The sequence below is a fragment of the Arachis hypogaea genome, chromosome 1 (genome assembly GCF_003086295.3).
Source record: "Arachis hypogaea cultivar Tifrunner chromosome 1, arahy.Tifrunner.gnm2.J5K5, whole genome shotgun sequence".
Classification (NCBI taxonomy): Eukaryota; Viridiplantae; Streptophyta; class Magnoliopsida; order Fabales; family Fabaceae; genus Arachis; species Arachis hypogaea.
This window is the reverse complement of record NC_092036.1, coordinates 80,056,509-80,200,687: the sequence shown is the minus strand read 5'-3', so window position 1 is coordinate 80,200,687 and position 144,179 is coordinate 80,056,509. Positions and strand designations below refer to the sequence as shown.

At 39.3% G+C, this 144,179-nt stretch overlaps 1 non-coding gene across 1 annotated transcript; it reads left to right on the top strand.

Moving 5' to 3' along the window:
• The first annotated feature begins 84,157 nt into the window (after positions 1-84,157).
• LOC112713667 (small nucleolar RNA R71) lies at positions 84,158-84,265 on the top strand. Its single transcript, XR_003158642.1, has one exon. It is a non-coding gene; the product is annotated as a small nucleolar RNA R71 (small nucleolar RNA).
• The last annotated feature ends 59,914 nt before the right edge of the window (positions 84,266-144,179 follow it).

Sequence of the window (144,179 nt, the reverse complement as noted above, 5' to 3'; positions counted from 1 at the left end):
TGCTGGAAAGCTCTGGATGTCTACTTTCCAACGCCGTTGAGAGCGCGCCATGTGGAGTTCTGTAGCTCCAGAAAATCCATTTCGAGTGCAGGGAGGTCAGATTCCAACAGCATCAGCAGTCCTTTTGTCAGCCTTTTTCAGAGTTTTGCTCAAGTCCCTCAATTTCCGCCAGAAATTACCTGAAATCACAGAAAAACACACAAACTCATAGTAAAGTCCAGAAATGTGAATTTAACATAAAAACTAATGAAGACATCCCTAAACGTAGCTTGAACTTACTAAAAACTACCTAAAAACAATGCCAAAAAGCGTATAAATTATCCGCTCATCAATAAACATGTTACAAATTTTCATCTCTCAAATTCAATTTTCAAAAATTTAATAATCTTCTAGATTCTTTTTAATTTTCTTTCAAAATCTCTTTCAAATCTTTTTCAAAAGCTCAATTATCTTTTCAATTTCTTTCAAATCTTTTCCAACTCATCATATCATCTTTTAATTCTTAGATGCATCAACAAAAATTCAGCTTTAACTTCTTTATATCTTTTCCATATCTTTTGAATTTTAAAATCACATCTTTTTCATATCATAATTCATCTTTTCCAAATCATATCTTTCTATCTTATCTTTTTTTTTAAAAAAAATTTGAAACCCACCCCTCCCTTTTAAATACACATTCGGCCATCCCCATCAATCCACCATTCGAATCTGTCTCCCCCTCTATTCCTTTCATTTCCTTTCTTTTGCTTGAGGATAAGCAAACATCTAGGTTTGGTGTGTTTTGCCATGATCACTGAGCAAAAACTCACCAAGATCATCGCTCCTAAAGGAAAACAAACCACTCTAAGAGGCAAGAAAGAGAATAATCCATAACCACTGTGGAATCAAGAGAGGTTCTTAACCAAAGAACATGCAGACCATTACCACAAAATATTGGGTTTGAGGTCAGTTATCCCGGAAGTTATGTTCGATCTGAAAGAAGTCGAATATCCGGAGATCTAAGAACAGATTCGACACAAAGGATGGGAAATCCTAGCTAATCCTGAGACAAAGGTGGGAAGAAACATGGTCTAAGAATTCTACTCAAATCTGTGGTTAACAGATAAGCAGAGAATGACGGGAACTGCCTTCCATACCTTTTGAACTATGGTCAGAGGGAAGACTATTTACTTCCACCATGACAAAATAAGAGAGGTCTTCAAGCTGCCTTAACTACAAGATGATCCAAAATCCTTTAATAGGAGCATGGTGAGAGTAGATAAGCGTTTGGACCAAGTTCTAGAGGACATATGCCTTCCTAGAACTAAGTGGGTAACTGTTCTGAGGGTTACCTGAAACTGTAGGTCGATTTCGGACGAGATCTTCTGAGCTGGTCGGAGCTGTCATGTCCGAGTCGCTAGATTTGGTGATGGTGCTGATCCTTTGTCCCCGGAGGGTAGGGGGTACCTGCAAGGGACTCCGATGCTTAAGTTAGCAAGGGTATTAAGCAGATATTTAGTAGAATTAGAGTATGAGTTATACCTGGGTGCTCTAGTGTATTTATAATGGTGTGGAGTGACCTTTCCGGAGATAAGATAGTTATCTTATCTTATCTTATCTTATCTTTGAGTGAGATCATCTTATCTCCAAGGGAACCGCCTTTATCTCTATAGGCTTGAGCTGCCTTAGGATTTGGGTCGTGTTCCTCTGTTGGGGGCCCTTCTTTGGGCTTTCCCGGTGACTCGGTCGAACTCTTTGAGAAGAGGTCGGGTCGTCCTGACTTGAAGAAGTCAGTCGCTTTGTAGAACATCCCGGGTCGGATAACTCGACCCAGGGTATGAACAGTGCCCCTGCTCGAGCTCGGTCTTTATTTGGAAGTTGAGTCTTAGTTTTTAGGTCTTCGAACCTTCTCGGGTGAAGCCGAACTCGAGCATTTTGTCGATTTTATCCTTGTAGAGTTCCTTTTTGAATGCGGAATGTTTCATTTCCTCTGAGAGCACGTGCTTTTTAGCATCCTTGCCTCGGGAATGCACGAGGGTTTTAGTGCCCTCATTAATTGGTTTTCAATGCCCCATTTCCTTTCCTTTATTTTGAACTTACACACACAGAAACGGTTTTTCCTCTTCTTTGTAACTTCCCATTTTCTTTCTCACTTTTCTGTTTTCGCCTGTGTTCCGCTCTTTTGTGTATTCTCTTTGAAACGTTGCCTGGTGATCATAGGTGCCCTCTCTATTTTTGATGACCGCTTTGTCTTCAACCTTTCCTCTGTATGCTTCCCCTTTTCTTAGGTTGGTTCATCTTCTCTTTTGCTTGCATTGTTTTGTTTTCCTGATACCGTAGGGTTTTTACTTGAGTAATTTTTGGAAAGTTTGAACTTTTTTGCATTTTTATGCTTTTTGTCACTGTGATTTTTGGTTTCTTCTTTTCTGGCATTTCCTGAATGGTTGAAGTTTTCTAGGGTTTTACATGTTGTTACCTGTTTCTATATAAGTGGCTTGTTTGATTTTGAAGAAAGAGTGTGCCTTTGACAGTTTTTCTGCTTGGTATGTTCTTGCTGTGGGTAAACTGAAATCGTATTTTCGAGACGCGCCTGATTTTGATGACTTTATTTGGTTTGTGGCCTTTTCGAGTGTCATTCTTGTTGAAATAGAGACTTTATTTTCTTGTTGGGACGTGTAGATATGTATGCTTGTAGGCTTCCCTGAGTCCTTATTCTGCCTCCAAAGGATGCCCCTGGAACTTTTTTGGACTGGGTCCTGGGGTTTCCTTTTGTTGCTTTGCCTAGCTTCTTGATACCTATACACTTTAGTTTTCGAGTTGTCTCCATTTATGCCCGAGTTGTTTGATTAGTGTTTTGAGATGTTTTTGAGTAATCCAATCTTTTTTTCTTCTTGTAGGACTAGTTAACCATGTCTTCTCGCAAAAATATTGTCGAGGCGTCTTCTAAGGTTCCCGAGGGGATGTCCGACTGGTTGGACTCCCTTGTGTTGCTATGTGTGTCTCTAGCTAATTCGGAGTTTTGTGCAGAGCTTATAAAACACCATCGGATATGTAGTAGTGAGAATCAAGATCGCAACTACGAGTTGGTGGCACCCGATTCTGATGATAGGGTCTGCTTTCCTGTTCTGACCCAGGGGAGCGTCCTTTCTTTTATGCATATGATTACTTCTTTAGCCAGATGAATATTACCTTTCCTTTTACTTCCTTTGAGACCGACCTATTATGGTCTTGTAATGTAGTCCCATCTCAGCTTCATCTGAATTATTGGGGTTTTATTAAGATTTTTCAGCTGGTTTGTCATGAATTCGGTGTTATGCCCTCTTTAACTCTTTTTCTGTATTTATTTGTGTTGACCAAGCCTGGAACTACCAAGAAGAAAGATTCTTGGATTTCTTTTAGGTCGGCCCAGGGACATAAGGTTTTTTCCATGTATGATGAGTCTTTCTGAGATTTTAAGAATTACTTTTTCAAGATTCGCGCTGTTGAAGGAGCTCGTCCTTTCTTTCTGGATGAGAATGGCGAGCCTCGTTTTCCTTCAGAATGGCAGAGGAATGTAGTTGTATCTAGGTATACCTGGGAGATATTAGACGAGGTTGAGCAGGCTTTTGTTGCTGCTTTGGAGGATATTTGGGGGGAACCTCCCCATCTTGAGACCAAGAAATTTCTAGGGCATCCATCCTTGATCCATGCCGTGCTGGGTATTATAAACTGTGTCTCTATTTGTTTTGTTTTCTGCTTTCTTTTCTGGCTTATAAGTTGCTATATTATTTGTTTTTTAATTTTCAGAGATGTCAAAGAATAATGACTCGGTGAAGGCCTTTAAGAAGGCGAGGAAGGCTACCGCGGCTCAGAATGTCCTGGCCAAGGTGGTCGGGAAGGGTCCTCCCAGGTTTTGTCGAAGCCATCTGTCCCGAGCTCTCCTGGGCCGAGGAGGATGATCCCTACTCCCCGGGTTCGTTTGGTCGATCCGTCGCAAACTTCTGTTACTACCTCCTCTCCTTCTGCCGCTCCTCCTCCAAAAAGACCTCGGACTGTCGAGCCTTTTAATCTTGGTGCTCCCGACTTTGATGCTGTTGGGTTTGTAGATCAATAGATTGCTCCCTATGGTGTCATGCCTACTGACGATGTATCCATTATTCATCATTTAGACTTCATTACTCGGAGTGGTATTACACTGGCACACATGGGAGTGGCTTTATACCGGACTGCTCAAGATCTTCCTATCCATGCTACCAAGGCCTTTATGGAGGAGGCAAAATCGTAGTTTGACCAAATTAAGGGTTTGAAGGAGGAGCTCGAGGTGAAAGTGGCCGAGCTGGAAAAGGAGCTGAAGGGGGAAAAGGCTCGGGCTGTTGGTCTGGCGGCTGCTATGCAACTGGCCGAGGATACGGTGTTAAAACATAAGGATAGCTATGTTACTACTTATAGAGAGATGATGGAGCTCAGGGGTAGCTTGGAATCTGTCCGAGCCGATTATACCAAACTTCAAAGTCATCTTGTAGGCAGTGTTACTGCTGCTTATGAGAATCTGAAGGAGCAATTTCGAGTTCTTGTGCCAGATCTCGACCTTTCCCTTATTAGTCTTGACAACATTGTTAAGGATGGTAAGATTGTCCCTGATGATCCTGATGATGATGATGATGATCATCCTTCGCTGCCCGCTACCAAGACTTCTGTTGCGCCGACTTCTCCGACTTCCACTGCTGAGATCAATCACCCAGGGGGGAACCGGATTGCCAAATCTTGAGCCGGGATGATGGGACGGTGGATGCGGTGCCTCTTCTGACTCGTCCTCCTTCACCCCGAGTCGATGCTGCTGAGAAGCCTTTGGATGTTAACTGAATTTCCTTCTTGCTCATTGTATATTGCCTGGCTTGTGGGCTTTATTTTTAAAACTCTTTATTTTGTGAATGATGTTTTGACGTTTTTCTAGTTGCTTGTTTAGCAACTTTATTTTGATAAACAAAGTAGTTTCCCGGCTTTATGGGCTGAACCTGGTGGCCTCTGAAGCTGGCTATTATTATAACTTTTGTTTTCATATCATATTTGTCTGAGTTTGTCTTAATACCTTCGTAGTCTTTGAGAGTGTCGGGACTTTGTCTGACATGATCAGCTTGATTCCTTTGCCTGACGCTGCTTTTAACAATTTGAACTTTGTTCAGGTCTTCGTTAAGAATTATAATACTGAGATTGCCGATTTCTTCAACTCGAGTTGAGTTGTTTGTTAGTAACCCTTTTTTTTGGACTTTTTTTTTAGGTCTCTCTCGGGGGTAGCTTTATCATGTCAGATCCTGTCAAGTTACTTGGTACTCCTCTTTCTTAGACCTTATTCAAGTCTCTTTCAGGGATTACCTTTGTAACTTTATATTTTTGGGCCGACTTTGCCATGCTGGTCCTTGTCGAGTTACTTGGTAATCCTCTTTCTTGGACCTTGTTCAAGTCTCTTTCAGGGATTACCTTTGTAACTTTATATTTTTGGGCCGACTTTGCCATGTCGATCCTTGTCGAGTTACTTGGTAATCCTCTTTCTTGGACCTTGTTCAGGTCTCTTTCATGGATTACCTTTGTAACTTTATATTTTTGGACCGACTTCGTCATGTCGGGCCCTGTCGAGTTACTTGGTAATCCTCTTTCTTAGACCTTGTTCAGGTCTCTTTCAGAGATTACCTTTGTAACTTTATATTTTTGGGCCGACTTCACCATGTCGATCCCTGTCGAGTTACTTGGTAATCCTCTTTCTTGGACCTTGTTCAGGTCTCTTTCAGGGATTACCTTTGTACCTTTTTCGTAGGAGTCCAACTTCATCATGTCGGGCTCTTCTAAGTTATAGTAATCCTCTTTTATAGGGTTGGCCATACCTCTTTCCAAGGCTTTACTTATAACTTGGGTTGCTGTGGCTGGTCCAACTTCTTTGTGTCGGCCAGTCTTCAAGTTATTTTATAGCGATCCATTTGTTTAGGACCTCGTTAGGTCCTTTCTATGGATCACTTTCTATAACTTCTTGCATTATTCTGTTTTCATCTTTGCCGATTTTGTAGAGTTTGGATTTTAACCCTCGTTTGGCAGACCTTTTAATGAATTTGGTTTTCATCTTTGGTCTTTATCGCGATCGCACAGTGAATTTGATTTTCACTTTCTGCTGATCCGTAGCTTTATAATCGGGCGATGAATGTTTCAGAATAATGCGGCTTGAGCGTTTATAGAAAATCTGAACATATTTTATTAAAAGAAAATGCAAATATGCATGCAGGGGTTATTTTCCTAAGTCGGGTGATTTGTAGGTCTTGGCTTGGTGCCTCGTTAAAAAACCTTTTCAAGAAAAAGAGTGCGCCTTGTCCAAGGTCCTTTATCATCCCTAGCTATAGTACCTTCTTAGGTTGTAGGCATGCCATGACCTGGGAAGCTCTCACCCGTCAAGTTCGGAAAGCCTGTAATAGCCTTTTCCCAGCACTTCTATGACTCGATAAGGTCCTTTCCAATTTGCTGCCAGCTTTCCTTCTCCAGGTCGAGTTGTTCCGATGTCGTTTCGGATTAAGATGAGGTCATCCTCAGCAAAGGCTCGTTGTATTACCTTTTAGTTATATCTGGAGGCCATCCATCGTTTCAACGCCTCTTCCCTTATCCGAGCTCTTTCTCGGATTTCTGGAAGTAGGTCGAGCTCTTCCTTTTGGAGTTGGGAGTTGGCTTTTTCGCTATAGTGGATCACTCTGGGTCATCCTTCTTCGACCTCCACTGGGATCATTGCCTCCATTCCGTAAGCTAATCGGAAAGGTAACTCCTTTGTAGTGGAATGTGGAGTCGTTCGATATGCCTATAGGACTTGCGGGAGCTCTTCGGCCCAGGCTCCCTTTGCATCTTGTAATCTCCGTTTTAACCTGGCTAATATGACTTTGTTGGCAGCTTCGGCTTGCCCATCGGCTTGGGGGTGTTCGATAGAGGTGAATTGTTATTTTATATTCAAGTCGGCCGCTAGTTTTCTGAAGCCTGCATCTGTGAACTGGGTACCATTGTCTGTAGTGATGGAGTATGAAACTCCAAACCTTGTGACGATGTTTCTATATAGAAATTTTCGACTTCTTTGAGCAGTGGCGTTAGCTAGGGGTTCTGCCTCAATCCATTTTGTGAAGTAGTCTATTCCTACTATGAGGAATTTGACTTGTCCCGGTCCTTGAGGAAAGGGTCCGAGAAGATCGAGTCCCCATTTTGCGAATGGCCAAGGTAAGGTCACGCTGATGAGCTCCTCTGGCGGGGCAATGTGAAAGTTGGCATGTTTCTGACATGATGGACATTTCTTTACGAACTCTGTGACTTCCTTTTGTAGAGTTGGCAAATAAAATCCTGCCCGGAGTACTTTCTTGGTACGTGCTTGCGCTTCGAGATGATTGCCACAAATGCCACTGTGTACTTCTTCTAGAACTTCCTTCGTGTTGGAAGTCGGTACACATTTTAATAATGGTATCAAAATTCCTCTTTTGTATAGAGTGTTGTTTATGATAGTGTAGTATTATGCTTTCCGTTTTAATCTTTTTGCCTCTTTTTCCTCTGTGGGGAGTGCTTCTGTTTTGAGGTAGTTAATTATGGGAGTCATCCATCCCTGATCGCGACCTGTTATGGCTATGACCTTTTCTTCTTCTGAGATTGATGGATTCTGTAGAATTTCTTGAATGAGGCTTCTATTATTGCCCCCTGGTTTGGTGCTGGCTAGTTTTGAGAGTGCATCAGCTCGGGCATTCTATTTTCGGGGAATGTGACAAATCTCATATTCTCCGAGTTGTCCGAGTTGTTCTCTGGCTTTATCCAAGTACTTTTTCATGATGAGATCTTTGGCTTGGTAGCTTTCTCCTATTTGTGAAGTAACTACCTGCGAGTCGCTGAAGATGATAAGCTTTTGAGCTCCAATCTCCTTGGTTAGTTTCAAACCAGCTAGTAGTGCCTCATATTCCGCTTGATTGTTTGAGGCAGGGAACCCAAATTTGAGGGAGAGTTCGATTTGGGTTCCCTGGTTGCTTTCAATTATCACGCCTGCGCCACTTCCAGTTTTATTTGAGGAACCGTCCACATAGAGATTCCATTATGTGGAGATTTTCGGTGTGTCTGTAAATTCTGTAATGAAGTCAGCCAGGTGTTGTGATTTGATGGCTGTCCAAGCTTCGTATTGAAAATCAAATTCGGACAACTCAACTCCCCATTGCAAGACTTTGCCTGCCAGGTCTGTTTTTTGTAAGATCCCTTTTATAGGCTGATTGGTCCGAACTCTAATGGTGTGGGCCTAGAAATATGGGCGAAGTCGTCGTGATATTAGTATGAGAGCGTAAGCAAACTTTTCTATTTTCTGGTAGTTCAGCTCGGATCCTTGTAATGCTTTGCTGATAAAGTATATGGGCTATTGCCTGCTGTCGTCTTCTCGGACCAGTGCTGAGGCTACTGCCCGATTTCCTACCACGAGGTACAATATGAGTGGTTCTCCTTCCTATGGCCGAGTCAGTATAGGTGGCTATCCAATGAATCTTTTGATGTCTTGAAAGGCTTGCTCGCATTCCGCTGTCCATTCAAATTCCTTTCCCTTCCTTAGAGTGGCATAGAAGGGGAGAGATTTTATTGCTGATCCGGCCAGGAATCTGGATAAGGCTGCCAACCTTCCGTTGAGTTGTTTTACCTCTTTGACACAAGTCAGACTTTTCATGTTGAGTATGGCCCGACATTTATCCGGGTTTGCCTCGATTCCTCTCTGTGTGATCATAAAACCCAAGAATTTACCAGCTTCTACTACGAAGGTGCATTTTGCGGGATTGAGTCGTATGCCATGTCGTCTTATAGTGTCGAATACTTGGGTCAGGTCGGATAATAACGTCTATTCGTTTTGTGTCTTTACTAACATGTCATCCACGTAGGCTTCCAGGATTTTTCTGATGTGATCCAAAAAAACCTTGTTCATTAATCTTTGGTAAGTGGCTCCCGCGTTTTTAAGACCGAAGGTCATGACAATGTAGCAGTAATTTGCCTTTGGGGTTAAGAATGAGGTTTTTTCTTGGTCGGGTGGGTACATTGGGATTTGGTTATATCCTGAGTATGCATCCATAAAGGAGAGGTATTTATATCTGGAGGAGGCATCTACCAGTGCGTCGATGCTTGGAAGTGGATAAGGATCTTTTAGGCAGGCTTTGTTGAGGTCGGTATAGTCAGTGCACATTCGCCACTTCCCATTTGACTTTTTTACCAATACAATATTAGCAAGCCATAGTGGGTATTTGACTTCTCTAATGAAACCTGCCTCCAGTAGAGCTTGTACCTGTTCTTCCACAGCTTGAGAGCGTTCTGGTCCTAGCTTTCTACGTCTCTGTTGTACCGGCCGAGATCTTGGGTAGAATGCTAGCTTGTGGCATATTAGCTTGGGATCTATGCCTGGTATGTCTGTGTCCTTCCACGCAAAGAGATCGACGTTGTCTCGTAGAAACTGTATGGGTGATTCTTTTATGTCTCCTTTCAGGAGTGTGCCGATATTGGTCGTTTGGTCTGGGGTATCCCCGATCTGGATTTTCTCTATTTCACCTTCAGGTTGTGGGCGGAGTTCTTCCCGCCTCTGAACTCCACTGAGCTCGATTGTGTGGACTTCTTTTCCTCTGCTTCTAAGGTCTAGACTTTCATTGTAACAGCAGCGTGCCATCTTCTGATCTATTTTTATTGAAGCTATCCCTTCTGTGGTTGGGAATTTCATGCATAGATGTGGAGTTAAAACTATTGCACCGAGCTGATTTAATGTTGTTCGGCCTATTAAGGCGTTATAGGCTGAGCCTACGTCGAGCACGATGTAATCTATCTTGAGTGTTCTTGACTCGTTTCCCTTTCCAAAGGTTGTGTGCAATGAGATGTATCCCAACGGTTGAACCGGGTCGTCTCCTAGTCCGAACAGGCTGTTCAGATATGCTCTGAGTTCTTTTTCTTCTAAGCCGAGCTTGTCGAATGCAGTTTTGAACAAGATGTTAGCGGAACTCCCTTGGTCTATCAATGTGCGATGGAGGTTTGCATTCGCCAGTATAATAGTGATGACCATGGGATCGTCATGTCCTAAGATGATACCCGATGCATCTTCTTTGGTGAAGGTAATTAGGGGAATGTCGGGTGCTTCCTCCTTTCCTTCGACATGATATACCTCTTTAAGATATCTTTTGCGAGATGATTTGGAGACTCCTCCTCCCGCAAATCCTCTATGTATCATGTGGATGTGTCTTTCTGGTGTACGGGGTGAGTTCTCTGTTCGTCTGATATCTTCTTCCCTTCTTCTTTTTCTTTGTTCATCTTTGCGGGTGGCCAGAAACTGATCTAGCTTCCCCTCTCTTACTAGTTTTTCGATGACATTTTTTAAGTCAAAACATTCATTGGTGGAATGTCCGCGGATTCGATGGTATTCACAATATTCATCCCGATTTCCTCCTCTTTTTTTGCCTTTGAATGGTCGAGCTGGGGGTATTCTTTTAGTGTTGCATACTTCTCCGTAGACGTCCACGAGAGACACCCGAAGAGGGGGTGTAATTGTGATATTTCTTGATTTTTTCTCCATGTCGATCTTCCTTCTTTCTGGAATCTTTGTTTTTATCCCGGGAGGCGAATCCGGCTTTCGAGGTCTCTCCTAATTGAGAGTTTTCCTCCATGTTGATGTACTTTTTCGTTCGTTCCTGCACCTCGTTCAGAGATGTGGGGTATTTCTTTGATATGGATTAACTAAAGGGCCCTTCTCTCAAGCCATTAATGAGACCCATCATGGCGGCCTCCGTTGGTAGGTTTTGTATGTCCAGGCATGTCTTGTTGAATCTTTCCATGTAGTTGCGAAGGGTTTCCCATTCTCCTTGTCTGATTCCCAATAGGCTCGGAGCATGTTTAGCCTTGTCTTTTTGGATGGAGAATCTGGCCAGGAATTTCTTCGCCATGTCATTGAAACTTGAGATGGACCTAGGAGGGAGGTTATCGAACCATCTAATTGCCGTCTTTGTCAAAGTAGTCGGAAAGGCTTTGCAATGAACTGCATCTAAGGCGTCGGTGAGGTACATTCTGCTTCTAAAATTGTTGAGATGATGGTCAGGATCTGTAGTGCCGTCATATAAGGTCATATCTGGGAGTTTGAAGTCTTTTAGGATTTTAGTCTTCATGATTTCCTTGGTGAATGGGTCTTGCTCCTTGCGGGGGCTATCTTTGGGAGGGGATCGGCTGGCTTTGGTTTTGACATCGGCTTCAAATTTTAGGAGTTTGTTCTCCAATTCCCGGCATCACCTTATTTCCCTTTGTAGGTCTTTCTCGGCCTCTCGTTGACGTAGGGCTTCTTCTTCAAGTTGTTTTAACCGGTCCTGAAGTGCATCCATGTCTCCCTCATTTGAGGAGTCCTTCTTGTTGTTAAGTTGAGAAGTATCTTTTGGTGTGGTGTCCGCGTTTTTGTGCGGCGTTCTATCCTCTAAATCTGAAGTATGGTCATTGTCATGGTCGTCTGCCATAGTGACGGGATGACTTCCAGGTTCTCCAGCAACGTCACTAATAGTTACCTGAAACTGTAGGTCGATCTCGGACAAGATCTTCTGAGCTGGTCGGAGCTGTCGTGTCCGAGTTGCTAGATTTGGTGATGGTGCTGATCCTTTGTCCCCGAAGGGTGGGGGTACTTGCAAGGGACTCCGATGCTTAAGTTAGCAAGGGTATTAAGCAGATATTTAGTAGAATCAGAGTATGAGTTATACCTGGGTGCTCCAGTGTATTTATAATGGTGTGGAGTGACATTTCTGGAGATAAGATAGTTATCTTATCTTATCTTATCTTATCTTTGAGTGAGGTCATCTTATTTCCAAGGAAACCGCCTTTATCTCTATAGACTTAGGCTGCCTTAGGATTTAGGTCGTGTTCCTCTATTGGGGGCCCTTCTTTGGGCTTTCCTGGTGACTCGGCCGAACTCTCTGAGAAGAGGTCAGGTCGTCCTGACCTGAAGAAGTCGGTCGCTTTGTAGAACATCCCGGGTCGGATAACTCGACCCAAGGTATGAACAATAACCAACTCAAAAGGTGTCCCAAACCAACTCAAGAAAGGAGATCTCAAACCAGTCACTAGGGGTGGTTGGACTTCATTGGGCATTCTATACTACCTACTAGCAACCGCTCTGAAGTCACTGTCAAAAGAGCAGTGATGATTCATTGCATTATGCTGGGAAACAAAGTGGAGATTCATCATGTGATTGCTTGTAAGATTTACACAATTGCAAATAAGAACTCCACTGAAGCCAAATTGGCTTACCCAAGCTTAATCTCTCTGTTATGTAAAGAACCTGGGGTAAAGATGGGAGTGGATGAGTTTATCTCAGTCGAGCATCCAATCAGCAAAAAGTCAACGGAGGGACAACAAGTACACGACAACTCCACCAAAAGGAAGGCGCTAGGAGTTCCTCCCAGAAATCCCTCAAATTGACTACTGGGCCCGCCTAGAAGCATCTGTCACCAAGCTGTAGGAAGCAATGGATCAAGTTAAGGAAGAATAGCAAAATCAAAATAGCATGCTCTGCAAGCTGCTTAAGGAACAAGAAAAGCAAGGGCGTGAGCTATAGGAGTTGAAGTGCCAGAAGCTCTCCCTTAAGGGACCAAATACCCCACAGATTAAAGGAGCATCCATCTCCCAAAATAAAGGTTGTTGAGTCCTAATCTTAAATCTGTGATAACTTTTATTATTAGAAACCTATCTTAAGAATTACATGAGTATTAGTAATTAGGGTCTTTATTTTTATTTTTATTTTTATCTCCAAGTAAGCTATAATTTGTTCTTCTCATCATCACTAAACATGAATAAAATAGTAGATTATCTCTAGAGTAAGGAGGCAGTTATTTTGAGTTTACAATAAGAAAAATTCTAATTATTTTTATGTGGTGGCAACACTTTTTGTCCTCTGAATGAATGCTTGAATAGTGCATATTTTTTATAGTGAAGTTTATGAATTTTAAATTTGTTGGCTCTTGAAAGAATAATGAAAAGAAAGAGAAATATTATTGATAATCTGAAAAATCATGAAATTGATTCTTAAAGCAAGAAAAAGCGGTGAAAAATACAAAAAAAAAAATAAAAAAAATTGGCAAAAAAAGGAAGAAATAGAAAAAGCAAGCAGGAAAAGCCAATAGCCCTTAAAATCAAAAGGCAAGGGTAAAAAAGATCCAAGGATTTGAGCATTAATGGATAGGAGGGCCCAAAGGAATGAAATCCTGGCCTAAGTGGCTAAATCAAGCTGTCCCTAATCATGTGCTTGTGTCATGAAGGTCCAAGTGAAACACTTGAGACTGAGTGGTTAATGTCATGATCCAAAGCAAAAGAGTGTACCTAAGAACTCTGGACACCTCTAACTGGGGACTCTAGCGAAGCTGAGTCACAATCTGAAAGGTTCACCCAGTTTTGTGTCTGTGGCATTTATGTATCCTATAGTATTACTGGAAAACAAGATGCTTGAGGTCACAGCGAAGACTCATAAAGTAGTTGTGTTCAAAAATCAACATATTAAACTAGGAGAATCAATAACACTATCTAAATTCTGAGTTCCTATGGATGCCAGTCATTCTGAGCTTCAAAGGATAAATTGAGATGCCAAAACTGTTCAGGAGCAAAAAGCTACTATCCCCGCTCATCTAATTAGAATTTGAGCTTCACTTAAAACTCTGAGATGTATTACCTCTTGATCTTCTTTTCATCCTATTTTATTTATCCAGTTGCTTGAGGACAAGCAATAGTTTAAGTTTGGTGTTGTCATGAGCGGATATTTTATACGCTTTTTGGTGGTATTTTCTTGTAGTTTTTAGTATGCTTTAGTTACTTGTTAGTATATTTTTATTAGTTTTTATGCAAAAATCACATTTCTGGACTTTACTATGAGTTTGTGTTTTTTTCTGTGATTTCAGGTATTTTCTGGCTGAAATTGAGGGACCTGAGCAAAAATCTGATTCAGAGGATGAAAAAGGACTACAGATGCTGTTGAATTCTGACCCTCCTGCACGCGAAATGGATTTTCTGGAGCTACAAAAGCCCAATTGGCACGCTCTCAATTGCGTTGAAAAGTAGACATCTTGGGATTTCCAGCAATCCATAATAGTCCATACTTTGCCCGAGATTTGATAGCTCAAATTGGCGTTTTAACGCTAGGAATAGCCTCTACACGTGAAAGCTTCAATGCTCACCCCAAACACACACCAAGTGGGCCCCGGAAGTGGATTTCTGCATTATCTATCTTAGTTTACCCATTTTTTGTAAACCTAAGTTACTAGTTTAGTATAAAAACTACCTTTAGAGATTTTTTTGTACCTCATGACATTTTATATCTGAGTTTGTATCTTCTATGGCATGAGTCTCTAAACCCCATGGTTAGGGGTGAGGAGCTCTGCTGTGTCTTAATGGATTAATGCAATTATTTCTGTTTTCTATTCAATCACGCTTGTTTTTATTCTAAGATATTCATTCGCACTTCAACATGATGAATGTGATGATCCGTGACACGCATCACCATTTTCAACTTATGAACGCATGCTTGACAACCACTTCCGTTCTACCTTAGATTGAGTGTGTATCTCTTGGGTTCCTGGTTCACGAGTTTGATTGCCTCTCCTGACAACAGAGCGTTCAAATCCGTGGAACTAGAGTCTTCATGGTATAAGCTAGAATCAATTGGCAGCACTCTTGAGATCTGAAAAGTCTAAACCTTGTCTGTGGTATTCCGAGTAGGATCTGTGAAGGGGTGACTGTGACGAGCTTCAAACTCACAAATGCCGGGCGCAGTGACAGTGTGCAAAAGGATCAATGGATCCTATTCCAGCACGTGTGAGAACCGACAGATGATTAGCCCTATGTAACCCGTAGTTGGACTATTTTCACTGAGAGGACGGATGGTAGCCATTGACAACGGTGATCCACCAACATACAGCTTGCCATGGAAGGAGCCTTGCAGCGTGAAGAAGATAACAGTAGGAAAGTAGAGATTCAGAAGATAGAGCATCTCCAAAATCACAAGTACTTTTTATTTCATGTTATTTATTCTTCATAAACAAAAATCATTTTTATCATTAATCTCCCGACTAAGTGTTACAAGATAACCATAGCTTGCTTCAAGCCGGCAATTTCTGTGGGATCGACCCTTACTCACTTAAGGTATTGATGACTACGCATCATGTACCCTTTTTCCTATCTAAAAGGACCATAAAAAGAACACAATCCTATTAAATCAATGCATTTTCATGGAACAAATGATATATATTGTGATACATTGCTTTGAAATAGTTTGTGTTAAATTTCAGGTCGAAAAAGAAGCAAAAAGAGCACAAAACAAGCAAATAAAATTGGGCGTGCCACTTGGAGCTCTGAGCGTGGCACGCCAAGTTGTGAAGTCAAGATCTCAAAGAGGGCATGCCACGTGGTGTCTTGGGCATGGCATACCAGGCTTAAGTTCCAGAGGAGTAATTTTGAGCCCCACTATAGGCGTGGCACGCCAAGCATTGGGCGTGGCACGCCGGGGCATATGACAGCCTGACCTCCTCTCATTCAAATGAAGATATCTTGAGCTACACAACTCCAAATGAGATGATTTCAGTGCCATTCGAAAGTAGACATCTAGAGCTTTCCAACCGTTTATAAAACTTTATGATAGACACTAGAATTGATGAAGATATTGATCCTGAAAACACAGCGAGCAAAAGACGTCACTGCAGAGTTACCAGTCTGACCTCTTCTTTTACAAAGGGACATAATGTGAGTTGTAGAGGTCCTAATGATGTGATCTTGGTGGCGTTGGAAATCTAACATCAAGAGCTTCCTAACGATATATAACACTGTAGGGTGACGTTAAAACTGGAGGTGAAAAAGGCCATTAATTCATCGTTGCAAAACCTAGGCGTGCCACTTGATATCGAAGGCGTGGCACGCCAGCTGTATTTTCGTAATGGGCGTGCCACTTAGGGTTCTGGGTGTGGCATGCCAGTTCTAATGGCCAGAGAGCATCATTTAAGGTGTGGCATGCCAGTTTCATAATATATGGGCGTGGCACGCCAGAGAGTGGGCGTGGCACGCCGGGGTACCTGACAGATTGACCTATCCACCTTCAAATGGATATAACTTGAGCTACAGAGGTCCAAATGAGTTGATTCTAATAACGTTGGAAAGGTAACATCCAGGGCTTTCTAACAATATATAATACTTTATAGTGGACATTCATTATGAGGCCCAACAAACTCCATAATTTCAACATTGCAAAGTGGGTCATACTCCAAAGGGCAAAATCAAGTGGGAGTGGCACTTTGAACCACACGCCGACTTCTCCCTGCAGCCCTCAACCTTCAATCAAGCCCACTCCAACTCTCATTCAAGCCACAATTGTCAACCAATCAAGGCCACAAGAAGAATCTAGAATAGTTTATCTTCATTTCATTGTAATTTGCTTTTAATTTCATTTAAGTTTGTAATTTAGGAGAGCCTATTTAAAGGCCTTTGTTTCATAGAATTAAGTATGCTGGATTGGGGGGAAGTCTTTGGACCCTCTCTGTTCACCATCAATTTCTCCTTTTTTCTTTCTTACTTTGTAAATAATTTAGTTATGAATTACTAACTCTTTCCATTGGGAAAGAGAGCTCTATTATTTTTCAATGGATTGATTACTTTTATTCTTCTTCTTCTCTTCATCTCTCTTTGATTTACTAGAAAGAATTTTGTTCTTCATTCTAGCATTCAATTATCTTGGAAAAGAGATTGAATGTATTTGGGTTTTATGGGAACCTTGGAAGAGGAAACATAAAACCATGCTTGAAATTCTTTATCACACTTGAGTAGAATCTGGGTTTTGGTGATGGGATACGTGACATATAATCCCCCCTCTACTTGGATCTATGAGGGTGTGTGGTATAATCAGGGACCATTCTTCATCTCTTCTCATGAGCAATTAGACCAAGGAATTGGCTATTGATCAAGATCTGAGAGATTGAGTCACCAAGGAATTGGGGCTCAATCAATCATGATTGCCAAGAGGTCAATGAGTTGCATGATTGAAGATGAGATGAAATCAATTAATCCGAAGAATGCAATATCTCTTGATCCCAATGTTTATTTTATCTTTCTTTCTTTTATTTACTTTGTGGTTATTTACATTTTCTGCACTTTACATTTCCAGCACTTTACTTTCTTGTACTTTACTTTTCCTGTCATTTACTTTCTTGCACTTTATTGCTTTCCTTTAATTTCAAGTCATTTATATTTCCTTGATGATTATCTCTCCAATTGTGCTTGTCTAACTAGAATAATCAATCAACTATTGCTTGCTTAATCCAATTAATCTCTGTGGATACGATCCCACTCCATTGTGGGTTATTACTTGACGACAATTTTGGTGCGCTTGCCAAAAGAACGGATTCATTATATGTGGGTAGTAAATTCTGATCATCAGGTATTACTTGGATGACCCAATGAACTTGCTGGTCAGCTGCATGAAGTTGTGTACCACGATTTCATGTACCACTGATCCTATTGGATTTCTTTGATTCAAGGGTTATCTTTGAAGTTGTCAATTAAATTATGTCTAGCAAATTTCATTGCTTGAGTATCCTTATTTATCTGGAATTGGATACATTCTCTCAAATCGATGAGTATAATCTTTGACACTTGTCTCTCCTATCTAGAATCTTGTATCCTTCTGAGTAGACTCGAGAATTGCTTTGATATCACGTGTGACTTGTATACGTAGTAATGCGATGCGTTAGTTCTTTAAGATGTGATATGTGTATACGGAAGTTGAAGCGGTAGGTGTGCAACGTTATGAGTTGCGGGTGTTTTGTCCCTTGCTAATGAGTTGGCGGGTGTTAGGCTTATGACCGGACATGGGGTTTGTAAAGTGCTTGATGGAGTTGGAAAGTTGAAGCCTTGAGGTTGATATGAGATTAGTGTGTGGATGTTAAGCACGTCATTTTAGCCCTATCATGTTTTATGGCCTTCGATGCCTTACCTTACTATCACATGTTTGAACCATGTCATCTTTTGTATGGAGCCTATCCTATAAGGTTTGCTTTGTAATCACCATCCTATCTTTATTTCCTTATACATACGACAACCCAAGTATTTGAAAACCGTATATATGCTCATATGTTGAGATATTTTTGCTTCTTCCTTAAATGTGTTCAAGAGCGAACAATTATGAAAATTCTTTTGTTTTGTATCAATTTTCGAGGAAGAAAATTTTTGTAAGGTGGGTAGAATGTAAGACCCAGAACCTTTGCAAAGTCTTTTTATAATTGTTCCGAGGGTTACCTAAAACTGTAGATCGATCTCGGATGAGATCTTCTGTACTAGTCGGTGCTGTGTGTCCGACTTGATGATGGTGGTCGAAGCCGCCGTGTCTGACTTGTTTGACTGGAGGGTCGTGATGATCCTTCATCACCGGAGGGTGGTAGTACCTGCAAGGGACTCTAATGCTTAAGTTAGCAAGGGTATTAAGTAGGTTTTTAGTAGAATCAAAGTATGAGTTATACCTGGGTGCTCCAGTGTATTTATAATGTTGCAGAGTGACCTTTACTAGAGATACGAAAGTTATCTTATCTTATCTTTAAGTGGAGTTATCTTATCTTTAAGGGAACCGCCTTTATCTTTCTAGGCTTGGGCTGCCTTCAGATTTGGGTCGTTGTTCTTCTGTTTGGGCCTCCTTGGGCCTCTGTAGCATTTTGGCCGATCTCTTTGACAAGAGTTCAGATAGTCCTGACCTGAAGAGGTCGGTCAACTTGTCTTCATTCAACCCGGTTCGTACAGCTCGGCCCAGGGTATGAACAGTGCCCCTGCTCGAGTACGATCTTCTATTTTGAGGTTGAGTCCTTAGTTTTAGGACTTCGATCATTTCTCTGGTGAAGCCGAGCTCGAGCATTGTCGCTTTTTCTTCCTTGTAAAAGTTCCCTTTGTCTATACTTTTGTCAATGTGATTTCTGGTCCTCTTTTCTAATGTTTCCCTGATGGTTGAAGCTTTTAGGTCTTTGCATGTTGTTACCTGTTTCTATATTTTGCTGATAATAACTCTTTTTGATGATGGTTTGTTTGATTCTAAAGAAAGATTGTCTACTTGACAATTTTCTGCCTGGCATGCTCTTGTTGTTTGGTAGTTCCTTTTGTTGATAGACTGAAACTGTAGTTTGAGAGGTGGCTGTTTTGATGACTTTATCCGGTTTGTGGCTTTTCAGAGTGTTACCTTTGTTGGAATAGAGACATTATCTTCCTGATAGGAAATGTAGAGATGTAGGCTTGTAGATTTTTCTAAGTCCTTGTTCCATACTTGCCTCCAAAGGATCCCCTTAGATATTTAGTGTGGGTCCTGGGGAGGTCTCCTTTTGTTGCTTTGTTTGGCTTCTTAACACCTACATGCTTTATTTTGAGTTGTATCCATTTATGTCTGGGTTGTTTGATTAGTAACCCCTTTTTCGTTTTTCTTACTGTAGGATTTTAGTTGACCCATATCGTCTCACAAGAATATTGTCGAGACCTCTTCCAGAGTCCCTGAGGGCATGTCGGACTAGCTGGATTCCCTCGTGTTAGTGTGTGTTTCTGTGGTAAATTCTGAATATTGTGTGGAGCTGAGAAAGCATCATAGGATTTGTAGTAATCGGGAGCAGGAGAAGAATTATGAATTGGTAGCGCCTGATTCTGAGGAGAGGGTTTGCTTTCCTGCTCTGACTCGGGAGGAGCGCCCCTTCTTTTATGCTTATGAATTTTTTTTCAGCCAGTTGAATATTACTTTGCCTTTTACTTCCTTTGAGACCGACTTGTTGTGGTCGTGTAATGTAGCTCCATCCCAACTCCATCCGAACTCCTGGGATTTTATCAAGATTTTTCAGTTGCTTTGCCAAGAGCTGGGCGTCACCCCTTCTCAGACTCTTTTTCTGTATCTCTTTATTTTTACCAAGCCTGGGAAATACCAAAAGGAAAGCTTCTTGGGTTTCTTTTAGGTCTGCCCAGGGACATAAAGTTTTTGCTATGTATGATGAGTCAAGGTCCGCGCTGTTGAGGGAGCTCAGCTGTTTTTCTTAGAAGCAAATAATGAGCCTGCCTTCCCCTTGTGTTGGCAAAAGAATGTGGTAGTGTCTCGGTATACGTGGGAGATGCTTGACGAGGTTGAGCAGTCTTTTGTGAATGTCTTGGAAGATATTTGTAGGGAACCTCCCCATCTTGATACTAGGAAGTTTTTGGGGGATTCGTCCCTCGTCCGAACTGTGCTGGGTATATATATATATATTGCTCTGTTTTTATTTTGCTTTCTTCTTTTTCCAGTTTTGTGATCCGCTTCTATGGTTGATCTTGTTTTTCAGAGATGGCTAAGAATAATGACCCTATGAAGGCTTTTACAAAGGCAAGGAAGGCTACGGCGGCCCAAAACATCTCGACCAAGGTGGCTGGGGAAGGATTTTCTCATGCTTTGTCCAAGCCATAAGTACCGAGCTCTCCCGGACCGAGGAGGATGATTCCTACCCCTCGAGTTCATTTGGTCGATCCCCCACAGCTTTCTACAGCTACCTATTCTCTTAATGGCACCCCTCCTCCGGAAAAACAGAAAACAGCTGAGCCCTTTAACCTTGATGCCCCTTACTTTGATGCTGTCGAGTTTGTGGACCAGCAGATTGGTCCTTATGGTACCATCCCCACTGACGATGTTTCTATTCTTCGCCACCTGGATTTTATCACTCAGAGCAGCATCAAGACGGCACACATGGGGGCGGCTTTATATCGGACTGCCCAGAGTCTTCCCATTCATGCTACGAAGGCTTTCATGGAGGAGGTGATGAGCGGATATTTTATACGCTTTTTGGGGGTAATTTCATGTAGATTTTAGTATGTTTTAATTAGTTTTTAATAGAATTTTATTAGTTTTTAAGCAATAATCACATTTCTGGACTTTACTATGAGTTTGTGTATTTTTCTGTGATTTCAGGTATTTTCTGGCTGAATTGAGGGAGCTGAGCAAAAATCTGATTTAGGCTGAAAAAAGGACTGCTGATGTTGTTGGATTCTGACCTCCCTGCACTTGGAATGGATTTTTTGGAGCTACAGAAGTCCAATTGGCGCGCTCTCAACTGGGTTCAAAAGTAGACATCCAGGGCTTTCCAACAATATATAATAGTCCATACTTTGCGTGAAGATAGATGACATAAACTGGTGTTCAACTCTAGTTCCATGTTGCAGTCTGGCGTCCAGCGCCAGAAACAGGTTACAAGTTGGAGTTCAATGCCAAAAACACGTTACAACTTGGCGTTCAACTCCAGAAATAGCCCAGGCACGTGAGAAGCTTTAGTCTCAGCCCCAGCACACACCAAGTGGGCCCAAGAAGTGGATTTCTGCACCAATTATCTTAGTTTACCCATTCTCTGTAAACCTAGGTTACTAGTTTAGTATTTAAACAACTTTTAGAGATTTATTTTGTACCTCATGACATTTTTAGATCTGAATTATATACTCTTTGACGGCATGAGTCTCTAAACTCCATTGTTGGGGTGAGGAGCTCTGCAATGTCTCGATGAATTAATGCAATTACTTCTGTTTTCCATTCAAACACGCTTGTTCTTATCTAAGATGTTCATTCGCGCTTAACCATGAAGAAGGTGATGATCCGTGACACTCATCACCTTCCTCAACCCATGAACATGTGCCTGACAACCACCTCTGTTCTACATCAGATTGAATGAGTATCTCTTAGATTCCTTAATCAGAATCTTCGTGGTAAAAGCTGAAATTGATGGCGGCATTTGATGAGCGGATAATTTATACGCTTTTTGGCATTGTTTTTAGTATGTTTTTAGTATATTTTACTTAGTTTTTATTATATTTTTATTATTTTTTAGTTAAAATTTACTTTTCTGGGCTTTACTATGAGTTTGTGTGTTTTTCTATGATTTCAGGTATTTTTTGGCTGAAATTGAGGGACCTAAGCAAAAATCTGATTCAGAGGCTGAAAAGGACTGCAGATGCTGTTGGATTCTGACCTCCCTGCACTCGAAATGGATTTTCTGGAGCAAAAAAAGCGCAATTGGCGTGCTCTTAATTGCGTTAGAAAGTAGACATCCTGGGCTTTCCAGAAATATATAATAGTCCATACTTTGCCCGAGATTTGATGGCCCAAACCAGCGTTGCAAATCAGTTTCAGAATTCCCGGCGTTTAACGCCGGAACAGGCACAAAAATTGGATTAAACGCCCAAACTGGCATAAAAGCTGGTGTTTAACTCCAGAAAAAGTCTCTACACATAAAAGCTTCAATGCTCAGCCCAAGCACACACCAAGTGGACCCAGAACGTGGGTTTTTACGTCATTTACTCATTTCTGTATATCCTAGGTTACTAGTTCACTATTAATAGGACCTTTTGACATTGTATCTCTACCTCATGACACTTTACACGTTTCTTATTGTATCTTCTACGGCATGAGTCTCTAAATCCCATGGTTGGGGGTGAGGAGCTCTGCTGTGTCTTGATGGATTAATGCAATTACTACTATTTTTCATTCAATCATGCTTACTTCTATTCTAAGATGTCACTTGTTCCTAAACCTGATGAATGTGATGATCCGTGACACTCATCATCATTCTCACCTATGAACGTGTGCCTGACAACCACCTCCGTTCTACCTTAGATTGAGTAGATATCTCTTGGATTCCTTAATCAGAATCTTCGTGGTATAAGTTAGAATTGATGGCGGCATTCAAGAGAATTTGGAAGGTCTAAACCTTGTCTGTGGTATTCTGAGTAGGATTCAAGGATTGAATGACTGTGACGGGCTTCAAACTCCTGAAGGCTGGGCGTTAGTGACAGACGCAAAAGAATCACTGGATTCTATTCCGACCTGATTGAGAACTGACAGATGAATAGCCGTGTTGTGACAGAGCGCGTTGAACATTTTCACTGAGAGGATGGGAGGTAGCCATTGACAACGATGAAACCCTACATACAGCTTGCCATGGAAGGAGCCTTGCGTGCTTGAAGAAGAAGACAGTAGGAAAGTAGAGATTCAGAAGATAGAGCATCTCCAAAACCTCAACCTGTTCTCCATTACTGCAAAACAAGTATTTACTTCATATTCTTCTACTTTTCACAATTAAACCTGAGAATTATTGATATCCTGACTAAGAGTTAGAAGATAACCATAGCTTGCTTCAAGCCGACAATCTCCGTGGGATCGACCCTTACTCACGTAAGGTATTACTTGGATGACCCAGTGCACTTGCTGGTTAGTTGTGCGGAATTGCAAAAGTGTGATTGCAATTTTGTGCACCAAGTTTTTGGCACCGTTGCCGGGGATTGTTCGAGTTTGGACAATTGACGGTTTATCTTGTTTCTTAGATTAGGACTGTTTTATTTTTGTTGGTTTAGAGTCTTTTATTTGAGTTTAGTTTCATATTTTAAGTTTGGTGTCAGTTGCATGTTCTTAGCCCTTTCTTGATCTTTAAAAATTCTAAGTTTGGTGTCTTCTTTGTGTTTTCCTTTAAAATTTTTGAAAATTTGTGCTTGATTTTCTAAAAATTTTAAGTTTGGTGTCATTTTGTTGTTTTTCTCTTTTCTTTTTTCAAAAAAAAAAAATCAAATCTTTTTCAAAATAATTTTCAATCATATCTTTTTAATTGCTAATTCCAAAATCTTTTTGATTAATTAATTAATTTAGTCTTCAATTTGTTTTGATTTTATTCTCTTTTGGTTTTCGAACCTTTATTTTATTTTCCATTTAATTTATTTTACTATTTTCGGTTATTTTTTTAAAAAAAAATTTACTTTACTTGTGAATCCATATCATATTCCCTTTCTCCATCATGGACCTAAGTGGAATTGAGCAGTCCAGAAGGACTCTGGGGTCATATGCTAACCCCATTATAGCTGCATATGGGAGTAGCATCTGTATACCTCCCATTAAAGCAAGAAACTTTGAGCTAAATCCTCAACTCATTATCATGGTGCAGCAAAATTGCCAGTATTCCGGTCTTCCACAGGAAGAACCAACTGAGTTTTTGGCACAGCTCTTACAAATTGCTGACACAGTACATGATAAAGAGGTGGATCAGGATGTCTACAGATTATTACTGTTTCCATTTGCTGTAAAAGATCAAGCTAAGAGGTGGTTTCCAACCCACAACAAGTATAAAAACATGGAGACAGTTATTAGACAAATTCCTGAGTCAATTTTACCCTCCAAAAAGGATGACACAGCTAAGGCTGGACATCCAAGGCTTTAAACAAGAGGATAATGAATCCCTTTTTAATGCCTGGGAGAGGTACAGAGGTTTGCTAAGAAAATGCCCCTCTGAAATATTTTCAGAGTGGGTACAGCTAGACATCTTCTACTATGGGCTTACAGAAAAAGCTCAGATGTCTCTAGACCACTCAGCCGGTGGATCTATACATATGAGGAAGACAATTGAAGAGGCTCAAGAGCTTATAGATACTGTTGCTAGAAATCAACATCTATACTCTAGCAATGAGTCCTCTACAAAAGAAGAAGCTATGGCAGTAGCTACTGATCCTAATCCTCAAGAACAGATTGTTGAGCTTAATCAGCAATTACACCTGATGACAAAACAGTTAGCAGAATTTAAAGAGATGATCCAAGAAACCAAAATTGCTAACGAGAATATAGAATCACAGTTGAATCAGACAAAACAACAGCTATCTAAACAGATAACAGAAGAATGCCAAGCAGTTCAACTGAGGAGTGGGAAGACATTGAATAACACTGCTCAAAGTAGCAAAAAGCCAAGAAAGGAATAATTGACAGAGGATAACCAAACCACTGCCCAAAATCCCTCTAAGGACAGTAAGAGCCCAGAGAGGAATACTCCTAGCGTTCAAACGCCAGAAAAGGGGGAAAAGCTGGCGTTAAACGCCTATTCCTTGCCCAGTTCTAGCGTTTAAACGCTAGAAAAGGGGGAAAAGTTGGCGTTAAACGCCCATTTCTCACCCAATCCTGGCGCTCAAATGCCACTGAGGAATCAGACACCTGAGAGTGCTGATAGTAACCCCTCTAAAAAGGCTTCTCCAACCACCTCTGTAGGGAACAAACCTGCAGCAACTAAGGTTGAAGAATATAAAGCCAAGATGCCTTATCCTCAGAAACTCTGCCAAGCGAAACAGGATAAACAATTTGCCCGCTTTGTAGACTATCTAAGGAATCTTGAAATAAAGATTCCGTTTGCATAGGAACTTGAGCAAATACCTTCTTATGCTAAGTTCATGAAAGAGATCTTAAGTCATAAGAAGGATTGGAGAGAGACTGAAAAAGTGTTTCTCACTGAAGAATGCAGTGCAGTCATTCTGAAAAGCTTACCAGAAAAGCTTCAAGATCCAGGAAGCTTTATGATACCATGCACATTAGAAGGTGCTTGCACCAAGACAGCCCTATGTGACCTTGAAGCAAGTATCAATCTAATACCTGCATCCACTATAAGAAAGCTTGGGTTGACTGAAGAAGTCAAACCAACCCGGATATGTCTCCAACTTGCTGATGGCTCCATTAAATATCCATCAGGCATAATTGAGGACATGATTGTCAAGGTTGGGCCATTCGCCTTTCCAACTGACTTTGTAGTGCTAGAAATGGAGGAGCACAAGAGTGCAACTCTCATCCTATGAAGACCCTTTAAGGATGTTCAGCCTGATCAGGAGGAACCAGAGGAAATAAAAGAATTTTTGAAAATTCCTCAGGAAGAGGATAAGCTTCCCAAACCTGATCTCAAACCACTACCACCATCCCTGAAGTATGCATTTCTGGGAGAGGGTGACACTTTTCTAGTGATCATAAGCTCTACTTTAAATTCACAGGAAGAGGAAGCACAAATTCAAGTGCTAAGGACACACAAGACAGCTCTTGGATTGTCCATAAGTGATCTTAAGGGTATTAGCCCAGCAAGATGCATGCACAAGATCCTATTGGAGTATAATGCCAAACCAGTGGTTCAACCACAAAGGCGGCTAAATCTAGCCATGAAGGAGGTGGTGCAGAAAGAGGTCACTAAATTACTAGAGGCTGGGATTATTTATCCTATTTCTGATAGCCTCTGGGTGAGCCCTGTCCAAGTTGTCCCCAAGAAGGGAGGCATGACAGTTGTTCATAATGAAAAGAATGAACTGGTTCCTACAAGAACAGTTACAGGGTGGCGTATGTGTATTGACTACAGAAGGCTCAATACAGCCACCAGAAATGATCATTTTCCTTTACCATTCATAGACCAAATGCTAGAAAGACTAGCTAGTCATGATTATTACTGCTTTTGGGATGGCTATTCAGGTTACAACCAAATTGCAATAGATCCTCAGGACCAAGAGAAAACAGCATTCACTTGCCCTTCTGGCGTGTTTGCCTACAGAAAAATGCCTTTTGGTCTGTGTAATGCAACTGCAACTTTTCAAAGATGCATGCTATCCATCTTCTCTAGTATGGTGGAGAAGTTCTTGGAAGTCTTCATGGATGACTTCACAGTATATGGAGACTCATTCAGCTCCTGTCTTAACCATCTAGCACTTGTCTTGAAAAGGTGCCAAGAGACTAACCTGGTCTTAAACTGGGAGAACTGTCACTTTATGGTGACTGAAGGAATTGTCCTTGGGCATAAAATTTCAAGCAAGGGAATAGAGGTGGATAAAGCAAAGGTAGAGGTAATTGAAAAATTACCACCACCTGTCAATGTTAAGGAAATCAGAAGCTTTCTGGGGCATGCAGGATTTTACAGAAGGATTATAAAGGATTTTTCAAAAATTACAAAACCTCTAAGCAACCTGCTAGCTGCTGACACACCATTTGTGTTTGACACACAGTGTCTGCAGGTGTTTGAGACCCTGAAAGCCAAGCTGGTCACAGCACCAGTCATCTCTGCACCAGACTGGACATTGCCATTCGAACTAATGTGTGATGCCAGTGACCATGCCATTGGTGCAGTGTTGGGACAGAGGCATAACAAGCTTCTGCACATCATTTATTATGCCAGCCGTGTTCTAAATGACGCACAGAAGAATTACACAACCACAGAAAAAGAGTTACTTGCAGTGGTCTATGCCATTGACAAGTTTAGATCCTATTTAGTAGGATCAAAAGTGATTGTGTACACTGACCATGCTGCTCTTAAGTACTTACTCACAAAGCAAGATTCAAAACCCAGGCTCATAAGATGGGTGTTGCTTTTGCAAGAGTTTGATATAGAAATAAGAGACAGAAAAGGGATAGAGAACCAGGTAGCTGATCACTTGTCCCGGATAGAACCAGTAGCTGGGGCGTCCCTCCCCTCTACTGAAATCTTTGAGACCTTTTCAGATGAGCAACTCTTTGCCATTCAGGAAGAACCATGGTTTGCAGATATTACAAACTATAAAGTTGTGAGGTTCATACCCTAGGAGTACAGTAGGGTGCAAAGAAAAAAATTAATTTCAGATGCCAAGTACTACCTATGGGATGAGTCATATCTCTTTAAGAGATGTGTAGACGGAATGATCCGCAGATGTGTACCTAGAGAGGAAGCACAAAGGATCCTATGGCATTGCCATGGATCACAGTATGGGGGACATTTCAGAAGTGAGCGAACAGCCACTAAAGTCCTCCAATGCGGCTTCTACTAGCCTACTCTCTATATGGATGCCCGAGAGTTTGTGCGTAACTGTGACAGTTGCCAAAGAGCTGGTAACTTGCCTCATGGTTATGCCATGCCTCAACAAGGGATCTTAGAGATTGAATTGTTTGATGTATGGGGTATTGACTTCATGGGTCCGTTCCCACCATCATACTCAAACACTTATATTCTGGTGGCAGTAGACTATGTATCTAAATGGGTAGAAGCAATTGCCACACCCAATAATGATACTAAAACCGTGCTGAAATTCCTCCAGAAACACATATTTAGCAGATTTGGTGTTCACAGAGTACTAATCAGTGATGGAGGCACTCATTTCTGCAACAAACAGCTGTACTTTGCTATGGTCCGATATGGAATTAGCCACAAAATAGCAACTCCGTATCATCCACAGACAAATGGGCAAGCTGAAGTCCCTAACAGAGAGCTAAAAAGAATCCTGGAACGGACTATGATTGCCCGTAGAAAGGATTGGGCAAAGAGCTTGGATGATGCTCTGTGGGCATACAGAACAACATTCAAGACTCCTATAGGAACCTCTCCATACCAACTTGTGTATGGCAAGGCCTATCATCTGCCCGTGGAACTGGAACATAAAGCCTACTGGGCAACCAGATTCTTAAACCTGGATGCTAAGTTAGCTAGTGAAAAAAGATTACTCCAGCTAAATGAGCTAGATGAATTTAGACTCAGTGCCTTTGAAAATGCAAAAATTTATAAGGAAAAGGCAAAGAAGTGTCATGACAAGAAGTTGTCATCCAAAGTCTTTGAACCAGGACAAAAAGTTCTACTCTTCAACTCTAGGCTCAGACTATTCCCAGGAAAACTTAAGTCCCGGTGGAGGGGTCCGTATGTGATTACAGGAGTGTCACCATATGGATATGTGGAGCTTCAGGATATTGATTCTGATAAAAGGTTCATTGTTAATGGACAGAGGATCAAACATTATCTTGAAAGCAATTTTGAGCAAGAATGCTCAAAACTGAGGCTTGAATGAATCTCAGTAAAGGTCCAGCTAAAGACAATAAAGAAGCGCTTGCTGGGAGGCAACCCAGTCATTAGCAGGTTATCTGTTTTATTTAATAAAAGTTTGATACATATTCTCAAGGGGTGATCATCAAAATTGGAAGAATTCACATAGTTACAGAAGGATTCAGTGCAAAAAGCAGAGAAAAGGAGCTTGCTGGCAAAAAAATGCCAGTAAGGGGTACTCTGGGAGTTAAACGCCAGAATGGATACCATTCTGGGCGTTTAACGCTAGTAAAGGTACCATTTTGGGCGTTAAACGCCAGAATGGGCATCATTCTGGGCGTTTAACGCCAGGTGTGCAGCATCCTGGGTGTTTAGCAAAACGCCCAGTGATGAAGGGGTTTCTGGCGTTTAACGCTAGCCAGGGTACCTGGTTGGGCGTTTAACGCTAGATAGGTGGGGGACAAAGATTTTCCTTTCCACTTCAAATTTTTTCAAACTTTCTTGTTTTGATCCATAATTTTCTACATAAACACATAAACTTTCATCATTCACCTTCAATTTTCAAAAAAATTAAAATCATTCTTCAAATCTCTTTCAAATCCTTTCCAAATCTTCTTCAAAAATTCAAATATCTTCTCAAATTCTTTCCATATCTTCTCAAATCTCCCTCAAAATTTTCGAAATCTCTCCCCCTCCCTTATAAATATACGTTCAGCTATCCCCCTTTCCCTACCATTCAAATTTGCTCTCCTCCTCTCTCTCCTCTTTCCTTTCTTTTGCTTGAGGACAAGCAAACCTCTAAGTTTGGTGTGTTTTTCCGTGATCACTAAGCTAAGGCTCATCAAGATCATGGCTCCCAAAGGAAAACAAACCGCTCCAAAAGGAAAACAAACCAATTCAAGAGGCAAGAAAGAGAATGCTCCAAAGGATCTTTGGAGTCAAGAGAGGTTCTTAACCAAAGAACATGCAGACCATTACCACAAAATAATGGGTCTAAGGTCAGTGATCCCGGAAGTTAAATTTGATCTGAAAGAAGATGAATATCCGGAGATCCAAGAGCAAATTCGAAATAGAGGATGGGAAGTTGTAACCAACCCTGAGACAAAGGTTGGAAGAAACATGGTTCAGGAATTCTACTCAAATCTGTGGCTGACAGATAAGCAGAGAATGACTGAAACTGCTTTTCATACCTACAGAACCATGGTCAGGGGGAGAATTATTTACTTCCATCTGGACAAAATAAGAGAGGTCTTCAAATTGCCTCAACTACAAGATGATCCTGAATCCTTTAATAGGAGAATGGTGAGAGTAGATAAAGGGTTGGATCAAGTTCTAGAGGACATATGCCTCCCTGGAACCAAGTGGATGACCAATTCAAAAGGTGTCCCAAACCAACTCAAGAGGGGGGATCTCAAACCAATTGCAAGAGGTTGGTTAGACTTCATTGGGCGTTCTATTTTGCCCACTAGTAACCGTTCTGAGGTCACTATCAAGAGAGCAGTGATGATTCATTGCATTATGCTAGGAAAAGAAGTGGAGATTCATCATCTGATTGCTTGTGAGATTTACACAATTGCAAATAAGAACTCCACTAAAGCCAAACTAGCTTATCCAAGCTTGATCTCTTTGCTATGTAAAGATGCTGGGGTGAGGATGGGAGTAGATGAATTCATTCCAATTGAACACCCAATCACCAAGAAGTCAATGGAAGGACAAATGCAAGATAACTCTATCAAAAAGAGGGCGCAGGAGTTCCTCCCTGAACTTCCTGAAATTGACTACTGGACCCGCCTAGAAGCATCTGTTGCCAAGCTACAAGAAGCTATGGAACAAATTAAGGAAGAACAGCAGAATCAAAACTGCATGCTCTGCAAATTGCTGAAGGAACAAGAGAAGCAAGGGCGTGAGCTACAGGAGCTGAAGCGCCAGAAGCTCTCCCTTGAAGGATCAAACACCCCACAAGTTGAGGGAGCATCCACTTCTCAAAATCAAGGTTGTTGAGTCCTAACTCTGTGATAACCTCTATCATTAGGAATAAATTTTAGGGTCATTTAAATTTCCATTTTTAATTTTCTGTTTTCTATTATTATTAGTCTTCTTTTATAATTATCTTTGAGTCTTGTTCTTATTTCATGATTAATAAAATTTAAGGTTCATGTCTTAAAGCTATGAATGTCCTATGAATCCATCACCTCTCTTAAATGAGAAAATGCTTCAATCACAAAAGAACAAGAAGTACAGGATTTCGAATTCATCTCTGAAACTAGTTGAATTAGTTTGATGTGGTGACAATACTTTTTGTTTTTTGAATGAATGCTTCAACAGTGCATATGTCTTTTGAATTTGTTGAGTAAAGAATGTTAAACTTTTTGGCTCTTGAAAGAATAATGGAAAAGGAGAAATGTTATTGAGGATCTGAAAAATCATCAATTTTGATTCTTGAAGCAAGAAAAAGCAAAAAAAAATAAAATAAAATAAAAATATTTTTTAAAAGGGATCCAAGGCAAAGAGAGTGTGCTTAAGAACCCTGGACACCTCTAATTGGGGACTCTAGCAAAGCTAAGTCACAACCTGAAAAGGTTCACCCAGTTATGTGTCTGTGGCATATATGTATCCGGTGGTAATACTGGAAGACAGAGTACTTTGGGCCACAGCCAAGACTCATAAAGTAGCTATGTTCAAGAATCATCATACTTAACTAGGAGAATCAATAAACACTATCTGAATTCTGAGTTCCTATAGATGCCAATCATTCTAAACTTCAAAGGATAAAGTGAGATGCCAAAACTGTTCAGAAGCAAAAAGCTACTAGTTTCGCTCATCTAATTGGAGCTAAGTTTCTTGGATATTTTGGAGTCTATAGTATATTCTCTTCTTTCTATTCTATTTGATTTTCAGTTGCTTGGGGACAAGCAACAATTTATGTTGGTGTTGTGATGAGCGGATAATTTATACGCTTTTTGGCATTGTTTTTAGTATGTTTTTAGTATATTTTAGTTAGTTTTTATTATATTATTATTAGTTTTTAGTTAAAATTCACTTTTCTGGGCTTTACTATGAGTTTGTGTGTTTTTCTGTGATTTTAGGTATTTTCTGGCTGAAATTGAGGGACCTGAGCAAAAATCTGATTCAGAGGCTGAAAAGGACTGCAGATGCTGTTGGATTCTGACCTCCCTGCACTCGAAGTGGATTTTCTGGAGCTACAAAAGCCCAATTGGCGTGCTCTCAATTGCGTTGGAAAGTAGATATTCTGGGCTTTCCAGCAATGTATAATAATCCATACTTTGTCCGAGATTTGATGGTCCACACCGGCGTTGCAAATCAGCTTCAGAATTCCCGGCGTTTAACGCCGGAACTGGCACAAAAATTGGAGTTAAACGCCAAAACTGGCATAAAAGCTGGCGTTTAACTCCAGAAAAAGCCTCTACACATAAAAGCTTCAATGCTCAGCCCAAGAACACACCAAGTGGACCCCAGACGTGGATTTTTACGTCATTTACTCATTTCTGTATATCCTAGGTTACTAGTTTACTATTAATAGGACCTTTCGACATTGTATCTCTACCTCATGACACTTTACACATTTCTTATTGTATCTTCTGTGGTATTCTGAGTAGGATTCAAGGATTGAATGACTGTGACGAGCTTCAAACTCCTGAAGGCTGGGCGTTAGTGACAGACGCAAAAGAATCACTGGATTCTATTCAGACCTGATTGAGAACCGACAGATGAATAGCCGTGCTGTGACAGAGCGCGTTGAACATTTTCACTGAGAGGATGGGAGGTAGCCATTGACAACAGTGAAACCCTACATACAGCTTGCCATGGAAGGAGCCTTGCGTGCTTGAATAAAAAGACAGTAGGAAAGCAGAGATTCAGAAGATAGAGCATCTCCAAAACCTCAACCTGTTCTCCATTACTGCAAAACAAGTATTTATTTCATGTTCTTCTACTTTTCACAATTAAACCTGAGAATTATTGATATCTTGACTAAGAGTTACAAGATAACCATAGCTTTCTTCAAGCCGATAATCTCCGTGGGATCGACCCTTACTCACGTAAGGTATTACTTGGACGACCCAGTGCACTTGCTGGTTAGTTGTGCGGAATTGCAAAAGTGTGATTGCAATTTCGTGTACCAGCATTCATGAGAATCTGGAAAGTCTAAACCTTGTCTGTGGTATTCCGAGTAGGATTCTAGGATTGGATGACTATGACAAACTTCAAACTCGCGAGTGTTGGGCGTGATGACAAACGCAAAAGAATCAATGGATTCTATTCCGACATGATCGAGAACCAACAGCTGATTAGCTGTGCTGTGACAGAGCATTTGGACCATTTTGACTGAGAGGGTGGGAAGTAGCCATTGACAACGGTGACACCCTACATATAGCTTGCCATGGAAGGAGCCTTGCGTGTGGGAAGAGGAATACAAGAGGAAAGCTTAAATGAGAAGGACAAAGCATCTCCAAAACTCCAACATATTCTCCATTATTGCATAACAAGTAATTATTTCACGCTCTTTTATTTTTCTAATAATTCAAACTGATAATTATAATTGATATCCTGACTAAGAATAATAAAATAAACATAGCTTGCTTCAAACCAATAATCTCCGTGGGATCGACCCTTACTCACGTAAGGTATTACTTGGACGACTCAGTGCACTTGCTGGTTAGTGGTACGAAATCATAAGAAATCTTGATTTTGATATTTGGATTATAATTTCGTGCATCAAGTTTTTGGCACCGTTGCCGGGGATTGTTCGAGTTTGAACAACTAAAGGTTTATTTTGTTGCTTAGATTAGGAATAATTTATTTTTGTTGCTATAGAGTCATTAAATTCTAAGTCCTTTATTCCCTTTTCAAAAATTTTTCAAAAATATTATTTTTCTTTATCAAATTTTAATTTTTTTTCGTGAGTTTAGTGTTTTGTTCTAAGTTTGATGTCAATTACATATTTCATATTTTTCCTTTAAATTTTTGAATTTGTGCTCTTTGATCTTCAAGTTGTTCTTGTTGATTTTTCTTGTTGATCTTTAATTTTTCTTGTTCTGTGACTTTTCTTGTTTCGCTTGTGTTTTTCCAAAGCATTAGTCTTCCAAAAGGAATATACCTATTCAAAACAAGTGTTACATTTACTGCCCAATTGGCTAGAGCGTTGGTAATTGGGTATTTTTTTTAAAATATTTTTCAAAAATAATTTTTCTTGATTTAATCTTGTGCCAAACTTTAAGTTTGGTGTTTTCTTGTCAATCTTTTTTATAATTTTCGAAAATTTTATTTAAGTTTTCTAAAAATTTTAAGTTTGGTGTTCTTTCTTTTGTTCTTGTGTTCTTGTGAATCTTCAAGGTGTTCTTGAATCTTTCTTGTGTTTTGATCTTAAAATTTTTAAGTTTGGTGTTCCTTGGTGTTTTCCCTCCAAAATTTTTGAAAATAAGGAGCATTAGATCTAAAAATTTTAAGTCTTGTGTCTTTTGTGTGTTTTTCTCTTTCATCATAAAATTCAAAATTAAAAAAAATATATCTTTTCTAACTATTTTTAAGCTATTTTTTTCGAAATTTTTTTTATAAAAATTCAGATTTCAATTTCAAAATTTTTCAAATCTTATCCTTTTAAGATTTAAAAAAAAATTATCTTTTTCAAAACAAATCTATATCTTTTCCTTCTTAAAATATTTTCAACTCATAAATATCTTTTTCAAATCTTCACAATATCTTTTTCAAAACAAATTTATCTTTTTCAAATATCTTTTATATCTTTTCAATTTTCAATTACATCTTTTTCCTATCATATTTATCTTTTACAAATCATATCTTCTATCTTATCTTTTCTCAAAGATTTTGAAAATATCCTAACCAATTTCTCTCTCCTCATCTTTTTTGAAAATCTTCATAAAATATTTTCAAATTTTATTTTTATTTTTATTTTTATTTTTATTTCATTTTTTTATTTTATTTCATTTTATTTTATCTTATTTTATTTTATTATTCCGAAAATAAATTTTTATATTTAACAAAATAAATAATATCAACATCCATATCATCTCCCTTGCTCCATCATGGAACTAAGTGGAAATGAACAGTCTAGAAGGACTCTGGGGTCATATGCTAACCCCGCTACTGCTTCATATAGGAGTAGTATCTGTATACCCTCCATCAGAGTCAGTAGTTTTGAGTTGAATTCTCAGCTCATCATCATGGTGCAGCAAAGTTGCCAGTATTCCAGTCTTCCACAGGAAGAACCTACAGAGTTTCTGGCATAATTTTCACAAATTGCTGACACAGTACATGATAAGGAAGTAGATCAGGATGTCTACAGATTATTACTATTTCCATTTGCTGTAAAAGACCAAGCTAAGAGGTGGTTAAATAACCAACCTAAGGACAGCATAAAGACATGGAAATAGCTGTCAGAAAAATTCCTGAATCACTATTTTCCTCCAAAATGGATGACACAGCTAAGGCTAAGCATCCAAGGCTTCAAACAAGGAGATAATGAATCCCTTTATGATGCCTGGGAGAGATATAGAGAGATGCTAAGAAAATGCCCCTCTGAAATGTCTTCAGAGTGGGTGCAGCTAGACATCTTCTACTATGGGCTTACAGAAAGAGCTCAGATTTCTCTAGACGACTCAGTTGGTGGATCTATACACAAGAGAAAGACAATAGAAGAAGCTCAAGAGCTTATTGATACAGTTGCCAGAAATCAGCATCTGTACCTAAGCAGTGAATCTTCCATCAACGAAGAGGCTAAAACAGTAACTGCTGAACTCAGTCCTGCAGATCAAGCTACTGAATTCAATCAGCAATTAGATTTTCTAACAAATCAGTTAGCCGAATTCAAGGAGATACTACATGAAACAAGAATGGCTAATATGAATATGGAAGCACAGTTGAAGCAAACAGAACAGCAGTTATCAAAACAAATAACAGAAGAATGCCAAGCAGTTCAATTAAGAAGTGGGAAAATATTAAATACCTCACTTCAAGGTAGCACGAAGCCAAGAAATGAGCAAACCACCCAAAATCCATCTGAGGACAGTCAGAGCCCAGAGAGAAATAACTCTGGCGCTCAAACGCCAGAAAATGGGTGGAAAGCTAGCGCTGAACACCCAGACCATGCTCAGTCATGGCGTTCAATGTCAGAAACAAACAATGAATCGGCGTTGAACGCCCAAAGGAAGCACAGTTCTGGCATTTAGACACATACAAGTGGGAGATCAGACACATACAAGTGCTGATAGCAACCCCTTTAAAAAGGCTTCTCAACCCACATCTGTAGGAAATAAACCTACAGCAACTAAGGTTGAGGAATATAAAGCCAAAATGCCTTATCCTCAGAAACTCCGCCAAGCGGAATAGGATAAGTAATTTGCCCGCTTTGCAGACTATCTCAGGACTGTTGAAATAAAGATTCCGTTTGCAGAGGTACTTGAGCAAATACCCTCTTATGCTAAGTTCATGAAAGAGATCTTAAGTCATAAGAAGGATTGGAGGGAAACTGAGAAAGTTTGCCTCACTGAAGAATGCAGTGCAGTCATTCTAAAAAGCTCACGTGAGAAGCTTAAAGATCCGGGAAGCTTTATGATACCATGCACATTAGAAGGTACTTGTACCAAGCAAGCTCTATGTGATCTTGGGGCAAGTATTAATCTAATACCTGCAGCTACTATCAAAAAGCTTGGGTTGACTGATGAAGTTAAACCAACCCGGATATGTCTCCAACTTACTGATGGCTCCATTAAATACCCATCAGGCATGATTGAAGACATGATTGTCAAGGTTGGGCCATTTGCCTTTCCCACTGACTTTGTGGTGCTGGAAATGGAGGAGCACAAGAGTGCAACTCTCATTCTGGGAAGACCTTTCCTAGCAACTGGCCGAACCCTCATTGATGTTCAAAAAGGGGAAGTAACCCTGAAAGTCAATGAGGACGAGTTCAAGTTGAATGTTGTCAAAGCCATGCAGCATCCAGACACCCAAAATGACTGCATGAGCATTGATATTATTGACTCTCTCGAATCAGAGCTAGAGGATATCTTTAAATATGTTCAGCCTGATCTGGAAAAACCAGAGAGAATAATAGAACCTCTGAAAATCCCTCAGGAAGAGGAGAAACCTCCCAAACCCGAGCTCAAACCATTACCACCATCCCTAAAATATGCATTTCTAGGAGAAGGTGATACCTTTCGTGTAATCATAAGCTCTACCTTAGAGCCACAGGAAGAGGAAGCATTAATTCAGGTGCTAAGGACACACAAGACAGCTCTTGGGTGGTCCATCAGTGATCTTAAGGGCATTAGCCCAGCCAGATGCATGCACAAGATCCTATTGGAGGGTGACGCAAAGCCAGTGGTTCAACCACAAAGGCGACTGAATCCGGCCATGAAGGAGGTGGTGCAGAAAGAGGTCACTAAATTACTAGAGGCTGGGATTATTTATCCTATTTCTGATAGCCCCTGGGTAAGCCATGTCCAAGTCGTCCCTAAGAAAGGTGGCATGACAGTGGTCCATAATGAAAAAAATAAACTGGTTCCTACAAGAACAGTTAGAGGGTGGCGTATGTGTATTGATTACAGAAGGCTCAATACAGCCACCAGAAAGGATAATTTTCCTTTACCATTCATAGACCAGATGCTAGAAAGACTGGCAGGTCATGAATACTACTACTTCCTGGATGGATACTCAGGTTATAATCAAACTGTAGTAGATTCCCAGGATCAAGAGAAAACAGCATTCACATGTCCATCCGGAGTATTTGCATACAGAAGGATGCCATTTGGTCTATGCAATGCACCTGCAACCTTTCAAAGGTGCATGCTCTCAATTTTCTCTGATATGGTGGAAAAATTTCTGGAAGTCTTCATGGATGACTTTTCAGTATTTGGAGACTCATTCAGCTCTTGTCTTGACCATCTAGCACTTGGTCTAAAAAGGTGCCAAGAGACTAACCTGGTTTTAAACTGGGAAAAATGTCACTTTATGGTGACTGAAGGAATTGTCCTTGGGCACAAAATCTCGAACAGGGGAATAGAGGTGGATCAAGCTAAGGTAGAGGTAATTGAAAAATTACCACTACCAGCCAATGTTAAGGCAATCAGAAGCTTTTTGGGGCATGCAGGATTCTATAGGAGGTTTATAAAGGATTTTTCAAAAATTGCCAAACCTCTAAGTAATCTGCTAGCTGCTGACACGCCATTTATCTTTGATAAGGAGTGTTTGCAGGAGTTTGAGACTCTGAAAGCTAAGCTGGTCACAGCACCAATCATCTCTGCACCAGATTGGACATTACCATTTGAATTAATGTGTGATGCCAGTGACCATGCCATTGGTGCAGTGTTGGGACAAAGGCATGACAAGCTTCTGCATGTCATTTACTATGCCAGTCGTGTTTTAAATGACGTACAGAAGAATTACACAACCACGGAAAAAGAGTTGCTTGCAGTGGTTTACGCCATTGACAAGTTTAGATCCTATTTAGTAGGATCAAAAGTGATTGTGTACACTAATCATGCTGCTCTTAAATATCTACTCACAAAGCAGGATTCAAAACCCAGACTCTTCAGATGGGTGTTGCTTCTGCAAGAGTTTGATATAGAAATAAGAGACAGAAAAGGGACAGAGAACCAAGTAGCAAATCACCTATCCCGAATAGAACCAGTAGAAGGGGAATCCCTCCCTCTTACTGAGATCTCTGAAACCTTTCCGGATGAGCAACTCTTTGCCATCCAGGAAGTGCCATGGTTTGTAGACATTGCAAACTACAAGGCAGTGAGGTTCATACCCAAAGAGTACTGTAGGCAGCAATCAAAGAAATTGATCACAGATGCAAAGTACTATCTTTGGAATGAACCATATCTCTTCAAGAGATGTGCAGACGAAGTAATCCGTAGATGTGTGCCGAAAGAAGAAGCGCAGAAGATCCTATGGCATTGCCATGGATCACAATATGGAGGACATTTTGGAAGTGAGCGAACAGCCATAAGAGTCCTCCAATGTGGCTTCTACTGGCCTACTCTCTATAAAGATTCCCGAGTGTTTGTACTTAATTGTGACAGTTGCCAAAGATCTGGTAATCTGCCTTACAGTTATGCCATGCGTTAACAAGGGATCTTGGAGATTGAGTTGTTTGATGTATGGGGTATTAACTTCATGGGGCCTTTCCCACCATCATACTCAAACACTTATATTCTGGTGGCAGTAGATTATGTATCCAAATGGGTGGAAGCTATTGCTACACCCACTAATGACACTAAGACATTGTTAAAATTCCTCCAAAAACACATCTTCAGCAGATTTGGCACCCTTAGAGTACTAATCAGTTATGGGGGCACTCATTTTTGCAATAAACAGCTTTACTCTGCTTTAGTTCGTTATGGAGTTAGCCACAGGGTGGCCATTCCATATCACCTACAGACAAATGGGCAAGCTGAAGTCTCAAATAGAGAACTCAAAAGAATCCTGGAACGGACTGTAATTAACCGTAGAATGGATTGGGCAAGAAGCTTGGATGATGCTCTGTGGGCATACAGAACAGCATTCAAGACTCCTATAGGAACTTCTCCATACCAGCTTGTGTATGGAAAAGCCTGTCACTTGCCAGTGGAACTGGAACATAAGGCCTACTGGGCAACCAGATTCCTAAACCTTGATGCCAAGTTAGCTGGAGAAAAACGATTGCTCCAGTTAAATGAGCTAGAGGAATTTAGACTCAATGCTTTCGAAAATGCAAAAATATACAAAGAGAAAGCAAAAATATGGCATGATAAGAAGTTGTCATCCAGAGTCTTTGAGCCAGGGCAGAAAGTTTTGCTGTTTAATTCTAGGCTCAAATTATTCCCCGGGAAATTGAAATCCTGGTGGAGAGGTCCATATGTGATTACAAGTGTGTCACCATATGGAAATGTAGAGCTTCAGGATAATGATTCTAATAAAAAGTTCATTGTTAATGGACAGAGGGTCAAACATTATCTTGAAGGCAATTTTGAGCAAGAATGCTCAAAACTGAGGCTTGATTAAAGCTCAGTAATAGTCCAGCTAAAGACAATAAAGAAGCGCTTGCTGGGAGGCAACCCAGCCATTTACAAAGTTTAATTAATTGATTTTTACAGGTTTATGTCAATTTTCTTTAAGGTAAAATGGCAATTGCATGAGTTCACAGAGTTACAGAAGGATTCGGGGGATAAAACAGCAAAAAGAAGCTTACTGGTGCGAAAAACCTAGTAAGAGCTGTTTCGGGCGTTGAACGCCCAAAAGAAGCATCCACTGGGCGTTCAACGCCAGTAAGGATAGACATCTGGGCGTTAAACGCCAGAAAGGAGCATCTTTTGGGCGTTGAACGCCAGAAAAAAGCACCTTCTGGGCGTTTAACGCCAGATTTACAGCGTCCTGGGCGTTCAGAAAAATGCCCAGTGACAAAGGAGTTCCTGGCTTTCAACGCCAGAAAGAAGCAACAGCTGGGCGTTGAACGCCCAGGAGAAGCTACAGATGGGCGTTAAACGCCCAAAACATGCAGCGTTTGGGCGTTTAACGCCAGGATTGTGGGGAGGAGGTAATTTCGTTTTCAATTTAAATTTTTTCTAATTTTCACGTTTCAATTCATAATTTCTTGCATAAACATGTTACAAACTCTCATTTTTCAACTTCAATTTCAAAAATTTTTTTTAATCCTAAACATATTTCTTGATTTTTCTTTTCTTTTCAAATCTTTTTCAAAACTCATCTATCTTTTTGAATTCTTTTCAATTCTTTTTAATTTCTTCTCATATCTTTATCAACTCATCATATCTTTTGAATTTTGAATTTGCCTCTCCTACTATTCCTCTCCTTTCCTTTCTTTTGCTTGAGGACAAGCAAATCTCTAAGTTTGGTGTGATTCGCCAAGATCACTGAGCAAAAACTCATCAAGATCATGGAACCTAAGGGAACAGGAAGAGCAAGGATGTGACTTAAAGGAACTGAAGCATCAGAAATTATCTCTTGAAGGACCAAGCACCCCACAGACTAGAGGAACATCCACTTCCTAAAATAAAGGTCGTTGAGTTCTAATCTTTGGCTTAACTCTGTGATAACTGTTCTTATTAGGAATTTACCTTAGAAGTTATATATTAGTAGTAGTAATTAGTATCTCTACTTTGATTTTAATTCCAATTAAGTTATAATTTATTTTTCTCATCATCATCAAACATGAATAAAATAGTAGATTTTTAGAATAAAGAGGCAATATTTTTTTTTCGAGTTCTTAATAAGGAAAATTCTAATTATTTATATGTGGTGGCTATACTTTTTGTCTTCTAAATGAATGCTTGAACAGTGCATATTTTTTATATTGAATTTTGTGAATGTTAAAATAGTTGGCTCTTGAAAGAATGATGAACAAGAGAAATGTTATTGATGATCTGAAAAATTGTAAAATTGATTCTTGAAGCAAGAAAAACCAGTGAAGTAGAAGCAAAGCTTGCGAAAGAAAAAAAATTGCGAAAAGTAAAAGAAAGAAGAAAGAAAAAGCAAGCAGAAAAAGCCAATAGCCCTTAAAACCAAAAGGCAGGGGTAAAAAGGATCCAAGGCTTTGAGCATCAATGGATAGGAGGGCCCAAGGAAATAAATCCAGGCCTAAGCGGCTAAATCAAGCTATCCTTAACCATGTGCTTGTGGCATGCAGGTCCAAGCGAAAAGCTTGAGACTGAGTGGTTAAAGTCGTGATCCAAAGCAAAAGGAGTGTGCTTAAGAGCTCTGAAAACCTCTAACTGGGGACTTTAGCAATGCTGAGTCACAATCTGAAAAGGTTCACCCAGTTATGTGTCTGTGGCATTTATGTATCCGGTGGTAATACTGGAAAACAAAGTGCTTAGGGCCACGGCCAAGACTTATAAAGTAGCTATATTCAAGTATCACCATACTAAACTAAGAGAATCAACAATACTATCTGAATTCTGAGTTCCTATGGATGCCAATCATTTTGAATTTCAAAGGATAAAGTGAGATGCCAAAACTGTTTGGAAGCAAAAAGCTACTAGCCCCGCTCATCTAATTAGAATCTAAGCTTCACTTAAAACTCTGAGATATTATTGCTTCTTGATTTCTTTTTATCCTCTTTTATTTATCTAGTTTATTGGGGACAAGCAACAGTTTAAGTTTGGTGTTGTAATGAGCGAATATTTTATACGCTTTTTGGGGGTAATTTCATGTAGATTTTAGTATGTTTTAATTAGTTTTTAATAGAATTTTATTAGTTTTTAAGCAAAAATCACATTTATGGACTTTACTATGAGTTTGTGTATTTTTCTGTGATTTCAGGTATTTTCTGGCTGAAATTGAGGGAGCTGAGCAAAAATCTGATTTAGGCTGAAAAAATGACTGCTGATGTTGTTGGATTCTGACCTCCCTTCACTCGGAATAGATTTTTTGGAGCTACAGGAGTTCAATTCGCGCGATCTCAATTGGGTTGGAAATTAGACATCCAGGGCTTTCCAGCAATATATAATAGTCTATACTTTGTGAGAAGATAGATGACATAAACTGGCGTTAAACGCCAGTTCCATGTTGCAGTCTGGCGTCCAGCGCCAGAAACAGGTTACAAGTTGGAGTTCAATGCCAAAAACACGTTACAACCTGGCGTTCAACTCCAGAAATAGCCCAGGCACGTGAGAAGCTTTAGTCTCAGCCCCAGCACATACCAAGTGGGCCCAAGAAGTGGATTTCTGCACCAATTATCTTAGTTTACTCATTCTCTGTAAACCTAGGTTACTAGTTTAGTATTTAAACAACTTTTAGAGATTTATTTTGTACCTCATGACATTTTTAGATCTGAATTATATACTCTTTGACGGCATGAGTCTCTAAACTCCATTGTTGGGGGTGAGGAGCTCTGCAGCGTCTCGATGAATTAATGCAATTACTTCTGTTTTCCATTCAAACACGCTTGTTCTTATCTAAGATGTTCATTCGCGCTTAACCATGAAGAAGGTGATGATCCATGACACTCATCACCTTCCTCAACCCATGAACGTGTGCCTGACAACTACCTCCATTCTACATCAGATTGAATGAGTATCTCTTAGATTCCTTAATCAGAATCTTCGTGGTATAAGCTGGAATTGATGGCGGTAATCATGAGAATCCGGAAGTCTAAACCTTGTCTGTGGTATTCTGAGTAGGATTCTGGGATTGGATGACCGTGACGAGCTTCAAACTTGCGAGTGTTGGGCGTGATGACAAACGCAAAAGAATCAATGGATTCTATTCCGACATGATCGAGAACCAACAGCTGATTAGCCGTGCTGTGACAGAGCATTTGGACCATTTTCACTGAGAGGATAGGAAGTAGCCATTGACAACGGTGACACCCTACATATAGCTTGCCATGGAAGGAGCCTTGCGTGTGGGAAGAGGAATACAAGAGGAAAGCTTAAATGAGAAGGACAAAGCATCTCCAAAACTCCAACATATTCTCCATTATTGCATAACAAGTAATTATTTCACGCTCTTTTATTTTTCTAATAATTCAAACTGATAATTATAATTGATATCCTGACTAAGAATAATAAAATAAACATAGCTTGCTTCATACCAATAATCTCCGTGGGATCGACCCTTACTCACGTAAGGTATTACTTGGACGACCCAGTGCACTTGCTGGTTAGTGGTACGAAATCATAAGAAATCTTGATTTTGATATTGGGATTATAATTTCGTGCATCAAGAGGCTAAGTTGGAATTTGACCGGATGAAGGGTTTAAAGGAGGAGCTCGAGGCGAGGGTGACTAAGTTGGAGAAAGAGCTGGAGGGTGAGAAAACTACTGCCTTGGGGTTTGTGGTTGCTTCCAACGTTAGTGACAATGTTGGGTGTCACTAACGTTGTCGACCACCCTTGCCTCTTACGTTAGCTCCCACGTTAACCAAGTTAACATGGGAGTTAACGTGGTACATTGCACCTTAGGCCAACGTTAGTGACAATGTTGAGTGTCACTAACGTTGGCTTCCTCCCCCCTTTTAACGTTAGAGCCCACGTTAACTAAGTTAACGTGGACTCTAACATGGCCACTTATGATCATTGGCCAATGTTAGTGATAATGTTAAGTGTCACTAACGTTGGCTCAAAGTCCCTTCTTCACGTTAGAGTTCACATTAACTTAGTTACGTGACTCTTAACGTGGGCAATGATGGCTTCGAGAGCGTTATTAGCAATCACTTTTCTCATTAACTTTGCAAGTTACCTCCCATTCCACGTTAGTGGTAACGTTAATTAGATTAACGTGACTGCTAAGTGGTTCTTCCTTGCTTCCTTTGGTCCTGAAATCAAGCAATAGAGTGCATCAAAGTTCTAGTCCAAGTCATGGGTAATGCAACATACAATTTGTTATTAAACTCATGCAAAATCCTCATGAAATCATGTAAAATTCACAATGTATGCTTGAATCAAGGTGTAAGTGAATATCTACCCAAAACTAGCTTATTTCCTAAGGAAATGCATGAAACTACCTTAAAAACAGTAAAGAAAAGGTCAGTGAAACTGGCCAAGATGCCCTGGCATCACAACACCAAACTTAAAGCTTGCTTGTCCCTAAGCAAGTACTGGAACAGGATAATGATGAATGGAATGCCAAGAGAAATGATTCATTCTTGTGGAAGTCATGTCACTGATTTTATGGTGGTTTCATGCATAGCAACTTAGGTTCATTCCATTACTGGCTTTCAGACCTTTATCATGTCCTAAAACACTGACTCTGCTTACATCCCATGAGACTTTTATTGATCCTTTTATTGTCATTCCAAGGCTTATTTGTGCTCTTCAAGCTAAGTGCTATGTAAGGGGGCAACTCTTTAAGATAAGCTTTCAGCCAACACTCCCGAACCAGTTGGTTTAAGGTGCTAGGTGTTGAGACACCCCTAAGGCCTTACTCCCTCAAGTCTCTCCCCCATACATACACACCACAGGCATCTGGTTCATTTATTTTCCTTCTTGAGACCTTGGTGTCCAGCACCTCTTTGGGTTACTAAATGCTCTGTAGTGAGGGTTACTCTTGATAGTGGACTTTCAGCTGATAATCCCGAGTTAGTTAACCCAAGTTACCAAGTGATAAGGCACCCCTAAGAGCTTATTCATCCAAGTAAATCCCTCACACAGGAACACCACAGACACATGCCTCAAGATTAAAACCATTGGTGCCTAGCCTTATTGCTTACTCTTTTTCTTTTATTTTTCACTTTAAGTGTTCTTTCCCTTTCTCTTGTTAGGATCTTGTTATTTACTTAGTCTCATGGGTATATTCAAAGTATAGTATTCAGGCCAGATAGTTGTCATACCCACCTTATGGTTGAACCAACTTAGCTAACTTATGACTACACCACAAACTCAGAAACTTACTCCATATCATGAACTCCACTCTGGTCTTTTGAAGAAAAATCATTCTCTTTTTCATTTGATTTTAATAGACAAGCATACAATAAGTAAAGATATGATGCAGTAACATAAAGACTAGCAAGCATAGACTTTTTCAACAGAAAACTTAAATTGCATAATTGAAAGTTGTTCAAACTAGTATGGAAGCATGTTCTATTTCATACAAGATCTTCCTTATTTCAAAATGGAAAAAGAGAGACCAAAGAAGGAGCTCCACCACCTTTTACTCATGTGGTTGCCCATGCTCTCCTTCTTGCTTGTCCTCTTGGTGTTTTTCTTGAGTGCTTGTGCTCCCACTTTCTTTGCCTTTCCCAAGCAGTTTCTTCCAGAAGCCAGCATCTTCCATCTTCTTCTTTAGTGTGTCCTTCTGCTGTTTCACCTTCCTTTCTTCTTGTTCAACAAACTCTTTTTGGACCTCATCATATGTGGGAATGGCATAATGTAGATGATGCATATTGCTGGACATGTAGTTCAACCTGGCCTGAGTGTTTACGTTGAACTCCTCCCTATGTAACTGCCTTCCTTCATTCAGCACATTGAACTCATTGAATGATTTCATTTGAGCTAGTTGCCGCTGGTTGAGTTCTTGAAGGCGTTTATCTTGACGCTCTTGCCTCTCAGTAACTTGGTGGATGGCTTGAGTGAGTTGGGAGTATTGCTCCTGTTGTTGCTCCATGTGTTGTTTCTGCCACTCTTCTTGTTGTCTCATCCAGTTGGACTGAATGTGAAGTATTTGCTCTTATCCCTCCATTTGTCTCATTCCCAAATCCTCAATGGCTCTTAGAAGGTGAGTCATATTTAGGTTGGCTGGGTCATGATGCTCTTCTTGTTGATATTCTTCTTGATGATATTCCTATATGTGGCCTTCTTTGTTGCTGAGCAGGTGTGGTATAGACCAATCGCTCGAGTGTAACTGGCCTCCCTGGGTTAACCCAGTCTGGATTGCTGTCCTCAAATACCACTCTTGCCTTGTTTCACAGGCGGAGAATGGTGCTGGGGTACCAAAGCCTGGCACCTGAATCAACTTTCTCAGATGAATCTTGAATCCCCTCGGCGATGAGCTCATGCACATTGATTTCCCCACCCTGTACCAAGCAATGCACCATAGTAGCTCAATTGATGTTAACTTCTGAATTATTTGCAGCTGGTAGGATGGACCTCCTTACAAGTTCAAACCACCCCTTGGCTTCAGGGCTAAGGTCTCCCCTCTTGATGAACTTGGGCTTCCCATCTGCGTACCTCTCCCAATCAGCTTCTATAACACAGATGTCTAACACTATCTCTGAGAACTCATCCTTATCAGGGCTTCTACTTATCCTTGCCTGATAACTGGCCTCATCAAAATGAGGTGATTTCAGGTGAAGAGCTCTTGTTATGGCACTTGGGCTGAAGTCCACCTCCTTGCCTCTCACGTAGCTTTTGAAGGTTGGGGCCTTGGTCTTGTCTTCTCTACTACATTTGCATAGAATTCTTTGATGAGGTTTCCATTGATCTTTCCCTCTGGACTTGTGAGCAATTCCCACCCCCTCTGTTCGATTTTTGCCCGAATCTGTGGTGATTCATTTGCATTGATTTGGAATATTAACTCTGACAATATCTTTCTGGCCCTTATCCGCTCAAATTCACGCTCATGAAAGGCAGTTTTGAACCTCTTCTCATTGAAAGGAACACTCTCCATGGGTTCCTTCCTCTTTTGCCTCTTTGAGCTTGATGATGCCATGAACTTGGGTTGCTGTTTTTGAGGGAGTTGGAGGATACGGATAGATGAAGAGTGGGTTGGCTAGGACAAAGTATGATGAAGGGTTTTAGCAAGCCGAAAGTGTGAAGTGTGAGAGTGGGGGTTTGAATGTGAGGAGTGAGCATGCACTAAGGTTCCCTTATATAGGGAGATCATGAAAGAACGGAAGGTGTGGATTGCAAGAATGGTTGCTTGATGGATGGTTGGGGTTGTGCATGAAGGAAGGACAATGATCATCACTTAATGAGAGTGAATGGTTCGGTCTTCAAGGGTCTCCTTTCTTCAATGTTGCATGGCAACGTTTCCCCATGCATTCCTTCTTGAGACAAGTGTGTAGTTCTCTTCATGAAGTGGCCGAATCCCCCCATTTAATTGTCCAATCAATCCTCATCAATGTTCCTTTTCTTTTCCCTATAAAGATAAAATAAGAAAAGTAAGAAAAGATATCAAAATGACAATATGAACTTTACGGCTAGAATTAAAATAAGAAAAGATTAGATTGTTTATTTATGAATTCCAACTAACTAACTAACTGTGGGTCCTTATATGCATATTGGTGGCACCATGGGGTGACACCAAACTTAATGTGGAGCATTGTGGTGAAGAGTTCTGTTCAAAGCTCCAAGACTAGCATGCACCTTGGTTTGCTTTGAACACCAAACTTGTTCCTCACTATATACTGCACAATAAGGATTTCACTAAGTGTTTGTCAAGTTTGGGTTGGACTTCATTAACATTGACTTATTTACTTTTCTAAAAGCATATAAAACATGGGTTGCCTCCCATGAAGCGCTTCTTTAGCGTCACTAGCTTGACGTTTCTCCCTCATCAGGGTGGTTGGTAATGCTTGAAATCTTCCCCTCTTGCTGTGGACTTGTATCCATTGGTTGTTTCAATGATCTCGACATGTTCTAGGGAGAGAACTCTGTTGATAGTGAAGACTTTAGGTAACTGAGATGGTACAGTGGGGAGATTAGGGGGAATATCTGGGGAGTAAGTTGAGATCACTCTATCCCCTGGAGAGAAGTCTTCCGTAGGGATCTTTTTGTTCCTCCACTTCCTTGGTACCTTCTTCCTTGTGTCTTTTGACATTGCCTTGCTCTTGATGAATCCTTCCTCTAAGGTGGTTTTGTTGCTTCCTTCAAATATCTCTGGTGGTTTAGGTTCCTCCAGTTTTTCCTTGAGATGTGACAACTGCCTATTTCCTTGTTCCTCATGCATGGGTTTCCCTAGATGGGTTGGGTGTGCTTCAATGCTTGCTTCCTCCTTCAACATCTCATTGTGATCTTTGCTTGGTTCCTTGTGCTCTTGGTCTGCTTCTTGTGAGAGTTTGAAGACATTAAAGCTGAGTCGTTCATCATGGATACTCAATATTAGCTCCCCTTGCTCTACATCTATGAGTGCTCTAGCTGTAGCTAGGAATGGTCTTCCCAATATGATTGGGTGTGTGTGACTGTCTTCCATGTCCAGAATGACAAAGTCTGTTCGGAGAAAGTATTTCCCAACTTTTAGCAACACATTTTCCACCACTCCTATTGCTTGCTTTTGAGTCTTGTCAGCCAGTCTGATGACTACATCTGTGGGCATTATCTCATTGATCTGCAGCCTCTTTACCAAGGATAATGGCAGTAAGTTGATGCTTGCCCCCAAGTCACAGAGTGCTCTATCGAACATTGTTTCTCTTATGGCACAAGGGATGTGAAAACTCCCTGGGTCTTTTCTTTTTGTAGGAAACTCAGGTTGAATAAGGGCACTACATTCCTTGTTCAACACTATAGTCTGGCCTCCTTTGATTGAGCTTTTCCTGGGAAGAAGTTCCTTCATATACTTGATGAATGCAGGCATTTGTTGGATGGCCTTGATGAATGGTATGTTCACATGCAGAGATGCAAACAAATCTAGGAACCTTGAGTACATTCTCTTCCCCACAACACCATTGAGCAGTTGGGGAAATGGTGCATAGAGCTTAAGCAACTCTTGTTGTGAGATTTCTGGTTCTTGGTGATCTCTATCCTCCTCTTCTGTTGAGTTGTCTTCAGGCTGTTTGGAGAGTTTGCTTTGCTTGTCTTTAGCCTCTTGACCACTTGTAGTGACCATTTTGCAATCTTCCCATCTTACTTTCTTTGCTTCGCCTCTTGGGTTTTTCTCCGTGTCACTTGGGAAGCCATCAATAGGTTTGGGAATCTTCTCAGCTAAGCATCCCACTTGGAATTCCAGCTTCTTGATGGTCTCTCCCTGGTTCTTAATATTGGCTCGCACCTCCTCTTTGAACACCTTGTTTTCTTGAATCTCTTGGCATATTCCTTCAAGTAAGGTTTCAATCTTAGAGAGCTTGTCATCAAATGATGGTGGATTGGGAGTAGAGGTGTTGTTTTGGTTTTGATATGGGTGTGGAGAAGTGTTGTTGTGGGGGTGTTGATATGTCCTCTGTGTGAATTATTGATGAGCTGCATTGTTGTTGGAGTTGTAACGTCTCTGGTCTTGGCTTTGATCTTGCTGATTCCCCCACCCAAAGTTTGGGTGGTTCCTCCATCCAGGGTTGTATGTCTTGGAGTATGGATCATGGTTCTATCTAGGTGAATTCCCAATGTAGTTGGCTTGCTCAAGGTTACCCTCTGCTTCTTCTTCAACTCCTTCTTGGGTTGTTGAGGAGGTGCTGATAGCTGCCACTTGGTTCCTCTCCATCTTCTTGGTGAGGTCAGCTAGCTGCTTGGTAATGAGCCTGTTCTGAGCCAGCAGAGCATCTACATTGTTTAGCTTTATCACTCCTCTAGTGTTCCTTCTTTTGGAAGCATAGAAGTAGTCATTCTCAGCTACAGTCTCAATTACATCTATGGCTTCTTCAATGGTCTTCTTCTTGTTCAATGATCCTCCAGAGGAATGGTCTATTGCCTTCTTTGATTCATATGACAAGCCTTCATAGAAGATGTGCAACTGCACCCATTCATTGAACATATTTGGTGGACACCTCCTTGTTAGGTCTTTAAACCTTTCCCAAGCTTCATAAAGTGTCTCCCCATCTTGCTGTCTGAACGTCTGCACTTCAGTTCTCAGGCTATTGATCCTTTGAGGGGGGTAAAACCTTGCCAAAAACTTATTCACTACCTCCTCCCAATTTGTCAGGCTTTCTTTTGGGAAGGATTCAAGGCATTTGGATGCCTTGTCCCTGAGTGAAAAAGGGAACAAGAGCAGCCTATAGACATCCGGGTGGACTCCATTGGACTTCACTGTGTCACAAATCCTCAAGAAAGTGGTCAAGTGTTGATTCGGGTCTTCTTGAGCACCTCCTCCAAATGAGCAATTATTCTGCACAAGAGTGATGAGCTGAGGTTTTAGCTCGAAATTGTTGGCATGTATGGTGGGCATCTGAATGCTACTTCCACAGTTGCCTGGGTTTGGATTGATGTAAGAGCCTAACACTCTTCTATCCTCCCCAGCATGATTTGCTCTACCTCCTCCCCCATGGTTATTAGCCTCTTCTTCATGTTGGTTTTCCATGTTGCCTTCCCTGTTTAGTTCAAAGTGTTCCTCCTCCTATTCAGCACCGATTGCACGTTTTTCTCTTGCTTCCCTCCTTAATCTAAGGAGGGTCCTCTCAGGTTCAGAATCGAAGGAAGTTGAAGCCCCGCTTCTTCTCCCTGTCATACAACCAACAAGTACAAGCAAGTAACAATATGTGCAGATAGTATTGCTGTCAGAATTACTGTTAGTTGTGAGTGATGCAATATATCAAACAGTTAGTGGGTTAGCAAACTGAATGGTAAATAACAAAGAACACGAAAGAGTAGAGGGGGAATGGGAGAGGTTAACTAAGATAGAAAGTAAATTACTCAAACAGAAAATTAAATCAACAAAACAAAAATGCTCAATCTAGTGAACTCCTATTTTAATCATTGTTGATGCACAATCAGTCTCTGGCAACGGCGCTATAAATTTGATGCAGGTGGAAATTGTCTCTCAACAAATTTCCTTTGGCAAGTGTACCGAATTTGTTGTCAAGTAAAAACTCACAATAGAGTGAGGTCGAATCCCACAGGGATTGATTGATCAAGCAAATTTAATTAGAAGAATGTTCTAGTTGAGCGAATTCAGAATTTGGGTTGAGATTTACAGAAAATAAATTGGCGGGAATGTAAATAACAGAAAAAGTAAATGCTAGAATTAAAGGGCTGAAAGTAAATAACTGAAAGTAAATTGCAGAATTGTAAATGGGAATAGGGTGTTTGCTCATGAAAGTAAACGCAGAAATTAAAGAGAATGGGTGAGATCAGAATTGGGGAGTTCATTGGGCGCAGGAGATGTTGCAATTCTCCGGATCAAGTTCATTTTCATCTCTTCCTCAATCAATGCACTCATTGATCTCCTTGGCAATCTTAATTGATTGAATTACAATTTCTTGCAATTCAATCTCTCAAATCTTGATCAATAGCCAATTCCTTGGTCAATTGCTCATGAGAAGAGATGAAGTGTGGTCACTGATTATACCACATGCATTTCCCAAATCAAGTATTGAGAGGATTATAGTCACATATCCATCCAAACCCAATTTGGTCCAGCATGAGAAAGCATTTCTAGCTTGATCTCTTCATTCCTCTTTCAAGGCTCAGAAGAGATCCAGGTTTGAATAGCTTCTTTTCCAAGATAACTACCCAATGGGATGAAGATCGAAAGCTTTCAAGTAAAATCAAGAGAAACGATAGAAGAAGAATAATGAAAACTAGTATTGATCCATCAACTTACAACAGAGCTCCCTAACCCAATGAAAGGGGTTTAGTTGTTCATAGCTCTAGAAAATGAAAACAAAGATGGAGAATACATCATGGAACTAGAAGAGCAGAGTAAAATACAGAGAGTAGTGCTATTTTCCAACTTCCAGAACTCCCTAAATAATTCAAAGCTACTCCTATATATACTACTCTTCACAGCTTCTAGTTGGTTCTTCAAGTCTTGGGCCTTTGGATCTTGAGTTTGAAGCAGTTCTCTTCTTCATTTGGGCTTGGTTTTACTTGCAGAGAGAAAGTGTGAAGTGGGCAGATACTTTAGCTCAGGACGTTAGGGGTGTTAACGTTTTAGTGAAAGTATGAGTTCGAGAACGTTAGTGACACTCAACATTGTCACTAACGTTCCAATGTACCCCTTTGCCTCATGTTAGAGCCCACGTTAACTAGGTTAACATGGCTTCTAACGTGGCCTTGCCAACCTTCGAGAACGTTAGTAACACTTAACATTGTCACTAACGTTCCAATGTGCCCCTATGTCTCACGTTAGAGTCCACGTTAACTAGGTTAACGTGGCTTCTAATGTGGCCATTCTTAGCCATCCCCAACGTTAGTGACAATGTTGAGTGTCACTAACGTTGGCTCATCTTTCACTCATCAACGTTAGCTTTCCACGTTAACTAAGTTAACGTGGAAGTTAACGTGGCTCCTTGGGGTTTTGTGGTTGCTTCCAACGTTAGTGACAATGTTGGGTGTCACTAACGTTGTCGACCACCCTTGCCTCTTACGTTAGCTCCCACGTTAACCAAGTTAACGTGGGAGTTAACGTGGTACATTGCACCTTAGGCCAACGTTAGTGACAATATTGAGTGTCACTAACGTTGGCTTCCTTCCCCCTTTTAACGTTAAAGGCCACATTTACTAAGTTAACGTGGACTCTAACGTGGCCACTTATGATCATTGGCCAACGTTAGTGATAATGTTAAGTGTCACTAACGTTGGCTCAAAGTCCCTTCTTCATGATAGAGTTCACGTTAACTTAGTTACGTGACTCTTAACGTGGGCAATGATGGCTTCGAGAGCGTTATTGGCAATCACTTTTCTCATTAACTTTGCAAGTTACCTCCCATTCCCCGTTAGTGGTAACGTTAATTAGATTAACGTGACTACTAAGTGGTTCTTCCTTGCTTCCTTTGGTCCTGAAATCAAGCAATAGAGTGCATCAAAGTTCTAGTCCAAGTCATGGGTAATGCAATATACAATTTGTTATTAAACTGATGCAAAATCCTCATGAAATCATGTAAAATTCACAATGTATGCTTGAATCAAGGTGTAAGTGAATATCTACCCAAAACTAGCTTATTTCCTAAGGAAATGCATGAAACTACCTTAAAAACAGTAAAGAAAAGGTCAGTGAAACTGGCCAAGATGCCCTGGCATCAGAAAGTTATTAAGATGAAACTTATCTTTTAAAGCTATTTTAAATGTGACAAGGACAATGCCTTTGAATTTGACTTTGACTTTGAAAGAACCTGAATGTCTATTGACAAGTTTCATTTTGAAATATTTTGGGAAAGGTTTTAAGTACTCTTTGAATTCTGAATTCTTGCAAGACTAAAACAATTTTGAACAGTTGAAATGCTTTAGAATTTATCATGGGGGTTGAAGTTGGTTTTGCCTAAGTAAAGGAAACAACTTTGAAAGATGTAGATGATTACGTGACTTGGTTTGGCTTAAATCATATTTTATTACTCAAATCGGAAAGCCAAGGTTTTAATGATTTTAAATGAATTTGGCGAAACGAGTTATGTTATTCTCCCCTAAAGACTTGGAACTCTGCCGAGAAACTTTTGCTATAAAATTCCATTGTTGGATGGATGATTTTGAATATTTCAAAATAAATCTTTAACTTGCCATGGTTATGGAAGTTTTGGAAAGAGGATGCCGAGAGTGGCATGGTTTTCAAAGGGTAAACTTACCTTGTGTAAGAGTGGCTTATGAGCCTGAGATGATTTGAGAAATGAGATCTTTAAAGGCAAGGGTGAAAAAAGTTGAAACTTGATTTCAAAGTGAATGAATTGAGAAAAGTGATATATGGCTTAAATGCCAATTTATGAATTTAATGATGTTGAGATATGGAAGTGCTATTTAGTTATGAGCCGGAATGACTGTGTATGCTATTGAACTATGGCTAATTGCTGAATGAGTTGTGGGCCGTATGGCTGATTATGAATTATGAGTTTAAGCTGAAGGGTATTTATTGATAAATTGGCTGGTTCTGGATTGAACCGTGAGCCGGATGGCTGAGATGAATGTTGTATGTGAGTATGCTTGTGTTTTCTCTCCGGTTGTAAGGGTGACAAGGCACCGATACCCTCTAATGGCGACAGGGCGCAGATACCCTCTAATGGCGATAGGGCACAGATACCTTCTAATGGTGATAGGGCACATATTCCCTCTAATGATATTAATGCGCAACAGAGAGACTGTGTCCGGGTTAGCTACCGGACACGTCAGGTTGGCTTGATAAACGACAGATAATATCATCAGCCACTAGGATAGGCATGCATCATATGCATCTATGTGACATTATTGGGTGTGCATATTGTACTTGGTTTTCCTATGTGATTACTTGTGATTAACTGCTGATTGCCCTACTTGCTGTAACCGTTTTTTTGTGCTTGAACCTTCCTATTTGTGTTTGCAACTAAACCTCTGTTGGATTGTTGTGGATTGGTTGTGGTTGGATTGTTTGGGCCTAGGGCCATGGTTGAATGAGATGGACCGACGGTTGGTTTCAGTTTTATGTTTCTGGTATGGAAAAATATAAAAGGCTATTTTGGTTCAACATAGATAAACCTTTTTGAAAGGCTTTTGATGTTTTTGAGAATTGAACGGTTCCTCTTTTAGAAAAGATTTCCGACTTTACTTTATTGTAAACCATTATTTTTTTAAAAGAGCATGGGACGGTTATTAATAACTGGTACAGTTTATCTTCACGTATCCTATTACAGTAATTCCCAAAAACCCTCTACTGAGAACCCTTTCGAGGATGATGTTCTCATCCCCTACATTTTTCCCCTTTCAAGATATGGGTGCTGAGGTCTCTAAGAGTTTACTTAGTTGTTGTTGTAAGGCTCTGTATTGCTTTAGCTTATTTATTGTACCCTCGCCTTTATCTTGATGTTTCTGTAAGAGGGATAGGAATTGTATTGGCTAATGCTTGTAATATTATTTATGTATATATGTATGTATATATATGGATGTACTCTTTGTGAGTTTTTGTAAGTTGTATGGTATCTATGGATGTACATTATCGAATGAAGTATATTGGGATCGATATTGCAATTTAAAGTTTTAAACAGTCTCATATTTTAGTATTAAATAGTATAAGTGTTGTTGCAATGTCTGAGCTATCAGAGTCGCGCAGCCGGAAGCGTGAGCTTTGGTAGTTAGGTTGTTACAAATGTCACACTTCCGGCTGTGCCACTCTGATAGCAAGAAGTATTACGACTACTTTATATACTAAATATTAAAATAGGAGCCTGTGACTCGACATCGTATCGCTGATTTCTTTGAAAACTGGAAATAAATACTTTATCTTAAGAAAAATACAAGCAGACATAGATTCATATACAAGACTTCTTACATAATATCTTATAATATAATATACATATAAAACATACAACTCCTATCCCTCTTACAAACTTGTAATAACAAAGATGAGGGAAGAAAATAATCTAATTAATACAGAAACATATAAACCAAACGCAGTATAACTCTTCATAATGCTTCATCTGGTTCCTAAAAAGGTAAAGCTATAGGGAGTGAGAACCTAACCACACGATCTCACCACGGGGTTTCAAAGTTGTCATAAGAAGATATTTAATAAGAAAACTATTTTCAAGCTCAGTGATTATCATTGCCTTATGAATCTTTTAAAAACCAACAGGTAATCATTCAAAACCTTTTCAAAGAAATAATGTTTAATCTTTCAGAAATCAGAAACCTTTCCTTTCTTATAAGAAAATCTTAATCAGAAATCAACCACGTAACCAAACAACACAATCATTAATTCAGCACCAAAGTTCATTCTCAAATGTAGCACGCCAAGACAAACACAGGCAACACAGACAAGGAAAGTACAGGTTTAGGTAGCAGTTACAGCAAATAGTTCAAGTAGCAGTTAAAAACAGTTTAGCAATTAGGTAAACCAAAATAAGTTCAAACCCAAACAAAACATACAAATGCATATGATGCATGCCTATCCTATAGCTGATGAGGCTCATCTGTCGGTTATCCAGCCAACCCGACAAGTCTGAATTGAACTTAAATTGTCCCCCGGCGTGCATCCCCAAGAGTCTATGCATAGCTTTTTTTCTCAAATAATCAATATTGCTCAATGGGGGGTTACATTCCCAGGAATTTATATAGTGCCCGGTCACACTTAGGTCGTAGGGTCAACAAAGTATCGAGTTTTCAACCTGGTACACGTGGTGGCAAGCCATGGTACTTTATCTAGGGAACCTCATATCTAAGATAATTCAAATTCATAAGCCATATAAATAATTCAAAGATCATATCTCAACATTCTCAACATCATAATCATTCATCAATCCAAATCTCATTTCCAAATTCATTCAAAAACCATATTTCAAAGAAAATCATTATCATCCTTCTTTCTATTCCGTCCATTAACAATCCCAATTCAAAACATAATTCTTTCGTTGATAAATAAATCAATCTTAAAACATATAATGTTTAAAAACAAATCTTTTTAATTAATTACTTCAAATAAAACTTCCAATTTTATAAAATTTCAGCAGCTTCTCCTCTAAAACTCGGACACTGCCACCCTTTTCGGGTACCAACCAAACCAAACCAAATGTCTGTTAATCAGTCAAATCACTTCCAATAACCATTATCACAACAAAACTCAATCTAAGGAAATTGCAAAATCCAGAATTCAATCAACCAATCCTATAAATCGCAAATTAAACCAACTTCAACCAACAGCATCAATCAATAGTTAAGAATTCTCGGTCTTCTCAAACGGTTTCAAACCAAACCATTTCTCAAACACTTTTCGAATCATTTCCAAAATAGCAAATCATTCTAAATAAATAACCCGTTTCCAAATATCAAGTCCTTTCTAAATTTATTTTAAAATCAAATTCCGATATCAAATCGGGTATAATATCAAATCAAATTTCAATATTAAATCTTTTCTAAAATCAAACCATTTCCAAAATTAACCTAAAAGTCAATAATAAATATTCTCTGATAATTCAAGGAAAACCACTTTAACAACTTCAATCAAGTAATCCAAATATCCAACTTTCTCAATCGATCAGTTTATCAATCAAACTAATAATCTCATTCATCCAAAGCAACTCAATTCAATTTATAAGACTTACGAAATCACAAAAATATATCTTATGCATTAATATTGATTTATAACAACTCTGGAAGGTAAAACAAGTTTAACAAAAGTGCCTTTACCTCGTTCGTGACTTAATTACACAACAAAACCCTTAAAACTCTGATTTCAGAGTGGCGGCATCAAATCTGACCATCCTCCAGCAATCACAATCTCTAAACAAAGCACATAAGAGCATAGTTCAACCCTAAAACATTAACGTCGCGTAAAACTCAATAATCTATAACAGAACAGTAACAAAGGAGTTTTGGAGGCAAAAGCAACTTACAGCATAGCAAGGAACCAAGAGCAGCACAGTCGCAACTCTGGCAGTCCTCACCGGTAAGAACAGAATCGTCGTGAACCATTTAGGATAGATCTAGTGAAATGGATTTCCACCGAATCAGAACCAAAGGGCAAGAGAAACTCACAGTAGTGGCGCACATCTTGAGAAGGCAGAGGCTTCAGTTGCGGTGATGGACCTTCGGCGACAGTGGAGGAACGGCGGCGATGACGGCTGGGTACGGCGGCGACTCCACACGCAACGGTGACAGCGACGACTTCACCTCCTCTACATGCGCGCCCTCTTCTCCGTCTGTGGTTGTCGTTCGTGCTCCCTTCTCCCTTAATAGCAACACGACGGCGAGGCGCAGGGTCGGGCTCGGCGATGGCGGAGAAAATAGCGGCGGTGACAGACCCAGAGGCGGTGACTCTACTCAACGCTGATGGACCCAAATGCGGCAGCTTTGCACAGTGACGATAGAAGCTTCGAAGACAGTGACCCTCGGCCTCCTCGGTCGGTGGCACGATGGCGGCGGTCAGCGCAAGACGGCGGCACAAAGCAGCTCGGGAAAATGGCGGCGACGTGAGATGGACGCCGGTAGGCGCGACGGCTCGGTCTCCCTCTTCTCCCCTGTGACGCAACTCACTTCTCCCTTATGCCTCTCTTCCTCTCCTTTTCTTCCCCGATGCAACCCTCTCTTCCTCTCTACTTTCTCGGATCTCACTTTCCCTTCCCTGCTTCCTTGTTTCCATTTTCTTTCTTTTTTTCGTTCTTAGTTTATACTGAAGTTATGCTTCTTTTGGGAGAAAGAGGGGAAAGTGTGGTGGTGGTGGCTAGGGATTAGGGTAGGGTTCAATTTTGGACAAAAGTGAAATTAAGAATTTTGGTTAAATTTGAAATCTAATTTGATCTCTTAAAATTACTTAAAAATACTATTTAATTATCAATTTACTAATCAGCTTTTAATCAAGTATTCTAATTTAAAAATTAGAAATAATATAATTTATTTTCTGTTTATAAAAATTAAAATATTAAATTCTAGAATCTCTATTATTTAACTAAATTGTATAAAATTCTTATTCTTTTGCAACTGTTAAGCTGTATAATTTATATATAGAAAATTATTCAATAACTATAAAATTAAGTAGAATTTCTAATTTAATTTTCAAAACTTGATTTAATTACTTTTAATAAAATAATTTCTAAAAATAAGGTCTTTAATAAATAAATAAATTGAAATTAACTCATAATGATATTTTTTCGAAAATTATGGGTTTTACATCCTACCCACCTTATAAAAATTTTCATCCTCGAAAATTAAAGTAATATATAAGGTAACACGTAGTCTTTGCACTCTACTTTTTAAACACTTTATAGAAAAGTATGAAATCTTAGTATGCATATATAAATGTTCAAAACTTTACAAAAGCTTGGAGAGACAAAATAGGGTGCAAATTAAGATACACGTTCACAAAACAAAACGGTAGCATGTGCGGCAAAAAGGGCTATAAAACAGGTTGTTATAACACAACGGATATAACGCTCGCTCACAGATCTCTTACCCATTTCAGAACTTCAACTCTCTAACTCCATCAATCACTTTACAACTCTAAAACCCATCACAATTCTAACATCCGCAAACCTTTACGAGGAACAAACTGATATACTCCTCATAACGTTGCACACTCACCAATCCATCTTTCACGTTTACGAACAACATTTTTAAAGTTTCGTTTGCTATCCCTAAAAGTCATACGTCATTCTAAGGTAATCCTTGAGTTTATTCAAAAGAATATAAGATCTTAAAAAAAACAAGCGACAAAATCTGCCAGGGCTTGAAAGGATTGTTGAAATCACAAGTAATCAGGAATGCATAAGAAATGAAGAGTGTCAGACAGAAAATTAGTTTGGCAATCTCAAGAATGATTCCCAAATCAACAAAACCCGATAGGAATAACAAAAGGAAACGTAGTGCAGTAGTTTGAAGCAAAATTAAGTCAAGTCAAGGAATATGAGGTTTACAGAAAAGATTGTCTAAGACCAAAGACAAGTCTTATAAGTCTCGAGTAGAATTAAGAATACTTTCGAATGAATTGCTCATAGAGAATGAAAAATATTTCAAAAATTATTTCACATTTTCAAAGGAAAAGTGCGCATCAAACACTTTGTAAAAGAAATAACAAAAGTATATTTGTGGCATTATGTTAATACAATTCCATGTTAAAATAAATTATGTAGAGTTTTAAAAGAAAATGAATACCGATTTAGCTAAGAACAAAAATATTCCCTCAAATATTTGAGAAAAATAGTTAGGTACACCGCTTAACCAAAAGTAGGCATAAAACTCGGAAGGAAATCAAATTACCTCTTGTCAAAATAATTTACAAGTTAAAGACAAAATAGGTGAGGTTTGAAAAGGGAAAGTTAATTCGGTTAAGGCTAGAACAATTTTCCGAAAATCTTAAAAGACATTTAGGTATCCAATCAAATAAAGATATACAGTGACATCATGGCAAGGTTGTAAGAAAATCAAATGTTTGTTTAAAAATTCTCAATATTTATATTCAATCAAGCATGTATAAAAACTATAGCAAATATGGAAGAAGAAGTTAAACTTTATTTAGAAAAGAATTCTGAAGTAAAAATTTGCTTATAAGTCGGTTTCAAAACTTTATTTAAAATAGTGCGTGCCAACTTCAAAATAACTTTGTCTATTTAAAAAAATAGCTATGGATGCAATTCAAGTGAGAAAAATTGATTTAACCTTTTTAAGAAGAGAATCCAAAACTTGTTTTAAAAGTTCATATCAAAACAAAATTGCCATCACATAAGAACATTCAAGAATATTAAGATGTACTTAAAAAGAAATCAGGCCATATGAAAAAGGATATTAAATCAAGGGAGTTCAAACAAGATCAACTAGACATAAGGCATCGAACAAGCTTTCAATCGAGCTACTGAAAACTTAAACTTTCTCTTCTACCAGTCGTTCCCTAAAGAGCTAGCACATCCGTCTTTTTACCTCTAAGGAAAATGTGTACACTGAGATGAGTACAAGTACATTTAAAGAGATACAATTCACAGGAAGGGAAAAATTAGCGATAAAATTATGTTTCTCATGAATTTGGAAGGAGGTGTAAGATTGCAACTAAGCAACGATGTACAGGCACGAGAAAATTTTCGGAAAGAGTCATTTCGCATCATAATAAGAAATATTTAATTTAGGAACTCTAAGAGGTGCAAGAGAATGGTAGTAATAAATTAGATTAAAATAAACTAAAACCAAATTAGAGGAGTACAAGGTTCACAAAAATATGAAGGAATGGTTGAAATGACCAACAAATAAGAATGGTTAAAAGTCATAAAGTATGTCGGAAGGGAGAATCAAAATGCAAATAGAAAAGAATTTTTATTTCAAAGAACTCCAATAGAAACTATAGAGAAGAATGATGCCAGAATCCTATGGACAAGGTTTAGACTTTCCGGATTCTCATGAATGCCGCCATCAATCTAGCTTATACCACGAAGATTCTGATTAAAGAATCTAAGAGAAGCTCATTCAATCTGATGTAGAACGGAGGTGGTTGTTAGGCACACGTTCATGGATTGAGGAAGGTGATGAGTGTCACGGATCATCACCTTCTTCATAATTAAGCGCGAATGAACATCTTAGATAGGAACACACACGTTTGAATGGAGAAATAGAAACAATTACATTAATTCATCGAGACGCTGCAGCGCTCCTCACCCCCAACAATGGAGTTTAGAGACTCATGCCATCAAAGTGTATAAAATTCAGATCTGAAAATGTCATGAGGTCCAAGATAAGTCTCTAAAAGTTGTTTAAATAGTAAACTAGTAACCTAGGTTTGCAGAATATGAGTAAACTAAGATAATTGGTGCAGAAATCCACTTCTGGGACCCACTTGGTGTGTGCTGGGGCTGAGACTAAAGCTATCCACGTGCTGAGGCTTTTCTTGGAGTTGAACTCCAAGTTATAACGTGTTTTGGGCGTTCAACTCCGGATCATGACGTGTTTCTGGCGTTTAACTCCAGACAGCAGCATGAACTTGGCGTTCAACGCCAAGTTACGTCGTCTATCTTCGCGCAAAGTATATACTATTATATATTGCTGGAAAGCCCTGGATGTCTACTTTCCAACGCCGTTGAGATCGCGTCAATTGGACTCCTGTAGCTCCAAAAAATCCATTCTGAGTGCAGGGAGGTCAGGATCCAACAACATCAGCAGTCCTTTTTCAGCCTAACTCAGATTTTTGCTCAACTCCCTCAATTTCAGCCAGAAAATACCTGAAATCACAGGAAAACACACAAACTCATAGTAAAGTCCAGAAATATGATTTTTGCCTAAAAACTAATAATATTCTACTAAAAACGAACTAAAACATGCTAAAATCTACATGAAATTACCCCCCAAAAAGCGTATAAAATATCCGCTCATCACAACACCAAACTTAAACTGTTGCTTGTCCCCAAGCAACTAGATGAATAAAATAGGATAAAAAGAATTTAAGGAGTAATAAAATCTCCGAGTTTTAAGTGAAGCTCAGATTCTAATTTAGATGAGCAGGGCTAGTAGCTTTTTGTTTCTGAACAGTTTTGGCATCTCCCGTTATCCTTTGAAATTCAGAATGATTGGCATCCATAGGAACTCAGAATTTAAATAGTATTATTGATTCTTCTAGTGTAGTATGTTGATTCTTGAACACAGTTACTTTATGAGTCTTGGCCGTGGCCCTAAGCACTTTGTTTTCCAGTATTACCACCGGATACATAAATGCCACAGACACATGACTGGGTGAACCTTTTCAGATTGTGACTCAGCTTTGCTAGAGTCCCCAGTTAGAGGTGTCCAGAGCTCTTAAGCACACTCTTTTTGCTTTTGGATCACGACTTTAACCGCTCAGTCTCAAGCTTTTCGCTTGGACCTGCATGCCACAAGCACATGATTAGGGACAGCTTGATTTAGCCGCTTAGGCCTGGAATTACTTCCTTGGGCCCTCCTATCCACTGATGCTCAAAGCCTTGGATCCTTTTCACCCTTGCCTTTTGGTTTTAAGGGCTATTGGCTTTTTCTTTTCTTGATCCAATGATTTCTTGCAAAAGTTTTTTTTTCACTGCTTTTTCTTGCTTCAAGAATCAAATTCATGATTTTTCAGATCATCAATAACATTTCTCTTTTTCATCATTCTTCCAAGAGCCAACAGTTTTAACATTCATAAACAACAAGATCAAAAATATGCACTGTTCAAGCATTCATTCAGAAGACAAAAAGTATTGCCACCACATATAAATAATTAGAATTTTTCTTATTAAGAACTCGAAAAAATTATTGCCTCTTTATTCTAAAAATCTACTATTTTATTCATGTTTGATGATGATGAGAAAAATAAATTATAACTTAATTGAAAATAAAATCAAAATAGATATGCTAATTACTACCACTCCTATATAACTTCTAAGGTAAAATCTTATAATAATACTATCACAGAGTTAAAGCTTAAAATTAGAACTTAACAACCTGTATTTTGGGAAGTTGATGTTCCTCTAGTCTGTGGGGTGCTTGGTCCTTCAAGGAATAGCTTCTGACGCTTTAGTTCCTTCAATTCACATCCTTGCTCTTCCTGTTCCCTTAGGTGCCATGATCTTGATGAGTTTTAGCTCAGTGATCATGGCAAATCACACCAAACTTAGAGATTTGCTTGTCCTCAAGCAAAAGAAAGGAAAGGAGAGGAATAGAGGGAGAGGCAAATTCGAAATCCAAAAGATATGATAAGTTGAAAAAGATTTGAAAAAGATTTGGATGAGAAAAAGATTTGTGTTTATGAATTAAGATACATTTGATATTTTTGAAAAAGGGATTTTAGAAATTAGGATTAAAATTTTTGGAATTGAAGGATGATATTTTGAAACATGTTTATGCAAGAAATCATGAATTGAAACATAAAAATTAGAAAATTTGTGAAGAAAGACGAATTTTACCTCCTCCCCACCATCCTGGCGTTAAACCCCCAACTGCTGCATGTTTTGGGCGTTTAACGCCCAATTGTTGCTTCTCCTGGGCGTTCAACGCCCAGTTGTTGCTTCTTTCTGGCGTTGAACGCCAGGAAGTCCTTTGTCACTGGGCGTTTTTCTGAACGCCCAGGACGCTGTCAATCTGGCGTTAAACGCCCAGAAGGTGCTTCTTTCTGGCGTTCAACGCCCAGAAGATGCTCCTTTCTGGCGTTTAACGCCCAGATGGCTACCCTTACTGGCGTTGAACGCCCAGTGGGTGCTTCTTTTGGGCGTTCAACGCCCAAAATGTTTCTTACTGGCTTTTTCACGCCAGTGAGCTTCCAAATTTCCCTGTAACTCTGTGAATTCAATCAATTGCTATTTTACCTTTGAAGATACTTTAACATATACCTGTAAAAATCAATTAATTAGCAGAAACAAATAAAATTAAATTTTGTGAATGGCTGGGTTGCCTCCCAGCAAGCGCTTCTTTATTGTCTTTAGCTGGACCATTACTAAGCTCTAATCAAGTCTTAGTTTTGAGCATTCTTGCTCAAAATTACTTTCAAGATAATGTTTAATTCTCTGTCCATTAACAATGAACTTTTTGTTAGAGTCATTATCCTGAAGCTCTACGTATCCATATGGTGATACACCTGTAATCACATACGGACCTCTCCACCGGGATTTTAATTTCCCAGGGAATAATTTGAGCCTAGAATTAAATAGCAGAACTTTCTGCCCCGGCTCAAAGACTCTGGATGACAATTTCTTATCATGCCATCTTTTCGCTTTCTCTTTGTATATTTTTGCATTCTCGAAAGCATTGAGTCTAAATTCCTCTAGCTCATTTAACTAGAGCAATCGTTTTTCTCTAGCTAACTTGGCATCAAGGTTCAGGAATTTGGTTGCCCAGTAGGCCTTGTGTTCCAGTTCCACTGGCAAGTGACATGCCTTTCCATACACAAGCTGGTATGGAGAGGTCCCTATAGGGGTCTTGAATGCTGTTCTGTATGCCCACAGAGCATCATCCAAGCTTCTTGCCCAATCCCTTCTACGGTTAATTACAGTCCGTTCCAGGATTCTTTTGAGTTCTCTATTTGAGACTTCAGCTTGCCCATTAGTCTGTGGATGGTATGGAGTGGCTACCCTGTGGCTTACTCCATAACGAACCAAAGCAGAGTAAAGCTGTTTATTGCAGAAATGAGTGCCCCCATCACTGATTAATACTCTAGGGGTACCAAATCTGCTGAAGATGTGTTTCTGGAGGAATTTTAACACGGTTTTAGTGTCATTAGTAGGTGTTGCAATAGCCTCCACCCATTTGGATACATAATCCACTGCCACCAGAATATAAGTGTTTGAGTATGATGGTGGGAAAGGTCCCATAAAGTCAATACCCCATACATCAAACAACTCAATCTCCAAGATCCCTTGTTGAGGCATGGCATAACTGTGAGGCAGATTGCCAGATCTTTGGCAACTGTCACAATTAAGTACAAATGCTCGGGAATCTTTATAGAGAGTAGGCCAGTAGAAGCCACATTGGAGGACTCTTGTGGCTGTTCGCTCACTTCCAAAATGTCCTCCATACTGTAATCCATGGCAGTGCCATAGAATTTTCTGTGCTTCTTCCTTAGGCACACATATACGGATTACTCCATCTGCACATCTCTTGAAGAGATATGGTTCATCCCAGAGATAGTACTTTGCATCTGTGATCAATTTCTTTGATTGCAGCCTACTGTACTCTTTGGGTATGAATCTCACTGCCTTGTAGTTTGCAATATCTGCAAACCATGGCACTTCCTAGATGGCAAAGAGTTGCTCATCCGGAAAGGTTTCAGAGATCTCAGTGAGAGGGAGGGACGCCCCTTCTACTGGTTCTATTCGGGACAGGTGATTTGCTACTTGATTCTCTGTCCCTTTTCTGTCTCTTATTTCTATATCAAACTCTTGCAGAAGCAACACCCATCTGATGAGTCTGGGTTTTGAATCCTGCTTTGTGAGTAGATATTTAAGAGCAGCATGATCAGTGTACACAATCACTTTTGATCCTACCAAATAGGATCTGAACTTGTCAATGGTGTAAACCACTGCAAGCAGCTCTTTTTCTGTGGTTGTGTAATTCTTCTGTGTGTCATTTAAAACACGACTGGCATAGTAAATGACGTGCAGAAGCTTGTCATGCCTCTGTCCCAATACTGCACCAATGGCATGGTCACTGGCATCACACATCAATTCAAATGGTAATGTCCAGTCTGGTGCAGAGATGATTGGTGCTGTGACCAATTTAGCTTTCAGAGTCTCAAATTCCTGCAGACACTCTTTATCAAAGATAAATGGCGTGTCAGCAGCTAGCAGGTTGCTCAGAGGTTTGGCGATTTTTGAAAAATCCTTTATAAACCTCCTATAGAATCCTGCATGCCCCAGAAAGGTTCTGATTGCCTTAACATTGGCAGGTGGTGGTAATTTTTCAATTACCTCTACCTTAGTTTGATCCACCTCTATTCCCTTGTTCGAGATTTTGTGCCCAAGGACAATTCCTTCAGTCACCATAAAGTGACATTTTTCCCAGTTAAAAATCAGGTTAGTCTCTTGGCATCTCTTTAGAACAAGTGCTAGATGGACAAGACAGGAGTTGAATGAGTCTCCAAATACTAAAAAGTCATCCATGAAGACTTCCAGAAATTTTTCCACCATATCAGAGAAAATTGAGAGCATGCACCTCTGAAAGGTTGCAAGTGCATTGCACAGGCCAAATGGCATCCTTCTGTATGCAAATACTCCAGATGGACATGTGAATGCCGTTTTCTCTTGATCTTTTGGATCTACTGCAATTTGATTATAACCTGAATATCCATCCAGGAAGCAGTAGTATTCATGACCTGCCAGTCGTTCTAGCATCTGGTCTATGAATGGTAAAGGAAAATGATCCTTTCTGGTGGCTGTATTGAGCCTTCTATAATCAATACACATACGCCACCCAGTAACTGTTCTTGTAGGAACCAGTTCATTTTTTTCATTATGAACCACTGTCATGCCACCTTTCTTAGGGACAACTTGGACAGGGCTCACCCAGGGGCTGTCAGAAATAGGATAAATAATCTCAGCCTCTAGTAATTTAGTGACTTCCTTCTGCACCGCTTCCTTCATGGCTGGATTCAGCCGCCTTTGTGGTTGGACCACTGGTTTGGCGTCACCCTCCAATAGGATCTTGTGCATGCATCTGGCTGGGCTAATGCCCTTAAGATCACTGATGGACCACCCAAGAGCTGTCTTGTGTGTCCTTAGCACTTGAATTAGTGCTTCCTCTTCCTGTGACTCTAAGGTAGAGCTTATGATTACAGGGAAGGTATCACCTTCTCCCAGAAATGCATATTTCAGGGATGGTGGTAATGGTTTGAGCTCGGGTTTTGTAGGCTTCTCCTCTTCCTGAGGGATTTTCAGAGGTTCTATTATTTTCAATGATTCCTCCAGATCAGGCTTAACATCTTTAAAGATGTCTTCTAGCTCTGATTCAGGACTCTCAGCCATATTGACCTCTCTTACCAGAGAGTCAATAATATAACACTCATGCAGTCATTTGGGGTGTCTGGATGTTGCATGGCTTTGACAACATTCAACTTGAACTCCTCCTAATTGACTCTCAAGGTTACTTCCCCTTTTTGGACGTCAATGAGGGTTCGGCCAGTTGCTAGGAAAGGTCTTCCTAGAATAAGAGTTGCACTCTTGTGCTCCTCCATTTCCAGCACCACAAAGTCAGTAGGAAAGGCAAATGGCCCAACCTTGACAATCATGTCTTCAATCACGCCTGATGGGTATTTAATGGAGCCATCAGCAAGTTGAAGACATATCCTGGTTGGTTTGATTTCTTCAGTCAAACCAAGCTTTCTGATAGTAGATGCAGGTATTAGGTTGATACTTGCCCCAAGGTCACATAAAGCTTGCTTGGTGCAATTACCCTCTAATGTGCATGGTATCATAAAGCTCCCGGGATCCTTAAGCATCTCAGGTAAGCTTTTCAGAATGACTGCACTGCATTCTTCAGTGAGGTAGACTTTTTCAGTTTCCCTCCAATCCTTCTTATGACTTAAGATCTCTTTCATGAACTTAGCATAAGAGGGTATTTGCTCAAGTGCTTCTGCAAACAGAATCTTTATTTCAAGAGTCCTGAGATAGTCTGCAAAGCGAGCAAATTGCTTATCCTGTTTCGCTTGGCGGAGTTTCTGAGGATAAGGCATTTTGGCTTTATATTCCTCAACCTTTGTTGCTGCAGGTTTATTACCTGTAGAGGTGGGTTGTGAAGCCTTTTTAGAAGGGTTGTTATCAGCACTTGTATGTGACTGATCTCCCACTGGCGTTTGAATGCCAGGGGTGGAAGCTGGAGAGGCGTTAGACGCCATCTCCTTATCTGTCACTGGCGTCTGAACGCCAGAATTATGCTTCCCTTGGGCGTTCAACGCCGGATTCATGCTTATTTCTGGCGTTGAACGCCAGAAGTGAGCATGGTCTGGGCGTTCAGCGCCAGTCTTATTCCTCTCTAGGCTCTGATTGTCCTCAGAGGGATTTTGAGTAGCCATTTGTTCATTTCTTGGCTTCCTGCTGTTTTGAAGTGAGGTATTTAATGTTTTCCCACTTCTTAATTGAACTGCTTGGCATTCTTCTGCTATTTGTTTTGACAGCTGCCTTTCTGTTTGCTTTAATTATACTTCCATATTCCTGTTAGCCATTCTTGTTTCCTGTAGTATTTCCTTGAATTCGGCTAGCTGCTGAGTTAGAAAGTCTAATTGCTGATTGAATTCATTAGCCTGATCCACAGGACTGAGTTCAGCTGTTACTGTTTTAGCTTCTTCTTTCATGGAAGGTCCACTGCTTAGGTACATATGCTGATTTCTGGCAACTGTATCAATAAGCTCTTGAGCTTCTTCAATTGTTTTTCTCATGTGTATAGATCCACCAGCTGAGTGGTCTAGAGAAATCTGAGCCTTTTCTGTAAGCCCATAGTAGAAGATGTCTAATTGCATCCACTCTGAAAACATTTCAGAGGGGCATTTTCTTAGCATCTCTCTGTATCTCTCCCATGAATCATAAAGGAATTCATTATCTCCTTGTTTGAAGCCTTGGATGCTTAGCCTTAGCTGTGTCATCCATTTTGGAGGGAAATAGTGATTCAGGAATTTTTCTGACAGCTGTTTCCATGTTTTTATGCTGTTCTTAGGCTGGTTATTTAACCACCTCTTAGCTTGATCTTTTACAGCAAATGGAAACAGTAATAATCTGTAGACATCCTGATCTACTTCCTTATCATGTACTGTGTCAGCAATTTGCAAAAATTGTGCCAGAAACTCTGTAGGTTCTTCCTGTGGAAGACCGGAATACTGGCAGTTTTGCTGCACCATGATAATGAGCTGAGGATTCAACTCAAAGCTACTAACTCCAATGGAGGGTATACAGATACTACTCCCATATGAAGCAGTAGTGGGGTTAGCATATGACCCCAGAGTCCTCCTGGACTGTTCATTCCCACTTAATTCCATGATGGAATAAAGGAGATGATATGTATGTTGATATTATTTATTTTATAAAAATTAATTTTTATAAAATAAAATAAAAATGAAATAAATAAAAGAAATTAAAAATATTTTGAAATTGAAATCTGAATTTTTATATAAAATTTTCGAAAATGTAGTTCAAAATTAGTTAGAAAAGATATATTTTTTTTTGAATTTTGAATTTTATGATGAAAGAGAAAAACACACAAAAGACACAAGACTTAAAATTTTTAGATCCAATGCTCCTTATTTTCGAAAATTTTGGAGGGAAAACACCAAGGAACACCAAACTTAAAAATTTTAAGATTAAAACACAAGAAAGACTCAAGAACACCTTGAAGATTCACAAGAACACCAAGAACAAAAGAAAGAACACCAAACTTAAAATTTTTAGAAAACCAAGACAAATTTTCGAAAATTAAAGAAAAATTAACAAGGAAACACCAAACTTAAAGTTTGGCACAAGATTCAATCAAAGAAAAATTATTTTGAAAAAGATTCCAAAGAAGATACCCAATTATCAAGAACAACTCCTAATGCTCCAGCCAATTGGGCAGTAACTTCAGTGTTGATTTTAAAAATGTATTATATTTATGGATAAAAGTATAATTTTTGAAAGTTAATATTTTGGAAAAGCGTAAGAGAAACAAGAAAAGACACAAAACAAGAAAAACTCAAGATCAAACAAGCAAAATAAACAAGAACAACTTGAAGATCAATGAAGAACAAAGAACACAAGTTCGAAAATTTAAGGAAAATATAAAATATGCAATTAACACCAAACTTAGAACAAGACACTAAACTCACGAAAATTAACAATTAATTAAGAAAAAATAATATTTTTGAAAAGAAATTTTTGAAAAGAAACTATCCTATCAGAATTTAATGACTCTATAACAACAAAAATAAATTATTCCTAATCTAAGAAATAAAATAAACCTTTAGTTTGTTCAAACTCGAACAATCCCCGGCAACGGCGCCAAAAACTTGGTGCACAAATTTGTGTATGCCAATATTAATGGACTATTTAACACAGCTTCGTACCGCTAACCAGCAAGTGCACTGGGTCGTCCAAGTAATACCTTACGTGAGTAAGGGTCGATCCCACGGAGATTATTGGTTTGAAGCAAGCTATGTTTATTTTATTATCCTTAGTCAAGAAATTAATTAAAATTATCAGTTGGAATTATTAAAAAAATAAAAGAGTGTGAAATAGTTACTTGTTGTGCAGTAATGGAGAATATGTTGGAGTTTTGGAGATGCTCTGTCTTGATTTATTCCTGTAATGTAATATTCCATCCATGGAAAAGTGCAAGTTCCCTCCATGGCAAGCTGTATGTAGGGTGTCACCGTTGTCAATGGCTACTTCCCATCCTCTCAGTGAAAACGTTCCTATGCTCTGTCACAGCACGGCTAATCATCTGTCGGTTCTCAATCAGGTTGGAATAGAATCCAATGATTCTTTTGCGTCTGTCACTAACGCCCAGCCTTCAGGAGTTTGAAGCTTGTCACAGTCATTCAATCCCAGACTCCTACTCGGAATACCATGGACAAGGTTTAGACTTTTTGGATTCTCATGAATGCCGCCATCAATCTAGCTTATACCACGAAGATTCTGATTAAAGAATCTAAGAGAAGCTCATTCAATCTGATGTAGAACGGAGGTGGTTGTTAGGCACACGTTCATGGATTGAGGAAGGTGATGAGTGTCACGGATCATCACCTTCTTCATAATTAAGCGCGAATGAACATCTTAGATAGGAACACACACGTTTGAATGGAGAAATAGAAACAATTGCATTAATTCATCGAGACGCTGCAGAGCTCCTCACCCCCAATAATGGAGTTTAGAGACTCATGCCGTCAAAGTGTATAAAATTCAGATCTGAAAATGTCATGAGGTCCAAGATAAGTCTCTAAAAGTTGTTTAAATAGTAAACTAGTAACCTAGGTTTACAGAATATGAGTAAACTAAGATAATTGGTGCAGAAATCCACTTCTGGGGCCCACTTGGTGTGTGCTGGGGCTGAGACTAAAGCTATCCACGTGCTGAGGCTTTTCTTGGAGTTGAACTCCAAGTTATAACGTGTTTTGGGCGTTCAACTCCGGATCATGACGTGTTTCTGGCGTTTAACTCCAGACAGCAGCATGAACTTGGCGTTCAACGCCAAGTTACGTCATCTATCTTCGCGCAAAGTATGGACTATTATATATTGCTGGAAAGCCCTGGATGTCTACTTTCCAACGCCGTTGAGAGCGCGTCAATTGGACTCCTGTAGCTCCAAAAAATCCATTCTGAGTGCAGGGATGTCAGGATCCAACAGCATCAGCAGTCCTTTTTCAGCCTAACTCAGATTTTTGCTCAGCTCCCTCAATTTCAGCCAGAAAATACCTGAAATCACAGGAAAATACCCAAACTCATAGTAAAGTCCAGAAATATGATTTTTGCCTAAAAACTAATAATATTCTACTAAAAACTAACTAAAACATGCTAAAATCTACATGAAATTACCCCCAAAAAGCGTATAAAATATCCGCTCATCATGGATCAATTATAGTTTTCATTCTTCTTCTTCTTTCTTTTCTCTTGATCTTACTAGAAAGCTTTCAATCTTAATTCAATTGGTTAGTTGTCTTGGAAAAGAAACTCTCCATAATTGGATCTCCTTTGAACCTTACAAAAGGGATGAGGAAATCATGCTAGAAATGCTTTCTCATGTTGGACCAAATTGGGGTTTGGATGGATATTGTGACATTTAATCCTCCCAACACTTTGATTTAGAAATACATGTGGTATAATCAGTGACCACACTTTCATCTCTTCCCATGAGCAATTAAATCAAGGAATTGGGCAATTGTTCAAACTTAGAGAGATTGGATTGCCAAGGAATTGGGATCCAATCACTTAAGATTGCCAAGGAGATTAATGAACACATTAATTGAGGAAGAGATGAGAATGAACTTGATCCGAAGAATGCAACATCTCCTAAACCCAATGATCTCCCCATTTCTGATCTTACTCATTCTATTTACTTTCTGCCATTTAATTTCCTGCTCATTACCTCAACTCCCCGTTTAAGATTATGCACTTTAAATTCTGTTATTTACCTTCTAGTCATTTAAATTTTTGCATCTCAATCTCAATTCTATTTAGCTCAACTAGCATATTCTTCTAACTAAAGTTGCATGACCAATCAATCCTTGTGGGATTCGACCTCACTCTATTGTGAGTTTTACTTGACGACAATTCGGTATACTTGCCGAAGGGAAATTTGTTGAGAGACAAGTTTTCATGCATCAAAGAACAGGGTAATTGTTTTACAAAACTCAAGGGAATCATCAAAAACGTAAATATTATGTCATGTTAAAACAAATTCAAGTCGAACTAAATTATGCAAAATTTGTGAAAATGAAAATTAGCTAGATTAAGGATGAAATGTTTTCTCGACAACCTTAAAAGATACTTTACATAATCAATTAAGAATTTGCATAAAAACAAATCGAGGTTGTTAGGAAATCACATTTTTTTTGCCAAAACTATTTCTAACGTAAAGACAAAATATTTGAATTTTAAAAGATGGAATCTAATTAGACTAAGAACCACAAGTAATTCTTTAGAAATTTCAAAAGGTATTCAAGCATTTAGTCAATTGGGAATGTATAGAGAAATTACAGTAAAATTGAAAGGAATTTCAAATTCTGTTTGAAAAAGAAAATTTGAGGTATGGTTTTACAAATACATATGAATAAAGACATGCTAAATTCAAAATACCTTTATCAAAATTTAAAGAATGATTATAGGTACAATTAGGTAAGAAAGGATTGAGTTGAAATTTCTTCGAAGAAAATCGAAAATCTCTTTTAAAAAAAAGTTTAAAACTAAAATTCCAAGTGCTTTTTTTGCATTAAATAATTTCAGATTTTTATAAAAGACTACATGAATCAAAAAGAGTTTGAAAAGACAAACAAATCCTCCAAAGAATTTAAGTAAACATAAGCAGTTAGGATTAAACGAGAATGCATCTCAACAAGAGATAAAGTTGAGAAATAATCAAACTAATTTTCAAAAAGAAATCTCAAATAAGGATTTTCAAGGCACGCTATGAAAGAACAAGTTATAAGTCATCAGTAGAATTTCCAAGACACGTAAAAGTATATCCTCGAGAATTAACTCCTAACGTCCCCAAGCCGTGCGATAAGCGTTACCTATTACTTGATGACAAGTCATCATATACCCATTTTTCAAGCTAATTTCACTAGTTTTATTAGTCTTTATGCACTTTCTTGCATCCTAAGTAAGTGATTTGGAATGAAAATGCATAACTTCTTTAAATCAAGCAACTACCATTAAATTGATGCTAACTCATGAGGTTTGAGCTGAATTTAATTGATTTTTAATTGATTTATAAGCCTTGTGAATGTAGTGATACTTTGAGTGGTTGTTTTGATTATTTGAAGGTGAAGAAAAGAAGAAAAGAGGAAGCGTGGCTTAAGAAAGCATGGCCCAAGAGATAAGAAGTGTGGTGCATAGAAGGAGGAAGCAAACATTGCCCTCCACAAGGGCACACTGCCCTCCAGGAGGGCAACATAATGAAACAAGCTTTGAGAAGCAACACTGCCCTGCCCACAACAAGGGCGGAGCACAATTTGATGCCAAGGATCAAGGAGAGCAAAAACTCTGCCCTGCCCTCCTCAAGAGCAATATCGGGCTCATCAAAGAAGTGAATTCAAGGAAAAAGCTTACCAATGCTTGCCACAAGGATCGAACTCGGCACCATGAGGAAGCAAGGAACTAGGCCTTACTTTGGTGCCAAGAAAACCAAGGAAAAGAAGTAGCGTGTGCCTCCAACGAGCTTCGAACGCGGGGCTTCACTTTTGGAAACATTGCCCTGCCCTCCGCGAGGGCAGGGCAGCATTTGGTGATGCACGGCCAGCGCACAAGAGTTGGCACACCAAGGGAGTCTCGGCAGCAGCAGCACGCACGGGCATCCTGCAGCACCACACGCACCAACACGCGCGCACAAGGGCCGCACGCACAATTTCATGCCCTGCCCTCCACAAGGGCAGGGCAGCCTCCTGGAAGCCAATTTTCTCATGGGCTAAAAATTGAATTAAAAATCCAATTTAATTCATTTCTTCACTAAATCAAAAGCCCATCCAAATCCCAAGATCCAAGAGGAGAAAGTGTATAAATAGGAGATAGTTTGATGTAATTAGGACCGACCTTTCTTTTGAGCTTTGCACCTTTTCTTTTATTTTTGACTTTTGAACCTTCTCTTGGAGACTTCACTAAGAGCTAGGCACTGAGATTTCAGAGAATTGGGGAGGAGAATTGATCTCTCTTCTTCCTCGTTCTTGCTTGAGCATTTTTACTTTTCTTGTTTGAGTCTTGGGTGTGAAGAATTGAGGAATTTCTGTCTCAATCTCCATTCAAGATCTCTTTAATTTCTCTTATGCATAATTGAGTTCAATTACGTTTCCTTTACTGCTTCTTCTTTAATTTCTTGTTAATTGCTTTGTGAACTTGGATCTGGGAAGGCAATTGAGATCTAGACTTTGCTCTCTAGTCTCTGGAGTCCTGAGATCCCATTTTCCTTTTTGGTTCTTCTGTGAACCCCGGCTGCAATTTAATTTCATTTCCTGTTTGAATTCTAGTTACTTCCAATCCATCTTCTGCTTTATTAATTGTTGCAAGTTAATTTCCCTTGCTGAAATTCTGAATTCCCAAACCTCAACTCCCTATTTCCATTCAAGCAATTTATATTTCTTGCACTTTAAGTTACTGCAATTTACATTTCTTGCACTTTAAGTTTCAGTCATTTAATTTCTTGTTCTTTAAGATTCAGCACCTTTACTTTCAGTTCTCTTTAAATTCTGCAATTCATCCCTCTCCCTTTACATTTCCTACTATTTACTTACTGTTGGACACAAAATCACTCAACCAATACTTGATTCGCTTGACTAAATCAACCACTAAACTAAAATTGCTCAATCCTTCAATCCCTGTGGGATCGACCTCACTCCCGTGAGTTTTATTACTTGATGCGACCCGATACACTTGCCGGTGAGTTTTGTGTTGGATCGTTTTCCACAAATCAAGTTTTTGTCGCCGTTGCCGGGGATTGAAATAGATTGACAATGATTAAGTGAAGTGGAGGTCTAGATCAAACATTTTTTCTTTTTTGTTTCTTTAATTTTTAATTAACACACTAACTGTTTGAATTTTTGCTTAAACTAACTAAAACTTCATTCTAGCAATAGATTGAAGTTTCACTGGTTTTCTGGATCTGTGTGTTTATTGTTGTGTGTTTGTATGTCAGGTATAGGAAGATCTTCCCCTATCCTCTCTGAAATTGACCAAAGAAATCTTCGAAGAATAAGAAGAGCTGAAAAAGGGAAGAACATCATTGGAGAGGAAGAATCTGAGGAGGAATTTCAAGAGATGGAAGGAGATCCATCAAATCCCAATCAACCAGAAGGAGGAGCTAACAATAATCCACAACAAAGAAGAGTACTGGCTTCCTACACATTTGCAAATGCTAGACACTGTGGGAATAGCATTCTTACTCCTAATGTCAATGCAAACAACTTTGAACTAAAGCCACAACTCATCACTTTGGTCCAAAACAACTGCTCTTTTAGAGGAGGGCCATTGGAGGACCCAAATCAACACTTATCTACCTTCTTGAGGATTTGTGACACTGTCAACACCAATGGTGTGCCTCCTGACAGCTACAAGCTACTGCTCTTCCCATTCTCTCTCAGGGACAAAGCCACTCAATGGCTAGAAACATTTCCAAAGGAGAGCATCAACACTTGGGATGATTTGGTGAGCAAGTTTCTTGCCAAATTTTATCCCCCTCAAAGGATCATAAGATTGAAGACTAAGGTGCAGATATTCACTCAAATGGAGGCTGAAAATTTATATGAAGCATGGGAAAGATATAAGGCACTGCTGAGGAAATGTCCACCAGAGATGTTCACTGAGTGGGACAAGCTGCAGAACTTCTATGAGGGACTTACTCTGAAGGCTCAAGAAGCACTTGATCATTCAGCTGGAGGCTCATTACAACTCATGAAAACTACAGAGGAAGCTCAAAATCTCATTGATATGGTGGCTAACAACCAATATTTCTTTGCTCACCAAAGGCAACGCCAACCATCACAAAGGAGAGGAGTAATGGAGTTGGAAGGAGTGGATTCAATCCTAGCTCAGAACAAAATGATGCAGCAGCAAATTCAACAACAGTTTGAGCAGATGGCCAAGAGAATTGACAGCCTTCAAGTTGCATCAATGAGTGCCACAAGCCAACCATCAACCACTTGGGGGAAAAATGAAGAAATTCAAGAGGAGCAACAGCAAGAGCAAGTCCAATACATGCACAACCAAAATCCTGGAACAAATGAAGTCTATGGTGATACTTACAACCCCTCTTAGAAAAACCATCCCAACCTCAGATGGGGAGACAACCACAATCAAGCTCAGCAGCCATGGCAAAGGAACTCAACTCAAAACAATTGGAAAAACACAAACCACAACAACCAGCCAAACACTAACCAAAACACATACAGAAAACCACAAAACACTTATCCCAACTCTAACCATTATCCACCCAGTAACCACCCAACTAACCAAAACACCTATCATCATTCATCAACACCCCAAAACCAACCAATCTCATAAGACTCTCAGAGGATTACTAATCTAGAGATGCTCATGGAGAAGATGATGAAGAACCAATAATTGACAACAAAGAACCAAGAAGCTTCCATGAAGAGCTTAGAAAGGCAGATTGGACAAATATCCAAGCAGATTTCTGTTGAAAAACCATCAAACTCACTACCAAGTGACACCATTCCTAATCCAAAAGAGGAGTGCAAGGCAATACAGTTGAGGAGTGGAAAAATCCTGCTGAAAGATGAAGAAGCCACCAAGAAGCCCAAGGAAAGTGACAAGAAACAAGTCGAAAAAGAGGCAACCAATGATGAAGATGCAACAGCAAGCAATCACCCTCAGAATCAACCTCAAGAAAAAGAAGATAGACAACAAAATCTGAAGAAGGGAAAGCAGATCATGGAAGAACCAAATCCAAGACAACATCAAGTGGAGAAAAACTTGACACCTCCACTACCTTATCCCCAAACATTCCACAAAGAGGTTAAGGACCAACACTTTTCTAAATTCCTTGAGATTTTCAAGAAGCTAGAGATCAACATACCCTTGGCTGAGACATTGGAGCAAATGCCTCTATATGCCAAGTTCTTAAAAGAGCTTATCAAAAAGAAAAGGAGTTGGATTGAAAAAGAGACTGTGCTGTTCACTGAAGAATGCAGTGCATTAATCAGAAAAGGGCTCCCTCCCAAGCTTGATGATCCTGGAGGTTTCTTCCTGCCTTGCACTATTGGAAGCCTATGTATCAACAAGGGGATGTGTGATTTAGGAGCAAGTATAAATCTAATTCCATCTTCTTTAGTGAAAAAGCTTGGCATAGGAGAAGTGAAATCAATACAGATGTCCTTGGAATTGGTAGACCAATCAGTGGTATATCCTAAAGGGTTGATTGAAAACCTTTTAGTTAAGGTTGACAAGTTCATCTTTCCGGTAGACTTTGTGATCCTAGATTCAGCAGAGAATGAGAATGACTCCATAATACTTGGTCGACCATTTTTGGCTACTGCTAGAGCCATTGTAGATATAGAGCAGGGAGAGCTAACCCTCAGGATGCATGAAGAAAGTATCACCCTGAAAGTATTTCCAGAATCACAAAGTAAAGAAGAAACAAGCAAGACAAGAAGTAACTTTCTTCCAAGGCAAGCAACCAACAACACAGTAAAACAGAAAAATGAGCAGGTGCAAGAAGGAGAAGGAATTCAAAAAGAAGTCGAGGTGCAAGAAGGAGAAGGAATTCAAAAAGAAGTCGAGATAATAAACAAACAGGAAGGTATCACAACTCAAGTCACGGTCAAGGGAGAAAGATCAACAAGAAAGAAAAAGATGAAGAACAAGAAGAAGGCTTACAAAGGGTGGAAAAATAAGAAAATCCCAACTGAAGGATTTTCCAAAGGTGACAAGGTGCAACTAGTATATCAACAGCTGGGAACAGAAGATCATTACACTGTCAACCAAGTACTCTCTCTTGAGCACATTGAAATTGAGCATCAAGGCACACAGAGAAAGCTTACAGTGAGAGGGGACAAATTGAGACACCACCAGCATCACCCGCCCTAAAGGGAGTTCAATGTCAAGTGGTGGACGAAATTGTGATCACTACAACTTCGCACAACTAACCAGCAAGTGTACTGGGTCGTCCAAGTAATAAACCTTACGCGAGTAAGGGTCGATCCCACAGAGATTGTTGGTATGAAGCAAGCTATGGTCACCTTGTAAATCTCAGTCAGGCAAACTCAAATGGGTATGGTGATATACGAATAAAACATAAAGATAAAGATAGAGATACTTATGTAATTCATTGGTAGGAATTTCAGATAAGCGTATGAAGATGCTTGTCCCTTCCGTCTCTCTGCTTTCCTACTGTCTTCATCCAATCCTTCCTACTCCTTTCCATGGCAAGCTTAAGCAAGGGTTTCACCGTTGTCAGTGGCTAACTCCCATCCTCTCAGTGGAAATGTTCAACGCACCCTGTCACGGCACGGCTATCCATCTGTCGGTTCTCGATCAGGCCGGAATAGAATCCAGTGATTCTTTTGCGTATGTCACTAACACCCCGCCCTCAGGAGTTTGAAGCACGTCACAGTCATTCAGTCATTGAATCCTACTCAGAATACCACAGACAAGGTTAGACCTTCCGGATTCTCTTGAATGCCGCCATCAGTTCTAGCCTATACCACGAAGACTCTGATCTCACGGAATGGCTGGCTCGGTTGTCAGGCGAGCACTCGGTTGTCAGGCGATCAACCATGCATCGTGTATCAGGAATCCAAGAGATATTCACCCAATCGAAGGTAGAACGGAGGTGGTTGTCAGTCACATGTTCATAGGTGAGAATGATGATGAGTGTCACGGATCATCACATTCATCAAGTTGAAGAACACGTGATATCTTAGAACAAGAACAAGCGGAATTGAATAGAAGAACAATAGTAATTGCATTAATACTCGAGGTACAGCAGAGCTCCACACCTTAATCTATGGTATGTAGAAACTCCACCGTTGAAAATACATAAGAACAAGAGTGATCATTGGCTTCGGTCCCAAATAGGGAACCAGAAGAACCAAGATGAAAATACAATAGTATAATGTCCTACTTATAGAAAACTAGTAGCCTAGGGTGTACAGAGATGAGTAAATGACATAAAAATCCACTTCCGGGCCCACTTGGTGTGTGCTTGGGCTGAGCATTGAAGCATTTTCGTGTAGAGACTCTTCTTGGAGTTAAACGCCAGCTTTTATGCCAGTTTGGGCGTTTAACTCCCATTTTGGTGCCAGTTCCGGCGTTTAACGCTGGGATTTTTGAGGGTGACTTTGAACGCCGGTTTGGGCCATCAAATCTTGGGCAACGTATGGACTATCATATATTGCTGGAAAGCCCAGGATGTCTACTTTCCAACGCCGTTGAGAGCGCGCCAATGGGGCTTAGGTAGCTCCAGAAAATCCGCTTCGAGTGCAGGAAGGTCAGAATCCAACAGCATCTGCAGTCCTTTTCAGTCTCTAAATCAGATTTTTGCTCAGGTCCCTCAATTTCAGCCAGAAAATACCTGAAATCACAGAAAAACACACAAACTCATAGTAAAGTCCAAAAAAGTGAATTTTAACTAAAAACTAATAAAAATATACTAAAAACTAACTAGATCATACTAAAAACATACTAAAAACAATGCCAAAAAGCGTACAAATTATCCGCTCATCACAACACCAAACTTAAATTTTTGCTTGTCCTCAAGCAACTGAAAATCAAATAAGATAAAAAGAAGAGAATATGCAATGAATTCCAAAAATATCTATGAAGATCAGTATCAATTAGATGAGCGGGGCTTTTAGCTTTTTGCCTCTGAACAGTTTTGACATCTCACTCTATCCTTTGAAATTCAGAATGGTTGGCTTCTTTAGGAACTCAGAATCCAGATAGTGTTATTGATTCTCCTAGTTAAATATGATGATTCTTGAACATAGCTACTTATTGAGTCTTGGCCGTGGCCCAAAGCACTCTGTCTTCCAGTATTACCACCGGATACATACATGCCACAGACACATAATTGGGTGAACCTTTTCAGATTGTGACTCAGCTTTGCTAGAGTCCCCAATTAGAGGTGTCCAGGGTTCTTAAGCACACTCTTTTTGCCTTGGATCACGACTTTATTTCTTTCTTTCTCTCTTTCTTTTCTCTTTTTCTCTTTTTTTTCGAAATTTTTTTTTTGTATTCACTGCTTTTTTCTTGCTTCAAGAATCATTTTTATGATTTTTCAGATCCTCAGTAACATGTCTCCTTTTTCATCATTCTTTCAAGAGCCAACATTCATGAACCACAAATTCAAAATACATATGCACTGTTTAAGCATACATTCAGAAAACAAAAGTATTGCCACCACATCAAAATAATTAAACTGTTATAAAATTCAAAATTCATGCAATTCTTCTCTTTTTCAATTAAGAACATTTTTCATTCAAGAGAGGTGATGGATTCATAGGACATTCATAACTTTAAGGCATAGACACTAAGACACTAATGATCACAAGACACAAACATAGACAAACATAAGCACTAAAATTCGAAAAACAGGAAAATAAAGAACAAGGAAATTAAAGAACGGGTCCACCTTAGTGATGGCGGCTCTTTCTTCCTCTTGAAGATCCTATGGAGTGCTTGAGCTCCTCAATGTCTCTTCCTTGTCTTTGTTGCTCCTCTCTCATGATTCTTTGATCTTCTCTAATTTCATGGAGGATGATGGAGTGTTCTTGATGCTCCACCCTTAGTTGTCCCATGTTGGAACTCAATTCTCCTAGGGAGGTGTTTAGTTACTCCCAATAGTTTTGTGGAGGAAAGTGCATCCCTTGAGGTATCTCAGGGATCTCATGATGAGTGGGGTCTCTTGTGTGCTCCATCCTCTTCTTAGTGATGGGCTTGTCCTCATCAATAGGGATGTCTCCCTCTATGTCAACTCCAACCGAATAACAGAGGTGACAAATGAGATGAGGGAAGGCTAACCTTGCCAAGGTAGAAGACTTGTCCGCCACCTTATAAAGTTCTTGAGATATAACCTCATGAACTTCTATTTCTTCTCCAATCATGATGCTATGAATCATGATAGCCCGGTCTATAGTAACTTCGGACCGGTTGCTAGTGGGAATGATTGAGCGTTGAATAAACTCCAACCATCCCCTAGCCACGGGCTTGAGGTCATGCCTTCTCAGTTGAACCGGCTTCCCTCTTGAATCTCTCTTCCATTGGGCGCCCTCTTCACATATGACTGTGAGGACTTGGTCCAACCTTTGATCAAAGTTGACCCTTCTAGTGTAAGGGTGTTCATCTCCTTGCATCATGGGCAAGTTGAATGCCAACCTTACATTTTCCGGACTAAAATCCAAGTATTTCCCCCGAACCATAGTAAAATAATTCTTTGGATCCGGGTTCACACTTTGATCATGGTTCTTGGTGATCCATGCATTGGCATAGAACTCTTGAACCATTAAGATTCCGACTTGTTGAATGGGGTTGGTAAGAACTTCCCAACCTCTTCTTCGGATCTCATGTCGGATCTCCGGATATTCACTCTTTTTGAGTGAAAAAGGGACCTTGGGGATCACCTTCTTCAAGGCCACAACTTCATAGAAGTGGTCTTGATGCACCCTTGAGATGAATCTCTCCATCTCCCATGACTCGGAGGTAGAAGCTTTTGCCTTCCCTTTCCTCTTTCTAGAGGTTTCTCCAGCCTTGGATGCCATAAATGGTTATGGAAAAACAAAAAGTAATGCTTTTACCACACCAAACTTAAAAGGTTTGCTCGTCCTCGAGCAAAAAAAGAAAGAAGAGAGTAGAAGAAGAAGAAATGAGGAAGAAGGGAATGGCTTTGTGTTCGGCCAAAAAGGGGTAGAAGTGGGGTGTATGTTGTGTGAAAATGAAGGAGTGAAGGAGGGTTTATATAGGAGTGGGGGAAGGGTAGGGTTCGGTCATGTATGGGTGGGTTTGGGAGGGAAAGTGGTTTGAATTTGAATGGTGAGGTAGGTGGGGTTTTATGAAGGATGGATGTGAGTGGTGAAGAGAAAGATGGGATTTGATAGGTGAAGGGTTTTTGGGGAAGAGGTGTTGAGGTGATTGGTGAATGGGTGAAGAAGAGAGAGAGTGTGGTTGGATAGGTGGGGATCTTGTGGGGTCCACAGATCCTGAGGTGTCAAGGAAAAGTCATCCCTGCACCAAATGGCAAGCAAAATCGCGTTTTGTGCCAATTCTGGCGTTAAACGCCGGGCTGGTGCCCATTTCTGGCGTTTAACGCCAGCTTCTTGCCCTTTTCTGGCATTTAACGCCAGTCTGGTGCCCCTTTCTGGCGTTAAACGCCCAGAATGGTGCCAGACTGGGCGTTAAACGCCCAACAGCTAGCCTTACTGGCGTTTAAACGCCAGCACACTCTCCTCCAGGGTGTGCTGTTTTTCTTTCTGTTTTTCATTCTGTTTTTGCTTTTTTCATTGATTTTGTGACTTCTCATGATCATCAACCTACAAAAAAAATAAAATAACAAAAGAGAATAGATAAAATATAACATTGGGTTGGCTCCCAACAAGCGCTTCTTTAAAGTCAGTAGCTTGACAGAGGGCTCTCATGGAGCCTCAGAAATACTCAGAGCAATGTTGGAACCTCCCAACACCAAACTTAGAGTTTGAATGTGGGGGTTCAACACCAAACTTAGAATTTGGTTGTGGCCTCCCAACACCAAACTTAGAGTTTGACTGTGGGGGCTCTGTTTGGCTCTGTTTTGAGAGAAGCTCTTCATGCTTCCTCTCCATGGTGACAGAGGGATATCCTTGAGCCTTAAACACCAAGGATTCTTCATTCCCTTGAATGATCAATTCTCCTCTGTCCACATCAATCACAGCCCTTGCTGTGGCTAGGAAGGGTCTGCCAAGGATGATGGATTCATCCATGCACTTCCCAGTCTCTAGGACTATGAAATCAGCAGGGATGTAATGGTTTTCAACTTTCACCAGAACATCCTCTACAAGTCCATAGGCTTGTTTTCTTGAGTTGTCTGCCATCTCTAGTGAGATTTTTGCAGCTTGCACCTCAAAGATCCCTAGCTTCTCCATTACAGAGAGAGACATGAGGTTTACACTTGACCCTAAGTCACACAAGGCCTTCTTGAAGGTCATGGTGCCTATGGTACAAGGTATTGAAAACTTTCCAAGATCCTGTCTCTTTTGAGGCAGTTTCTGCCTAGACAAGTCATCCAGTTCTTTGGTGAGCAAAGGGGATTCATCCTCCCAAGTCTCATTTCCAAATAACTTGTCATTTAGCTTCATGATTGCTCCAAGGTATTTAGCAACTTGCTCTTCAGTGACATACTCATCCTCTTCAGAGGAAGAATACTCATCAGAGCTCATGAATGGCAGAAGTAAGTCCAATGGAATTTCTATGGTCTCTTTTTGAGCCTTAGATTCCCATGGTTCCTCATTGGGGAACTCATTGGAGGCCAGTGGACGTCCATTGAGGTCTTCCTCAGTGGCGTTCACTGCCTCTTCCTCCTCTCCAAATTCGGCCATGTTGATGGCTTTGCACTCTCCTTTTGGATTTTCTTCTGTATTGCTTGGAAGAGTACTAGGAGGGAGTTCAGTAATTTTCTTGCTCAGCTGACCCACTTGTCCCTCCAAATTTCTAATGGAGGACCTTGTTTCATTCATGAAACTTTGAGTGGTTTTGATTAGATCAGAGACCATGGTTGCTAAGTCAGAGGTATTCTGCTTAGAACTCTCTGTCTGTTGCTGAGAAGATGATGGGAAAGGCTTGCTATTGCTAAACCTGTTTCTTCCACCATTATTATTGTTGAAACCTTGTTGAGGTCTCTGTTGATCCTTCCATGAGAAATTTGGATGATTTCTCCATGAAGAATTATAGGTGTTCCCATAGGGTTCTCCCATGTAATTCACCTCTTCCATTGAAGGGTTCTCAGGATCATAAGCTTCTTCCTCAGATGAAGCTTCCTTAGTACTGCTTTGTGCATTTTGCATTCCAGACAGACTTTGAGAAATCATATTGACTTGTTGAGTCAATATTTTATTCTGAGCCAGTATGGCATTCAGAGTGTCAATCTCAAGAACTCCTTTCTTCTGATTGGTCCCATTGTTCACAGGATTCCTTTCAGAAGTGTACATGAATTGGTTATTTGCAACCATTTCAATCAGCTTTTGAGCTTCTGTAGGCGTCTTCTTCAGATGAAGAGATCCTCCAGCAGAGCTGTCCAAGGACATCTTGGACAGTTCAGAGAGACCATCATAGAAAATACCTATGATGCTCCATTCAGAAAGCATATCAGTGGGACACTTTCTGATTAATTGTTTGTATCTTTCCCAAGCTTCATAGAGGGATTCTCCTTCCTTCTGTCTGAAGGTTTGGACTTCCACTCTAAGCTTACTCAATTTTTGAGGTGGAAAGAACTTTGCCAAGAAGGCATTGACTAGCTTTTCCCAAGAGTTCAGGCTTTCTTTAGGTTGTGAGTCCAACCATATTCTAGCTCTGTCTCTTACAGCAAAAGGGAATAGCATAAGTCTGTAGACCTCAGGGTCAACCCCATTAGTCTTGACAGTGTCACATATTTGCAAGAACTCAGCTAAAAACTGATGAGGATCTTCCAATGGAAGTCCATGGAACTTGCAATTCTGTTGCATTAGAGAAACTAATTGAGGCTTAAGCTCAAAGTTGTTTGCTCCAATGGCAGGGATAGAGATGCTTCTCCCATAGAAGTCGGGAGTAGGTGCAGTAAAGTCACCCAGCACCTTCCTTGCATTGTTGGCATTGTTGTTGTTTTCGGCTGCCATGGGTTCTTCTTCTTTGAAGATTTCTGTTAGGTCCTCTACAGAGAGTTGTGCCTTGGCTTCTCTTAGCTTTCGCTTCAAGGTCCTTTCAGGTTCAGGATCAGCCTCAACAAGAATGCTTTTGTCCTTGCTCCTGCTCATAAGAAAGAGAAGAGAACAAGAAAATGTGGAATCCTCTATGTCACAGTATAGAGATTCCTTGAGGTGTCAGAGGAAAAGAAAAATAGAAGGCAGAAGTAGAAAATTCGAACTTATCAAAGAAGATGGAGTTCGAATTTTTCATTAAGGAATAGTATTAGTCCATAAATAGAAGGATGTGAGAAGAGGGGAAGTAATTTTCGAAAATCAAGTAAAAGATTTTGAAAACATTTTGTAAAACACTAATTGATTTTCGAAAATAAAAGTGGGAAAGAAATCAAGTGATTTTTGAAAAAGAATTTGAAATTAGAAATAAAAAAGATTTGATTGAAAGTCATTTTGAAAAAGATGTGGTTAAGAAGATATGATTGGTTTTAAAAAGATGTGATTGAGAAGATATGTTTTGAAAAACATTTTTAAAAGATTTGATTTTAAAAATTAAAAACTTGGCTAACAAGAAAAGATATGATTCAGACATTAAACCTTTCTCAACATAAAAGGTAACATACTTGAAATGTTGAATCAAATCATTAATTGATAGCAAGTATTTTTGAAAATGGAAAGAATTTGATTTTGAAAAAGATTTGATTGAAAAGATTGATTTGAAAAAGATTTGATTTTGAAAAGATTTTGAAAACTTGAAAAAAATTTGCATTGAAAACAGAATCTTCCCCCTTGTGCCATCCTGGCGTTAAACGCCCAGAATGGTGCACATTCTGGCGTTTAACGCCCAAAATGCTACCCTTTTGGGCGTTAAACGCCCAACCAGGTACCCTGGCTGGCATTTAAACGCCAGACTGTCCTTCTTCACTGGGCGTTTTGAACGCCCAGCTTTTTCTGTGCAATTCCTCTGCTGTATGTTCTGAATCTTCAATTCTCTGTATTATTGACTTGAAAAGACACAAATTAAAAATATTTTTGAATTTTTAATAATAAGGAATAATCAAAATGCAACTAAAATCAAATAACAATGCATGCAAGACACCAAACTTAGCAGTTTGTATACTACTGACACTATATGAGACACATAAACACTCAAGTCTATAGAATTCAAAGATCAGAGCAATGAAATCATCAAGAACAACTTGAAGATTACTAAGACACATGCATGAATGCAAGAAGAACAGAAACATGCAATTGACACCAAACTTAATATGAGACACTAGACTCAAACAAGAAATTTTTGGATTTTATGATTTTGTAATTTTTTTGTGCTTTTTTCGAAAATTAAGTGGAAAAAGAAAATAAAGATATCAAAATTCTTAATGAGAATTCAGGAATCATGCAATGTTTAGTCTAAAGAAATTAGACATGGCTGAACAAGCTTCAGCAGGACATTGCATTCAAGAGCTAAATTGATGAAAATCAATCAGCTTTGGTGATGATAAGAACATCACCTTGAAACACTAGAATTCATTCTTAAGAACTCTGAAGAAAAAAAATACCTAATCTAAGCAACAAGATGAACCGTCAGTTGTCCATACTCGAACAATCCCCGGCAACGGCGCCAAAAACTTGGTGGACGAAATTGTGATCACTACAACTTCGCACAACTAACCAGCAAGTGTACTGGGTCGTCCAAGTAATAAACCTTACGCGAGTAAGGGTCGATCCCACAGAGATTGTTGGTATGAAGCAAGCTATGGTCACCTTGTAAATCTCAGTCAGGCAAACTCAAATGGGTATGGTGATATACGAATAAAACATAAAGATAAAGATAGAGATACTTATGTAATTCATTGGTAGGAATTTCAGATAAGCGTATGAAGATGCTTGTCCCTTCCGTCTCTCTGCTTTCCTACTGTCTTCATCCAATCCTTCCTACTCCTTTCCATGGCAAGCTTAAGCAAGGGTTTCACCGTTGTCAGTGGCTACCTCCCATCCTCTCAGTAGAAATGTTCAACGCACCCTGTCACGGCACGGCTATCCATCTGTCGGTTCTCGATCAGGCCGGAATAGAATCCAGTGATTCTTTTGCGTCTGTCACTAACGCCCCGCCCTCAGGAGTTTGAAGCACGTCACAGTCATTCAGTCATTGAATCCTACTCAGAATACCACAGACAAGGTTAGACCTTCCGGATTCTCTTGAATGCCGCCATCAGTTCTAGCCTATACCACGAAGACTCTGATCTCACGGAATGGCTGGCTCGGTTGTCAGGCGAGCACTCGTTTGTCAGGCGATCAACCATGCATCGTGTATCAGGAATCCAAGAGATATTCACCCAATCGAAGGTAGAACAGAGGTGGTTGTCAGTCACACGTTCATAGGTGAGAATGATGATGAGTGTCACGGATCATCACATTCATCAAGTTGAAGAACAAGTGATATCTTAGAACAAGAACAAGCGGAATTGAATAGAAGAACAATAGTAATTGCATTAATACTCGAGGTACAGCAGAGCTCCACACCTTAATCTATGGTATGTAGAAACTCCACCGTTGAAAATACATAAGAACAAGAGTGATCATTGGCTTCGGTCCCAAATAGGGAACCAGAAGAACCAAGATGAAAATACAATAGTATAATGTCCTACTTATAGAAAACTAGTAGCCTAGGGTGTCAGAGATGAGTAAATGACATAAAAATCCACTTCCGGGCCCACTTGGTGTGTGCTTGGGCTGAGCATTGAAGCATTTTCGTGTAGAGACTCTTCTTGGAGTTAAATGCCAGCTTTTATGCCAGTTTGGGCGTTTAACTCCCATTTTGGTGCTAGTTCCGGCGTTTAACGCTGGGATTTCTGAGGGTGACTTTGAACACCGGTTTGGGCCATCAAATCTTGGGAAAAGTATGGACTATCATATATTGCTAGAAAGCCCAGGATGTCTACTTTCCAACACCGTTGAGAGCGCGTCAATTGGGCTTCTGTAGCTCCAGAAAATCCTCTTCGAGTGCAGGGAGGTCAGAATCCAACAGCATCTGCAGTCCTTTTCAGTCTCTGAATCAGATTTTTGCTCAAGTCCCTCAATTTCAGCCAGAAAATACCTGAAATCACAGAAAAACACACAAACTCATAGTAAAGTCCAGAAAAGTGAATTTTAACTAAAAACTAATAAAAATATTCTAAAAACTAACTAGATCATACTAAAAACATACTAAAAACAATGCCAAAAAGCGTACAAATTATCCGCTCATCATCAAGCTAGTGACAATAAAAGAGCGCTTCATGAGAGGCAACCCATGATTTAAGATTTCTGTCTTTTCTTTTATCCAATAAGCTATGATTACCTGCGCATGATTTTGAACTTTCATATTTGATAAATGCATACTTTGTTTTAGAGCATAAGTCAGACTTCTAAGTTTGGTGTACCTTAAGGCACACCCAATATTTGCTTTTCAAAAGAAAGGGGGCTATTCTTAGAACATATGTAAAATCATTTTGATGAAGCATATGACCAAACACTAAGTTTGGTGTCATGGAATCAAAACCATACAGAAAGGGATCATGCATCATTTTTTTGAAATATAAAATACATCAATTGTGAAGAATGGTTTGCATTGCTAAGCCATCCCCTCAATAAGAGATAAGTTTGGTGTTCACCAACTTTTAGCATCTCTAATTAAGGGACACAATTGATCACTAAAAAAAAGAAAAAAAAGAGAAAAAAATAATAATAAACAAAACAAAACAACTTTCTTCTTTATTGCAAATCACTTGCCAACGTCTATATTAATGTTCTAAGGATAGCTGTTTTGGTTTATTTAGGAGGAAGAGATTGCGACAAATGCAAGGAGGGGCCACGGCTAGGACAAACTAAGTGAGGAGTGGTCACATGTGCCTAGAGAAATGCGCTCCTTGGGAAGCAGAATTTGCATGCATGCATCATCGAATACCTAAATGCATGCAACCAATGAGAAGAGAATCCTCGTCAAAGCCTCAACAAGGCATGCAAACCGTTCAATCCATGAACCTTCTGTATGATCAACTCAATCTCAACCCTTCATGAGTACCAACGAACTCCTTCCTCATTTATTATGGTTTTATTGGAAAGTTTGAAGAATCGGCCTATAAATAGCCGTTAGCACTAAATGGCTTATGCATTCATTCAAACTACTTTCACTTGTAAACCATAATCTCCTCTACTCCCAATCTAAAGCCAACAATTCTTTTCTCTTGCACAACAAAACCGAGCATCATCCCAAACACAACACATTCTCCTTTTACTTCCATTTCTCCTTCCTTTTCACCTTAAAGCTAATGGCTTCCTCAAGTTCCAAAAGAAGACCGGGAAAGGAACCAATGGTGACCGAGCCTCCATCATATGATACAAAAAAATTTAGGTCCCAGTTCCATGAAGGAAGATATCATAGATTCATGAAGACAAAGAATGTTATCTATGAGAAGGGCCTTGAGTTGAGGACGGGGAATACCCCATCATGAGGCAAATCACTAGAGAAAGAAGGTGGGAACTTTTATGTGCTCCTCTCATTGACATCAGTGCAGTCATGATCAGGGAGTTCTATACAAATGCTGTAAAAGAGAACAAAGATAGTGCCCCTTACACAAGTTATGTCAGAGGAGTTGAAGTGGATTTCAGTCCAACAGCCATCACTAGGGCCCTAAAGTTGAGAACCATAACTTATGCAGAGCCTAGTTATGAGACCAGATTGCAGATGGAAAACAATCCTGATGAGATCTTGCAAGGGTTATGTGTGGAAAATACAGACTGGGAAAGAGATTCAAAAGGAATTCCAAGCCACTTGAGGAGAATAAATCTTACTCCTGTGGCCAATGGATGGTATGAGATAGTAAGGAGGTCTATCCTCCCTACTGGAAACGCTTCTTGGGTCACAATCAAACGAGCACTCTTGACATACTGCATCCTACATGGAGGAGAAGTCAACCTCGCACAACTCATAGCTGATAGTATTCAAGAGATGGCTAACAGCACAAGTAAATCAAGTGGTCTTGGACATCCAAGTACCATCCTCAGGCTATGCAACAAAGCTAGAGTGATCCTTGAAGATAAGGACACAGAAAAAGTGAAAAAGGGGAAAGGAATCACCAAGAAGAGTATAGAAGGAATGAATGAAGAAGATGATCAAGAGGGGGTGGTAGCTCCCAGACAAAGGAGATCACAAAGAGAGGAAGGACGAAATCAAGCTCATGGTGCCATAGACATGAGCCAGCTACAAAGAACAATTGAAGATCTATCTCAACAACTCATGCAAGCTCAACAAGAGCAAAATCAAGGGCGCCAAGAGCAATATCTAGAGCCCCATCCAGAGTTTAGGGAGCAATATTTGAGGGATAAAGAGGAACGAGAAGCTTGGCAGCATCAAATGGAGGAGAAGCAAGAGAGATGGCAACAACAAATGATGACTTAGCAGCAAGAATTTCAAGCACAGATTCTTGAAGGACAAAAAGAACAATACAAAGAATTCAAGGAATCATATGATAAGCTGTATTTTAGTCAAGCTAAAGCAGGGGAATATAGTCACAACCTGTATCAATGGAAGAATATTCATCACACTATGGAAGAAATTAGATATGTGCAAAGAATGGAGAGTGATGAAAACATACAAGCAAGGTTGGAGTACTTGACCCACAATTTGCTAACACTCAATCCACAGATCAAGCCATTTGAGCAATGCCCTGAATTTGAAGCCAAGCAAAAAGCAAGATCTCCTCATTACACGGAGTTAACACTTAACAGATTGGAAGAAGTTGGACTCTCAGGACTCTTAGATTCTGTCTGGGATAGAAGATGCCCTGGTGAAGAAGTCCGAGACTACTCCAAGCTAGGGAAGAGAAAGAAGAAAAAGGGAGAATCAAGCGACAGCCACAATCATTAGAAGGTGGCAAAGTTCTTTCATACTTCTTCCTTCATATCCCTAATAAGGAGATGCATGTCTGAAACATGATATGCCTCCATTGTTTATTTCTTTTACTTTGTGCATTTTTTTATTTTATTTTTCTTTGTCACTTAATAAATAGCTAGAGAAATGCTAAATCTGAATTTTGCTTGTCATCCATTACCGAGCTGAATTTTGTGTTGTTTCCCATATGCTTGAATAAAAGAGAATTGTTTGAATTGGAAAGTAAATATCCAATGTTGCATAAGTAGAATGGAAGTTAATGGTGGTATATGTGTCTGATTAAATGCATAACTCATGAAATAATTGCTGCATAGTATCATTTTCATTGAAGTGTGAGCTAGCTTGCTGTTATAAAGGTTCCTATCAATAAAGAGAAACCCTTGAGAACAAAAGAAAATAAAACAGAAAGAAAAGGAAGAAGAAAAAGCCAATGTGGCAAGAAAAACAAAGAATAAAGGCTGGACACCAATAGCTTGGACCCTAGGACACATGCCTGTGGTGTTCTTGTACTAGGATATGCTTGGACAAGTAAATTTTGAGGGGTATCTCAAAACCCGGTCACTTAGATCAACTGATTTGGGATGGCCAATTGAAAGTCCACAATAAAGAGCAACTTAGATACAGAACATTTAGGAGGAAATAGTGAGCCATATGTCTGTTGTGGAAAGATATTGAGTAAAAATAAAGCCAAAGGCTACTACTGCAACATTAGACACCAAGCCTTCAAAGAATAATAAGCTTGATAAGCAACATGAGAAAAGAAAAGTTAGCAAGGGAGTAATTAAAGAGTAAACCTTATAACAACAAGTTTAGTAAGCCTTTGAGGGCAGGTGTATATTATGTAACAGCAAACAATAACTTGGGTTGTCATTTGGTGTTGTGATGACAAGTCATCATATACCCATTTTTCAAGCTAATTTCACTAGTTTTATTAGCCTTTATGCACTTTCTTGCATCCTAAGTAAGTGATTTGGAATGAAAATGCATAACTTCTTTAAATCAAGCAACTACCATTAAATTGATGCTAACTCATGAGGTTTGAGCTGAATTTAATTGATTTTTAATTGATTTATAAGCCTTGTGAATGTAGTGATACTTTGAGTGGTTGTTTTGATTATTTGAAGGTGAAAAAAAGAAGAAAAGAGGAAGCGTGGCTTAAGAAAGCGTGGCCCAAGAGATAAGAAGTGTGGCGCATAGAAGGAGGAAGCAAATATTGCCCTCCACAAGGGCACACTGCCCTCCAGGAGGGCAACATAATGAAACAAGCTTTGAGAAGCAACACTGCCCTGCCCACAACAAGGGCGGAGCACAATTTGATGCCAAGGATCAAGGAGAGCAAAAACTCTGCCCTGCCCTCCTCAAGAGCAATATCGGGCTCATCAAAGAAGTGAATTCAAGGAAAAAGCTTACCAATGCTTGCCACAAGGATCGAACTCGGCACCATGAGGAAGCAAGGAACTAGGCCTTACTTTGGTGCCAAGAAAACCAAGGAAAAGAAGTAGCGTGTGCCTCCAACGAGCTTCGAACGCGGGGCTTCAATTTTGGAAACATTGCCCTGCCCTCTGCGAGGGCAGGGCAGCATTTGGTGATGCACGGCCAGCGCACAGGAGTTGGCGCACCAAGGGAGTCTCGGCAGCAGCAGCACGCACGGGCAGCAAAATCTGGCGCACCACAAAACTCTGCCCTGCCCTCCACAAGGGCAGGGCAGCATCCTGCAGCACCACACGCACCAACACGCACGCACAAGGGCCGCACGCACAATTTCATGCCCTGCCCTCCACAAGGGCAGGGCAGCCTCCTGGAAGCCAATTTTCTCATGGGCTAAAAATTGAATTAAGAATCCAATTTAATTCATTTCTTCACCAAATCAAAAGCCCATCCAAATCCCAAGATCCAAGAGGAGAAAGTGTATAAATAGGAGATAGTTTGATGTAATTAGGACCGACCTTTCTTTTGATCTTTGCACCTTTTCTTTTATTTTTGACTTTTGAACCTTCTCTTGGAGATTTCACTAAGAGCTAGGCACTGAGATTTCAGAGAATTGGGGAGGAGAATTGATCTCTCTTCTTCCTCGTTCTTGCTTGAGCATTTTTACTTTTCTTGTTTGAGTATTGGGTGTGAAGAATTGAGGAATTTCTGTCTCAATCTCCATTCAAGATCTTTTTAATTTCTCTTCTGCATAATTGAGTTCAATTACATTTCCTTTACTGCTTCTTCTTTAATTTCTTGTTAATTGCTTTGTGAACTTGGATCTGGGAAGGCAATTGAGATCTAGACTTTGCTCTCTAGTCTCTGGAGTCCTGAGATCCCATTTTTCTTTTTGGTTCTTCTGTGAACCCCTGCTGCAATTTAATTTCATTTCCTGTTTGAATTCTAGTTACTTCCAATCCATCTTCTGCTTTATTAATTCTTGCAAGTTAATTTCCCTTGCTGAAATTCTGAATTCCCAAACCTCAACTCCCTATTTCCATTCAAGCAATTTATATTTCTTGCACTTTAAGTTACTGCAATTTACATTTCTTGCACTTTAAGTTACTTCAATTTATATTTCTTCCACTTTAAGTTTCAGTCATTTAATTTCTTGTTCTTTAAGATTCAGCACCTTTACTTTCAGTTCTCTTTAAATTCTGCAATTCATCCCTCTCCCTTTACATTTCCTGCTATTTACTTACTGTTGGACACAAAATCACTCAACCAATACTTGATTTGCTTGACTAAATCAACCACTAAACTAAAATTGCTCAATCCTTCAATCCCTGTGGGATCGACCTCACTCCCGTGAGTTTTATTAGTTGATGCGACCCGGTACACTTGCTGGTGAGTTTTGTGTTGGATCATTTTCCACACATCATTACTTATCAATTCCAATTCACCTATAATAACCTATTAACTTCCCGTTCACATAAGCCATCAACATTAAGTTGGCCAGAGTTAACATCAACAGATATGCAACAGTAAGCTAACAGTATTAATTAACAGGCAGTCATGTGCATAAAATTCTAATTCTTGTTACTTGGACAAGACCTACAACATGACAGACACTCAGAGAATGCAATGAAGCATGGTCAGTCCATCCCCAAGGCTCTAATTAGGATGAACTGCTCTGATATCATAATGTAATACCCTCACAACCAGAATGTCACACTTCCGGCTGTGCTACTCTGATAGCAAGAAGTATTACGACTACTTTATATACTAAATATTAAAATAGGAGCCTGTGACTCGACATCGTATCGCTGATTTCTTTGAAAACCAGAAATAAAAACTTTATCTTAAGAAAAATACAAGCACGCATAGATTCATATACAAGACTTCTTACATAATATTTCATAATATAATATACATATAAAACATACAACTCCTATCCCTCTTACAAACTTGTAATAACAAAGACGAGGGAAGAAAATAATCTAATTAATACAGCAACATATAAACCAAACGTAGTATAACTCTTCATAATGCTTCATCCGGTTCCTGAAAAGGTAAAGTTGTAGGGGTGAGAACCTAACCACACAGTCTCACCACGGAGTTTCAAAGTTGTCACAAAAAGATATTTAATAAGAAAATTATTTTTAAGCTCAGTGATTATCATTGCCTTATGAATCTTTTAAAAACCAACAGGTAATCGTTCAAAACCTTTTTAAAGAAACAATGTTTAATCTTTCAGAAATCATAAACCTTTCCTTTCTTATAAGAAAATCTCAATCAGAAATCAACCACGGAACCAAACAACACAACCATTAATTCAGCACCAAAGTTCATTCTCAAATGTAGTATGCCAAGACAAACACAGGCAAGAGAGACAAGGAAAGCACATGTTTAGGTAGCAGTTACAGCAAATAGTTCAAGTAGCAGTTAAAGATAGTTTAGCAATTAGGCAAACCAAAACAAGTTCAAACCCAAACAAAACATACAAATGCATATGATGCATGCCTGTCCTATGGCTGATGAGGCTTATCTGTCGGTTATCCAGCCAACCCGACAAGTTTGAATTGAACTTAGACTGACCCCCGACGTGCATCCCCAAGAGTCTATGCATAGCTTTTTTCTCAAATAATCAATATTGGTCAATGGGGGGTTACATTCCGGGGCACTATAGTGCCCGGTCACACTTACGTCGTGGGGTCAAAAGAGTATCGAGTTTTCAACCCAGTACATGTGGTGGCAAGCCATGGTACTTTATCCAGGGAACCTCGTATCTCAGAAAATTCAAATTCATAAGCCATATAAATAATTCAATGATCATATCTCAACATTCTCAACATTCTCAATATCATAATCATTGATCAATCCAAATCACATTTTAAAATTCATTCAAAAACCAAATTTCAAAGAAAATCCTCATCATCCTTTTTTTCATTCCATCCATCAACAATCCCAATTCAAAACATAATTCTTTCTTTGATAAATAAATCAATCTTAAAGCATATAATGTTTAAAAACATATCTTTTTAATTAATTACTTCAAATAAAAACTTCCAATTTTATAAAATTTCGACAGCATCTCCTCTAAAACTTGGACACTGCCACCCTTTTCGGGTCCCATCCAAACTAAACCAAATGCCTGTTAATCAGTCAAATCACACCCAATAACCATTATCACAACAACACTCTATCCAACGAAATTGCAAAATCCAAAATTCAATCAGCCAATCCTATAAATCGCAACTTAAACCAATTTCAACCAACAGCATCATTCAATAGTTAAGAATTCTCGGTCTTCTCAAATAGTTTCAATCCAAACCATTCCTCAAACACTTTTCGAATCATTTCCAAAATAGCAAATCATTCTAAATAAATAACTCATTTCCAATTATCAAGTCCTTTCCAAATTTATTTTAAAATCAAATTCCGATATCAAATTAGGTTTAATATCCAATCAAATTTCAATATTAAATCTTTTCTAAAATCAAACCGTTTCCAAAATTAACCTAAAAGTCAATAATAAATCTTCTTTGATAATACAAGGAAAACCACTTTAACAACTTCACTAATCCAAATATCCAACTTTCTCAATCGACCAGTTTATCAATCAAACTAATAATCTCATTCATCCAAAGCAACTCAATTCAATTCATAAGACTTACGAAATCACAAAAATATATCTTATGCATTAATATCAATTTATAACAACTTTGGAAGGTAAAACAAGTTTAAGAAAAGTGCCCCTACCTTGATCGCGACTTAATTACGCGACAAAACCCTTAAAACTCTTATTTCACAGTGGCGGCATCAAATCCGACCATCCTCCAGCAATCACAGTCTCTAAACAAAGCACAGAAGAGCATAGTTCAACCTAAAACATTAACGTCGCGCAAAACTCAATAATCTATAACAGAATAGTAACAAAGATGTTTTGGAGGCAAAAGCAACTTACAGCATAGCAAGGAACCAGGAGCAGCAAAGTCGCAGCTCCGGCGGCCCTCACCGGTAAGAACAGAATCATCGTGAACCACTTAGGATAGATCTAGTGCAATGGATTTCCACTAAATCAGAATCAAACGGCAGGAGAAACTCACAGCAGCGGTGCGCGTCTTGAGAAGGCAGAGGCTTCAGTTGTGGTGATGGACCTTCGGCGATGGTGGAGGAATAGCGGCGACGGTGACAGCGACGACTTCACCTCCTCTGCATGCACGCTCTCTTCTCCATTCGTGGTTGTCATTTGCGCTCCTTTCTCCCTTAATAGCAACATGACAGCGAGGCGCAGGGCTGGGCTCGGTGATGGCGGAGAAAATAGCGGTGGTGATAGACCCAGAGGCAGTGACTCTACTCAAGGGTGACAGACCCAGAAGCGGTGGCTTTGCGTAGTGACGATGGAAGCTTCAAAGATAATGACCCTCAGCCTCTTCGGTCGGTGGCACGATGGCGGCGGTCGGGGCAAGATGGCACCACGAAGCAACTCGGCAAAACAGCGGCGACGCGCAATGGACAGCGGTAGGTGCGACGGCTCGGTCTCCCTCTTCTCTCCTACGGCGCAATTCACTTCTCCCTCAGACCTCTCTTCCTCTCCTTTTCTTCCCCGACGCAACCCTCTCTTCCTCTCTGCTTTCTCGGATCTCACTTTCCCTTCCCTGCTTCCCCTGTTTCCATTTCCCTTCTTTTTTTTTCGTTCTTAGTTTATTCTGAAGCTATGCTTCTTTTCGGAGAAAGGGGGGAAAGTGTGGCGGTGGTGGATAAGGATTAAGGTAGGGTTCAATTTGGGACAAAAGCGAAATTAAGAATTTTTGGTAAATTGGAATTTGGTCAATTTTAATAAAATTAAAGTATATTATATAAATTTGAAATCTAATTTGATCTCTTAAAATTACTTAAAAATACTACTTAATTATCAATTTACTAATCAGCTTTTGATCAAGTATTCTAATTTAAAAATTAGAAATAATATAATTTATTTTCTGTTTATAAAAATTAAAATATTAAATTCTAGAATCTCTATTATTTAACTAAATTGTATAAAATTCTTATTCTTTTGCAACTGTTAAGTTGTATAATTTATATATAGAAAATTATTCAATAACTATAAAATTAAGTAGAATTTCTAATTTAATTTTCAAAACTTGATTTAATTACTTTTAATAAAATAATTTCTAAAATAAAGTCTTTAATAAATAAATAAATTGAAATTAACTCATAATGATATTTTTTCAAAAATTATGGGTCTTACATGGTAGCTGTTATTGTACGAACATTCCACTAGCGGCATATACGGATCCTAACTCTCCGGTTGGTCCAATACACAAGCCCTCAAAATATCTTTCAAGGTTTGTATTGTCCTCCCAGATTGACTATCTGTTTGAGGATGGTACGCTATACTAAAGCTCATCTAAGTTCTAATGGTTCTCTGAAACACCCCCCAGAATCTTGAAGTAAAACAGGGATCTCAATCAGAAATTATGGTGGTAGGCACACCATGCAGTCTCACAATCTCCTTTATGTATAAACGTGCTAGCTCCTCTATGGTATAGTTCAGTCGAACAGGCAAGAAGTGAGCAGAGTTTGTCAGTCGATCCACAATTACCCATATTGTGTCAAATCTAATTCTTGTCCTCGGTAATCTAGTTACGAAATCCATTGCTATCCTTTTCCACTTCCATTGCGGAACTTCTAAAGGTTGAAAGGTTCCCGATTGTCTCTGGTATTCAATCTTTACTTTTTGACAAGTTAGACATTTTGAAACATGTGTCTGACGTGGCAGAAATTGGCCGATCAAGAATTTATAGAGAAAACAGCATTGCAAGTATAGTTCTTAACCGACTAAAATCCGCTTATCAATTTAAAAAGGGTTGTCACAATTTTAGAATTAAAATACTGGGAGTATGAGTCCCAGGTCATCTCCCAATGAGTTGACAAAAGAGTGCTATTTTATTAATCAGAAGTTTTCCAAGAAATTTTGAGTTTGAGAAATAGAAAAGTAAATAATAGTAAATTTAAGCAACGGGAATTAACGAGAGAATTTATATAATTCGAATAAAAGCCTTGATCGCGATGAGATTAATTGGAAGTTCTATCCTTGTTGAATTTTTCCAAGTGTAATAATAAAAGGCTGTTGTTCTACTTAGTCATCCCTTATATAATAAGCGAAAGTCAAGTAACTAACTAACTAACCCTATCGCTCGTGTCCTAATCCTTTAGAGTCAGAGACTAGAGAGTCGGCCAACAACTCCCAATTAAAATTAACACTTGAGTATTTCAACTCAAGGTTCTCCTTTTAATCAACTCCCAATCAAGTTAGGAAACTACTCCATTAACATGAATATAACTTCCACATAATTAAAAAGGAAATAAAAGGAAGACATGATAAACAATAATTGAAAATTAATTAAAAGTAAAAATGGTTCTTTGCATGAATAAATCCCACAATCATAAACATACTTATCCAAATAGGGTTAATGGGAAATAAAAGAGTAAAGAAATAGGAAAACAAACTAGAATACTGCAGCTTCAACGGAGGTAATGACTCTTCTCAATATCCAAAGCAAAAGCAATAAAACTCCAAAGACTATCAATGTGAAGAAAACCTAGAGGGAGTTGTAGAATTCTCTCTAAGATTCAAAACTAAACTAAAACTGTGCGTAATGAGAATGTGTGTTGAGTCTCTACTGGTCCCTGGCTCTAGTCTGTGTTTCTGGGCCAAAAACTAGGTCCAAACTTGGCCCGAAATTGCCCCAGCATTTTTCTGCAACTGTTGTACGTCGCACATGTCACGCGTGCGCGTTTGTCAATTGTCCTCTTTGCCTGTTGTGCGTACGCGCCAGGTGCACGTGCATGTCAATGTGTGAGTGCGCTAATGTGGGCGTGCACACTAAGTACGCATCCGCGTCACTCCTCGCTGGTCAGCTCCTTTGTTTCCTTGCATTCCTTCCATTTTTGCAAGCTTCCTCTCCACCCTCTGAGCCATTGCTGCCCTATAAAGCCTGAAAATACTTAACGCACAGATCACGACATTGAATGGTATAAGGGGAATTAAAAATATATAATTTAAAGGTCTGTGAAGCAAGTTTTCAACCATAGAATAAAATTGGGAAGGGATTGTAAAATCATGCAAATCATATGAATAAGTGAGTGAAGGATTGATAAAAACCACCCAAATTAGTACAAGATAAACTATAAAATAGTGGTATATTAGTGTCGCTGCATCATTTTTCATTCTAGGCCACCAAAACATCGACTTTAGATCATTGTACATCTTTATGCTTCCCGAATGAATCGAACCTACTCCGATGGGCTTCTTTCAGGATGTCTTGCCACAAATTCCCAACATTCAGTACACAAATTCTCTAGATTCCGATGGGCTTCCCTGTTTCAAATACCGGTAATATCTTTTGTAATTCTTGATCATTTTGTTGAGCTTTCTCAATTTCAGCCTTAAAGCTACTCGAGATTCGTAATTGATTCAAACATACACCCCAACTATTTCTTTAACTCCTAGGCTCAGAATTTCAAGTTCCTTCAACAGTTGCTCCTCTTTAAGCATCATCCAAGCAGCACATAGTAATTTTTGACTCAAGGCTTCTGCCACCATGTTCGCTTTTTCCGGATGGTAACTCAGCTCAAAGTCGTAGTCCTTCAGTAACTCCATACACCTCCTCTGCCACATATTAAGCTCTTTCTTATCAAAGAGATATTTCAAACTCTTATGATCAGAGAAAACTTGAAATTTAACCCCATAAAGGTAATGCCTCTACACTTTTAGTGCAAACACAACTGCAGTAAGTTCCAAGTCGTGCGTTGGATAATTAACTTCATGAGGTCTCAACTGTCGTGAAGCATACACCACAACATTCTGGTGTTGCATCAGTACACACCCCAGACCCTTCAATGAAGTGTCACAATACACCTCAAATAGTTCATTTGGTTCGGGTAACACGAACATAGGTGCTGTAGTCAACTTCTGCTTCAAAGCTTGAAAGCTTTCTTCGCACTTAGACGTCCAAACGAATTGCGCATCTTTATGGGTTAACTTCATCATCGGCAAAGCTATTTGTGAGAAACCTTTGATGAACCCCCGATAATAACCAGCTAAACCCAGAAAACTTCTTATCTCTGTTACTGATGTCGGTCGCTCCCATTCCATTATTGCTTCTACCTTAGAAGGATCTACAACTATCCCTTATTTGCTTACTACATGGCCCAAAAACTTTACTTCGTCTTTCCATAACTCACACTTGGACAGTTTTGCGTAGAGTTTCCTTTTCTTCAGTAACTGTAACACAGTTCTCAAGTGTTCATCATGCTCTTCATCAGTCTTAGAATAAATGAGTATGTCATCAATGAAGACGACAATGAACTTATCCAAAAATGGAAGGAAAAATCTATTCATGCAGTTCATAAACACTGCAGGAGTGTTTGTTAACCCAAAGAACATTACGGTATACTCATAGTGACCGTAATGGGTCTTGAAAGCAGTCTTAGGGATGTCCTCATCACTTTCCCTTATCTGGTGATACCTGGATTGCAAGTCAATCTTATAGAAAACTCCAACTCCCTATAACTTGACAGTGGATATTTGTTCTTTACTGTGAGCTTGTTTAGTTGCCCGTAGTCCATGCACAAACGCATACTTCCATTCTTCTTTTTCACCAGTAATACCAGTGCTCTCCATGGTAAAGTGCCTGGGCGAATAAAGTTCTTGCTCATTAATTCCTTATGCTAAGATTTAAGTTCAGTCAATTCCAAAGGAGACATTCTGTATGGCACATCGATATTGGTCCTGCTCCAGGCACCAATTCAATCGCAAACTCGATTTCTCGAGCAAAAGGAAATTCAAGAATGTCTTCTGGAAACACTTCTAGAAATTCATTCACGACCGGGATCTAATCTAAACTTTGTTCCTTGCCCGTCATATTTGCAGCCAACAACATAACACCTTGACATTCACATCCACTATAGTTTACTACTACATAGTTCAAATAGTACCCCGTCACCACAATTGGTCCTTCTGACCCTTCTGACATAAAATGTATCGGCCTTTCAGAATAGTCGAGCAGAACGCAGTTCTTAGATAACCAATCCAATCCCAAGATGAGATCAAGACCAGCCATCAGCAAACAAATTAAATCATGGACAAATTCTCGTTATTTGACCCAGAATGAAAGTTGTGGACAACCTAATCTAGTTACAACTGCTTCAAAGGTAGCATTATACACATTCAAATTATAACCCAACACAACTATTTTTAATTCTAATTCACTAGACTTCTTGAATGCTATAAATGAATGGGTTGCTACGAAGTCAAATAAGGCATTCAAAATTTTACCAATTATGTCACAGTTACCTCGAATCAGTGTATCGGATCCCTTGGCACTTGCAGTAGATATAGTGAACACTCGTCCTGGCTGTTGTGCTCTCTAGGCATCATGTCTCTTCTTGTCCAAATAGTTCTAAGACATATGCCCGGCTCCCCGACAGAAATAACATACTCCTAATCCCGCTCTGCATGGAGTCCTCAGATGGTAACTCCCGCATCTCATGCAAGTGATTTCATTCTGTGGCTGCTTTCCAAACCTTCTTCCCTGATGATTGTTGTTGTTATTGTTGCCTCTCTAGTGAGCATTCTGTCCCTGAGGTATTGGTGGAATATAGCCTCCTCGCTTAAAGTTCTGGCCCCTAGGTGTGAAGTTTTTGCTTTAATTTCTCTAGAAAGATCCCCTATGATCTCCTTTGTCCAACATAGCCTTCCTTGCACAATCTTCAGTGATGAGGGAAAAACGATTCCATACAAACTCATCGGCAAGTGTAACGGGTCGCATCAAGTAGTAATAACTCACAAGAATGAGGTCGATCCCACAAAGATTGATGGATTGAGAAATTTTAGTTAGGTGATGAATTTAGTTAAGCAAATAGTTGATGATTTGAGTGAATTTTGATCAACAGAAGCTAAATTGCATGAAAATGAAAGGGAGAACAAAAATTGACATAATAGTAAAGTGCAGAAGCAATAAAAAAGCTGAAACTTAAAGTGCAAGTAATATAAATTATTGAAACTTAGATTACAAGAAAGGTAAATAGCTGAAGCATAAAGTGCAAGAAATGTAAATGGCTGAAACTTAAAGTGCAAGAAATGTAAATTGCATGAAGAGTAAAAATGATTTTGGGTGCTGGGATTCAGAATTCAAGAAGGAAATGTAAATTGAAACAAATCAGAAAGCTATTAGATGAATGAACTCAATTCAGTAGCAAAACAGAAAGGAAAATTGCTTGAAGAAACAAACAACAAGAAGACTTGATTCAATTATGAAATTCTTAAAGATAAATTGAAGATCGAAGAAGAGAAATGAGATTAGAAAGAAGATCTAGATCTCAATTGCTCTCTTGATCAAGCAGAAAGTAATTGCAGAAGAAATAAAAAGGAAAACAACAATTGAAACTTTGATCCAATCCTTAGAACAATTGAGATGAGAGGTGAAAGATGATTCTCAGATTTAGAATCAATGAAGCTCTTCAATCTCAATTCAAATTCCAAGAACAGATAGCAGAAGTTGCAGAAGAAAAAAATAATGAAAACCAAAAACTAGATCCAATTCCCAAAATCCCAAATTCAAAGACAAATGAAAATTCCAAGTGAAAACTAGAAATGAGAAAAGTCAAAAGTGAAAAGTAAACGTCCTCTACAAATCGAATAAACTCCTATTTATACAATTTCTATTTTTGGTTTTCGAAATTTGGAGTGGGCTTTTTAAGTTGGTGAAGAAGTGGATCCAAGATGGCTTTTCCATTGAAATTAGAGCAAGGGCCACCTCCAGTGGAGCGCTCAGTTAAGAAAGAAAACGTAGCGCTCCCTTGCCTTGTGCCTCCCTTCGAACCAAGCCTTGCCCATAGTGTATACAAAGCGCTCAGTGAGAGAATTCCAACGTAGTGCTACACTTAGCTTCCCTTGGTTCCCTCTTCGAACCTTGCTGGCTTCACTTTAGCTAATTTCCTTGTACTAAGCATTGTTGTGTAGCGCTCAGTGAAGTGCTTGCAACGTAGCGCCCTTCTTTGCTTGCGCATGGTTCTAATTTCGAACCTTGGTGCTCCCCCTTGGTTTTAATGCGCCTTTCTTTTCTTTTTTTGCTATGCGCAAAAAAGTGAAAATGTTTTAACATAGCGCTCCATTCTTTGAGCGCTTTGCCTTGCTAATTGAGCGCTCCGTTTGGTGCATTGAGCGTTATGCTTGAGCGCTTTGCTCTTCAAACCCTTGTCACTAGCGTTCAATTTGTGAATGCTCCGCTCAATTAGTGAGCGCTTTGCTTGGTTCCTTGAGTGCTACGCTTTCATTGCTACAGCCACACTTTGGTTGAGCACGCTTTCCTGGTTCTTTCTTTTCTTCATCATTTCTACACCTACAAGTAATCAAACCAACCAAACAAAGCATCACCAAATTCATATGATCTCTGCATTAATCATAAAATCAACTAATTCCAGCATGAATCCTATGATTTTGTGTCAATTAAATGATGGTTGATTGATTTAACATAACCATGTAAATCTGCTCCAAATCACTTACTTATAGTGCAAGAAAGTGCATAAAATCTAATCAAACAAGTGAAAAATGCTTAAAAAGCTAGCATAACATGACTTGTCATCACAACACCAAACTTAAATCTTGCTTGTCCCCAACCAAGCACTAAACATAAGAAGAAATGAAATTAAATAGAGAAGCATACATGTCCTTATTTAGCAGATAATTGAATTTGGTTCATGGGGTTTTATGCAGACAAATGTAGCTCAATTATTCTTATCTAGCTGATATGGAATGTCTCTTTGATGGTTCACTAGAGTTGCTGCTATAATACCTTACTTTTAATTGATCCCTGTTAGCTTTTTCTTTCTTTCTTTTGCTTAGAAAGCTTATTTCTTAATGAAAGCTTGGTGTCAAGTGTTGTAGCAGCCCTTTTGGCTCAATTTTTGCTCAACACTTCTTCACCACAAACACTTGGCTCACAATTTCTTCCTAGGAACATTGATGCCCAGCATCTCTTTGGATTACTAAATGCTTTGTAACTAGGTTGCTCTTGATAATGGACTTTCGCTTGGCAATCCCAGATTAGTTAATCCAAGTGGCCAAGTTTTAAAATACTCCTCAGAACCTAATTGTCCAAGTATATCCTAGTACAAAAGCACCACAGGCATATGTCCTAAGGTCCAAGCTATTGGTGTCTAGCCTTATCGTTTTGTTTTTTTGCCACTTCTTGGCTTTTCTCTTCTCTTTTTTTTTTCTTTCTTATTTTGATCATTCTCAAGGGATATTCATTAATAGAAGACTTTATAGCAGCGACCTAATTCACACTTCAAAGGACATTTTATTATGCAGCTTTTGTTATTGAGCTAATCATTGAATCAAACGAGTACCACCACTGAATTTCATTCTAATTCCTACAACATTGGACAATCACTTTCTGTTTCAAACATTTTTCGTTTATTGATGGAAAGGGAAACAAATCATGAATCTAAGTAGGTGAATGACAACAAGCATTATGCAGATAGAATACTTAGCAGACATCTATATTTACACCTAATTGAACACTTCGGCAAGGCATATAGGAATTTCCAAGTTAAAATACTTCTCAGCAAAAGGATTAAGTGTCAATACAACCTGTTGGGAATGTCTCTCAGCTTTTCTTATGTCCTCATCATTTCTCTTTGTTGTATCTCCTTTGGATGATGATGCAGATCCCTTCCAAAGGTTGAATGTTTTCCTGCATAATCCTTAGAAGTTGCTTGCTTCCCAATCTCTTAGGTAATTGATTAGCATGCAGAGATTGTTTGTAGGCTTTTGAACTTAGTTTGGTGTGTGAACACCAAACTTAGTTTCTTGCCACTGCTCCTTATGCAACAAGTCAACCATATATGAAACCTTGTGCCTTTGCTAAAAAACTAAAAAAAAACTAGAAGACAGACGATGGCTAAGTAATTTCTCTAATTGCTTAGAGCTAGCAACTATTTATGCAGAAGGTGAAAATGTGTTTTCAAATGAGATTCTTGGTGGAACACCAAACTTAGTATCCTTCATTCTCCCTTAAATTGTTTTGGTGTGCAACACCAAACTTAGCTCCTTGCAATACAAATAAAGCTACTTAACCTTTTTATTGAAATAACTATGAAATGAAACTACCTCATGTTGGGTTGCCTCCCAATAAGCGCTTCTTTATTGTCACTAGCTTGACATCTCATCCTTTGATCATAGGGGCTATAAATCATAGTGCTTCAACTTTTCTCCTCTTACTGTGAACTTCATTCCGGTCTCCTCTTTGATGATCTCTAGGTGTTCAAGTGAAAGGACCCGGTTCACAGTGTAGTATTCAGATAATTGTAGAGACACCTTCATTAGTTGAGTGTTGACGAACGGATTCTTACGTGGTCTAGAATTTCACAATTAAGTTCTCGTTGAAAGTATAGCTTCTAAACCAACAAGAATCCTTTCGTACAAAAACTTGGTTGTCACAAGTAACAAACCCTTAATAAAATTGATAACAGAAGTATTTAAACCTCGGGTCGTCTCTCAAGGAATTGTAGGGAGGTGTACTTATAATTGGTTATGGAAAAGTCTGTTTTGGGGGTTTTGGATAAGAGAACAAGAAAAAGTAAATAGTAAGAATTAAACTAACAACTAGAAAAGCTCTTGGCAAGGTATGAGAACTTGATGTCCTATCCTAGTTATCCTTATCAATTGTGATCAGAATTGTTCGTTGCTCACACTTGGTCAACCTCTAACTATGAAGGTATGTGAAGTGAATAAATCAATTTGATTCCTCAAGACCTAGTCAATTCTCAAGGAAAGACTAGAGTTATTGGAATTCAAATCAACTATCAAACACAACAATTATCAATCAACAAAGGAGTTTGATAACTCAAGTGTCACCAATTGCTCAACCAAAGCCAAAAACATAAAATCCTACTTTAAAAACCTTCTAAGAATTTTGTCAAGTACTTGGAAGGCACAACACAAAAGTATAGAAAAGCAACAAGAGAGAATAAAATCCAAACAATCAATTGCATTAATAGGGAAATTGAATCTAACATCAAAAGTTCACAAACCAAAGTAATAACAATGAGTAATCAATAAGAGTAAAAGAGAAATCCTAAATTGAAAATAGCTAAACCTAAGAATCCTAAAACCTAGAGAGAGGAGAGAGCCTCTCTCTCTAGAAACTACATCTAAAACCGAAAATTATTTGAATGAAAAGTGTATGAATGAATGGATTGATTCCCCCACTCTGTAGCCTCTAATCTATGTTTTCTGGGCCGAAAACTGGGTCAAACACAACCCAAAAATCACCCCTAGTGATTTTTGTAATGACAGTACGTCGCGCATGTCGCGCGTACGAGCCAGGCGTGCGCGCCGATGGACTTTTGGCCAATGGGCGCGTGCGCGGGCTTTGCATGTGCGCATCCTTGAACGCCAAGTCAACTATAGCAAATTATATATCATTGTGAAGCCCCGGATGTTAGCTTTCCAACGCAACTAGAACCGCCTCATTTGGACCTCTGTAGCTCAAGTTATGATCGATTGAGTGCGAAGAGGTCAGGGTTGACAGCCTTGCAGTTCCTTTAATTTCTTGTATTCCTTCCACTTTTGCATGCTTCCTTTCCATCCTCTAAGCCATTCCTGCCCTGTAATCTCTGAAAACACTTAACACCCATATCAAGGCATCGAATGGTAATAAGAGAGGTTTAAACATAGCTAAATTAAGACCAAAGAAACATGTTCTCAATCATCGCACAAAATCAAGAAGGAAAATGTAAAACATGTGAATTCAATGAATAAGTGTGAGATTAGTGGATAAAATCCACTCAATTAAGCACAAGATGTACCACGAGATAGTGGTGCATCAGGTGTTTAACATCACTTAATCCCCTGGTGAGAAGCCTTCAGTTGGGATTTTCTTGTTTCTCCACCATTTTGGCCTTTTCTTCTTTTCTTTCTCAGAAGATAATTCATGCCTTGGTGGTTCTTTATCAGGGGTGTTAAGGTTCTCATCTGGGGGTTTTGGATCTAGTTCTTCCTTGATTTCTTTGGTCTGTTGCACCATCTCTACTTCTTTCAAGCATGGATTTAGAAGTCTTGGAGTTAACTCATTGACTGCCTCCTTCAAGCTTTGATCTTTAAACTTATCCTTCATACAATCTTCTTCTTGAGTGGGCTCATGCAGGGTCTTAAAAACATGAAATGCTAGGTGCTCATCATGCACTCTCAGCAACAATTCCCTTTTTTTTAACATCTATCAATGCTCTGCCCGTAGCCAGGAAAGGTCTCCCCAGGATGATGGGAGTGTCAGGGTCCTCCTTCATATCCAGGATGACAAAATCAACTGGGAGAAGGAATTTTTCCACTTTTACCAACACATTCTCTACAACTCCAAGTGCTTGCTGAATGGACCTGTCAGCCATTTGAAGAAGTATTCGTGTGGATTTCAGCTCAAAAATTTAGAGTTTCCTCATTAGAGACAAAGGCATCAAGTTTATGCTTGCACCAAGGTCACAGAATGACTTCACAATTATTATGTTTCCTATGGTGCAAGGTATATAAAAACTCACAGGATCATCTTTCTTTTCTGGCAATTCTCTTTGGATAATAGCACTACAGTCCATTGTCATCTCAATAATTTGTCCTTCTTTTAGAGACTTTTTCTTTGTCAGCACTTCCTTCATAAATTTGGCATACAATGGCATCTGTTCAAGTGCTTCAAAGAAAGGAATATTGATGCTGAGTGTCTTGAATATGTCCAGGAACTTTGAGTATTGCTTATCCTTGTTTTCTTTTGTGAACCTCTGAGGGTATGGAAGTTCGGGGACATATGGCTTCACCCCTTCCTTTTTCTCTTGTAGCTGTGGCTCAAGGAAGTTCTTGTCTCCCTTTGAGATTTGTGCCTTCTTGGTTTTCTGATCCTCTTCACTTCTCCCCTCTATCTCTTCTTGTGGAACTTCTCTGTTGTGTTTTTCCTAATTGATGGCTTCCTTCTTCATAGTCTTCTCACTTCCCACTGTGATTGCCTTGCACTCCTCCCACTTTGTAGCTTTTTCTTTGTCCCTTGGGTGTTCTTCAGTGGCATTGGGGTAGGTATTTGCTCTCTTCTCACCCATTTCTGAAATTTGCTTAGCCATTTGCTCCATATGCCTTTCAAGATTTCTGATTGAAGCTTCTTGGTTTTTGCTTGTTATGGCTTGATGATGACATGTCATCATGTCATGTTTTTCTAGGCTCTTTCATACACGAAATTGATGATTAGTGCTTAAAAATTCCATTCTTTTGTGCTTAAAGGGTATATTTCTTTGATCTTTTGATTTTATAAACTTTGTAGGAAATAAGAAGAAAAAGAAGCAAAAAAAAAAACACAAAATATGCCAAAAAGAAGAAAAAAGGAATTTTAGGCACGCTTTGAAGATTGAGCACGCTTTGAAACCTTAGGCCACGCTTTTAAAAGCATGGCCCATGACCATGAAGCCATGGCATGCATCAATGCCTTATGCATGCATCATGAAATTAATAAAGCATGCATGCATTTAAATTGAAAGAAAGCAACGTTAAAGCATTAGACTTATTAATTAAAGCCATGCATTTCTAATGCAATTGGCAAATCAAAGCTTTATGTTAATGCATTAACAAAGGCATGCATGAAACATTAAATCATTAATGCCAAGTGAATGAAGCATTAAATTGGCAGCGGCATTACTTAATGCATGCATTTCATTATTAAATTAAAGCCAATTGGCAAATGGCTTTAACGTTAATACATTGGCATTAATTAATAAAGATGAATGCATGCATGAATCATTTGATTATTAGAGTTTACATTAATGCATTATAAAGCTTGTATAGCATTCATTAAAGAGAACAAAATGAAAGCATGAGAACGTGAAGCCTAGCATTCAATTAAAGAGAGGCATTGCGCTATGAAAGGAAGCAAGCGCTCAAGCATAGCGCTTTCTAATTTAGCGCTGCGCTATCTAATTTAGCGCTAGCAACACCAAGACCCAGCACCAAGGCAACAAGGCAAGGGCGCTATGCTAAGATACACAACGGAGAGCCTCAAAGGAGCCAAGGAAAACAAGGGTAGCACTCAAATGGAGAGAGCGTTACGCTAAAAGTTTTCACTTTTTCGGGCATCTCAACAAAGAAAAGCAAGGAGCGCGACACTCAAAATGGGAGCAACAAGATTCGAACCAAGTACATGGAGGAATGAAGAAGCGCTACTTCACAAGGGAATTCGCACAAATGCATTCAACAAGGCTCGAAGAAGGAATCCCACTCAAGCATGAAAGCGCTGCGTGAAATTACTTCACCGAGCGCTACACAACAAGGCCTGGACGCAACAAAAATGGGAGGCACACAAAATTCAATATAAAAAATATGCACTGTTCAAGCATTCGTTTAGAAGATAAAAAGTATAGCCACCACATATAAATAATTAGAATTTTTCTTATTAAGAACTCGAAAAAAAAATATTGCCTCTTTATTCTAAAAATCTACTATTTTATTCATGTTTGATGATGATGAGAAAAATAAATTATAACTTAATTGGAATTAAAATCAAAGTAGAGATACTAATTACTACTACTAATATATAACTTCTAAGGTAAATTCCTAATAAGAACAGTTATCACAGAGTTAAGCCAAAGATTAGAACTCAACGACCTTTATTTTAGGAAGTGGATGTTCCTCTAGTCTGTGGGGTGCTTGGTCCTTCAAGAGATAATTTCTGATGCTTCAGTTCCTTTAAGTCACATCCTTGCTCTTCCTGTTCCCTTAGGTTCCATGATCTTGATGAGTTTTTGCTCAGTGATCTTGGCGAATCACACCAAACTTAGAGGTTTGCTTGTCCTCAAGCAAAAGAAAGGAAAGGAGAGGAATAGTAGGAGAGGCAAATTCAAAATTCAAAAGATATGATGAGTTGATAAAGATATGAGAAGAAATTAAAAAGAATTGAAAAGAATTCAAAAAGATAGATGAGTTTTGAAAAAGATTTGAAAAGAAAAGAAAAATCAAGAAATATGTTTAGGATTAAAAAAAATTTTGAAATTGAAGTTGAAAAATGAGAGTTTGTAACATGTTTATGCAAGAAAATATGAATTGAAACGTGAAAATTAGAAAAAATTTGAATTGAAAACGAAATTACCTCCTCCCCACAATCCTGGCGTTAAACGCCCAAACGCTGCATGTTTTGGGCGTTTAACGCCCATCTGTAGCTTCTCCTGGGCGTTCAACGCCCAGCTGTTGCTTCTTTCTGGCGTTGAATGCCATGAACTCCTTTGTCACTGGGCATTTTTCTAAACGCCCAGGACGCTGTAAATCTGGCGTTAAACGCCCAGAAGGTGCTTTTTTCTGGCGTTCAACGCCCAGAAGATGCTCCTTTCTGGCGTTTAACGCCCAGATGTCTATCCTTACTGGCGTTGAACGCCCAGTGGATGCTTCTTTTGGGCGTTCAACGCCCGAAACAGCTCTTACTAGGTTTTTCGCACCAGTGAGCTTCTTTTTGCTGTTTTATCCCCCGAATCCTTCTGTAACTCTGTGAACTCATGCAATTGCCATTTTACCTTGAAGAAAATTGACATAAACCTGTAAAAATCAATTAATTAAACTTTGTAAATGGCTGGGTTGCCTCCCAGCAAGCGCTTCTTTATTGTCTTTAGCTGGACTATTACTGAGCTTTAATCAAGCCTCAGTTTTGAGCATTCTTGCTCAAAATTGCCTTCAAGATAATGTTTGACCCTCTGTCCATTAACAATGAACTTTTTATTAGAATCATTATCCTGAAGCTCTACATTTCCATATGGTGACACACTTGTAATCACATATGGACCTCTCCACCAGGATTTCAATTTCCCGGGGAATAATCTGAGCCTAGAATTAAACAGCAAAACTTTCTGCCCTGGCTCAAAGACTCTGGATGACAACTTCTTATCATGCCATATTTTTGCTTTCTCTTTGTATATTTTTGCATTTTCGAAAGCATTGAGTCTAAATTCCTCTAGCTCATTTAACTGGAGCAATCGTTTTTCTCCAGCTAACTTGGCATCAAGGTTTAGGAATCTGGTTGCCCAGTAGGCCTTATGTTCCAGTTCCACTAGCAAGTGACAGGCTTTTCCATACACAAGCTGGTATGGAGAAGTTCCTATAGGAGTCTTGAATGCTGTTCTGTATGCCCACAGAGCATCATCCAAGCTTCTTGCCCAATCCATTCTACGGTTAATTACAGTCCGTTCTAGGATTCTTTTGAGTTCTCTATTTGAGACTTCAGCTTGCCCATTTGTCTGTAGGTGATATGGAATGGCCACCCTGTGGCTAACTCCATAACAAACTAAAGCAGAGTAAAGCTGTTTATTGCAAAAATGAGTGCCCCCATAACTGATTAGTACTCTAAGGGTGCCAAATCTGCTGAAGATGTGTTTCTGGAGGAATTTTAACACTGTCTTAGTGTCATTAGTGGGTGTAGCAATAGCTTCCACCCATTTGGATACATAATCTACTGCCACCAGAATATAAGTGTTTGAGTATGATGGTGGGAAAGGCCCCATGAAGTTAATACCCCATACATCAAACAACTCAATCTCCAAGATCCCTTGTTGAGGCATGGCATAACTATGAGGTAGATTGCCAGATCTTTGGCAACTGTCACAATTAAGTATAAACACTCGGGAGTATTTATAGAGAGTCGGCCTGTAGAAGCCAAATTGGAGGACTCTTGTGGCTGTTCGCTGACTTCCAAAATATCCTCCATACTGTGATCCATGGCAATGCCAGAGGATCTTCTGTGCTTCTTTTTTAGGCACACATCTACGGATTACTCCGTCTGCACATCTCTTGAAGAGATATGGTTCATCCCAAAGATAGTATTTTGCATCCGTGATCAACTTTTATGATTGCTGCCTACTGTACTCTTTGGGTATGAATCTCACTGCCTTGTAGTTTGCAATGTTTGCAAACCATGGCATTTCCTGGATGGCAAAGAGTTGCTCATCCAAAAAGTTTTCAGAGATCTCAATAAGAGGGAGGGATGCCCCTTCTACTGGTTCTATTCGGGATAGGTGATCTGCTACTTGATTCTCTGTCCCTTTTTTGTCTCATATTTCTATATCAAACTCTTGTAGAAGCAACACCCATCTTATGATATGGGTTTTGAATCCTGCTTTGTGAGTAGATATTTAAGAGCAGCATGGTCTGTGTACACAATCACTTTTGATCCCACTAAATAGGATCTGAACTTGTCAATGGCGTAAACCACTGCAAGTAGCTCTTTTACTGTGGTTGTGTAGTTCTTCTGTGTGTTATTTAAAACACGACTGACATAGTAAATGACGTGCAGAAGCTTGTCATGCCTCTGCCCCAACACTACACCAATGGCATGGTCACTGGCATCACACATCAATTCAAATGGTAATGTCCAATTTGGTGCAGAGATGATTGGTGATGTGGCCAATTTAGCTTTCAAAGTCTCAAATGCCTGCAGACACTCCTTATCAAAGATAAATGGCGTGTCAGCAGCTAACAAATTACTTAGAGGTTTGGCGATTTTTGAGAAATCCTTTATAAACCTCCTATAAAATCATGCATGCCCCAGAAAGCTTCTGATTGCCTTAACATTGGCAGGCGGTGGTAATTTTTCAATTACCTCTATCTTAGCTTGATCCACCTCTGTTCCCTTGTTCGAAATTTTGTGCCCAAGGACAATTCCTTCAGTCACCATAAAGTGACATTTTTCCCAGTTTAAAACCAGGTTAGTCTCTTGGCACCTCTTTAGAATAAGTGCTAGATGGTCAAGACAGGAGCTGAATGAGTCTCCAAATACTGAAAAGTCATCCATGAAGACTTCCAGAAATTTTTCCACCATATCAGAGAAAATAGAGAGCATGCACCTTTGAAAGGTTGCAGGTGCATTGCACAGACCAAATGGCATCCTTCTGTATGCAAATACTCCAGATGGACATGTGAATGCTAGTTTTTTCTTTATCCTGGGGATCTACTGCAATTTGATTATAACCTGAATATCCATCCAAGAAGCAATAGTATTCATGACCTGCTAGTCTTTCTAGCATTTGGTCTATGAATGGTAAAGGAAAATGATCCTTTCTGGTAGCTGTATTGAGCCTTCTATAATCAATACACATACGCCACCCTGTAACTGTCCTTGTGGGAACTAGTTCATTTTTTTCATTATGGACCACTTTCATGCCACCCTTCTTAGGGACGACTTGGATAGGGCTTACCCAGGGGTTATCAGAAATAGGATAAATAATCCCAGCCTTTAGTAATTTAGTGACCTTTTTCTGCACCACCTCCTTCATGGCTGGATTCAGTCGCCTTTGTGGTTGAACCACTGGCTTGGCGTCATCCTCCAATAGGATCTTATGCATGCATCTGGCTGGGCTAATGCCCTTAAGATCACTGATGGACCACCCAAGAGCTGTCTTGTGTGTCCTTAGCACTTGAATTAGTGCTTCCTCTTCCTGTGGCTCTAAGGTAGAGCTTATGATCACAGGGAAGGTATCACCTTCTCCTAGAAATGCATATTTCAGGGATGGTGGTAATGGTTTGAGCTCGGGTTTAGGAGGTTTCTTCTCTTCGTGAGGTATTTTCAAAGGTTCTATTATTCTTTCTGATTCCTCCTGATCAGGCTGAACATCTTTAAAAATGTCCTCTAGCTTTGATTCGAGACTCTCAGTCATATTGATCTCTTTTACCAGAGAGTCAATAATATCAATGCTCATGCAGTCATTTGGAGTGTCTGGATGCTGCATAGCTTTGACAACATTTAACTTGAACTCATCTTCATTGACTCTCAGGGTTACTTCCAATTTTTGGACGTCAATAAGGATTTGGCCAGTTGCTAGGAAAGGTCTTCCTAGAATGAGAGTTGCACTCTTGTGCTCCTCCATTTCCAGCACCACAAAGTCAGTAGGAAAGGCAAATGGCCTAACCTTGACAATCATGTCTTCAATTACGCCTGATGAGTATTTAATGGAGCAATCAGCAAGTTGGAGACATATCCGGGTTGGTTTGACTTCTTCAGTCAAACCAAGCTTTTTGATAGTAGATGCAGGTATTAGGTTGATACTTGCCCCAAGATCACATAGAGCTTGCTTGGTACAAGTACCCTCTAATGTGCATGGTATCATAAAGCTTTCGGGATCTTTGAGCTTCTCAAGTAAGGTTTTCAGAATGACTGCACTGCATTCTTCAGTGAGGTAAACTTTTTCAGTTTCACTCTAATCCTTCTTATGACTTAAGATCTCTTTCATGAACATAGCATAAGAGGGTATTTGCTCAAGTTCCTCTGCAAACGGAATCTTTATTTCAAGAGTCCTGATATAGTCTGTAAAGCAGGCAAATTGCTTATCCTGCTCTGCTTGGCGGAGTTTCTGAGGATAAGGCATTTTGGATTTGTATTCCTCAACCTTAGTTGCTGCAGGTTTATTGCCTACAGATGTGGGTTAAGAAGCCTTTTTAGATGGGTTATTATCAGTACTTGTATGTGTCTGATCCCCCACTAGCATTTGAATGCTAGGGGTGGAAGCTGGAGTGGCGTTAGACGCCAACTCCTTACTTATTTCTGGCGTCTGAACGCCAGAACTGTGCTCCCTTTGGGTGTTCAACGCCAAATCCTTGCTTGTTTCTGGCATTGAACGCAGGACTGAGCATGGTTTGGGCGTTCAACGCTAGCTTTCCACCCATTCTCTGGTGTTTGAGCGCCAGAATTATTCCTCTCTAGGCTCTTACTGTCCTCAGATAGATTTTGGTTAGTTTGCTCATTTCTTGGCTTCCTGCTATCTTGAAGTGAGGTATTTAATGTTTTTCCACTTTTTAATTGAACTGCTTGACACTCTTCTGTTATTTGTTTTGATAACCGCTGTTCTGTTTGCTTCAACTGTACTTCTATATTCATATTAGCCATTCTTGTTTCTTGTAGTATTTCCTTGAATTCGGCTAGGTGTTTTGTTAGAAAATCCAGTTGCTGATTGAATTCAGTAACGTGTTCTGTAGGACTCAGTTCAGCAGTTACTGTTTTAACCTCTTCTTTCATGGAAGGTTCACTGCTTAGGTACAGATGCTGATTTCTGGCAACCGTATCAATGAGCTCTTGAGCTTCTTCTATTGTCTTTCTCATGTGTATAGATCCACCAGCTGAGTAGTCCAGAGAAATCTGAGCTCTTTCTGTAAGCCCATAGTAGAAGATGTCTAACTGCACCCACTTTGAAAACATTTCAGAGGGGCATTTTCTTAGCATCTCTCTGTATCTCTCCCAAGCATCATAAAGAGATTCATTATCTCTTTGGTTGAAGCCTTGGATGCTCAGCCTTAGCTATGTCATCCGTTTTACAGGAAAATAGTGATTCAGGAATTTTTCTGACAGTTGTTTCTATGTCTTTATGCTGTCCTAAGGTTGGTTATTTAACCACCTCTTAGCTTGGTCTTTTACAGCAAATGGAAACAGTAACAATCTGTAGACATCCTGATCTACTTCCTTATCATGTACTGTGTCAGCGATTTGTAAAAACTGTGCCAGAAACTCTGTAGGTTCTTCCTGTGGAAGACCAGAATACTGACAACTTTGCTGCACCATGATAATGAGCTGAGGATTCAACTCAAAATTACTAACTCCAATGGAGGGTATACATATACTACTCCCATATGAAACAGTAGTGGGGTTAGCATATGACCCCAGAGTCCTTCTGGAGTGTTCATTTCCACTTAGGTCCATGATGGAGAAAGGGAGATGACTTGGATTTATTTTATTTAATTTATTATAAAAAAATTGATTTTCGAAAGAATAAAATAAAATAAAATAAAATAAAAACCGAAATAAAAATAAAATAAAATAAATAAAAAAAGAAAATTAAAAATTAAAAATAATAAAAATTAGAAAATATTTTATGAAGATTTTCGAAAAAGTGAGGAGAGAGAAAGTGGTTAGGATATTTTCGAAAAAGATAAAATATATATATATATATATATATATATATATATATATATATATATTTTAAATTCTTAAAAGGATAAGATTTGAAAAATTTTGAAATTGAAATCTGAATTTTTTTAAAAAAAATTTCGAAAAAGCAGCTTAGAAATAGTTAGAAAAGATAAATTTTTTGAATTTTGAATTTTATGATGAAAGAGAAAAACACACAAAAGACACAAGACTTAAAATTTTTAGATATAATCCTCCTTGTTTTCGAAAATTTTGGAGGGAAAACACCAAGGAACACCAAACTTAAAAATTTTAAGATCAAAACACAAAGAAGACTCAAGAACACTTTAAAGATTCACAAGAACAACAAGAACAAAAGAAAGAACACCAAACTTAAAATTTTTAGAAAACTTCAATAAAATTTTCGAAAATTATAAAAAGATTAACAATAAAACACCAAACTTAAAGTTTGGCAAAAGATTCAATCAAACAAAAATTATTTTTGAAAAAGATTTTAAAAAGAAGACACCCAATTACCAAGAACATAGACCAACGCTCTAGCCAATTGGGCAGTAAAGGTAACACTTGTTTTGAAGAGGTATATATATATATATATTTCTTTTTGGAAGACTAATGCTTTGGAAAAGAATAAGAAAAACAAGAAAAGACACAGAACAAGAAAAACTAAAAATCAAACAAGAAAAATAAACAAGAACAACTTAAAGATCAATGAACACAAATTCGAAAATTTAAAAGGAAAATATAAAATATGCAATTGACACCAAACTTAGAACAAGACACTAACTCACGAAAAATTAAAAATTAATAAGGAAAAGTAATATTTTTGAAAAATTTTTGAAGAGAAATTAAAGGACTCAAATTTAATGACTCTATAGCATCAATACTCTATTCCTAATCTAAGCAACAAAATAAACCTTTAGATGTTCAAACTCAAACAATCCCCGGCAACGGCGCCAAAAACTTGGTGCACGAAATTGAAAATCACAATTCTTCTCAACCTCGCACAACTAACCAGCAAGTGCACTGGATCCTCCAAGTAATACCTTACCTGCGTAAGGGTCGAATCCTACAGAGATTGTTGGTTTGAAGCAAGCTATGTTTATCTTATTATTCTTAGTCAGGATGCCAACAACAGTGTTTTTCAAGTTCAATGGAAAAAGGAAAAATGGCATAAAATAAATACTTATTGTGCAATAATGGAGAATATGTTGGAGTTTTGGAGATGCTTTGTCATCTGAATTTCATATTTTCTCTTGTACTCCTCTTTCCACACGCAAGGCTCCTTCCATGGCAAGCTGTATGTTGGGTGTCACCGTTGTCAATGGCTACTTCCCATCCTCTCAGTGAATATGGTCTAAATGCTCTGTCACAGCACGGCTAATCATCTGTTGGTTCTCGATCATGTCGGAATAGAATCCATTGATTCTTTTGCGTTTGTCATCACGCCCAACAATCGCGAGTTTGAAGCTCGTCACAATCATTCAATCCTTGAATTCTACTCGGAATACCACAGACAAAGTTTAGACTTTCTGGATTCTCATGAATGCCGCCATCAATTCTAGCTTATACCACGAAGATTCTGATTAAGAAATCTAAGAGATACTCATTCAATCTGATGTAGAATGGAGGTGGTTGTCAGGCACACGTTCATGGATTGAGGAAGGTGATAAGTGACATGGATCATCACCTTCTTCATAGTGAAGCGCGAATGAACATCTTAGATAGGAACAAGCGTGTTTGAATGGAAAACAGCTTTAATTGCATTAATTCATCGAGACGCTGCAGAGCTCCTCACCCCCAACAATGGAGTTTAGAGACTCATGCTGTCAAAAGGTACAAATTTCATATCTAAAAATGTCATGTGATACAAAATAAGTCTCTAAAAGTTGTTTAAATACTAAACTAGTAACCTAGGTTTACAGAAAATGAGTAAACTAAGATAATTGGTGCAGAAATCCACTTCTGGGGCCCACTTGGTATGTGCTGGGGCTGAGACTTAAGCTTCTCACGTGCCTGGGCTGTTTCTGGAGTTGAACGCCAGGGTGTAACCTATTTCTGGCGTTGAACCCTAACTTGTAACCTGTTTCTGGCGCTGAACGTCAAACTGCAACATGAAACTGGTGTTGAACGCCAGTTTACGTCATCTATATTTGCGCGAAGTTTGGACTATTATATATTGTTGGAAAGCCCTGGATGTCTACCTTCCAACCCAATTGAGAGTGCGCCAATTGGACTTCTGTAGCTCCAAAAAATCTATTCCGAGTACAGAGAGGTCAGAATCCAACAGCATCAGCAGTCTTTTTTCAGCCTAAATCAGATTTTTGCTCAGCTCCCTCAATTTCAGCCAGAAAATACCTGAAATCGCAGAAAAACACACAAACTCGTAGTAAAATCTAGAAATATGATTTTTTTCTTAAAAACTAATAAAATTCTATTAAAAACTAATTAAAACATGCTAAAATCTACATGAAATTACCCCCAAAAAGCGTATAAAATATCTGCTCATCAGCTAAAAAGAAGAAAAGAGGAATTTTGGGCACGCTTTGAAGACTGAGCACGCTTTGGAACTTTAGGCCACGCTTTTAAAAGCGTGGCCCATGACCATGAAGCCATGGCATGCATCAATGCCTTATGCATGCATCATGAAATTAATAAAGCATGCATGCATTTAAATTGAAAGAAAGCAACGTTAAAGCATTAGACTTATTAATTAAAGCCATGCATTTCTAATGCAATTGGCAAATCAAAGCTTTATGTTAATGCATTAACAAAGGCATGCATGAAACATTAAATCATTAATGCCAAGTGAATGAAGCATTAAAATTGGTAGCGGCATTACTTAAAGCATGCATTTCATTATTAAATTAAAGCCAATTGGCAAATGGCTTTAACGTTAATACATTCGCATTAATTAATAAAGATGAATGCATGCATGAATCATTTGATTATTAGAGTTTACATTAATGCATTATAAAGCATGTATAGCATTCATTAAAGAGAACAAAATGAAAGCATGAGAACGTGAAGCCTAGCGTTCAATTAAAGAGAGGCATAGCGCTATGAAAGGAAGCAAGCGCTCAAGCATAGCGCTTTTTAATTTAGCGCTGCGCTTTCTAATTTAGCACTGCGTTTTCTAATTTAGCGCTAGCAACACCAAGACCCAGCACCAAGGCAACAAGGCAAGGGCGCTACGCTAAGATACACAACGGAGCACCTCAAAAGAGCCAAGGAAAACAAGGGTAGCGCTCAAATGGAGAGAACGCCACGCTAAAAGTTTTCACTTTTTCGGGCATCCCAACAAAGAAAAGCAAGGAGCGCGACACTCAAAATGGGAGCAGCAAGATTCGAACCAAGTACATGAAGGAATGAAGAAGCACTACTTCACAAGGGAATTGGCACAAATGCATTCAACAAGGCTCGAAGAGGGAATCCCACTCAAGCATGAAAGCGCTGCGTGAAATTACTTCACCGAGTGCTACACAACAAGGCTTGGACGCAACAAAAATGGGAGGCACACAAAGCCAAGGATTGAGCGCTGCGCTTTCTTTCTTCATTGAGCGCTCCCCTGGAAGGTTCCCACACACCAAACCAACTTGAACCAAGCAACCTTGACCATGCTTCCAAACCAATTGAACCAAGGCCATCCGGATCCACTCTTCCTCAAATCCAAAGCAAGCAAAACCCATCAACATAACTCAAAGGCACAAGAGATAGTTAGAATAGGAATTTCATTTAATTGTAATTTGTTTTTAATTTCATTTTCATTTTTCATTTTTGTAAAAAACCTATATAAGGCATCATTTTCATTTTTGTAGGGAGGCTGACTCTAATAGGGAGCAAGTAGAATAGAGAGCTCTCTTTTAATTTTCCTTTTTGAATTCTAGAGAATTGAGATCGGATTGGAGATTGTTTCCTGTTTTCATTTTCTTTCTTCTGCCATTCTCAATTTCTCTTCTGAAATTTCATGAATGATCTAAGTTCTTGCTGTTTTGATTCTTCTGCACTTCTACATTTCTGTTTTGGTACTAAATCAATCTGTTTCTGAATTTCATAATCTGAGAGCTCTTTAGTTTACCGCACTTCTTCTCTTTCAGTCCTATTTTGATTCCCAGCACCCAACTTTCTTTATTCTTCCTGCAATTTAAATTTTCAGTTGCTTGTTCTTAAGTTCTTTTCAATTGCTTGATCTATTGCTTTCTTTAAATTTCCCTGCACCCAACTCCCTTTATATTTAATGCAATTTACATTTCTTGTCATTTAAGATTCTGTCAATTTACATTTCTTGCTCTTTAAGATTCTGCTCATTTACTTTCTGCAACTTTAAATTTCTTGTCATTTACATTCTGTTGGTCACTCTTCACCCAAATCACCAATGTTAGCTTGACTAGACTAATCACCCACTAAAGTTGCTTGATGCATCAATCCCTGTAGGATCGACCTCACTCTTGTGAGTTATTACTACTTGATGCGACTCGGTACACTTGCCAGTGAGTTTTGTATTGGAATTCATTTTCCACACCATCACTTGATCTTTTCTTGCTGCTTCTTGATCTTGTCTGGCCATCCCTTGAGTTTTGATGACTTTCTCCATTAATATTTCTAAGCTGGAGATCCTTTGAGAGTTTGGATTTGGTTGTGGTTGTGTGAGATGAGATGGTTGTTGCTGAAAGTTGTTTGAATTATCTACGGGGATATTTTGTGGGTAGAATGTGGATGTGAAAAAGTTATTCTGGTGGTTTTGTGAGTTGTTATGGGATTGGTGGGATGTGTCTCATGGGTTTTTGAATTGGTTAGTATTATTGGATGGATGATTTTGGTTGTTTCTGTTGCTAAGGCTGCTATAGTTGAAGTCCCTTTGTCCTTGATTCTGGTGCTCACCCCACCTCAAGTTAGAATGATTCCTCCAGGATGGATTGTGTGTATCAACATGGAAGTTGTGTTGGAACAAACTTGAGGTGTTATTCATATGTTGCACCTACTCAGGGCTTTGTTGCTCATAATTGAATATCCCAAAACCTTCTTCAGATTGCTTCTACCCATGTGAGGTTTGAGATTGGCTTTGTATATTTACTGCAGCAATTCGCAGTCCATCAAGTCTCCTGGTCATCATTTCCATTTGTTGCTGAAGTTATTGATGCATCTGTTTGTTTTGTGCCAAAAGAGTGTCAACACCTTCAAGCTCCAAGACACCTTTCTTGGGAGTTGGTTGGCGTTGCCTTTGGTGAGCATAAAAGTATTGATTATTTGCCATAGTGTCTATGAGGTTCTGAGCTTCTTCAACTGTTTTCATTAGTTGTAATGAACCTCCTGCCGAATAATCAAGGGCCTCTTGGGCTTTCAGAGTCAGGCCCTCATAGAAGTTTTGAAGCTTGTCCCATTCATTAAACATCTTAGGGGGACACTTCCTAATCAAGGTTTTATATCTCTCCCAAGCCTCATAGAGTGATTATGTATCCATTTGAATGAATGTTTGCACTTTTGTCTTCAATCTAATGATCTTCTGAGGTGGGTAGAATTTGGCTAGGAATTTACTCACTAAGTCTTCCCAATTATTGATGCTTTCTTTGGGAAATATCTCTAGCCATTGAGAGGCCTTATCCTTCAGAGAGAATGGAAACAGTAGTAGCTTGTAGATGTCTGGATGCACACCACCTGTTTTGACAGTTTCACAAATCCTGAGGAAGATGGATAAGTGTTGGTTTGGATCTTCAAGTGGACCTCCTCCATAGGAGCAATTGTTCTGCACCAGAGTAATAAGTTCAGGATTCAACTCAAAGTTATTTGCATGAACGTTGGGAGTGAGTATGCTACTCCCACAGTTTCTTACATTGGGGATAGTGTAAGAGGCCAACACCCTTCTTGCAGGTTGAGCATTGTTGCTCACTCCCTCTTCACGCACCTCAGCCTCCATGACTTGCAAAAATCACAAACAAACCAAATGAAACCTGGACATTCTGATGCTAGAATGTGGTTAGAGGGTTAGGTGACACAATGTGTCAAACAGTTAATGTGCTTAGTAAAAATAAAAAGAAAAAGTGCTTAATCTAGATTATCACCCTACTTAATCATTGTTAATCTAGGTCAATCCCCGGCAACGGCGCCAAAAACATGATGAGGGAAAACGATTCCACACAAACTCACCGGCAAGTGTACTGGGTCGCATCAAGTAGTAGTAACTCACAAGAGTGAGGTCGATTCCACAGAGATTAATGGATTGAGCAATTTTAGTTAGGTGATAAATTTAGTTAAGCAAATAGTTGATGATTTGAGTGAATGTTGATCAACAGAAGCTAAATTGCATGAAAATAAAAAGGAGAGGAGAAATTGACATAATAATAACGTGCAGAAGCAATAAAAAAGCTGAAACTTAAAGTGCAGGTAATATAAATGACTGAAACTTAGATTACAAGAAAGGTAAATAGCTGAAGCTTAAAGTGCAAAAAATGTAAATGGCTGAAGCTTAAAGTGCAAGAAATATAAATTACTTGAAGAGTAAAAGGGATTTTGGGTGCTAGGATTCAGAATTCAACAAGGAAATGTAAATTGAAACAAATCAGAAAGCTATTAGATGTATAGACTCAATTCAGTAGCAAAACAGAAAGGAAAATTGTTTGAAGAAACAAACAGCAAGAAGACTTGATTCAATTATGAAATTCTTAGAGATAAATTGAAGATCGAAGAAGAGAAATGAGATTAGAAAGAAGATCTAGATCTCAATTTCTCTCTTGATCAAGCAGAAAGTAATTGCAGAAGAAATAAAAAGGAAAACAGCAAATGAAACTCAGATCCAATCCTTAGAACAATTGAGATGAGAGGTGAAAGATGATTCTCAGATTTAGAATCAATGAAGCTCTTCAATCTCAATTCAAATTCCAAGAACAGATAGCAGAAGTTGCAGAAGAAAAAAAATTATGAAAACCAAAAACTAGATCCAATTCCCAAAATCCCAAATTCAAAGAGAAATGAAAATTCCAAGTGAGAACTAGAAATGAGAAATGCCAAAAGTGAAAAGTAAAAGTCCTCTACAAATCAAATAAACTCTTATTTATACACTTTCTATTTTTGGTTTTTAGAATTTGGAGTGGGCTTTTCAAGTTGGTGAAGAAGTGGATCCAAGATGGCTTTTCCATTGAAATTGGACCAAGGGCCACCTCCAGTGGAGCGCTCAGTTAAGAAAGAAAATGTAGCGCTCCCTTGCCTTGTGCCTCCCTTCGAACCAAGCCTTGCCCATAGTGTATACATAGCGCTCAGTGAGAGAATTCCAATGTAGCGCTACACTTAGCTTCCCTTGGTTCCCTCTTCAAACCTTGCCAGCTTCACTTTCGCTAATTTCCTTGTACTAAGCATTTTTGTGTAGGGCTCAGTGAAGTCCTTGCAACGTAGCGCTTCTTTGCTTGCACATGGTTCCCATTTCGAACCTTGGTGCTCCCTGTAACACCCCACCATACAGAGTCTTATGCTTAAGTCATAATTCAGAGATGGCAAGGTATTACGACCTCTAAAATAAAAATTTAGTACATATAGTAGTATGAATGATTGATTATAACTAGGAGCCTTTGTAGAAAGAGGGGTAAACAAAAACCGCAACTCAAAAGCGCAACACTCCTATCGATAACGTAACGAACAAGGATAACTAACGCGTGAATATATATATATAAAGGAGTGTCAAAAATAGGAATATCAAGACTCAAGATCCGGATGCGAAGATAACCGGTCCGAGCATAACAATATATACATATGATAAAAATAAGGAAAACCCCAAAGGAAACCCAAAGGGACACAAATACATAAAACCTATTCTCCAAAATTCTCCCATAAGAGGAGTCATCACAGTTTGTATTATTTAATGGAGATAAAAGTATCTAAGCAAAACATATAAACCAAAACATAGCCCCGAGAACAAAGGATCTTCGCAAATCTAGAAGTCTCCAGCGTGCCTCAGCGGGAAACCGTACGTCCTGCATCTGAAAACCACAAAATCCGCATGAGTGAGAACCAGAGGTCCCCAGCATGGTAACAGCTTCCACATATATAATACATAATAATAGAGAAAAGCCGAAGGCAATCCTAGAACTTCCTCCAGATAATTCAAAGCTTATAAACAAGCTAAACCATATAAGGGTATCTGACTAAAGATTCTTCAGTCTAACTAATACTTCCCTTTCCAATTCCTTCAGACCTCCCAACCACCAGCAGGAGTATAATGTAGCAAACACAGTTATATCAGACAAGAAATATTCAAATAGGAACAATTAAGGCAGTTAGACAATTAGCAAGTAATATGCAGTCAAATAGGCAATCCCAAACAATTCATATAGTATGCATATGATGAATGCCTGTCCCTAGTGGCTGATGATATCATCTGTCGGTTATAGAGCCAACCCGACAAGTCCTGGTAGCTAACGATTGGACTGTCCCTCTGTCACGCATCCCCAACTCGAGTTATACTCGTCATAAACTTGATCATAATCATGATCTATATCCATCACCTTCACTGGTGAATATTTACGGGGGCGAGCTCATCCGGGTCTTTCACAGTGCCCGGCCACACTTATGACATAGGGTCAAAAGAGCTTCGAGTCTCAACCTGGAGCACGTGGTGGCTAGCCACTGCTTCCCCCCAGGGAAACTCTCAACTCCAACAGTGGAAGTGCAACATTCACAATTCATTCAACAGCATATATGCATTTATACATAGCCATAATCATGGCTCCACCGTAACACGGCAATAATCTAGCCATCCGGCTCATGGTTAAATCCATAACCAGCCAATATTCATAGCATACCCAGCTATTCCGGCTCACGGTTCAATCCAGAACCAGCCAATTCATAAACAATTACGGCCCTTCGGCCATTGGCATAACAAGCACTTCCACCACCATCCTCCATATCTCACATAATCATCAATGATCCTCATTGATTATTCATTTTCCCTTGCTTTACTCGCAAGTTACCACATTCACTAGCCTTTCTTCTCATAGCTAGACATATCATAATAATTTAAGATATAAGTGGTGAGATCGGAGGCTTAGAAGTATGAAATTTGGCTTTTAAAACTCAAAAATCAACTTTGGGATGAAAACAGGGCCACGCGTACGCGCACTCCATGCGCACGCGTGGATGGCCTCAAAAACTCATCGATGCGCAAGCGTCATGCACGCTAACGCGTGGATTAAAAATTTGCCAATCGACGCGTACGCGTCAACCACGCGTACGCGTGGGTGTCCTCGTGCCCCAGGCACAACACTGGCACAGTTCTGGCATAACTCTCTGGAAAATGGCTGGGCATTGGGTGCAGCACAATCGGCGCGCCCGCTCACATCACGCGTACGCGTGTATGGAATTTTCGAGAAGAACGGCGCGCACGCGCCAAGTGCGCCCACGCGCAAGGGGTCATTCTGCTAAAAATTTTCTAAGTTAAAAGCTGCAGAATTTACCAATTTGAACCCCAATCTTCCAATGGACATAACTTTCTCATTTTAAATCGTTTTTCACCCGTTCTTCGAACGGCATGGACATCCCGGATCCAATTTCATTTCTAAATAGATTTGGCACAAAACAGAGATTCGTAGTCCAAGTTATGTCCCACCAAAGTATGCCCAAAAACCATGTTTTTCATAAAAACCACAAAGTGCCATTTGCAAACAAGCCATTTCTAACTCTTTTCAAAATCAATCAAAACATGCCATTTTTATCCCTTTTCTTTGAAATCAATCAAAATATATCAATTTCAACATCAAGCCTCCTCAACTCACACATTGACACTTTACCACAATTTACAAAATCACTATCTCATCATTCTAACCCACTTCACCCAAGTGGCTCAAACTCAAATATATTGACATATCATATACTCTTACTCATGCCAATTCTCAACAACACCAAATCCAATAAATCATCATTGTACACAATCAATCTCATACTCACCATCAACATAGTTCAACCCACAATTCAACCATAACCAATCATCAAGCATATATCACAACATGCATATTTCTCATACATCATACCATCAAGGCATCATTAATCATCATCACATATATGACCACATCATATATCTCAATCATTCAACAACATCAACCATTCAATGCCTATCTTAGGGCCTCTAGCCTAAGTATTTCCTACCACATTACATATTAGATACGGGAAACCGAAACCATACCTTAGCCGATTTTCCCAAGCTCCACCGGAGCACTTCCAAATCACTTATCCACAAGCTCTCAAGGCCTCAACACCTCCAAGAACAGATTTTTCACCACCAAACCCTTTCCAAGCTTTTCAAAATCACCAATCAAGCTCCAATATTCACATATACACAACCTAAGCCACAATCATCATACCCATACACAACATCTCAAAACCCAAACATCATATAACAACAAAATACACTAGGGTTGAGAATCTTACCACACCCAAGGTCCAAGGAGACAAGATTAACCTTCTCCTTCAAGAGAGTTGGGTCCTATAACATCAAAGAACCCAAAATCTCAACATTTCACCCATGAAACTCGAAAATAAGGGCTGGAATTTCGAACAGCAACACATGGCTTACCTCAAGATTGATTGTATGGGTTTTGTAGAGCTCTCCGCGGTGAACGCGTGGCCGTAAACGGAGCGGCAATCGGAGCTCTAGATCAAAAGTTATGGTGGTTTGAAGATCAACCAAGGGAGAGAACTTGAGAGAGTGTTCTTCCTCCCTTTCTCCCTAATTTCAGCTTGTGTGTGTGACAAATGAGGAGAGAGGGTGCTGAAAACTAGGGTTTTGGTCAAGTTATGTTGGGCCAAGGGCCCACTTTGGGTCCAATTGGCCCGGTTTGGCCCGTTCGGTTCAATCTTGGTCCGAATTCTATAAAATTGGTACCGAAATTCTCGTCTCAATCTCCTCTATCATATTTAGCCACAAAAATCACATTTTGGGCTTTCTAGAATAAATTCTCATTTATGGATTAATTAGCCGTTAATTAACCGGGTTTTACACTCCCCCTTGGCTTCAATGCACCTTTCTTTTCTTCTTTTGCCATGCCCAAAAAAGGGAAAATGTTTTAACGTAGCGCTCCATTCTTTGAGCACTTTGCCTTGCTAATTGAGCGCTCCTTTGGTGCATTGATTGCTATGCTTGAGCGCTTTGCTCTTCGAACCCTTGTCACTAGCGTTCAATTTGTGAACGCTCCGCTCAATTAGTGAGCACTATGCTTGTTTCCTTGAGTGCTACGCTTTCATGGCTACAGCCACACTTTGGTTGAGCACGCTTTCCTGGTTCTTTCTTTTCTTCATCATTTCTTCACCTACAAGTAATCAAACCAACCAAACAAAGCACCACCAAATTCACAAGATCTCTACATTAATCATAAAATTAACTAATTCCAGTATGAATCCTATGATTTTGTGTCAATTAAATGATGGTTGATTGATTTAACATAACCATGTAAATCTGCTCCAAATCACTTACTTATAGTGCAAGAAAGTGCATAAAACTTAATCAAACAAGTGAAAAATGCTTAAAAAGCTAGCATAAGATGACTTGTCATCACTCAACCACTCTGCTTTTGTTTACTAATTTAGAAAAAGTTATGATCTTCATAGGGCCCTGCAAGAAGGTTACCGTCGGTCTAGAACTTTCACACAAAAATTATCTCGTCAAAGTATAGATCCAAACCAACAAACAGCCCTCAATCAAAGTTTAATTTTGTTTGTCACAAGTGCAAACCAATAATAATAACCGAGAGTATTAGATGTCAGGTCGTTTCTCAAAGAAATTACAGTGAGGTATGGATGTTATCGGTTATGAGGTTCAAGGGGGATGGTTTGCAAATAAGAAGACAAGAATCAAAATGGCAAGAAAATAAAGCAAACATCTAAAGATAACAAATACTAAAGAGGCATTCATGGCAAGGATTGAGAATCAAAGTTTTCTATCCTAGTCATTAATCATAACACAATAATTAACAAGAGTTAAGGCTATTACGTTATCTCCATATTGAGAGAAAGTTTAATAGGCCTAGTTAACCCCAATCAATAAGTAGCATCAATGGAAACAAGATTAACCAACAACTCTATATCACCAACATAATTTGGGTATCAATGACTCAAGATTACCAAGCTTCTCTTTTCAAGCCAAGAATACTCAAAATCTACTCTAAATCTAAACCAAGCATTTTATAAAACACTTGGTATCCATAAAAATAAAAGCATAATAAATTACATGAATAATAAAATCTAAAGCTACCAAATGCAAGATAATAATAATAACAACTCAAATAAACATCAAAGAAACATAAAACATCAAAATCGCACTAAATGAAATTAAAAGTAACAAGAGTTCATGAACATAAAAATGACATAAAAAGGGAAATTTACAAGAAGAGCTAAGAGAACAAAGATGTAAGAACAAGAAATTGTAATGAAAACTAATTGAAAACAAGAATTAAACCCTAAATCTAAGAGAGATTGACCTAATTCTATCCTAATTCTAGAGAGAAGAGGGAGCTTATCTCTCTAGAAAACTACTCTAAAACGTGTTTCTAACCTAACCTAATTGCTCCCCCCTTGTTTCTTCTTGATTTTGGTCTCAAATACCTCATAATTGAGTTGGATTTGGGGTTGGGTGAGCTCAGAAATCGCCCCTAGCATGTTTCTTTAATGAGGTCACGTGAAAAGTGTCACGCGTACGCGTACGTGTGGCCTGGCGAATTTCCTTTTTCATGCGTATGTGTGAATGGCCATGATTTCCACCAAATCCTCATTTTTCTCCATTTTGCATGATTTTTCTTCACTTCTTTGATCCAATCCTTACCTCCTAAGCTTGAAATCACTAAGCAAATACATCAAGGCATCGAGTGGAATCAAAGTGAATTAAATATAGCAATTTAAAGGTTTAAAAAAGCATGTTTTTACTCTTAAGTGCAATTTAGGAGAAATTCACAAAACCATGCTATTTCATTGAATAAATGTGGGATAAGTTGATAAACTTCAGTAAATTCAACATAAGATAAACCCTAAAATTGGGGTTTATCAAACCCACAGTGTTCAAAATATTGCCCCATAGTTCTCCTTCATATTTTATGCATTTTCACTCCTCGAAGTCTCCTAAAGCACCCTGAAAAATTCAGGAAAATCGACACAGTTTCTCAAATTTATGTGTATACTCAGCCACTGACATCGCACTTTACCTCAGTTGTATTAATTCAAGTTCATTCGCCATCCTAACTGAATTCGAAAAGTATTTCTTAGAAAATTCAGCATGGAAAGCATCCAGGGTATAGCATTGTCACCCTACTGCAAAAGGCGTCGCGTCCCTTGCCACCAATGTTGTGCCTCGCCCATTAATTGGTAAGTTGCAAACTTGATTCACTGATCTTCAGGCACCTACTGTGCTTGTAGAGCTCACTCTATCGCCTGAAATCAATTATCTGCTTCTGTCGGGTTTGTGGTTCCTCTGAATATCGGTGGATTAATTTTCAAGAAAGTTGCCAGCGTCATTGGGCCCTAATTTCCAATCTCGCCATTTCCATTATTCACTTGCTGACCCAACATTTTTGCAGTGGCCTGCATGTTCTCCTGAGAATTCATAAAGTTCATGGGGTTGTTCGTAGCCACTTCAGGTTCTTCGTTACTGTTATGACCTCTCTCTCAACCATGACTATGTCCACGAGGCGCCATCAAGTTTCTGTTGACAGCAAGCAAGTGATATCAAGGTGATCAGTCTCAATATCTCAAGTCTAGTGCTTCAAAGTCCCAAATACATGCTCATGAACATTCATGCCACATATATAAGTTAGATATCCTATTAGCACATAGACACACACACACAGAGTATGCACAGAAGCATAGTCAGTCCGTCTCTCAGGCTCTACAGGAACAAACCACTCTCATTCCATAATATAACATCCTACCACACAGAGTCTTATGCTTAAGTCATAACACTGAGGTGGTGAGGTATTATGACCTCTAAAAATAAAATCATATATATAATATAGGTGAAAAAGGATTTTATCTAAGAGCCTTTTGAAGAAAAGTTACTCAAAAGTGTTAAACAGAAAAATGCATCACTCACATAAGCGATAAACGTAAACCAAATAGGATAAGATCAAAGTGACATATACATATATACATAGGAAAATAATTTCAAAGATATAGTTAACAAAGCTTTTGATATGGCTCGCGAAATTAAAACTAGCCAAAGCATACATACATATATACATAAGAATTCCAGAAAGGCCCAAAATACAATTTACAGAAACCGTTTCTCCAAATCAACCTCTAAGAGGGATAAAGCATAATATACATAAACAGTGGAGATATAAGAGTATCTATATATACATTAAAGCCAAAATATAGTCCCACAAACACAAAAGTTCTTCGCTTTCAGAAGCTCCCAGTATTCCTCAGCGAAATACCTCACGTCCTGCGTCTGAAAACCATAAAATATGTATAGGGTGAGAACCAGAGGTTATTGATGAGCGGATAATTTGTACGCTTTTTGGCATTGTTTTTAGTATGTTTTTAGTATGACCTAGTTAGTTTTTAGTATATTTTTATTAGTTTTTAGTTAAAATTCACTTTTCTGGACTTTACTATGAGTTTGTGTGTTTTTCTGTGATTTCAGGTATTTTCTGGCTGAAATTGAGGGACCTGAGCAAAAATCTGATTCAGAGACTAAAAAGGACTGCAGATGCTGTTGGATTCTGACCTCCCTGCACTCGAAGCGGATTTTCTGGAGCTACAGAAGCCCAATTGGCGCGCTCTCAACGGCGTTGCAAAATAGACATCCTGGGCTTTCCAGCAATATATGATAGTCCATACTTTGCCCAAGATTTGATGGCCCAAACCGGCGTTCAAAGTCACCCTCAGAATTCCCAGCGTTAAACGCCGGAACTGGCACAAGAATGGGAGTTAAATGCCCAAACTGGCATAAAGGCTGGCGTTTAACTCCAAGAAGAGTCTCTACACGAAAATGCTTCAATGCTCAGCCCAAGCACACACCAAGTGGGCCCGGAAGTGGATTTTTATGTCATTTACTCATCTCTGTACACCCTAGGCTACTAGTTCTCTATATATAGGACCTTTTACTATTGTATTTAAGAGCTTTTGATCTTTGAGAGCTTTTGATCATGTTTTTATGATTGAACCCTCTTTGGGAGGCTGGCCATTCGGCCATGCCTAGACCTTGTTCTTATGTATTTTCAACGGTGGAGTTTTTACACACCATAGATTAAGGTGTGGAGCTCTGCTGTACCTCGAGTATTAATGCAATTACTATTGTTCTTCTATTCAATTCCGCTTGTTCTTGTTCCAAGATATCACTTGTTCTTCAACTTGATGGATGTGATGATCCGTGACACTCATCATCATTCTCACCTATGAACGTGTGCCTGACAACCACCTCCGTTCTACCTTAGATTGGGTGAATATCTCTTGGATTCCTGATACACGATGCATGGTTGATCGCCTGACAACCGAGTGCTCGCCTGACAACCGAGCCAGCCATTCCGTGAGATCAGAGTCTTCGTGGTATAGGCTAGAACTGATGGCGGCATTCAAGAGAATCCGGAAGGTCTAACCTTGTCTGTGGTATTCTGAGTAGGATTCAATGATTGAATGACTGTGACGAGCTTCAAACTCCTGAAGGCGGGGCGTTAGTGACAGACGCAAAAGAATCACTGGATTCTATTCCGGCCTGATTGAGAACTGACAAATGGATAGCCGTGCCGTGACAGGGTGCGTTGAACATTTCCACTGAGAGGATGGGAGGTAGCCACTGACAACGGTGAAACCCTTGCATAAGCTTGCCATGGAAAGGAGTAAGAAGGATTGGATGAAGACAGTAGGAAAGCAGAGAGACGGAAGGGACAAGCATCTTCATACGCTTATCTGAAATTCTTACCAATGAATTACATAAGTATCTCTATCTTTATCTTTATGTTTTATTCGTATACCATCATTCATATCCATTTGAGTCTGCCTGACTAAGATTTACAAGGTGACCATAGCTTGCTTCATACCAACAATCTCTGTGGGATCGACCCTTACTCTCGTAAGGTTTATTACTTGGACGACCCAGTACACTTGCTGGTTAGTTGTGCGAAGTTGTGTTTATGCCATGGTATTGAACACCAAGTTTTTGGATTCATCACCGGGGATTATTTGTGTTGTGAAAAGTATTGATCACAATTTCGTGCACCAAGTTTTTGGCGCCGTTGCCGGGGATTGTTCGAGTATGGACAACTGACGGTTCATCTTGTTGCTTAGATTAGGTATTTTTTCTTCAGAGTTCTTAAGAATGAATTCTAGAGTTTCATGATGATCTGTTGAAATCTGGCTGGTTGTGAAGCCATGTCTAATTTCATTGGACCGAGGTTTCAACTTATCATCACAAGAGCTTGTTGATTTCTATCAATCTTGCTATTGGAGCAGTGATCTGCTAAGGCTTGGCTGGCCTTTGGCCATGTCTAGTGTTTTGGACCGAAGCTTTCTTTGAAAGCTTGGCTGGCTGTGAAGCCATGTCTAATTCCTGGACCGGAGTCTTAGACTAAACATTGCATGATTCCTGGAATTCTCATTAAGAATTTTGATACCTTCATTTTCTTTTTCCACTTAATTTTCGAAAAACACAAAAAAAAAATTTATAAAATCATAAAAAAACCAAAAATATTTTTCCTGTTGAGACTCTAGTCTCATTTTAAGTTTGGTGTGAATTGCATGTTTCTGTTTTTCTTGCATTCATTCATGTGTCTTAGTGATCTTCAAGATGTTCTTGATGATTTCATTACTCTGATCTTTAATTCCTCTTGACTTGAGTATTTATGTGTCTCATATGCATTCTCATTAGTGTCAGTAGTATACAAACTGCTAAGTTTGGTGTCTTGCATGCATTATTATTTGATTTTAGTTGCATTTTGATTATTCCTCACTATTAAAAATCCAAAAATATTTTTAATTTGTGTCTTTTCAAGTCAATAATACAGAGAATTGAAGATTCAGAACATACAGCAGAAGAATTACACAGAAAGAGCTGGGCGTTCAAAACGCCCAGTGAAGAAGGACAGACTGGCGTTTAAACGCCAGCCAGGGTGCCTGGTTGGGCGTTTAACGCCCAAAAGGGTAGAGTTTTGGGCGTTAAACGCCAGAATGTGCACCATTCTGGGCGTTTAACGCCAGGATGGCACAAGAGGGAAGATTTTGTTTTCAATGCAAATTTTTTCAAGTTTTCAAAATCTTTTCAAAATCAAATCTTTTTCAAATCATATCTTTTCAATCAAATCTTTTCAAATTCAATTTCTTTCTATTTTCAAAGATACCCGCTATCAATTAATAATTTGATTCAACATTTCAAGTATGTTGCCTTTTCTGTTGAGAAAGGTTTAATGTTTGAATCATATCTTTTCTTGATAGCCAAGTCATTAATTTTCAAAATCAAATTTTTTTTTTAAAATGTTTTTCAAATCATATCTTCTCAATCACATCTTTTTAAAACCAATCATATCTTCTTAACCACATCTTTTTCAAAATAACTTTCAATAAATCTTTTTGATTTCTAATTTCAAATTCTTTTTCAAAAATCACTTGATTTCTTTCCCACTTTTATTTTCGAAAATCAATTAGTGTTTTTCAAAATGTTTTCAAAATCTTTTACTTGATTTTCAAAAATTACTTCCCCTCTTCTCACATCCTTCTGTTTATGGACTAACACTATTCCTTAATGCAAAATTCGAACTCCATCTTCTTTGATAAGTTCGAATTTTCTACTTCTGCCTTCTATTTTTCTTTTCCTCTGACACCTCAAGGAATCTCTATACTGTGACATAGAGGATTCCATATTTTCTTGTTCTCTTCTCTTTCTTATGAGCAGGAGCAAGGACAAAAGCATTCTTGTTGAGGCTGATCCTGAACCTGAAAGGACCTTGAAGCGAAAACTAAGAGAAGCCAAGGCACAACTCTCTGTAGAAGACCTAACAGAAATCTTCAAAGGAGAAGAACACATGGCAGCCGAAAACAACAACAATGCCAACAATGCAAGGAAGGTGCTGGGTGACTTTACTGCACCTACTCCCGACTTCTATGGGAGAAGCATCTCTATCCCTGCCATTGGAGCAAACAACTTTGAGCTTAAGCCTCAATTAGTTTCTCTAATGCAACAGAATTGCAAGTTCCATGGACTTCCATTGGAAAATCCTCATCAGTTTTTAGCTGAGTTCTTGCAAATCTGTGACACTGTCAAGGCTAATGGGGTTGACCCTGAGGTCTACAGACTTATGCTATTCCCTTTTGCTGTAAGAGACAGAGCTAGAATATGGTTGGACTCACAACCTAAAGAAAGCCTGAACTCTTGGGAAAAGCTAGTCAATGCCTTCTTGGCAAAGTTCTTTCCACCTCAAAAATTGAGTAAGCTTAGAGTGGAAGTCCAAACCTTCAGACAGAAGGAAGGAGAGTCCCTCTATGAAGCTTGGGAAAGATACAAACAATTAATCAGAAAGTGTCCCACTGATATGCTTTCTGAATGGAGCATCATTGGAATTTTCTATGATGGTCTCTCTGAACTATCCAAGATGTCTTTGGATAGCTCTGCTGGAGGATCTCTTCATCTGAAGAAGACGCCTACAGAAGCTCAAGAGCTGATTGAAATGGTTGCAAATAACCAATTCATGTACACTTCTGAAAGGAATCCTGTGAACAATGGGACTAATCAGAAGAAAGGAGTTCTTGAGATTGACACTCTGAATGCCATACTGGCTCAGAATAAAATATTGACTCAACAAGTCAATATGATTTCTCAAAGTCTGTCTGGAATGCAAAATGCACCAAGCAGTACTAAGGAAGCTTCATCTGAAGAAGAAGCTTATGATCCTGAGAACCCTTCAATGGAAGAGGTGAATTACATGGGAGAACCCTATGGAAACACCTATAATCCTTCATGGAGAAATCATCCAAATCTCTCATGGAAGGATCAACAGAGACCTCAACAAGGTTTCAACAATAACAATGATTGAAGAAACAGGTTTAGCAATAGCAAGCCTTTTTCATCATCTTCTCAGCAACAGACAGAGAGTTCTAAGCAGAACACCTCTGACTTAGCAACCATGGTCTCTGATCTAATCAAAACCACTCAAAGTTTCATGACTGAAACAAGGTCCTCCATTAGAAATTTGGAGGCACAAGTGGGTCAGCTGAGCAAGAAAATTACTGAACTCCCTCCTAGTACTCTTCCGAGCAATATAGAAGAAAATCCAAAAGGAGAGTGCAAAGCCATCAACATGGCCGAATTTGGAGAGGAGGAAGAGGCAGTGAACGCCACTGAGGAAGACCTCAATGGACGTCCACTGGCCTCCAATGAGTTCCCCAATGAGGAACCATGGGAATCTGAGGCTCAAAATGAGACCATAGAGGTTCCATTGGACTTACTTCTGCCATTCATGAGCTCTGATGAGTATTCTTCCTCTGAAGAGGATGAGTATGTCACTGAAGAGCAAGTTGCTAAATACCTTGGAGCAATCATGAAGCTAAATGACAAGTTATTTGGAAATGAGACTTGGGAAGATGAACCCTCTTTGCTCACCAAGGAACTGGATGACTTGTCTAGGCAGAAACTGCCTCAAAAGAGACAGGATCCTGGGAAGTTTTCAATACCTTGTACCATAGGCACCATGACCTTCAAGAAGGCCTTGTGTGACTTAGGGTCAAGTGTAAACCTCATGCCTCTCTCTGTAATGGAGAAGTTAGGGATCTTTGAGGTGCAAGCTGCAAAATTCTCACTAGAGATGGCAGACAATTCAAGAAAACAAGCCTATGGACTTGTAGAGGATGTTCTGGTAAAAGTTGAAGACCATTACATCCCTGCTGATTTCATAGTCCTAGAGACTGGGAAGTGCATGGATGAATCCATCATCCTTGACAGACCCTTCCTAGCCACAGCAAGGGCTGTGATTGATGTTGATAGAGGAGAATTGATCATTCAAGTGAATGAAGAATCCTTTGTGTTTAAGGCTCAAGGATATCCCTCTGTCATCATGGAGAGGAAGCATGAAGAGCTTCTCTCAAAACAGAGCCACACAGAGCCCCACAGTCAAACTCTAAGTTTGGTGTTGGGAGGCCACAACCAACTTCTAAGTTTGGTGTTGAACCCCCACATTCAAACTCTAAGTTTGGTGTTTGGAGGTTCCAACATTGCTCTGAGTAATTCTGAGGCTCCATGAGAGCCCTCTGTCAAGCTACTGACATTAAAGAAGCGCTTGTTGGGAGGCAACCCAATGTTATATTTTATCTATTTTCCTTTGTTATTTTATGTTCTTTTGTAGGTTGATGATCATGAGAAGTCACAAAATCAATGGAAAAAGCAAAAACAGAATGAAAAACAGAAAGAAAAATAGCACACCCTGGAGGAAGAACCTGCTGGCGTTTAAACGCCAGTAAGGCTAGCTGTTGGGCGTTTAACGCCCAGTCTGGCACCATTCTGGGCGTTTAACGCCAGAAAGGGGCACCAGACTGGCGTTAAACGCCAGAAAGGGCAAGAACTTGGCGTTAAACGCCAGAAATGGGCACCAGCCCGGCGTTTAACGCCAGAATTGGCACAAAGAGCAATTTTGCTTGCCACTTGGTGCAGGGATGACTTTTCCTTGACACCTCAGGATCTGTGGACCCCACAGGATCCCCACCTACCCCACCACTCTCTCTCTTCTTCACCCATTCACCAATCACCTCAACACCTCTTCCCCAAAAACCCTTCACCTATCAAATCCCATCTTTCTCTTCACCACTCACATCCATCCGTCATAAAACCCCACCTACCTCACCCTTCAAATTTAAACCACTTTCCCTCCCAAACCCACCCATACATGACCGAACCATGAGCCCCCCACTCCTATATAAACCCATCTTCACTCCTTCATTTTCACACAACCAAACCACCACTTCTCCCCCTTTTTGGCCGAACACAAAGCCATTCCCTTCTTCCTCATTTCTTCTTCTTCTCCCCTCTTCTTTCTTCTTTTGCTTGAGGACGAGCAAACCTTTTAAGTTTGGTGTGGTAAAAGCATTGCTTTTTGTTTTTCCATAACCATTTATGGCATCCAAGGCCGGAGAAACCTCTAGAAAGAGGAAAGGGAAGGCAAAAGCTTCCACCTCCGAGTCATGGGAGATGGAAAGATTCATCTCAAGGGTGCATCAAGACCACTTCTATGAAGTTGTGGCCTTGAAGAAGGTGATCCCCGAGGTCCCTTTTTCACTCAAAAAGAGTGAATATCCGGAGATCCGACATGAGATCCGAAGAAGAGGTTGGGAAGTTCTTACCAACCCCATTCAACAAGTCGGAATCTTAATGGTTCAAGAGTTCTATGCCAATGCATGGATCACCAAGAACCATGACCAAAGTGTGAACCCGGATCCAAAGAATTGGCTTACTATGGTTCAGGGGAAATACTTGGATTTTAGTCCAGAAAATGTAAGGTTGGCATTCAACTTGCCCATGATGCAAGGAGATGAACATCCTTACACTAGAAGGGTCAACTTTGATCAAAGGTTGGACCAAGTCCTCACAGTCATATGTGAAGAGGGCGCCCAATGGAAGAGAGATTCAAGAGGGAAGCCGGTTCAACTGAGAAGGCATGACCTCAAACCCGTGGCTAGGGGATGGTTGGAGTTCATCCAACGCTCAATCATTCCCACTAGCAACCGGTCTGAAGTTACTATAGACCGGGCTATCATGATTCATAGCATCATGATTGGAGAAGAAATAGAAGTTCATGAGGTGATATCCCAAGAACTTTATAAGGTGGCGGACAAGTCCTCTACCTTGGCAAGGTTAGCCTTTCCTCATCTCATTTGTCACCTCTGTTATTCAGTTGGAGTTGACATAGAGGGAGACATCCCTATCGATGAGGACAAGCCCATCACTAAGAAGAGGATGGAGCAAACAAGAGACCCCTCTCATCATCAAATCCCTGAGATGCCTCAAGGGATGCACTTTCCTCCACAAAACTATTGGGAGCAACTAAACACCTCCCTAGGAGAATTGAGTTCCAACATGGGACAACTAAGGGTGGAGCACCAAGAACACTCTGTTCTCCTCCATGAAATTAGAGAAGATCAAAGAATCATAAGAGAGGAGCAACAAAGACAAGGAAGAGATATTGAGGAGCTCAAGCACTCCATAGGATCTTCAAGAGGAAGAACAAGCCGCCATCACTAAGGTGGACCCGTTCTTTAATTTCCTTGTTCTTTATTTTCCTGTTTTTCGAATTTTAGTGCTTATGTTTGTCTATGTTTGTGTCTTGTGATCATTAGTGTCTTAGTGTCTATGCCTTAAAGTTATGAATGTCCTATGAATCCATCACCTTTCTTAAATAAAAAATGTTCTTAATTGAAAAAGAGAAGAATTGCATGAATTTTGAATTTTATAACAGTTTAATTATCTTGATGTGGTGGCAATATTTTTGTTTTCTGAATGTATGCTTAAACAGTGCATATGTCTTTTGAATTTGTGGTTCATGAATATTGGCTCTTGAAAGAATGATGAAAACGGAGACATGTTACTGAGGATCTGAAAAATCATAAAAATGATTCTTGAAGCAAGAAAAGGCAGTGAATACAAAAAAAAAATATTCGAAAAAAAAAGAGAGAAAGAAAAAGAAAGAGAAAAAGAAAGAAAAAGAAAGAAAAAGAAAGAAATAAAGTTGTGATCCAAGGCAAAAAGAGTGTGCTTAAGAACCCTGGACACCTCTAGTTGGGGACTCTAGCAAAGCTGAGTCACAATCTGAAAGGGTTCACCCAATTATGTGTCTGTGGCATGTATGTATCCGGTGGTAATACTGGAAGACAGAGTGCTTTGGGCCACGGCCAAGACTCAATAAGTAGCTGTGTTCAAGAATCATCATACTTAACTAGGAGAATCAATGACACTATCTGGATTCTGAGTTCCTAAAGAAGCCAATCATTCTGAATTTCAAAGGATAGAGTGAGATGCCAAAACTGTTCAGAAGCAAAAAGCTAAAAGCCCCGCTCATCTAATTAATACTGACCTTCATAGATGTTTTTGGAATTCATTGCATATTCTCCTCTTTTTATCTTATTTGATTTTCAGTTGCTTGGGGACAAGCAACAATTTAAGTTTGGTGTTGTGATGAGCGGATAATTTGTACACTTTTTGGCATTGTTTTTAGTATGTTTTTAGTATGATCTAGTTAGTTTTTAGTATATTTTTATTAGTTTTTAGTTAAAATTCACTTTTCTGGACTTTACTATGAGTTTGTGTGTTTTTCTGTGATTTCAGGTATTTTCTGGCTGAAATTGAGGGACCTGAGCAAAAATCTCATTCAGAGACTAAAAAGGACTGCAGATGCTGTTGGATTCTGACCTCCCTGCACTCGAAGCGGATTTTCTGGGGCTACAGAAGCCCAATTGGCGCGCTCTCAACGGCGTTGGAAAGTAGACATCCTGGGCTTTCCAGCAATATATGATAGTTCATACTTTGCCCAAGATTTGATGGCCCAAACTGGCGTTCAAAGTCACCCTCAGAATTCCCAGCGTTAAACGCCGGAACTGGCACAAGAATGGGAGTTAAACGCCCAAACTGGCATAAAAGCTGGCGTTTAACTCCAAGAAGAGTCTCTACACGAAAATGCTTCAATGCTCAGCCCAAGCACACACCAAGTGAGCCCGGAAGTGGATTTTTATGTCATTTACTCATCTCTGTACACCCTAGGCTACTAGTTCTCTATATATAGGACCTTTTACTATTGTATTTAAGAGCTTTTGATCTTTGAGAGCTTTTGATCATGTTTTTATGATTGAACCCTCTTTGGGAGGCTGGCCATTCGGCCATGCCTAGACCTTGTTCTTATGTATTTTCAACGGTGGAGTTTCTACACCCCATAGATTAAGGTGTGGAGCTCTGCTGTACCTCGAGTATTAATGCAATTACTATTGTTCTTCTATTCAATTCCGCTTGTTCTTGTTCCAAGATATCACTTGTTCTTCAACTTGATGGATGTGATGATCCGTGACACTCATCATCATTCTCACCTATGAACGTGTGCCTGACAACCACCTCCGTTCTACCTTAGATTGGGTGAATATCTCTTGGATTCCTGATACACGATGCATGGTTGATCGCCTGACAACCGAGCCAGCCATTCCGTGAGATCAGAGTCTTCGTGGTATAGGCTAGAACTGATGGCGGCATTCAAGAGAATCCGGAAGGTCTAACCTTGTCTGTGGTATTCTGAGTAGGATTCAATGATTGAATGACTGTGACGAGCTTCAAACTCCTGAAGGCGGGGCGTTAGTGACAGACGCAAAAGAATCACTGGATTCTATTCCGGCCTGATTGAGAACCGACAGATGGATAGCCGTGCCGTGACAGGGTGCGTTGAACATTTCCACTGAGAGGATGGGAGGTAGCCACTGACAACGGTGAAACCCTTGCATAAGCTTGCCATGGAAAGGAGTAAGAAGGATTGGATGAAGACAGTAGAAAAGTAGAGAGACGGAAGGGACAAGCATCTTCATACGCTTATCTGAAATTCCTACCAATGAATTACATAAGTATCTCTATCTATCTTTATCTTTATGTTTTATTCGTATACCATCATTCATATCCATTTGAGTCTGCCTGACTAAGATTTACAAGGTGACCATAGCTTGCTTCATACCAACAATCTCTGTGGGATCGACCCTTACTCGCGTAAGGTTTATTACTTGGACGACCCAGTACACTTGCTGGTTAGTTGTGCGACGTTGTGTTTATGCCATGGTATTGAACACCAAGTTTTTGGATTCATCACCGGGGATTATTTGTGTTGTGAAAAGTATTGATCACAATTTCGTGCACCAGTTATCAGCATGGTAATGGTGCAACTAACTAACATATAAGCTCCCAAAACAGCTAGAGGCGATCCTAGGACTTCCGAAAATTGATACAAACTTAAAACTAAAATTGAAAAGCATCATTAAGATGAAGTATCTAAGGATTCTTGATTCTATCTCAAGCCTAACTTAGTCCCTAAATTCATTGCCTTTCCTCCAATCCTCCGAAACACCAGTGGAACTACCTTCGTCACCCATCCTCCAGACAAGGGACATCTCAGTTGCACAGACAAACAAGGCATACAAGGAAAATACAGGTAGTTTACAGATACAGCAAACAAAACATATAGCAATTAAGCATGAATATCAAATAAACAAACCCAAGAATGCAAACCAAAGCAAACAGACAAATGCATATGATATATGTCTGTCCTATGGCTGATGAGTCTCATCTGTCGGTTATAAAGACAGCCCAACATGTCCGGCTGCTAAACCCTAGAAGTCCCACATGCGCGCATCCCAAGATTCTATTCAAAGCTTTTTATCATCATAAATAAATTCAGCTCTTTGGGAGAATTTTCAGGGAGTTAAAGTGCCCGGTCACATCTTGCGACGTAGGGTCAACAGAGTATCGAATTTCAACCTGGAGCACGTGGTGACAAGCCACTGCATTTTTCCCAGAGAAACTCGTATCTCAGATCATCAGAAGTGCCTAAGCCACATATTCACAATATCAAACATCGTCATCATGTCATGTTTTTCTATGCTTTTGCATACAAGAAATTGATGATTAGTGCTTAAATATTGAATGTTTTTGTAATTAAATAGTATATTTCTTTGATCTTTTGATTTTATAAATCTTGTAGGAAATAAGTAGAAAAAGAAGAAAAAAAGCACAAATTAAACTCAAAAAGAGGAAAGAAGAATTTTGGGGCACACTTTGAAGTTTGAGCACGCTTTATAACCTTAGGCCACGCTTTTAAAAGCGTGGCCCATGACCATGAAGCGGTGGCATTTAGCTAATGCCTTATGCATGCATTAGCATGAATTAAAGTATGCATGCATTTAATTATGCCAATTAAGAATGAATGAACGCTACATTACTTGGCATTACTAATAAAGTAATGAAAGCATGCATGTAATATTATTAATGTCATTATTTCTTTGCTAAGGCATTAATGAATGTATGCATGAAACATTTAATTCCTAATGCCAATGAATGAACGCTTGGCATTGTTAATTAAAGTTAATGAAAGCATACGTTAATAAAGCCATGAAAGCATGCATGTAGTATTAGTAATGCCATCCTTGGCTTATGTATTCATTAAATGAATGAACGCTATAATGCCAACCAAGCAAGCGTTCATTAGTTTGAACTTGGCGTTCACTTTTGTTAACTTTTGCACGACACAAGGCTTGGAAGCTAGGGAGCACATGGCCAGCGCTCAAAGGAATGAACTGAGCGTTCAATGAAGTGAACGCTAAACAAGGAATGGTGGCAACAATTGAAGCACCAAGGCGCAACACAAGAAGTAGCGTTCAAACAAGTGAACGCCACGTTCACTCTTGTGAACGTTTTCGAGACTTTTGCCAAGGAAAGCAAGGCACGCACCAAAGGACCAAGAGAGAGCATTGGGTAGGTGAACGTAGCGTTCACATATTGAATGCTAGAGGAAGGAAAACATCCGCACCAAAATTTGCGCACCAAGAGGGAATGAACGTGACATTCATTCAACCAAACGGAGCACTCCACTGGAAGGTTCCAACACACCTTGGCTCACTTGAACAAAAGCCAACCCTGACCCACCATTTCAAGGCCAAACCAAAAGGACCCACTCTAAGTGCAACTCTAGCTCAATTAATTTCAATTCAAGCCCATTGAAGCCTCAAAGCAAGCAGAGCTCATTAACACCACTCAAAGGCACAATAAACAGTTAGATTATGAATTTCATTTAAATTGTAATTTGTTTTCAATTTCAATTTTATTTTCATTTTGTAAAGCCTATAAAAAGGCATCAGTTTCATTTCATTAGGAAGGCTGGCTCTGTTAGAGAGCAATAGGAGTAGGAGTAGGATAGAATAGAAAGCTCTCTTTGATACACTTTTTATTTTTCTGCACTTTCTACACTTGAGTTACATTGAATTCAGTTTGTGCAAATTTCAATTTCTACAATCCTCTACTCCAATTTCCTTTTCTGCAATTTTACCTTTCTGTTATGTTCATGATTCAATCTGATTTACTCTTTCTGCAATTTAATTTTCTGCAATTGATCTAAGTTGTAATTTACTGCCTTCATTTAATTTTCCAGCACACAGCCCCCTTTACATTTGCTGCAATCAACATTTCTTGTTCTTTAATATTCTGTCAATTTACTTCCTGCAAGTTAGATCTTCTGTAATTTACTTTTCTTGTTCTTTAAGTTTCTGTCCAATTTACTTTCGGCACTTTAAATTTCTTGTCATTTACTTTCTGCTGTATCAATTATCACTCAATATTGTTAGTTCGACTAAACTAATCACTCACTAAAGTTGCTTGATCCATCAATCCCTGTGGGATCGACCTCACTCTTGTGAGTTATTACTACTTGATGCTACCCGGTGCACTTGCCGGTGAGTTTATGTGGAAATCTAATTTTCACCCATCAAGTTTTTGGCGCCGTTGCCGGGGATTGATATAGATCAACAATGTTTAAGTGGGTGAGAAGTCTAGATTAAGCATTTTTCCTTGTTTTTGTTCTTTTTAATTTTCTGTTTTAAATTGAAACCAAGGTGTTTTTGTTTTTGCCTCACTAAGCAAATCTCATCTGAGACATGAATTTCAGTTTCTTTGGAGATTGTATTTTACAAAATTCAAATGGAGTTCAACTCATCTTTTGATCAAACAAATTTTATGGGATATTACCTACCATCACCAATTGATTATTCTAATGGTGGCTGAGAATATCACCAAGAAAATGCAAATTCTGAGCACTTCAATCAATGGAGATATGTTTTAGAACCACAAGACGAGCAAGAGAATCATATGGGATATTTTCCACCACCACAAAATGATTCGAGTCATTATTCTAATGGTGGCTGAAAATATCACCAAGAAATGATAGATGATGAAGCAATTCACATGAGATATGATCCAGAACCACAAGATGATTTAAGTAATTACCCTCATGGTGTCTGGACATGTCAACAAGAATGTGAACAATCAGTTGAAATGGGACACCTTCCAAAGACACAATATGATCCAGATTTTGATGAGTCTAACAACTACTCATATTGTGGCTGGAAAAGTCAAAATCAAAGAAATCTTAGTGATCCGTACCGTGTTCATCAAGAAACATCTTCACTAGAGCGTATTTTCAAT